This window comes from Schistocerca americana, chromosome 2 (genome assembly GCF_021461395.2).
Source record: "Schistocerca americana isolate TAMUIC-IGC-003095 chromosome 2, iqSchAmer2.1, whole genome shotgun sequence".
Taxonomy (NCBI): Eukaryota; Metazoa; Arthropoda; class Insecta; order Orthoptera; family Acrididae; genus Schistocerca; species Schistocerca americana.
In genome coordinates this window covers 354,238,485-354,382,663 of record NC_060120.1, presented here as the reverse complement: position 1 = coordinate 354,382,663, position 144,179 = coordinate 354,238,485, and the positions used below count along the sequence as shown (strand labels likewise).

General features: G+C 40.2%; 1 protein-coding gene across 1 annotated transcript; it reads right to left on the bottom strand.

Annotated features, from left to right (window-relative positions):
* Nucleotides 1–33,384: 33,384 nt before the first annotated feature.
* LOC124596328 (dynein axonemal assembly factor 5) lies at nt 33,385–131,729 on the bottom strand. The gene is made up of 12 exons (XM_047135431.1): nt 131,067–131,729; nt 128,810–128,993; nt 122,930–123,075; nt 110,006–110,238; nt 107,115–107,324; nt 99,296–99,446; nt 95,853–96,011; nt 67,970–68,152; nt 51,838–52,022; nt 49,188–49,293; nt 47,172–47,363; nt 33,385–34,154 (listed from the first exon to the last, which is right to left on the bottom strand). Exons 1-12 carry the CDS (start codon nt 131,677–131,679, stop codon nt 34,009–34,011), a joined length of 2,508 nt encoding a protein of 835 aa, XP_046991387.1. The 5' UTR covers nt 131,680–131,729; the 3' UTR covers nt 33,385–34,008.
* Between the last annotated feature and the right edge of the window lie 12,450 nt (nt 131,730–144,179).

Below are 144,179 nucleotides of genomic sequence, written 5' to 3'. Positions count from 1 at the left end.
TCATAAACAGACTCGGCACAAATTCTGCTCCTGGACCGGACCTTATATCCAACCTACAACTTAAAAACCTACCAAGAAAACCTGTTGTCCTGTTTGCAAGAATCATCAACGCCTGCTTGTTAATCCACTACTTCCCTGAAGCCTGGAAAATTTCAAAAATCCTACCAATTACTAAACCTGAAAAAGACTTTAAAAAGCCTGAAAATTACAGACCCATCAGCCTGCTTCCCACTATGTCAAAAATCCTCGAACGAGTCCTTCTCCCAAGTATACGACAGCCACTCCTAGAAAGCAAAATAATTAGAACAGTTTGCATTCCACGAAACACTCTCCGCGGAATTACAACTTCTCAGAATAACAGAGTACATTACAAATAATATGAACTACTCAAGATACACAGCTGCAGTTTTCCTCGATGTAGAAAAGGCCTATGACGAAGTTTGGAAAGACAGCCTGATCGCAAAACTTAGAGAAGACACAATCATACCAGATTGCTGCATTAAAATCATCGACAGCTAGCTACAGGACAGAAGATGTTTTGTTCAAGTCGACGGCAGACGATCAGAAATTAAAGTGTTACAAGAAGGCATTCCACAGGGCTCGGTCCTCTTTCCGGCAATATTTACAGTTTACGTTAATGACATTCCCGCGACCGAAAACTTCATCATCGCCCAATTTGCTGACGACACCGCACTCCTGGCCACACACCGACGAATTAGTATAACAATAACCAGACTACAGCAGCAAGTCAATAACACTGAGAAATGGGCAAAACTAAATAAAATCAAGATAAACCCAGAAAAGACAACCACAATCATGTTCACTCGCCGTCGACCACTACTCCATGACCGTATAGAACTTCACGGAAGACAACTACAATGGACCACAACAGTAAAGTATTTAGGAGTAACCAATGACAGCAAGATGATATTCAAACACAACATCGAAGACAAAAGACGCCGAATCTCAAGAGCAATCCACACTATCCATCCGTTACTCGCAAGCAAGGACATGCACCAACGCACCAAACTCCACATTTATAAAGCCATAATACAACCCATGATGCTCTGTGGCTGCTCGTCATGGGGAATCACATCCAAATCAAACAGAAGACCGTTACAAATATTACAAAACAGATGTCCAAATTATTCTAAACGCTCCATGGTCTACTAGCACAAATCAAATTCACACAGAACTTGCTATGCCAACAGTTGATATGCATATCATCCACACTACAAGAACCATTTTAGACAAGATTCAAAGGCTAAGACCTACACGCGACCAACTTCAAGGTTTGGCTACAATTCAACCAGCACACTGGCATACAATAAAAGTACTCTGGTTATTCTAAATTACGACCAACAGTTTCGAATACTTCAGATGTCAAGATCAGTGCTACTAGTAACTTAGATTCTAATTGTAAAATTCAAAAACAGGAGAAAAATCTCCTTACGAATATCAGGTATGAGGGCCTAAAGGACTGACAAAGAGTGCACAAAGGCTCCCAAAAGACAAAAAATGGTTCCCCATTTTATATAAATAAATGGTGTCCCCCATAAGCAGCCTGACCCCTACACTTGAGGGACCAACCTCCTCTGGAGGTACAGCCCTAGAAAAAAAAAAGAAAAAAAAAGAGAGAGAGAGAGAGAGAGAGAGAGAGAGAGAAAAGAGAGAGAGGGGGGGTGAGAGGGAGGGGGAGAGAGAGAGGGGGGGGGAGAGGGAGGGAGAGAGAGAGAGAGAGAGAGAGAGAGAGAGAGAGAACTCCATCTCACTGCAGGTGTGCCCCAAGGATATGTCCTCTCACCTCTACTGAAAGTCCTCTACGTTGCTGATGTGCCAAAGCCCCCTCCTCCTATTCATATCCTCCAGTATGCCAATGACACCACATTCCTTGCCCTCCAGAAGTCTCAACGATCCCTCCAGCTCCATCTCAATTCAACTCCTGGTGCAACCAGTGGCTCCTCAAAACCAACCATACCAAAACCCATGCAATAATTGTAGGCCAAACCACCCACGCCTTTTACTTTACCATTTATAAGTTTTATATCCAGTTAACTAACACCATAAAACACCGCGGACAAACACTTGATCACTGAATTTTGTAAATTTGTGGTAAGATTTTATGCGACCAAACTGCTTAGGTCATTGGTCCCTAAGCTTACACACTACTTAATCTAACTTAAACTAACTTACGCTATGGACAACACACACACCCATGCCAGAGGGAGGACTCGAGCCTCCGATGGAGGGAACTGCTCGGACCATGACAAGACACCCAAGAACATGCGGCTATCCTGTGCAGCACTTGATCACTGACTAACGTGGAAGCCCCAACTATTAAACATTCAACACAAAGCTCACAATAGTATAAAATTACTAAAACTATTAATCAGCTGAATGTGGGGATTGCATCCTCCCACAATCCTCCATACCTATAAATCCCTGACCTGATCCATCCTCTACAACACAAATGTGCCATGGACTTCCACTCTTCCCTCCTTTTACCATGCCCTACAGATACTGGACTGCCTTGCACTCTGCCAAGCCTTTCGGATCTGCTTACCTTCCCCCACCCACATACTCTACCAACTTATAAAATTTCGCGCCCTACTCTTCCATCTTGATCACCTCCAAATATCCTATATTACCTCTGAACTCGACAGTACACGCCCCCTAGTCTCCCCCCCCCCCCCCCGCCCCCCACTTACCACCAGATCATTAAATCCGTCCTGACATACACCTTCCTATCGTATCTAGGAGATCCCTACCATCCTCCCCTCATCAGGGCTCCCTCCCTTCCACTCTTCTCCACCCACATCGTTTAAGTCTTGGTTCAGAACTACATCCCTCTTCAATCTTCCGAAATTCCTCCTGCAAATGTACATCAACAGCATCACCCTCCTATGCACTACCCTGAATGCTACTTTCCCATCATATCCTTATCCCAGGCAGTCTACATCCACTCATCACTTCACTCGTATATGCATCTATTTTAATCAGTCAACACATCAGCCTTTTACCTTTTAACTTACCCAACTCTTCCTCTGTTTTCATATATTCGTGAGCAACGCTCATTTTCCATTCATCTGTGTCTATATTTTAATTAATCAACAAATCAGTCCTTTATATTTTAAGTTAAGCAAGTGACTGTGTGTCTTTTTATTGTTCAAAGCATTCATTTTTGTCAACTGTCACGTCCAATTTTTATACTATGTTTTACTCTCGTGTGGCTGAAAAGTGGCAAATTGTATCCTCTTACAGCTCATTCCCACCCACATGGGGCGAGGAGGATGAAATAATAAAGAAAAAAATTACCAATGGTGAGCCAGTCCTTAAACGAATTTTTGGGAGTCACTTGCCAACATTTTCGGCATTGCAGATACTTTACTTGCTTGCCAAGTTGGGGTGCTCGAGGCACGGGGGCTTCCCTTTCCCTCCACCTACATACCCTTGGCATGTGGCTGGATGTGCTGCCACTGATGTCATGATTTCTGGTATGTCCTTGGAGATAAGGTAGTGATGATGCTGATATGACATGATTCCCTGTTGCTTACGCTCCTTGGCCTTGGTATGTGTTTCCTGAAATGATAAGGAAGTGCTGATGCTGTTGTCATCGAAATATGACTTTGATGCGAACTGCAGTTGACTGTCGCTCCCACAAATACAGAGTGGGGGCACGCGGGGTTGGGGGTGCTTCATGCAATTTGTAGGATTGCAGGGATGTGGGAGGGTTCTCACATCCCCTCCTTGGCCTTGGCATGTGATTCCCAGTATGGCCTCAGTGCTGATGTTGCTGTCAACGAAATATAACATGCACAATTGTCTCAGCTGTAATATGACCTCAAAAGTCATTTGGAGGTAATCTCGTTCTTTCCTTGCCCCTGCTACTCAGATTACCCGTAACACTTAGAAGTCGAAATCTAATTTGTATCAAATGGCGCCCCATGCCATCAATTACATTTGCTGTTAGTCCGGTGTGCCTCTCGACAACACAAGCTGCTAGTCTGTTATCATCACGTAGCCTCTATCAAGTATATGGCTGTCATCACAGGACATGCTGAAGCGAAACTTGTTCAGAAATGTTATGTTTTCCCACTCAACACACCAGCTACAGAGTTCACATACCTATTTCAGGGTGAGGCGTTTGTGGATTCTAGTTAATGGGAGCTAACTAACCCAATGGTTTAAGTGTCATATTCTTGTGATGATGGGAACGTCAGCTGATGAGAACTTTCCAGAGGATAATAAGTACTTTTTTTATCTGCTCAGCTGAACTATTTTCCACCTTAAGTGCAATCGATTTCGAAGTATTCATTTTTCCTGCATGAAATGTGCGGTACCGGTGTAGCTCACAGGACACAAGATCGACATGTCGTCGCAAGCGGTTCTCGTTTCACTCCAGTGATCTGCTGCCAAGCAACACTGTTGACGGATCTGTATGTCCGTTAATACCATCATCACACTGCGTGGTCCACATTTGCTCGTTACAGTACGCAGCTCTGTTCTATTTGTTTCACACATTCATCACTGTCGTAGCAGCGTGATGATACAAGGTTGTAGCACACAGTAGGACGGCCTCGTTTTCTGGAGACCAGTTATAATTCACTTCATGCTGATACTGCACTCTTTGACGTTGACGGACACTCACACCTGCTTTCACACTTCCACTCATTGTTAGTCCGGCAGCTCTACGGTTGCGTAACACTGAACCTTCCGGTCACGCGAGGGACGGCACTATAGATTCCAGGTGGGTGTGCGAGTAGAAGGCAGCAGCTGCAGCTGCTACTGTAGCACAAAGACGATGTGGCTTTTGCTACTTATACAAGAATCAATGAAAAGAAACCCATTTACATCCCAGAAAAATGTAGCCATGACTTTTCTGGCACATGAATGGATTTTGCCTTTAACGCTGCGGGACCTATAGCTTCCACCTATTACTTAGATTTCTGTTTTACTTCTGGCGCGAGAAGGTGGACTCGTGTCTCACTGGTAACAAATCGGAGTACAAAATCAGTTGTTTTTCCTACCATCCAAACACTGCCGAATAATTCTTTATCACATTTGTCTATAACAAGCCCTTTTGTTGATGTCTCATCAGAGTTAATTCTTCACTTAAAAAGTACCAAACTCCTTCTTCTCAACTGACATGGCGAAAGGGGTCAACTGTTTCCTTACATCTTCGATCACCGATCGTACAATACAATATTGTGCACCTCCTATACCTGTGACTGCAGTTTTGGGACATCCCTCATCTTCAAGGGTAGTACTGCCACGTTTGAATTCAGTCGATCATATCTTAACAGTTGAAAATAAAGGGAAGACTCCCTATTTCAGCTTTAGATAGATCTCCATTGGCGATAAGCTTCCCGAAAGAATTTTATGGCGGTGCAGACTTCCAATTTTTTGACTACTTTCAAAAACTGTATAAACAATACAATCCCACGGATCAAGCAGACAGTAGATGGTTCAAATGGCTCTGAGCACTATGGAACTTAACATCTGAGCTCATCAGTCCCCTAGAACTTAGATCTACTGAAACCTAACTAACCTAAAGACATCACACACATCCATGCCCGAGGCAGGATTCGAACCTGCGACCGTAGCGGTCGCGCGGTTCCAGACTGAAGCGCCTAGAACCGCACGGCCACACTGGCCGGCGCAGACAGTAGACTTCATTTATTTCACAACATTTGCTTTTTTTCCAAACTGGCATCCTGTTCCACCTCATATAACAGACTTATCAATTCAGAATCAGCTTGAAGAAACCCAGGACCAGAACATGTAATGGTCACTGAGTGGTAGCAAGTGTACCTAGGGCCATTTGCAGTGAAATCTCAAAACTATTTCGCCGTTCGCCACTGTTCTTCCTGCATCAGTAAAAGACAGATACTCTGGGTTCTAAGAGCTTCCTTCAATTCCCGATCTTTTTTTCTCTCAACACGTTACCAGCTAGTGTCAAGAACTACTACAATTCTTAACCCAGAAAGTATTTGCATGTATCTGAACTAACCGCCTCAACACATAACTACTACTACTTCTTACTACTTCTACAATACGTACAAATCTCCTACAAACTAAACTTTCCCGTCGGGTAAATTGTAGGTAGTAGATTATCTATTATACACTCCTGGAAATGGAAAAAAGAACACATTGACACCGGTGTGTCAGACCCACCATACTTCCTCCGGACACTGCGAGAGGGCTGTACAAGCAATGATCACCCGCACGGCACAGCGAACACACCAGGGACCGCGGTGTTGGCCGTCGAATGGCGCTAGCTGCGCAGCATTTGTGCACCGCCACCGTCAGTGTCAGCCAGTTTGCCGTGGCATACGGAGCTCCATCGCAGTCTTTAACACTGGTAGCATGCCGCGACAGCGTGGACGTGAACCGTATGTGCAGTTGACGGACTTTGAGCGAGGGCGTATAGTGCGCATGCGGGAGGCCAGGTGGACGTACCGCCGAATTGCTCAACACGTGGGGCGTGAGGTCTCCACAGTACATCGATGTTGTCGCCAGTGGTCGGCGGAAGGTGCACGTGCCCGTCGACCTGGGACCGGACCGCAGCGACGCACGGATGCACGCCAAGACCGTAGGATCCTACGCAGTGCCGTAGGGGACCGCACCGCCACTTCCCAGCAAATTAGGGACACTGTTGCTCCTGGGGTATCGGCGAGGACCATTCGCAACCGTCTCCATGAAGCTGGGCTACGGTCCCGCACACCGTTAGGCCGTCTTCTGCTCACGCCCCAACATAGTGCAGCCCGCCTCCAGTGGTGTCGCGACAGGCGTGAATGGAGGGACGAATGGAGACGTGTCGTCTTCAGCGATGAGAGTCGCTTCTGCCTTGGTGCCAGTGATGGTCGTATGCGTGTTTGGCGCCGTGCAGGTGAGCGCCACAATCAGGACTGCGTACGACCGAGGCACACAGGGCCAACACCCGGCATCATGGTGTGGGGAGCGATCTCCTACACTGGCCGTACACCACTGGTGATCGTCGAGGGGACACTGAATAGTGCACGGTACATCCAAACCGTCATCGAACCCATCGTTCTACCATTCCTAGACCGGCAAGGGAACTTGCTGTTCCAACAGGACAATGCACGTCCGCATATATCCCGTGCCACCAACGTGCTCTAGAAGGTGTAAGTCAACTACCCTGGCCAGCAAGATCTCCGGATCTGTCCCCCATTGAGCATGTTTGGGACTGGATGAAGCGTCGTCTCACGCGGTCTGCACGTCCAGCACGAACGCTGGTCCAACTGAGGCGCCAGGTGGAAATGGCATGGCAAGCCGTTCCACAGGACTACATCCAGCATCTCTACGATCGTCTCCATGGGAGAATAGCAGCCTGCATTGCTGCGAAAGGTGGATATACACTGTACTAGTGCCGACATTGTGCATGCTCTGTTGCCTGTGTCTATGTGCCTGTGGTTCTGTCAGTGTGATCATGTGATGTATCTGACCCCAGGAATGTGTCAATAAAGTTTCCCCTTCCTGGGACAATGAATTCACGGTGTTCTTATTTCAATTTCCAGGAGTGTATTTAATGAATAACAAACACATTTCTTCTCAAGTTTTGAGGTTCGTTTTATAAGAAATTGTGTTTTGTTTCAAGCCTCTTCGTCTGCCACGAAACTAGGATTTCCTCTGAGTCCAGTTCGTGGGCACGCTCTTGTTTGTGTAGCTTTAGTCTTTGTAGCTAAGCTTTCTCAACACATTAACAGACATTATAAGTTCCTACTTTTTTTGTAATTTGAGTTTATTATTTGCTGCCATAGACTCTTTTGAGTGTAAAAGCTAGAAAAAAAGTTTAATTTTCTTAACAATTGCAGGAACCTAACGGTTAGGAATATTATCAGATAAAAAGCAAAAGGTACAGGGACTGGCCAAAAATATGGAAGCGCCACGAGAAATTTATGCTTCAACATAAATACAGATGCTAGCCACGTCTGCAGGTTGCGCTGTCACATTTGACAACGAACAGCACCTGTGCAGTGTCCTCGAGACGCTGCAAGAATCAGCCGTAATCAGGACAGTGTTTTGGGTAGTTGTAAGTGCATTATGTCGGAGTTAAGTGAATAGGAAAGTGAGCAAATTGTTGGTGCTTGTAGGCCTACGGTTGGTTTTTCGGTGTTTCAAGAGGCGACATATCGAAGATTTAGACGATTATACCGCGTACACAGAGAGCAGAATAACATTATCAGCTAAGTCACAATGTTGACGAAAGTGTGTGTCGAGTGATCGTGACAGACGATAATTGAAGAGGATTGTGACAAAAAATAAGACGACGACAGATGTAAAGGTCACCACAGAAATGAATATCGTACTCTCGAAGCCTGCCAGTAAATAAAACCGAAGAGGCTCCAGAGGCATGAAATTGCAGCGCGAGTTGGAATTCCAAAAACACTCATCAGTGATGCAAGTGCCCGTAACGCATAAACGTAGTGTCAAAGCCACATAACCTGCACCTACAAAGCAATGGAAGGAAGTCATTTGGTCGGATGAGTCTGGTTTCACATTTTTTTCCAACTTATGGCCGAGTTTTCGTCCCAAGAGTGAAACATGGAGGGGGTTCGATGATGAAATGGGGAGCCACATCGTGGTATTCCATGGGCCTTAGCGCTAATTTGCAAGGTCACATTACTGCCAAGTATTACGTGACCCATTTTGGCTCATCAGGTCCATCACTTGATACAGTGATAAACTGCTAGTGCAGTCACAAACTATCTGAATTGGTGCGCCTTGAAGAATAAGTGCTCCAACTCTTGCCTTTCACCGACGGAACCGCTATGTAAATTTAAAAAAAAAAATTCCAGATGCGCTACACTTACACAGTAAACTGCTTTCCACATAAGGCGCCAGTAGGCGACCTTAAACAGCAATCCTGTCAGTATTTCTCGGTATCTATTGTCCGCTGGAAGGACTGTATATATCCAATTACGCTCATCTCTCCTACCTCGTTAGCACAACTCTGTCCTCGTGTCTATCGTATAAGGGAATCGCGCGTCATACCTGGCAGCTTTGCGCGACTGAAGTCGGCACTTAGCACTAACGACGTTAATTACATGTTGGTTTGCGCTGGTTCTTCGTGTCAGAACTATTAAGTAATGAAGTCTTCGACACAATATTAATCTCCGTTTGATTTTAAAGCTGATATATCGATTTAAAAAGGTACCTTAGCTATTAATAATGGCTGGGACATACCCATTTCATAATGATTCACCACTGATTGAGCTCATATTTTAGTTACATCGCACGACGAACGTCGATGTGTTGTATCTTGTCGGTATTGTGGAAATGTCTGCTTTTAGTTGGTGTGTGAATATAACATATTACTTGAAAAGGGCGAGATACGCGGTAATACTTGGTGAAATCGTACCTTCTCGAGCACTTTTTGTAAAGTGTCAACTTTGAGGAGTCATAGAAGTCACAGTATAATTAGGAGAAAAATTCCATTTTTAACAGATGAAAACATTCTCTACTTACAGGAAAAATTTTCTTTGCTATCCAATTAGTCGTTTTGTCCTAATAATGATGGGTACAGATTGTCGCAGTTCGCCTACTCGTGATACATATTAACAAGCCAAAGAGTGTGAATTCAAGCTCTGTTGTGCCTTTCATAGCTGTTATGTTTTATGCACATAAATCTACATAAAGCGTTTATTTATTTATTCGTATGGCTAGGGCCCCCCGTCGGGCAGACCGTTCGCCGGTTGCCTGTCTTTCCATTTGACGCCACTTCGGCGACCTGCAGTCGATGAGGATGATGATGACAGCCCAGTCCCTGGGCGGAGAAAATTCTCCGACCCAGCTGGGAATCGAACCCAGGCCCAGAGGATTGGCAATCCGTCACGCTGACCATTCAGCTACCGAGGGCGGACACACAAAGCGTTAATATCACATCTATAACTTGTTTGCCTTTACGTCCTTAAGCGCCTCGTGCTCGCGAATGTAATGTTGCTTGACCTCCAAACTGTACTTCCACTTCATTGTTGCCATGTTTACGTAGTGGCTTACCGTCAGATAGGAAGCAATCGTGCTCCCATTCGGTGTTGTGTATTCATGTGACACATTCCTCGTAACATAATTAGTTGCCTTGTACTTGTGTGAAACCAAGCATCATTCACGAAATTGTGAGAAGTCCATGGTGATCAGCGCACAAGCTTACTTTGAGGCCTCAAAAAGGACAGGGCGCGTGCAGTTTCGTATCAAAGGCATTAAAGACAAAATCTGACTTCTCGGCATTGGTGAAATCACTTTGAACCGAATTATGAAACTTAATGTCTCGTACACGTACGTACACACACACACACACACACACACACACACACACACACAAAAATAGCTCTGAGCACTATGGAACTTAACTTCTGAGGTCATCAGTCCCCTAGAACTTAGAACTACTTAAAACCTAACTAAGCTAAGGACATCACACACATCCATGCCCGAGGCAGGATTCGAACCTGCGACCGTAGCAGTCGCGCGGTTTCAGACTGTAGTGCCTAGAACCGCTCGGCCACCACGGCCGGCGCACACACACACACACACACACACACACACACACACACACACACACACGCACACGCTCTGGCAGTCGACAGAAGTTTGCGTTGGACAACATTACACATAGAGTCATAAGATGGAAAATGTACGACTTCTGTGTGGAAAAGCAGTTCCCAACAGCCGTATTGGAAATGGTTTTTAAGAGAAGTGGAAGACTTACCCGATATGAGAGAACACTATTTGGCGGACTATTCGGAAACTGGGCTTCGGATTAAAAAAGTTCAACAAAAAAACATTTGCTGATGGAAAATAAATGAGTAACAGGAAAAAAAGAGAGGAGTTCTTGCGGGAAATAAAACACCGGCGAAACACTGGATAGACAATTTATTACATTGATGAGAGTTGGTGTGATGCAAATTGTTCCATAAAGTTTGATGGTAGGAACGAAAAATTTCTTATGCATCAGACAATGTATACGATTAGCACAGACGTGTTCAGCAGTGGAATGGCCGGAAAGAAGGAATTCAAACACAACACGATTTTGGAAAGAGAATTATAATGTTTCACATTGGCAAAGAAAATGGTTTTGTGCAAAATGCTGGCTTATGTTTTACGGGACACAAAGAATGTGCACATTATCATTCTGAGATGCACGGCGATTTAGGAGCGGTCTCGAAAAATTATCAAACAGTCCTGCGATTGTTTCAGACAACGCTCCATAACACACGAGTATAAATCCAAGATCACGAAACCCACCTATGAAAGGGAGAAATGATTCTGTTATTGAATGGATGAAAGCTAGGATGCAGAGCTTCCATCTAATCCCACATCATGTGAGAAATTTACTAAAGCTGGCCTAAAGGAACGCGCCTGAACGCACTTCAGGTCACAAGGTCAACAAAATTAAACTTCTGTGGTTGCCTGTGTAGCACTGCGAACTCATCGGCACTGAACTTATTTGCGGATTTGACGAGAACAACTTAGCAAAGAAGAACAAGAATTATAAGATAAACGATAATTTACTGTTGTGCTGCTCCGCTCTGGAATGTGTTCCCCAATCGTCAAAATGTGTGGAGGACTTGACTCATGTACACAAACTTGAAAAATTTACCGGTATGCACAAAGAGCTTATTTATTAGCTCGAAGTTTTTCGCGTTTAATAAATCGATCAGGTGGTTGGATCGTACATACCGTCGTTTGAATATCGCAGACTCCCGTACGGACGACATAGTAATAGGCATCCCTGGCGGAGGCAACCGGAAGAGATGAAAATAAGGAAGACAGCACGCTGCAGCATTGGCCCCTTACTTAGATTGCATTGATCGCGAATCGCTCCTATGCGCAAAGTCCCAAGCGACTGGAGAAAAGCGCAAGTGACTTCTGTATATAAGACGGGTAAAAGAACAGATATAATTTACATCGGTTTGCTGCAGAGCTCTTGAATATTTTCTCAGTTTAAATTTAATAAATTTTCTTGAGGCGGTAGAGCTTTTTTTTCCACAAACCAGCACGTTTTTCGAAAGCGCCGTCCTTGCGAAATTCGGCTTGCTCTATTCTCACATGATTTCCTGCGAATTATGGATGGAGGGCAACAGGCAGATTCCATATTCCATTTCTGAAAAGCGTTTAACACGGTGCTCTACTGCCGACGATTAATGAAGATACGAGCATACGGAATAGGTTCCCAGATATGTGAGTGGCCCGAAGATATCGTACGTAATAGGAACTAGAACATTATCCTAGACGACTAGTGTTCATCAGAGAGAAGGGTATCGTCAGGAATGCGCCAGGGAAGTATGATAAGACCGCTATTATTCTCTACGTACATAAATGGTCTGGCAGACAGGTTGAGCAGCAATCTGCTGATGGTATTATTGTTTAGCAAAAGATAAACCAAATTACTATTCAACGAAAGATAAAGTTTTGTGGAATAATGGGACAGCAGGGGCATCTCATATCTAAATGTAGAAAAATGTAAGTTAATGCGGATATGTAGGAAAAACGAATCCGTAATGTTAAAACATGGTATTAGTAGATGCAGTTTTACAGTTACAGCGATTAAATATCTAGGTCTAACCTTCCAGAGGGATAGGAAATGGAACAAGCATGTGTGAATTGCAGTGGGGAGGGCGAATAGCCGACTTCAGTTTATGGGGAGAGTTTTAGAAAGCTGTGGTTAATTTTTAAAGGAGGGAGCATATAGGACACCAGTGCGACCCATTCTTGAGTATTGCTCGAGTGTTTGGGATCCCCACCATATCGGATCAGAGGAAGACATCGAAGCAATTCAGAGGCGGGATGGTAGATATGTCACCAGTAGCTTCGATCACGTATTACGGAGATGCTTCGTTAACTCGAACTGGAATCCCTGGTGGGAAGTGGAGGGGAGACGAAGTTCTTTTTGAGGACGGCTGCTGAGAAAATTTAGAAAAACGGTATTTGGAACTGATTGCAGAACGATCCTACTGCCGCAAACGCACATTTCGTGCAAGGACCACCCAGATAAGAGAAATTGGGACTCGCACGGAGGCATATAGATAGTTGTTTTTCCCTCACTCTGTCTGCGAATGGGACAGGAAGGGAAACGACTATAGTACCCTCCGCCACGCACCGTACATGGAAACGGAGTTTGTATGTAGATGTAGATACAGAAGCGGCGCTGATTCAAGATAGACGACTGTAATAGCAGCATCGAAAGCAGTTAAGGTGTGTTTTACTTCATTCATCATTCTTTCTTGCATTTTTTTAAAAATACAATTCACTGTTCATTTATTGTGAACGGCTTTACATCGAGCGTTCACTTGCAGTTTACTAAGTATTATCCTCTATCGCGTGGCAACTGAACGCGACAGTGCTGTATTGGCAAGCGACTACGTAGTTGCCTTTCTTCGCTGGTGAAAGGCACTTTCAGCGTATTGTAGCTTTGACGGTACGTTGACGTGACAACTATGGTCCACCAAAGCCTCACATGTATTGCAGCTACTAGTGCAGTTACTTTACAAACTCTTTAATTGTCGAACACGGGGAGTATTCGTTAGTATTGACATACGATGTAACAATAAAAATTCAAGATTTACACCCATGCTCTCTCCATCGGAATAGCTACAACGGTAAGCTCGATGGTAGCGTCTTGCACGTGACATTACACCGATGAATTCACTGATCAAAAAATAACGAAAATCCGCCTACAAATAAAACAATGTTATAGTTTTATCTGTGCAGAGGAAATGTTTCTCCTATTTATGGTCCAACTTCTACGTATAATTCCTGAAAATTGACACTCGCCCAATAATTCACACTTTCTCTTAAATATTATCGCGTATCGCCCCCTTTCAAACAAAGACATAATATTCATATACCAAATAAAAGTAGCCGTTTCCACCATTACGGTAAGGTACAACACATTGATGTTCGTCATGCAGTGTAACTAGAATACGAGTTCAGTCAACGTGAAATGGATTGCTTAGCTTGTGGTGATAATAATACGGGCATTGCGTGGTTATATCTCGCAAGCAACTACGTATTGCTTAGCTGCACGGAACGCGGTCAGTACTCATGCGAAGCATTTTAATCAGATAGCCTTCATATGTGCGCTACCGTGATACTCGTTAGCATGCATACCATGGGCACACTCGCGAAGGACGCGAGTTTGCAGTGGTCACCTTGTCATGGAGACTGGGCGGCTTGAGCGTCTATTTTACCTTAAGACTATAACAAAAAAACTATGCTTTATGATATAGGTTGTCTCTTTTAAAATAATTAATGTGACACATGCAAACTGTGACAACTGTATTAGTTCCAGTTTGATGAAACTGGTAAGATTATATACACCACCTGCGAACTAATTTACAACTGATAAAGTCTCCTATGGAACGAATACAAAATTGTTAGACATGTGGTCTGAATGAAAGAGATTGCTGAAGTGCTGGTGCTTGAGGAATAGTCAGAGCTCACTGTCTAGTTCGTTTTGAAATGAGTAAAGATGATACATTTTCTCTACAATGTAATTAACTGACTCTCCACAGAGGAAGCAATAAAACAATTCTTAAACCAGAAAATTAAACAAGGGAAAAATACCTTATTGACATATTCTGTGACACTGACAAAGTCTTCAATTGTGTCGATCTGCTTGATAAACTAAAGTGATTTGGCATCCTCCTTGAAAAGATGGTGCTTATCTGATAGGCTGTCACAGGTGCAAAACTAAACACAGAATAAGGAACATAAAAGTTTCAGTCCCACTTCTATCAGTAGACCCGTCCCCGTGGCTGAGGTTGCTAACACATGCTCGTGCAGTGGTGCTGGACCTGAGAGTAAGCCGGTTCAAATTCTGGAGGTGGAAAAAATTTTCACTGCCATTATTGGCCCAGCAAGGAGAGGAGAGGAGAGGAGAGGTTGTGGTGTTAAGTTCCTGATCACTTTGGTCCAATGTCCTGGTTTAAATACCAAACCTCTCTGCAGTGTCTCATGAAGTGAGGGCATGTGACACTGTCGATTGTGATCTGTCCATTGACATTAAGCTTGGCGGCACCCTTGGTGCTATTCATGAGGAGGAGGCTTGTGCCAGCACCAGGTTTCAGCCTCTCCCTTCTTTCATCACCATCCAACACAAACACTACACTACTCTACACACATACATATACTGCAATGGAGCATGCTGTAAATAAATAAACAGAAAAAAGGAAGTATTAGTACCATGCCCACTCTTGTGCTTAATCTACATAAATTACCTTCCAATGGCTTAAAAAGGTGGTACAAAATCTGTAATGTTTGCTGATGACACAAGCATACTAATCGAAGGTCCAAACTCACCCTTACCAAGCATGGTTTCGATGTAAGCTGGACAGGCATACAAACAGTTCACAGCTAACAATTTCTTAAGCTAACAGACACTGGCATAATGTAATTTCTGACAAGCAAAACTTACATGCTGACACCAGAAGTAGAATTTAATGGCAAAAGACAAATTAAATATCCTGTGTAAAACTACTTGGGGGTCCAGTTGGATAACAGGTTTAAATGGTGTCCATACATAGGTAAAGTAATCAGAAGCTCAGTCCAGCATGTTTTCCTCTTAGAACCAACTCTGATTGTCTAGACTTAACAGATAAAATGGTTGTTTTGTTTCGCACATTTTTTTCTATTTATTTGATTGTAGATTTATCTTCTGGGGCAGTAAACCTACAGTAAATAAAGTATTTATTCAGTACCACAAGCAGAAAGTAAATTTCACAAAATCCATACATATTGCAGAAAAGCTTATAAAGATTTTGAAAATGTTACACTCACTTCTCAATACATTTCTTTCATCTTAATAAAAATTAGTTTTAGTTCAATTGTGATAATACATAATCATAATACAAGAATCAAACAATTTTTATGTAGACTTTGCCTGCTTGTTGATAGCTCAGTGTGGAGTAACATATCCTAATGCAAAATAAAATCACAAGAATATAATGAAACAAAGTGGGAATCCCAACAACTTCAGAAGAAACATAAAACCAAACCTCATTTGGTGGTAAGTCCTATGGGACCAAACTGCAGGGGTCATCGGTCCCTGGGCTTACACACTTACTTAAACTAACTTACGCTAAGGACAACCCCCCCCCCCCCCCCCCCCCCACACACACACACACACACACCCAAGGGAGGACTCAAACGTCCGACAGGGGGGGGGGGGGGGGGGGGGGGAGGCACACACCAAACCTCATTAGCCACTTTTTCTTAATATCTGTATTCAAGAAATTAAAAGTCACATTAACTACTAGGCAAGTATCACTATATGCTGTTAAGCTGCAACACAAGCAGTAATGTATTGTACGCAAGACACAGTTTTTACAGATGTTGATAACTACTTTCACTGAAAAATACCACTGTAATCAAGTAAACATTAAGCTACCAATGGAAGATAGACAGCAACTATTTAGTATGAGGCAGATTCTTTTTGCAAATACCAGATTTATTTCTAATTTATTTGATTAACTTTAGCTGGCATAAGCACGAATAGCACTAAGCAATGTAGTGAGAGTTTACTGTTAATATAGTATGCAGATTAAGTTTCTATGATTTTGTAGTCTTTAATTTGTGTCTTGACTCCTCCCACATCCCAGAGGGTCCCCATTCTTAATGGAATCTATGGAATGAAGGAATGAACTGGAATCTATAGCATGACAAACATTAGCAGGACATAAATGTTCAGTCAAAATGTGAAGTAGCCAATGCTAGGTGAGTTTCCTGAAATTTATTTTCTCAGCTAAGGACTTACAAACAGTGAAGACAATCAAGAGCACTGAAGTGGGGAGGAAGTCATTATATCTTGAGATTAATTAGTTTTATACTCTTTACAGAGTAGGCACCTATACAGTAATGATTGCACAGGCAAAGGTAAAAGCTGTTCTCAACCAGAACATTGGTCTGAAGGCACAAGTATTTTTTTATGCATAGCCCTTTGGTAGTGTATGTGTCCTTACATTCCTCTAACCTTTTGGAATGACTTACCCAGCCATTTAGGGGAGACTTACAGTTTGATGTAGTCTAAGAAACAGGGTAGAACATGACAATTTCAACATTAATAAATCACTGGCAAGGATGAAAGAACTCATAACTAACAGGAAAAAAACATAAAATGGGATGGAACGTTAGGCTTCTGGATTTATAGTCTGAGATCCAATAGCCACCAAACTGTGAGAAATTAAGTCTGCAGTCTACATTATAGCTGAAAAATCAGTCTTTAGCAAGCAGTGTTGTTTTGTTCAATACACCCAAGTATGCTAAAGCTCTCCAATGATGTCGTGCAGTCACCAGCTTTAGGAAAATGTATATGCTTTTCATTTTCATTTAGTGTAAACTATGTTGGCTGAATGTTTTAACTTTTCACACACAATAAATCATAACCTATTGATCACATCATCTGGAATAAGTAGAAAAATGAAACTGAGTTTTGTAAAGACTAACAAAGTTCAGAATGTCAACCCAAACTGCTGTAATTCCTCTTCACACTTGTCACCAGTATAAACTCAAAAGTGCAAAAATTGGCCAGAAGAAATCATTGCCTGACCTACCTGTACAACACTATGTTACATGGAGTCAGTTTTCCGGTTTATCTTAAGGGCAACTGGAAGAGAAAATAATATTTGAAATATTATGTGGAAATGGTCCCATTACTTTATACCAATAAGACTAAAAAAGCACAATCTGCCAATAGAACACACTATCATAATCAAAAGATACACTGCATGGGAGGGTGACCCTTATTTCTCAACTTTCAATCAATAAAAAAAGGATATGGCCAACTTTTAGCTGAATTTGACAACTGCAGGGTGTTCCTCATCGACCATGAAGTTCTGAAATTTGCTGTGTGAATTTTGTTTTGCAGTTTTTCATATTGTTATGATTATTATTATTATTAGAATTATTAAATAAAGTCTTATTATTAGAGATTCTTATTTCTAGTAACATTGTTTAAGAATTTGATCCTAATAATTTAATATATGATAAATATCAATTGTATTAATAGAAAAACATTGGAAAAGGGAGGAGGAGATTAGTCTCCAACATCCCATCGACAACGAGATCATTTGAGACGAAGCACAAGCTCGGATTAGGGAAGGATGGGGAAGGAAATTGGCTACTGTGCCCTTTCAAAGGAACTGTCACAGCAATTGTCTGAAGCTATTTAGGGAAATCACAGAAAACCTAAATGAGGATGGCTGGACCTGGATTTGAACCATCGTACTCCAGAATGCGAGTCTAGTGTACTAATCACTGCACCACCTTGCTTGATAGTAAAACATTAATAAATAGAGACAGTGGTAGCAGCCAGATGGAGTAAAACTGGCCTCTTCCTTTTATTGATTTAGAGTGTGTTGCAGCCTAATGATGAACACTTAAAACCAAACAAAGAGACTTCTGTAGTACTGGTAGCAATTTTTGTGGTTGTAGTGGCATGTGATTGTCTGCCATGTTATTCTTTGTGTTGCACTGGACGGAAAGTTGCTCCAGTGTTCAAACGTGTTGAAAAGGTAGACAGACTAGTAATATTAATAACTTTTGAAGGCAAGGAGCAATTTAAATCCCAATATGTTCTGGAGAAAATTCAAGACATGGCTGTTTACCCAGCAGAAGGCAAGGAGCAACTGAAATCCCAATATCTTCTGCAGAAGATTCAAGCCATGGCTGTTTACCGGGTAGTAGAAAGTGGGGTATAGCTAATAAATTTCAGGCACTTAGCTTGAATGACAGCAAGCAGTACAGGTTGAGTGAATGTCAGTTGTATAAATTTAGAACAATTGTTCAGTTGTGACCTTTTTTACACCTCCCTTGCTGTCATTACATTCTTGAGCTGGTGTTGAGGACCTGTTTCAACTCACTAGCTGGGGCAACTTCCAACCTGAACCTGGAGTTTTTCAAGAAATATAGAGTAACTTGCTCAAAACTTGACAAGAAAGCTTACCTAACCAACAGCATTGAAGTATCCGATGATTTATGGTCAAGTATTCTCAGATTTCTTGAACAGCAACTTTCTATGCAGAAAAAACCGTGAGATGATTGCCAAAGACTGCTGGAGTTAACGATGATCTTTCTTGGTGGTATTCCAAAGAATGAGATATCGTTTTGCATCCCAGGCCTGTAACTCATTCTAGGTATTTGACAAAGGCCATATAAGCGTTCAGGTAATGTTTCAAGATCAGTTACACTTATCTGATGTGGAGAAGTACTCACTAAGAAGAACATGTATTTTTCTTGCATGTATGTAGGTCCGAGCCTAAGTTTCTGCTAACAGATGCTATTAAGGCATCACATCATTATTTCCTATTCATGAGTCAACTGATAAATTATCAGGATATTGATTCAGTAATCAGTAAGGCTGCTGCAAATTTTCAAATCACCTCTGTTCTTTGGTCCAGGAATTTGTGGCTTTAGCTTAGTTTGATGACAATGTTCCAACAAAGGTCGAGGTAAATATGGCTGAAGTTATCTTGGAATTAGAAGAAGGTGAATAAAAGGAAAGAAAAGGTATATTATACACAAAAATGATCTTCCTTCTTTTACAATTATTGACCTTTCACCTTTTGTAACACCTATTACAAAAACTTTCTTCACAAGGTTTTCTATCAGTACCATTTATCTGCACAAAGACCCTTCAACATGGGAAGATGACTCTCATGACAGAAGTGCAATTCAAAAAGTTGTTGTTGCAGAAATAGATGTCAAATTCATTTAGAATTACAATAACATTTTCACAAAATACAAATCTGAGGAACTATTTGTTTTACACACTGTTGCTGGAGACCATAAAAAACGCCCAACTGCTATTAAATCTTCTCAATGTCAGTGTTCATTCAATCAAATGATCTTTTGATTCTACAGAAAAGAATGTTGTAAAATGCTTTTTGCAAATAAAAAAGTTGTCTAGAAACATACTTGATATTTCTTAAATTTTTTGTGCAGGTTTTTGAATTCCTCAAATTATCATGACTAAGAGCTTAACTCCTTCACTGAAGTTGAGAGCTGTACTGTGCAAAAAGCAAACAACTGAAGGTACTGAACTGGAAGACTCTTGAAGATAGACGTAAACTATCCTGAGAAAGTCTATTAATAAAGTTTCGAGAACCGGCTTTAAATGATTACTCTAGAAATATACTACAGTCCCCTACGTATCACTCACACAGGGATAATGAGGATGAGATTAGAGTAATTACTGCACGCACAGAGGCATTCAAACAACCATTCCTCCTGTGCTCCATTTGTGAATGGATTGGGAAGAACCCCTAATAATGGTGGTTTGCAGAGTATAGACATAGATGTAGATACTGACAGTTTCAACAACGACAGAGAAGTCGCAGTAGGCAAGAAAGACAGAATGCACTAAATGAATGTACCCCAGTGAAGCAATAAACCAAAAGTAAGTCTATGTTACCATAATGTGGCCACTGGCCAGGATAAAAGGGCCATCCCGGGAGCCGAGGAGCATTGGCATACGTCCAACACGTTGGCTACAGAAACAAAATGAATTTAGAAAGAGCAGCAATACTGTATGTCAGACAAATGCAATGTTATGATGTGCTACTGCGAATCACAACCAGGAAAACATGGTTACCAGGACTACATGTGCCACTTATTGAAACAAAAATGTCCAGACTCAAATAAAAAATAACCATGGGTGTTTAATCAGTGTCAGTTTATCAGATGAAAATTTGGATATATGGCAAGAAGACAGAGGACTATGAAATGCCTGACATGTTGACTCAAAGACAACAAGGACTGTAAGACAAAACGTCTCATCAAATGCAGAAAGGAGATGACTGTCAACCTTGAAAATTGTGCCTAAACAATCCGCCTCTGCTAATGCAGGATGCCAGTTGTGGCTTAGTGACTGCCTAGATTATGTCAGTCCAATAAACGAATCTGGTTGCCTGGAGAACAGCAGACACAGCAACTCAAGAATTGGGGTTAGTTTAACCACACCTTGAGATCAGAAGCAGATAACCCAAAGAACATGAAAAACGGAAATAGAAACTCTTGAAAACCAAATAAAACTTGGTCAAAAAGTGCTGGCTAAATATGAGGAAAATTGAGAAAGCATTAGAAAACTGTGAAGCAACAAGTAATAGCAAATGCTGGAAACAATGAAAGGTATGAAGCAAGGATCATCCAGTACAGGCAAAACTAAACTTTTCAATTGAATCTGATGGGAAATAGACACAAAAGTTGAGAACCAGAAAAAGTAGTAGTAACCCAATTCTGAAAAGATATCTAGGAGTGTAAGAAGGATTATAATAAAACTGCCAGATGGATAACTTATTTTGAGAATAAATTTTCTAAGAACAAAATACTGCTGCTGCAAGTAATACCTGAAATAGCTGCCAACAAAGTCGAGAAGATCTACTGCATGAAATTTTGTTCAAATACCTGACTAGCCTGCTAAAGCCTCTTCAACACAATGCTGTGGACAAGAAACATCTGTGAATGACTACTGACAGGAAAAAGACTTAATACAAAAGGATGAACAAAAGCAGCAATGCCAGAGAATTACAGGCCAATAACATGTCAGCCCACTGAGTTTAAACTGCTGACAGAGCTTCCACTTGAAAGAAAAAAAACTTCCTGTCAACGTAGCGAAAAGGCAACAAACGAAGAAATGGTATAATAGATCAGTTCCTGACTGACAAAATGATTCTGCAGAAATGTAAAATCTGAAAAACTAAACTGCATATAATGCAGATTGACAAAAGAAAACGCCCTTTGATTTACTGCCTCGAGGTAGATCATGATGTTCCTGGAAATTTTTATAGTCACCAAAATCATCAGGAAGTTCAAAGAAAATGTTATGGAGCACCAGCAGTCAGAATATTTTGTGGAACTATAGGTAACTGACTGGTCAACATCAAGTGAGGAATCTCTCCAAGTGACTCACTCTCTTTACTGGTGTTTATAATTGCAACGGTCCAATTATTGATAACTTGACAGAATACAAACCTGGGCTATCAAAAAGATAGAAGTTCACAGAAAGTTTATCACAGACTATACATGAGTGACTTCAAGCTATATGCAGAGTCAGGAATTGCAATCCAATCACTGACAAACACATTTCCAATCTTCAGTGCTGATGTAACATGAAATTCGACTTGAAGAAATGCACCACAGTAGACTTGATTGAAGGAAAGCATGGCAGTGCCGAATAGATAACCTGTTAAGTGCCATCAGCTTGAAGCCTTTAAAAACCTGGACATTATGCAAATGGACAACATCAAGCATAAGCAAAGTGCTCAGCAAAGACTACATACACATCAGAAATAGCTTGTAAAGCAAAGTGAATGGGAGCAGTATCACAAAGGCTATGGATGCTTGGGTCATACCTGTAATAACATACGCCACCAGCATTGAGAACAGAAGATAAGCTGAGCTGGACAAGAAAATAAGAAAACATCTGAAAATTCATCGTGTATTATACTCTCACAGTGATGTGGACAGGGAGTACTTGCATATAGAATACGGTGTCAGAGTGCTCTTGGAAGTTATATAGACAACAGAAGAAGAAAAACACGCACTAGGAGACAATGAGGAAGTAAGTTATGAAACGGTACCAATGGCTGTCAATACCAGGAAGCTGCTGAAAGTGCAACAAATGAAGAATCATTTCCAGGAAACTACTATGAAAACTTGGATACATAGATAATACAAAAAAGCACTCGACTAATCATTCTTGGAAAAAAAATCCATGAAAACTAAACAAAGAAAATACTTGGCTGTGTCAACCAATGGATCATAGTAATAGGCACCCCTGGCATAGGGAAACAACTGCAAGACTTGAAAACGAACACGTTGGCACATCTGGATGAATTCCAAATTCCGTTTTACAGAGAGAACTCTATGGCATTGGCTCCTTACTTTGGTTGCATTTATCATAAATCTCTTGCACAGTGCGAAGTCCCAAGTGGCTGGAGAAAAGTGGAGGTGACTCATTTATATAACATGGGTAAAATAATAGGCCAGCAAAATCACAGACCAATGTGTTTAACATCAGCTTTCTGCAGAATTGTTGAACATATCTAACTGAATATAACAAATTTCCTTGAGACAGAAATGCTTCTGTCCACAAATCAGTATGGATTTTGAAAGTATCACTTGTGCAAAAATCAGCTTGCCCTTTTCTCATGATTTCTTGCGAACTGTGTCTGAAGGGCAGCATGCAGATTCCATACTACTAGATTACCAGAAAGCATTTGACACAGTGCTACACTGCAGACTGTTAACAAAGACCCTAGCACAGAGGACAGGTTTCCAGATACACGAGTGGCTCGAAGGCTTCTTAAAAATATAGAACGCAGTACATGTTCCTCGATAGTGAGTGTGCAAGAGACTTACGATAAATGCAATCAAAGTACAGGTATTGTCAGGAGTGCCCCATGGAAGCATGATAACTGTTCTCGTTCTCTATCTACATAAATTATCTGACTGACAGGGTGAGTAGCTATCTGTAGCTGTTTGCTGTTTACACTGTGGTGTACACAAAGATGTCATCATTGAATGACTGTATGAGGATACAGGAATATACAAGATGACTTAGACAGAATTTCTACTTGCTGTGATGACATGAAAAACAATCCTGCAACTTTATTACAGTGTGCTGCTTGACACAGTAGCATCAATTAAATATCTAGGTGTAACATTATAGAGTGATGTGAATAGGATAAGCACATAAGGGCAACAGAAGAGAAGATAAATGATCAACCTTGGTATAGCTTACCTAGACAGGAGACCACTTATGGAACACTAGTGTGATCCATTTTTGAGTATTGCTAGTGTTTGGGATCCCAACCATGTCAGGAAGACATCGAAGCAATTCAGAGGTGTGCTGCTAGACTTGTTAACAGTAGGTTCGATCAACATATAAGTATTACAGAGAAGCTTCAATCTTTTTATTTTTTATTTACGAGGCACTATTTAGACAATGTAGAGAACTGGCATTTGCAGCTGACTGCAGAATGATTCTACTACCAACAATGCACATTTTGCTAAAGGACTGTGCAGACAAGATAAGAGAAATTTGGGTTGGCATGGAGTAGTACAGACAGTCGTTTGGTGCTCCCTCCATTCGCAGGTAGAATAGGAAAGGAAAGCACTAGTAATGGCACAAGATACCTTCTGCCATGCAACAAATGGTGGCTTCTGGAGCAAGTATGTAGATGTAGATGACCCCTCGAAAAGGGAACAGAAGGACTGGGTCTGACAGTTCCCAGAAGTGATTAGGAAAAGCTGTATCAAAAATAACCTATATTCCCCTCACACTGCAGTAACGTCTATGTAGCAAGCATTTCAGGATACCCTTGGAATGGATCATTGTACTACAATAATGAAGACTGGGTGTGAATACAGTCACTATCAATACACATATCCCACAGTTGGATGGAATGTTATAATTGCAAAATGGGATAGTCAGAAGGAAATAAATGAAAATTTCTGTATTCTCAAGGAAATCAAGGGTATATAAATTTCATATCAGTACTGAAAGAAGCTGAAAATAGCTCCCATATGAAACAACAATATAGACAAAGACCAGACAGTTGTCTAGCGGAACATAAAGAATGCTTCAGAGATATAGAACAGAGAAGATTAGCACTGCTGGAGTACAGAAAGACACCAATGTCAGAAAATGTTTTATAACCCAAATAGAAAGAAATAAAAAACAGTTTTAAGGCACACATGAGGGAAAGCTGGCTTTCGATACACCAGGTACCAAAATGACAGGGGTCTGGCAAAAGATTAGATATTACAGAAGTAGGAACTAAAAATCAATTGGTTGGAGCTGTTTATGAACAGCTGTACCAGCCATGATTCATAACAACTATGTTTACTTTCATGGGACTGAAACAGCATGAACTGTGTATCTCTTAGACAGAGTGATAATTGATTAATGCTTTTAAAATTTATCCAATACAGCAACAGCTAACAATGGAATACATTACAAAACAATCTGAGGCACTTTCCATACCAAGTAGGTTATACAATGAAACACAAATGAGTGCTTGAGTGCTGCACACTTTGTATAGGACTCTACTGAGATAATTCTTGGATTGTGTAGGCATATTTTATGGTGAAAGACAAGAAGTTTGATATCCAAGTTGGACAGACTTCAGACACCTGTGTTTGAATCTGCAGTGGAGACATGTGATCCACACTTACAAATACTATCCTTGCTGAGGCAGAAGAACAACCATTATCAGGAAGGAAAAATTTAGGAATATATTCGTGTTGCAATGAATGTCACTGACAGGACAGCCTTTCGACATCATGAGATTATTTAAGAATCTGACAGACACTGAAAAATGTAAATACTGCACTGGAAAATGTGGAAAGAAAGTAATTATGAAATCACTGGAGTGGTGGGCTTTGTATGAAAATAAACTACAGAAATATGAAATCTTACCAGCTCCAGTCACCTCCTGAGATGTAAACATATTATTCTTCGATAATATGATTCAATATAACGATTCTCAAACCTTGAAGAATGAGATCAGAGTTTTGCTCAATACTATCTTCCAAAATTCAGTCGAAATTTATATGGATGGACCAAAGACTGTTGATGACAAAGCAGGATGCACAATATACAAGCCTGTACAAAATTTTCATGTGCTATATTCTCTACCTAATTATGTGACAGTCTACTCTGTGAAAGCTTCTAAAATTAGGGAAGCAGTAAAACATGGCAGATCTTGCATACAAAGCAGTATGATGATTTTACCCAATACCCTGAGTGTACTGAAGAGCCTTATAAACCAGCATGGAATGAAGTATGTTTGCCCGTAATTATAGAAATTATTAAAGATATTGCTACAGATAAGCAAGCAGGGATAGTAATAAATTTTTTGTGGATTCAAGCGCACAGTGGCATCTTTCATAATGACACAGGGGATAGCTTAGCTAAATGACCAATGAACTTCAGTGAAATTCTAAATGATATTTCTCCTTACCAATAAATGTTGAGCTTAAACAATCTAAAGTAAGAAACAACTGGCAAACACAGCAAGATTTGACTAAGATCTGGAAAGGGTTGCATTATGGTGAGGTGGAGCCTAAAATATCATCATCTGAATTGTTTACTATCTAGAGACTGTCCGCCCCTGGTAGCTGAGTGGTCAGCGCGACAGAATGTCAATCTTAAGGGCCCGGGTTCAATTCCTGGCTGGGTCGGAGATTTTCTCCGCTCAGGGACTGGGTGCTGTGTTGTCCTCATCAACACCATTTCATCCCCACTGATGCGCAAGTCACCGAAGTGGCGTCAAATTGAAAGACTTGCATCCAGCGAATGGTCTACTTAACGGGAGGCCCTAGTCATATGACACCTAGAGATTCTGTGCTTATGAAGTTTTGTACAACTTTATTTTTTAAATTCATTAATGATACAATTACTTTATAAATATTTTTAGTAGTGTCATATTTTACTCATTTATTCATGTCTTCACTAGTTTTTCTATAAATGGCACTTAATGAAATGCATAGTAAGATAACCAAGAATGACATGCTGCAAATGTTACGGATAGCTTTATGGCGATGGCCAAATGCCAGTAAAGGAAAGAAAAAATGTTTTACCAGAAGTTGACAGTCCAAAAAGTATATCTTTATGTTCAGTAATTAACATCTTAGATATTAACTTTATCCGGCTAGTATAGAAGTTTTCTGGACTAATATGTAGTTGCGTTTTGTGTCCAAGGACAACTAATGACACACTGTTTTAAGATGATGCATTACTTTAAACTCTCTAAATATCTATGCATGCGACAAGGAAGTACTTTTTATTCTCAAGTCTCAACAGTTACATTTGTTGTCGTTTTTGACCAGGTCAAAAGTACATGACCATGTCAATCATATCATTGCCTTTAAAGAATCCAAATTGTATTTCTAGTAGTAGTGTATTTCTCTTGCACTGCCATGAGTATTCTGTACAGATATGAAAGCAATATTACCATTCTATACAATTCAGTAAGCATATCATTCTTCAAATTGGTTCTTCTGTCACTGGCTGGTTGAACAACTGTGGTTGTTGTACGGCATTAATTTATTTAGTTGTCCAGTTAGCTCTTCTGAATTCTTGTATTGTGGAATAGCTGCCAGAAAATAGGTTCAGTTACTTCAATTATTTGATTTCTTGCACTGTGGCCTGCCTGTTGATCAACAGTAAACCACATCATTCTTGTGGAACAAGCTAGCTAGACATAGGGGCACACAGAAAACCTATGACCTCAGACATGCAATGTGCAACCATGATCTAGCCATAGGCAAAAGCAATGCTATCACAAAAATTGCCCCATCCTTCAATATACTGTTTTGCTGAAGGCCAGTACAAGATCTGATGTATGTACTCACACGCACACACACACACACACACACACACACACACACACGCACACACACACACATACTCATACTCATACTCATACTCATGCTCACACTCACACTCACACTCACACTCTCTGTCAATGGGTTCATCATAAGAGGCAACTGAGCAGATAAGTTCAGGCAACCTTCCTGCCTTTATAGGAGAAATATTCTTTTACTTATGTTATAACTGTTTTGTAGATGTATGTATGGAAACAATTCACTTGGATGTGGAAGCAGTTAGTAGATTTTAAATCTGTACAGAGTATAACATCACAAAAAAAACAGTCTCAAGTAATTAATAAAACACAAATTATACATGCGGGAAAATGCTATTTAGAATACGGGAAAAATTTTGTAAATGGAAAAATTGCATTTTAGCACTACAATGAAATTTTGTATCACATCAAAATGTTAAACAAACAATAGACTCTTTCAAAGGCTTAGTTATGGTAGTGGCAGATACATGGTACTGTCTTGGTATTAAAACTACGATATGTTATGTTACTTACACTGTCTTTGTTTGTCAAGTGTCTTCTACAATGTACCTGTGTGTGATGTTTTTGGCTCTGAAAAAATCAGCTAACAAGACTGCATTGGACAGATTAATTGTTTTTATTGAATGAACTTAGAGAAACAACATAATTCAAATACAGACACTATTATTGTGGTTCTGATACTGTCTATATGTTGATTTTTCCTTTTCTTCAAAACAAAGTTAAAGAGGTTACTTTGTGATCACATGTTCTAACAAATTCCCTTGGCAGTAGGAAAGCACAATGTTACACTGACACAGCTGATGCAGCGACCTGCGAGAAGAGATTCATTCATTAAGAATAATGTCATAATAGCCATGACAATCCATAGGAAGAGCTGCTTTGAGTCATTCTAAATGATCCAATTTAGCTTCCCTGATCTTCAGTCTTTTTCAGCATCTCTAAATGACCTTCTTCAAGAATTCTTCTAGAGTTTTTTGGAGATTATTGCCAGTCTTTGTTGAAAGTGCACTTTTAATAACAATGCCATCCAGACAATACCGTATCCCTTCATGGTCTGTTCTGGTACGCTCATTTTTTTCTTACTGCTCTTTTGTGTCAAATTGAATCATACAGCCACAATCTTTGCTGCAGACTTTTTCTCGCCTCTTTAAATATCGTACCATACTGAATAAGTTTGCACTCAATGGAACCCTTAACTGAGTCACATTCCATATGAGCATGACCTTTTTCCAAAAACTTATGTGTAATCAATACCCCTGTGTCAAATGCTAATCTTAAAAGAGCTTTTGGTAATATCATGTTTATATTCTGGCAAATGCAGCCTTCATAATACAAAATGACTTGGACGCGATTTTCCTTATTTGTTATGAACAAAGGAGCTATTGCAGTCAAGGCAAAAATTGATGCAACTAGTTCACTTTGTCTTGTAATTAGACAAGACAGTGGGTTTTTCAGCCATGGAGGAACTATAACAACTACTAACACAAATTACACAATGCTATCATGAGCTAACGGCAGAAATATTACAGGCAGTGCAAGCCTTAGTGAGTGTAACATGTATGTCTCCCATGCACCCAAGCTTATGGCATTTCCACCAATTAACAAAGTGAAGAATGGGATACTTACAGTAAAATTTTATAGCTTGCTGAATTTCAGATACACAAAGATAAAAAGCCATGTTCTTGCCAGGAGATCCTGTACTGTAACACCTAATACAGAAACCAGAGTTGTTAATGAATCTGGCAGGATTTCAAGTTGTCTAGATTATTATCTTTACTGCAAGAATGTTTTTCAGTGAAGAGATTACTTATCGCTGCCATGTTAATTCTGCCAGCGGAAAAAGGGCCCCAATGAATCTTGTGTGGATTGGGCCATAAACCTACGTAGATTAACTAGGAATTGCAATTTCAGATGTATGTTTGGGCAGAATTACACAGACTTTCTAACAAGGGACATTATAGTGTGTCTTACCACTGAATCAGAAGTGAGAAACACATTGTGGGAGTCAGATCCGTCTCAGAAGTAATGTGAATAGCTAAAGTTTATGAAACTGTGCACGCAGCCCAAAGTTTGTTTATGGTGGAAGAAGACATAGCGACAGCCAGCTTTCAACATCTTATGTGTTCCAGGGCCCTGACAGCCTAATAAAAATACACTAGCAACAATAAACCACGTTGGCGGCAGTGCCAGGGCCTGACTGTAGGGTACAGCCCCGCAGCGGGGTGACCATGTTGCTGACCTGGATCGGCTACATGTCCAACCTCACCGCACTCCTTCACAATTGTTGCTCCCATCGTTGGTACATGTTGTCAGTGAGGTCTCTTCATTTAAGGTGAGCACCCCAGTGTGGACCCATGAGATCAACAAGATGATCTCCATCCACTATGTGTCCATAATGTATGCAGTGGTTTCTGTCTGCAGCATATGTGCTGCTACCAAAATCAAGTTTACCTCTTCCATCCTGGTCAGCAGCTGCCTGTTTCTCCACCCTTAGTGGATTCTCTGGCCCCATAGTGAATCTTGCATCCCCCATAGAGCCTGCCTTCCACAGTGATGCTTATTGATGTTGACTCACTGCCTTTCTGGTGGTAGTATCTCAGGACCATGCGGCATCTGCAACTTCTCACCCAGTGGCCATTACAGGATGGGAGTTAAAGGGTAAGGAAGAGATGTAATGGCACTGCCTGATGTACTACTGACATCAAATAGCTGGCAGAACATTACTGTCATCCACTCTGGCACTATTACTCAGAGGGTCATCAGGAGTCGCCTCTGATGGGACCACACCAGAATCTGGCATATAAGCTGGTCAAGGGTTGTTCTCAGTCAGCTGTGATGCGATCTGTGGTATGTGAGGCAAGTGTGTTACCAATATGTCTCTTATGCTAATACTGTGGACTCTGTTATAGGTGGTACTTTGATATGGTGAGGAATGGACTTTACTCTGCTTTGCTTTGGAATACAGACTTAAGTTAGCTTGCATTTTCTCTGAGGAGCATTCTGCATTTATTTCTTGTTGTAAATAAATTGAGCCAAGTTACTTCTAGTTTCATGTGTAACTCACCTTTAGTAAAAGTTCCTCTTGCCTGTAAATATGGAGCTAATTTGATGGCCTGCAAGTACATGTTGGACACTCAGTAGAGCTTTTGTTGTACATCTTCCTGATCTTCATCTTTTTGCAGTCTTTCCTGCATTTTCTGGTCTATGTGCTGCTTACAGACACCTTTATTCAAGTTTACAAACTTATAATTGTCAGAAAAATCGATTTTTTCCTTTTTTTTGGGTGGAGGGGGGGGGGGGTGGGGGTGGTGGTGGAGGGATGGGTTAACCCTTTAAATGCTCTAAATGTGTTAATGTGCGGGCCTTTGTACCTGTCCCTGTGTGCTCTGAACATGTTTACACGCGCCACCAGTCCTTCTACCTGGTACACAGGGACAGGTACAAAGGCACGCGCGTAAACATATCCAGAGCAGTTACAGGGTTAAGATAAGATTAATATTTCTTTTTCCCAGTCTGTACAGTTGTAATATGGGTAGGGCAACAGGTTCAAGGTACAGCTTGAAGGGGGATTTTTTGCAATAATGCAATCACAGGTTTGGAGGGAAGTCCTGATATTCTTTCATAAATGTTTTCTCTTCATTTTTCTTCACTTATTTTAATCAATAATTCGACTTCCTGAATCAGGGCTCATCCCCTATGTGAAACAATATAGCCAATATCGGGCAGTCAATCATGTAACTGCAAGAGTATTGAAATACATTTTCTGTATTATTTGTTTTCCCATCTCATTTATAAAATGTAAAATCACTCTGCCTTTTCTTCTGGATTTGGTTAGAATTATGTTCACATGGCTGATTAGTCAAATACTTCTCTAAGCCCAGAATGTGTTAAGCACTGCGTGCCCATTAGCAGCAGAAAATTCATAACACTTTTTTAAAAATATTTTTGACACACTTTCAAAGTACACATCGGACCTCATTTTTGTGGCTTTCTGCAAGTATTGTGAGTAATGCCACGATGCCTTTATCTCACAGCATTATATTGATGTTTCACTTTCTGTCTTTGGGGAAGGCTTCGAACTTCCTTTCAAGGTCACTGCTTGTCGCCATAAAATGTTTGGCCTTGACTTTCAACATCCTTAGTTTTGTCATCTTCCAAAGAGTTCTCCAGATTTTTCTCGTAATAATTCAGCATCAGCATCAAGAAATGAGTGTGAGGAATCACTGCTACATCCAGTGGCAACAGAGACTGCAGTAGCATTTTGGGGTTTCTTGGATAAAGCCACTGAAGTTTCTTGTAAATCAGCTTAACCTTTTAAGTGGGCATCACGGATATATCCGTCCATGCTCTGCTATTGCACAGTGGGTTCGACGGATATATCCGTCCACTGCGTTCCGTGGCTAGTAGCTAGTGGGAATGGCGAGTTATTGGCCTGCCGTTGACACTGTGGTATTAGTTGAGCTTCGTCCACTAGATGGCAGCTCTTGTCACGCAACACAGCATGTTCTAGGCTAGTTATAACATTGTCCACCCGAGCGCGCATCGAGAAAATGCGTCCTGTGAAGCAGCCGCAAAAGCGCGCCTTTGTCATCTGTATTTACCGCAGCGTTAGTGAGTGATCTTTGGTAATGGCGAAAAGAAGTCGTTTATCAAATTCGGAGATTGAGAAGCAGCTTTTAGAAAGTGACGATAATTTCAGTGACAGTTCTGAAAGTTTTCAAGATACAGATGTTGAGGCTAGTGAAAGTGACTTCGATTCAGAAACATCTGACGACGAGACACTACTGCAGAAGACGGTACCTAGTGAATTTGTACGTGCTAGTTCAGTTCGTATTCAATATTTGGTGGACAAACTAAACAGCAATAACACCGATGTTGTCGGCACAATGCGGCAAGACAGGAAGGGATTCCCTGACTTCGTAAAAAAGGAAAAACTGAAGAAAGGTGAGTACATAACAGGGTACAAAGGCAAGCAGATGGCAATTAAATGGAAAGACAAAAGAGACGTTGTTATGGTCAGCACCTTCCATGACGATACATTTGTAAATGTAAACTCGAAGAAGGGAATCGTTCAAAAGCCACAAGCTGTCGTTGGCTACAACAAGAATATGGGCGGGGGGAGGGGGGGGGGGGGTAGGTGCGATTCTCAGTTACAAAACTACCAGATGGCCAGAAGCAGGCTGAAAAAATACTATCAGAAGCTTTTCCGCCACTTGTTGGACATTGCACGCTACAATGCATACATTCTGTACAAGCATGGTGGCGAACAAAGTAGAATGAGCTTCCTGAGTAGTCTTGGTGAACAGTTGACCATACCTTCACCACATCAAGGGACATCAGTAGGACGCCCACCTCGAACACCAAAAGAAACAAGCCTTACAGGCAGGCATTTTCCAGACCTTCTGCCACCCACAACGAAGAAAAGACCAACAAGGAGGTGTGTGGTGTGTACGAGAAAAGGCCTTCGCAAAGAGACTTCATACTGGTGTGCAGAATGCGAAGTTTCTTTGTGTGCAGCACCTTGTTTTAAAATGTTTCACACTGAAAACGATATGTAATATTGTGAAAATACAGTTTTGTTAACTTCTGCAATATATTTTATTCATTTCCACCCAATATCAATTTAAATTCAACAATGAAAATGTGAAGGAAAACGTGAGAACAGTGTGCAGCACCACCGCGAACAGGCGCGCTGGCGTATATTACCCACTGTGGAAGAGGCGCGCGCACGCAAACTACCCACTTAACAGGTTAAGAAGACTGAAACGAAGCCAAAGTTCCTACTTGTACAATGATTACACTAACACTACTAACCTGTGTTATTGGATGATTCATAAAAAGTGATTGAGAACTCCACATGCAAAATTAATTCTTCTTCTGTGTAAAGAACTTCACTGTATTTACAACTGTTCTCGCACGCTGTTCACTCTGCATTGACAGGAAAGCCTACAGTTAGGTGAATATTCTAAAAATCTTTGTCAGAAATGACTAAGGCATTTGGTTTTATATAATAATAAGTAACAGCCAAAGCAATAAAATAAAACAGGTGAGATACTACTAGGTTTTGTCGTGATAGTGGATCTCTGTTCATGAGAGAGTAATAATGTAAAAATTGTTTTACTGCTGTCAACCACTATCAGGAAGGAATATCTGCTGAAAGTTGAGAAACAATTTCTTCGTCGGTAAGGATTGTCTGGTGAAACACAACCCATTTTCATGAATTAAAACTGTAAACAACTGCTTTCAAACATGGAGATATACATAGCAAGCAATAACAATGTTCTGTGGCTGTGTGTACTTTTGCATTTATGTGAAATTGTTTACCACAGCCACAACACTCCAGTTATGCAGTATTCTCACCTATTTTTGCCTGTGTTTGACTTATGCAGTATTGCTTCTGCTTCACTTTTTTTATTAACAATTTAAAAAATCCTCGTTCTGGTAATAGACAAGGAAATATTTTTATGGATATTACAAGCAAACAGTCCTCACTTTGAAACATTATTTCTTACAAAGGAGTTACCTACATAATATAATACATAAAATAATTATTGATTCCACTGTGTATAACTTCGGCATTCTGCTTTAGAACTAATGTACACCGAGCATTGTTGTTTAATATTCATCAACTGGTACTTTCCAGTACAGGTATGTTAGTCAAATGATCGAGTAACTGTCTGCAAGCCTTCTCATTGCGGAAATTGTGCAGCATGGACTCTAATCTTCCCCGAAGTGTGCTCGGACTCAAATGTGACAAGTCCTTCAGTGCCCCTGAAATCACAGAAATGGGTGGTATGTCATTCATCATAAAAATTAAAATTATGGTCATGTGCCTTACAGATATATACCTGCATATTAGTGCCCGACACATTTGCGCAATCCATTGTGTGTGCGTGTGTGTGTGTGTGTGTGTGTGTGTGTGTGTGTGTGTGTGTGTGTAAATGCTGATAAGTAAAACAAGAACAAGAATATAAAATCATATTAGAACAATAGCATTTAGGCTAAGGCAGTGATTTTAACAATGAATAATTATATTAAGATGAGGTTAGCATGAACACAGAGATCCTTACATCTATTAAAGCAAGGCGTTAATTCTTTGAGAAATATATCCACTTATCTTTCACTGGCTGGGAGATGTATGTCTGTAGAGACAGGGTTGATGCAAAACAAAAAAAAGAAAGAGCATACTTCTGTCTAAGATCTCATGAAGACCTTAAAAAGATTCAAGTATGAACTCATCTAGAATGAAATTTTCACTCTACAGTGGAGTGTGTGTTGATATGAAACTTCCTGGCAGATTAAAACTGTGTGCTGGACCAAGACTCGAACTCGGGACCTTTGCCTTTTGCGGGCAAGTGCTATACCAACTGAACTACCCAAGTACGACTCATGCCCCGTCCTCACAGCTTTACTTCTGCCAGTACCTCGTCTCCAGCCTTCTAAACTTTACAGAAGCTCTCCTGTGAACCTCCAGAACTAGCACTCCTGAAAGAAAGGATATTGCGGAGACATGGCTTAGCCATAGCCTGAGGGATGTTTCTAGAATGAAAATTGATCAATGGATGGCGCTGTATGTGTCAGAATACGTAAATGAAAACACCTGTCATGCGCACGACACATTGGCACGTCTGTGACATTTGCCGTGACTGTCTCAATGCAGAATCGTGCTCTGCTTGTAAAGCTGTATTAAAAGAATGATGACTCTGGGCATGTCACTCTGCAGAAGTTCTGGACACTTAAGGGTTTCAAAAAAGGCGTTGGTCCGATGACTGCCTTGGGTCTGGAGAAAATGATTTGGAAATTTGAAAAGACGGGTTCCTTTGGTGTGCAACCTGGTAGAGGGAGGAAATGAATTGATTTGATGCCAATGGAAGCATTGGCCATAGAATGCAGGAGGAGATGAGTGGCAGTAAGCAAACGTGTAGTGCACAGAGAACTACCCAAACGTTGGACACACCTGTGAGCACGGTGCGCAAATACCTACGAAACATCCTTTTTTGCTACCCATTCAAAATTACCCAAGTGCACAAGTTGCTTCATGTTTATCTGCCAGCAAGAGAGACCTTTGCTTTAGAATTTCTTGCTTGTAGGGAGGTGGTGGAAGGGAGGCTGTGGAAGATTTTGTGGACAGGCGAAATCCACTTCTATCTGACAGGATATGTCAAATACACGAAAAATCCACACACAAATCAACCAGTACCACTTCATCCTGAAAAGGTCACTGTGTGGTGAAGGTTTACAGCATCATTTATCATAGGGCCATATTTTTTCGAAGAGACAGGTGCTTCTGGCCCTGTTACCTGTAAAGTCGCTGGTAAGCGCTACGAGTGCCTTTTCTGCAAACCATATCATTCCAGCTCTCCAACAGCGTGGATGTGTGGATGGTATCGTTTTTACGCAAGATGGCACACCTCTGCACATTGCAAATCCAGTTAAGCAGCAGCTGAAGCGCAATTTCGGAAATGGTAGAATTAATCAACTGCCATTTCCCTACACCCTGGCTGTCCCGGTCACCTGATCTTAATCCATGTGACTTCTGGCTGTGGGACTATCTGAAAGATATTGTGTTCAGTGTTCCAATTGCAGACTTAGCTGCACTGAAGGCACACATTGCGCAACACATTCTGAATGTAACCCCGGAAACACTTCGATCAGTTGTGAAACATACTGTTTCCTGATTTGAAATTGCTGTAGAAAACGGTGGGCAGCATGTTGAACATGTTTTGCGACAGTCACACAGAAATTAATAATCTAATTTGATTTTGATTGATGCTTTTTATGTGGTTTTTGGCCTCAGGACAATTAAAAGCCGATTTTTCCCATCCGATGTGATATGACCTTGCTGTGCTGGATGGGCTTACCGTATTTACTCGAATCTAAGCCGCACCTGAAAAATGAGACTCGAAATAAAGGGAAAAAAAATTTCCCGTAAGCCGCACCTGAAATCTGAGACTCGAAATTCAAGGGGAGAGAAAAGTTTTAGGCCGCACCTCCAAATCGAAACAAAGTTGGTCCATTCTAATATGAGACACAATTTGGGTATAATGAATGACGATACAGCTACAGTAGTTTGGTTCGAGTCGTAAGCTTAGCAGTTAAGCTTTACCACGTAGCCATTGCTATGCGTCAGGCGCTCCGTCCGTATTTATACGGGTACTCTTCCTTTTTCACGTGCTTCGTCTGGTTTGGATCGATTGCTTATTTTGCTTTGATCTTATAAGTGCCGTTTTCTTTGTTATAGGTGTTTACGTCACTCTAAGCTGAAAATGCATTACTGCGCTGTGTCATTCTGATAGTGCGTGTTTACGGCCTGTCGCCGCTCTCGGCATGGCTTACTTTTGTGCGCGCTACCGCCGCTTACAATTAAAAACAAGAGAGAGGAATAGTCTCATTAGCGAAACAATGGCAAGAGACTGCTATTTGTTGTTACTTACACTGCTGCTTTCTTTGAAAATGATCAACAAGAACCAAATAATAAACTGCGTATGATAGAACATGTCCTGAACGAGAGTTAGGTGAAAATTTTTCCCCGTTTGAAAATCTTTGCGGCCGCTTCTTTAGTACGTCAAATACTGCACAGAAATTAGAGTCGTCTTAGATTTAAAAATCTAGTCAGTTGCCGTGCTTCATTTCTGACTGTATCACTATTAGGCATAAGAATAATATATTAATATGACACGATACGTATACTCTTACGCGTTTGCTGTTGTCTCTAGTTTCGTAGTTTATTAGGCAGACAGGATTTAAATGAGATAGCAGGAAACACGAAAGAATACATGGTAAAATGTTTATATTCGTATTACTCTTATGGTGAAGAGAATACTGCATGTGATTCACATTTCATCAGGTTCCTATTAGCAACCATCTCTTCTCACAGGTAGGATAAAATTCAGAACTTAGAGTTGGCCATATTGACAAACATCTCAAACAGTCTTGCCAGTCGGATTTTCGTAGTACATTGAAATTCTGCTACATTCGAAGATGAACAATTCGGAATTTGTATTATTTCGTTGGATAATGTATGAAAATGCAGTGGTCGAAACTCGGGGCGGAGAAAAAACGCTCGTCATCCATCTTTTTTTTTTTTTTTAATTTATTTACTGACGCATTGGTTTTGGCGCCAATATTTACCTTTGTGCCTACAAAGCATGCTTGTGTAGCGCTACGTATATTCGACGGCAGAAGTTAGTTGTGGTGGCACCTACCAACATTTTTCAGAACTTCCGCTTGCTTTGCACTCGATTCTAAGCCGCAGGCGGTTTTTTGGATTACAAAAACCGGAAAAAAAGTGTGGCTTAGATTCGAGTAAATACGGTACGTAACTAACAGTATCACGTCTTTACACCCATGCACTCTGAGTAGTACATTTTGTTTAATGTCAGACATACACCTTAGGCATTGTTGTATGAATAATTTGCCATTTTTAGTTGACCACTATTAAATTATGACGCTTACAGCACCATCTATTGCTACATTAACTATTTATTATACATTTTCCCCCTTCTCTGATAATATTTCATTGCACATTGACGTCATTTTGAGCAGTGGTGTTATTTCTACAGAGGTTTGAAAGTTTAACTTTAATTATAATCACCCTGTATATCGGAAAGACAGATTAGATTGTATAGGCAGGAAGAGTGTTCAATTGACAAAAACACTGTCTCTACTGAGGTTGAATTTTAGTGTGTATGTGAAGTTATCTGGACGCGTATAACAGACCTAGTTGAACTCAAGTTAATTGCTGGTTGTTTTTAGAGTCATTCAAAGAAAGTTTATGGTCAATGGTGTGGAAATACCCAGATCACACAATATTAGTTGGAGGTGGTTCTAATCTACTGAGTATTGACTGGAACATCTATGGATTCAATGCAGGTGGCACAGACAGATAGTCTTGTGATGTACTTTTGAACACATTTCCTGAAAACTGCCTCAAACAACTAGTTAGACAACCCACACACAATGGACATATTTTAGACCTAGAAGCTTCACACAGGCCTGATCTTATTGACAGCATCAGTAGAGAGACAGGGACTAGTGATCACAACATCATCATAATGACAATGACTACTTAAGTTAATAAATCTGTTAAGAAGGCTAGCAAAGTATTTATGCTAGAAAAAGCAGATAAGCAGTTGTTGGCACCCCACTCAGACAATGAAAAATCATCCTGTGATGGATGTAGAGGAATTATGGGCAAAGTTTAAACCGACTGTAAATTGCACCTGTAGGTGTATGTCCCAACTAATGATGCGGTTACACCTGTGTGTCATGTGCCTATTTGAAGTGTGACTGTGCTTACCCCACATGCAGGTACATTGTATGCCTCTTCCTCAATATGTACATGTGAGTGATTCCATTCACACCCATTTTCACAACATGCGCTTCTACTTCCCTGTGGGGAAAGCTAGAGCCGCACAATGACTGGCTACAAAGCACGCAAATGTAAATGCACCTTAAATGGATTAAGGATGGAAAGGACCCTCCGTGGTTTAATAATCAAATTTGGAAAATGCTGAGGAAACAAAGAGTGTCACACTCTTGGTTCAAAAAAAGAGCATACAAATGTTAACAGGCAAAAGTTAGCAGAAATTTGTGTGTCCATAAGAAGAACAATGTGCTCAGACACAATTTCCGCTGTCATACCTTAGCGAATGATCTTGCCAAGAACCAGAGAAAATTCTGGTCGTACGTAAAAATCACTAAGCAGGTTGAATGATTTTATGTGTGGAGTAGCCTGTCGTGGCAATAGAAGACAGCAAAAGGGAAGCTGAAGTTTTAAATTTCGCATTTAAGACATCAATCATATAAGAGCATCATGCAAACACACAATCATTTGACTGTCATACAGGCTCCTGCAAGGAGGAAACAGAAATTGGCATCCGTTATGTAGAGAAACAACTCAAGGAGTTGAAACAGATTAAAAAGCATTGTTCATGCAAATGTCAGCTTGTCCTTTTTTCACTTGATATCCTACAAACCATGGATGGATGGCAACAGGCATTTGACATGGTGCCCCACTGCATATTGTTGACGAAGATCCAAGCATATGGTTTAGGCTCCCAGGTATGTGAGTGGGTCAAAGACTTTACATAGACATTGTTTCTAGCTGGTGTGATGAATGGCAGCTTGCTCTAAATGTGGAAAAATTTAAGATAATGTGGATGAGTAGGAAAAGCAGTTCTGTGACATTTGAATACAGCATTACTAGGGCAGCTCGCCGAAATCACTTTCATTAAATATTCTAGCATTAAAGTTGCACGGCAATATGAAATGGAATGAGCACATCAGGTTGGTCATGGGGAAGGCGAATGCTCGACTTCATTTTATTGGGAGAATTTTGGGAAAGGATAGCTCATCCTTAAAGGTGACAGCATACAGAATGCTAGCATGACCATTTGTTCAGTACCACTGGATTTGTTACTGGTAGATTTGATCAACTTAGAAGGATTAAGGAGATGCCTCATAAGCTCAGATGGCAATCCCTGGAAGGAAGATGATACTCTTCCTGCAAAGCACTATTGCAAAAATTTACAGAACTGGTATTTGAGGCCAACTGCAGAACGATTCTACTGCTGACAACTTACATTTCAGCTAATGACCATGAAGATAAGATGCAAGAAATTAGGGCTCATATGGAGGCTTTTAGACAATCATGTTTCCCTTGCTCTTTTGGCAACAGGAAAGGAAATGACTGGTAATGGTACAATGTACACTCTGCCATACACCATACAATCGTTTGTGGAATATATGTATATGTAGATCTGTACCACAACAGTTTGTAGCTTTCTGTCACTGTCATTTGTGTAGCCATCAAAAATAAGTGTAGCAGGTCACAATTTTAATAGCACAAATTGCTGTAGCCTGGAAACATTCCAATGCGCATGTTCTCCACATGTGTGCCAAATTGTTATTGCTGTAATCCAACATTAAATTACTGTTCACTTTTACACTAGTAGATGGCATTCATAAAACTCACAGACATAAACTCGTGTTCCTCTGTAACTACTTTTTCATTCTCTCCGTTACTATGAGGACTTGCTGAAAAGTAATGCCTCTGAATTTTTTATTCTGTTCTCAATATCGATTGAGGTATTACATGCCATGCGTATTATCTGGCTGACATCCCTGCTTTGCTGAAGCAAGTTGCAACCCTCTGCTGCTAGAGGACTCTGAATTGTAGCGTATAACATGGTAGTGTGAAATGTAACTATGTTGGTGAGTGAGAAAAAGCATGCTGTAATTAAATATCTGAGAGCATGAATTCAAAGAGTTCATCAACCCGTGGAGAACCCTTTCCTTCAGCATGACAATGCAAGACCACACACAAGCACTGAAACATCTGCAATGATCTAATGCCGTGGATTTACTGTCATCGATCATTCTCTGTACAGTCTCGATTTGGCCCCATCCAGTTTTCGGCCGTTTCCAATACTTAAAGAACACCGTTGAGGACTTCACTTTGATAGTGATGAAACAGAGGTGAGATTGTGGCCAACGAATTCAAGTTCCAAGATGGCCGCCGAGTAAGTGACGCCAGAAACTATTTCCAGAAAGTTAAGTGATTTAGACAGGAATATAATTTAGTTTAACGCCGACAACAAATTTAATATGTGCGTTAGTGTATTGTTTAGTCTTGCCGTTAAAGGTTTCATTTTTCTTTGCGTATTTTTTCAGAAAACACGGAAAGATCGTAACTTTGCGAAGTCGCGCTTAGGCTTAAATTTTGTAAACGTGTTTGTTTCTTGCTTCACGGTAATTTAACTAGTTTCTCGGTAACAAATAAGTAAACTACCATAAATAGTGTATAACTTCATTGTTTTAATACAGATTTCAGAAAAACAGCGTAACTTTATATCAGAAACTTGCTTATATACATTTGTGAATAGGCTTAATTCTTGTAATGTCTTTTTTGATTTTCGGATTTAATTGATTTATTCTAGCTAAAGTATTATTTTTGCCATGAGTGAGAAGTGCCTGACTTGCCGTAGAATTGTTAGTTCCGGGGTTTGGTGTGATGGATGCAGTAGTTTTTTTCACTGGGGGGACTGCAGTGGCGTGGATGTCGGGAAAGTGGATCAGGCTCATCAGTGGTTATGTAGGATTTGCAGCAGAGATAGGAAGATAGTGGAACAGGAGGGGGAAATTGCTGCCCTTCAGGTTGAGCTAGATCAGGCTAGGGAAGATCTGGACAGGTTAAGAAGGGAGAAGGGCAAAGAGAGGTGGGAAGTGGCAACAGGTAACAGAAGGAACAGGCCTAGAACTAAGTCTGAAAGTTTTGTGGTGAATGTCAAAAATAAGTTTGACCTGTTGCTTCAGTTAGAAACTGATGAGCCTCAAGCAGAGTTAGGTGTAGACAGGACACAACAAACTTTCAATAGGAAATTGAAAAAGAATGTAGGAAAGTCATTGAAAAGGAAGAAAGTTTTGTTGTTAGGCAGTTCTCATGCCAGAGGTGTAGGCCAACTTCTGCAGGAGGAATTAGGACCAGAATACCAGGTCACAAATTTTTTCAAACCAAGTGCTAGTCTGGATCAGGTGACAGAGGATTTAGGTTCACTCTGTAAAGGATTTACCAGGGAAGACACCGTGGTTATTGTGGGAGGGCCAGGGAACAGCATCGACAGAGATCCTGGGTACAGTATAGAGTGTGACCTGGTAAAGATTGCGTCGGCATCGAGACACACAAATGTTAAATTTGTATCTGTCCTGAGATGCCATGACCGGCCTCATTTGAACTCTTCTGTTGGGAGAGTTAATTTGGAGTTGGAACGGCTGCTTGGGTCGGGTGCGGGGGCTCATATTGATGTGGTTCCTATTGATTCTCTCAGTAGGTGGGACTATACCAGGCACGGCCTACATCTCAACAGGAAAGGGAAGGGGAAACTGGCTGGGGTAATAGCAGGAAATTTAAAGGGGGGAGGCACTGCCATGAATGGTAAAATACCAGTGGTTACAGGTGTTGGAGCACACCTTTTTTAGGATAGGTAAGACAGAAAGATGTCAAGTTCTACGAGAGGTCAGGATTGAAACAAATCTTCAGTTTAAGAAAGAAATTAAACAGCACAATTCTAGCACATTGGATCACCAATCACAGCTGTCAATTATAAATTTTCACCAATCACCAGAAATTTTATCTCCACCAAGTTGTATCTCAGTCCTAGGTAATTGCATTGATGAATTAAAGTCACCCAACCCAGTTGACATAATCTGCCTCTCTGAACACCATTTGAACACTGGTATAGGAACTAGGCCTAAGCACAACGAGAAACTCAGACAGGAGAGTACTGCAAATGTTAGAATAAGGAAAGGTTCTCATAAAAGTATAATTAAAAATAATGTAAGTATATTTCATCAAAATATTGGGAGTTTAAAGAATAAAATAGATGAGCTTCTGGTTTGTTTAGAAGATTTAGAAGTTGAGGATGAAATAGGTATACTATGCCTGTCTGAGCATCACATTGTTACTGATATGGATAAGGTAAATGTAAGTGGATATAAGTTCTCTGCACATGTAATGAGAGAAAATATGGAGAAAGGAGGAGTTGCCATATAAGCCAAAAGTTATCATTGTGCAAAAAGTATAGAAACAAAAAAGTTTTGTGTAGAGAAACATATAGAAGCATGTACCTGTGAGCTTAAATTAAATAAAGGCACATTTATAATTGTAACTGTATATAGGTCGCCATCGGGAAATTTTCATCTATTTCTGAAAAATTTGGACTGCTTGTTGTGCTATCTGTCAGACAGGGGGAAGCACATTATTATTTGTGGGGACTTCAATGTAGATTCTCTGAAAGAGGGTAATAGGAAAAATGACCTTGAAGTATTACTCGGTTCTTTCAATGATTTTCCTACTCGGGTGGTAAAGGATAGCAGCTCACTGATAGATAACTTCTTTATAAACCAAGATAAGTTTAACCAGATAAATGCTCAGCCTGTTGAGAATGGTCTTTCTGATCATGGTGCACAGATAGTTACAATATATGACATAGCTCCAAAGTAGTACGTTCAGTCAACGATTTAACAATGGCAAATTTCAGGGAAAGCCTACAGCAGTTAGACTGGGATGAGGTGTACCGTGAACCTGATGCCAATTTAAAATATAATTTATTTCATGACATTTTTGTAAATGCATTTGAAAACTGCTTCCCCAAGAAAATAGTTAAATATACTCATAAGAAACCTTGTAACAAACCATGGCTTACTAAGGGTATAAAAATATCTTGTAACCGGAAAAGGGAAATGTATCTGACAGCAAGAAAGAGTAGTGACCCAGAAACTATCAAACATTATAAAAACTACTGTGTTATATTAAGAAAAGTTATTAAAAAATCCAGAAGTATGTGTATCATGTCTGAAATCAGCAACTCTGATAATAAAAACAATTTGGAATATTATTAAAAGAGAAACAGGTCAACCAAGAGCACAGGAAGACAGTATTACCATCAAATTGAATGAAAACTTTACGAACAAAAGTCAGAAGTTGAAAATATTTTTCATAATCATTTTCTAAATGTTGTGTATATAGTAGGATCCAGGTGTTCATTAGAAGATGCTAGGCTGTTAATGGAAGAGGCCATACCTATGCAATTTGATACAATTGAAATCTCACCCACTTCTCCCTCTGAAATTAGGAAAATAATAAACTTGCTTAAAAGCAAAAACTCACATGGAATTGATGGCATTTCCAGCAAAATACTAAAAGCTTGTTCTCAACAGGTAAGTAAGATTCTCAGCCACCTGTGTAATAGCTCTCTGGAACAGGGCATTTTCCGTGATAGACTGAAATATGCTATTATTATACCTTTGCATAAAAAGGGGGATAGATCTGATGTCAACAATTACTGTCCAATCTCCCTTCTAACAGCTTTATCCAAAATTTTTGAGAAAGTAATGTATTCAAGAGTAGCTTCACATATCTGTAAAAATGAAGTACTAACAAAATGTCAGTTTGGTTTCCAGAAAGGTTTTTTAACAGAAAATGCCATATATGCTTTCACCAATCAAATTTTGAATGATCTGAATAACCTAACACCACCCATTGGGATTTTTTGTGATCTCTCAAAGGCTTTTGATTGTGTAAATCATGAAATTCTGCTAGACAAGCTCAAGTATTGTGGCACGAGTGGGACAGTGCACAAATGGTTTAATTCGTACCTAACTGGAAGAGTGCAGAAAGTTGAAATAAGCAGTTCTCATAATATGCAAAGATCAGCACATTCCTCAAACTGGGGAACCATCAAGAATGGGGTTCCACAAGGGTCAGTCTTGGGACCTCTGTTGTTTTTAATATATATTAATGACTTGCCATTCTATATTCATGAAGAGGAAAAGTTAGTTCTCTTTGCTGATGATACAAGTATAGTAATCACACCTGACAAACAAAAATTAACTGACGAAATTGTCAATACTGTCTTTCAGAAAATTACTAAGTGGTTCCTTGTAAACGGACTCTCACTGAATTTTGATAAGACACAGTACATACAGTTCCGTACAGTGAATGGTATGACGCCATTAATAAATATAGACCTTAATCAGAAGCATATAGCTAAGGTAGAATATTCCAAATTTTTAGATGTGTCCACTGATGAGAGATTAAATTGGAAGAAACACATTGATGATCTGCTGAAACGTCTGAGTTCAGCTACTTATGCAATAAGGGTCATTGCAAATTTTGGTGATAAACATCTTAGTAAATTAGCTTACTACGCCTATTTTCACTCATTGCTTTCATATGGCATCATATTTTGGGGTAATTCATCACTGAGGAATAAAGTATTTATTGCACAAAAGCGTATAATCAGAATAATAGCTGGAGTCCACCCAAGATCATCCTGCAGACATTTATTTAAGGGTCTAGGGATATTCACAGTAGCTTCTCAGTGTATATACTCTCTTATGAAATTTGTTATTAACAACCAAATACAATTCAAGAGTAATGCATAACTACAACACTAGGAGAAAGGATGATCTTCACTATTCAAGATTAAATCTAACTTTGGCACAGAAAGGGGTGAATTATACTGCCACTGAAGTCTTTGGTCACTTACCAAATAGTATCAAAAGTCTGACAGATAACCAACAAGTATTTAAGAAGAAATCAAAAGAATTTCTGAATGACAACTCCTTCTACTCCATAGAGGAATTTTTAGATATAAATTAAGAAAAAACAAAAACAAAAAAATTATTAAAAAAATAAAATAAAATAAAAAATAAAAAAAACACAAAAAAATAAAAAAAGTTGTTATATTAACTTAAGTATGTTGTTAAATTAACTTAATTATGTCATGTATTGGAAAATTTGACTCGTTCCACATCATTACGAAATATCGTATTCATGATCCACGGAACTAGTATTAATCTAATCTAATCTAACCTAATCTTCTACAGTGACGGTATGAACAAACTGGTCTTCCATTGGAAGAAATGTGTTGGTCACCAGGGAGACTATGTTGAGAAACAAACATGGATTGTGATCAAAAAGTAAAGGGATTTTTTTTTAATTTATGCATCCCATTTTCAAATCTGCACATGTTCCTAATGTCTATTTGAAATTTCTGTGTTTTAAATATTTGGTTCATTGTTGACAGCTGAAAAGGTTCAATGCACTTTTGAGTGCTCAGTGAATTTTTATTTTCGAAAAAGATGGATCAAGGGTTTTGCATTAAATTTTGCTTGAAAAATGGAATAAAGTGCAGCACTGCATTTGAAATATTGACTGGGGCTTTTGGTGAATTTACTATGAGCAAGGCAAGCAATTTATGAGTGGTATACACATTTCAAAGAAAGTTGAGAAGACTGAACCCAATGACGACCGCCATGGACACCCTAGCATACTAATTACTGATGGAAGAAGTGGAAGAAGTAAAGAAACTGGTTCTGGAAAAATTGCTGTATCACCATCAGGGAGGTTGCTGAGGATATTGACATATCCTTTGGCTCACACCAAGCAATTTTTTTGACTCTTTTGGGTATGAAGCGTGTAGCAGCGAACTTTGATCTGTAATTGTTGAATTTTGACCAAAACCATATCGCGTAGACATTGTACAGGAATTTGTCCAAGGTACTTGTTTTAACCTTAAGATGATAATGGGGAACTCTGTTAATCCCAGCATGATTACCTGTCTGTTATGTGTTCCTGGAATGGCAGGTCTCAGCCATGTAGGTGAACGGTTTCTCAGAACTATGCATGTGGAAACTGGCATTACATTTCCTTGGTTCTCACCTCTCACCTGACCATAATTTATGTTAATCTGCCTCACATATCTACCATGTATAAAGCACTTAGCTTTTCTGTTCTTATTAACTCTTGGCATGATGTTTTGTCAGTATTCACTATCTTGTTTATTACCCTATCTTCCACTGTTAAGCTCTCAGGTTTTCAAATCTCATCCAGTGCAATCTCCAACAATTCATCTTTCATTCTAATCCTGTCAGGTAAGTCTCCCTTGACAAAGGGTTCTGAGCAACTTTTCCATAACTTTCCACATTTCCTAAATCTCGACAGTACTTTTCCTTCACCCCTCATGATTGATACACATCCTTTCATCTTCGATGTAACTGAAAAACAATGAAATAATCCAAAAATGAAGAACTAGCACTAAAATTGGCAAAAAATAACACCTAAACTGGTGAAAAATAACACCTAAACTGGCAAAAAATTATACTGACATTGGTCATAGAATAAAACTCTTTTTCCTATTTCTATTTACATCTACAAATGGTAGACATATGACTCCAGTACTCAATACCCCGACTTAAGTAAAAAAAGTAAGCTAAATGACTCACGGAACATGATGCCACGGAATGCTTCATCTGGATCATCTAGGTGAATGAGCATAGTGCTGTACAGTGTCTCAATGTGGGCAATGGAAGTCTCGACACTATACTCAGCTGGCAGGTCATTAAACAGCAGCACAAGTGCTTCCACAGCTGAAGTTCGTACCTCATCATTAACATCATCTAGCCGCTTTAACACCACTGAAATCAAGACCAGAGTGAACTTAAGTTAAATGAGTATTAGTTCTGATACATGTATTGTAGTTTATGTATTGTGAGTGCAGTCTGAAAGTTTTTAGAATGACTGGTTCTGGTCTCTTGTCAAGCACCAAAGAAAGGCATAATTCCAACATTTGGCCTAAGCCATAATTTCCATGTGTTAACAATATTAAAGATTAAAAGAGATGGATAGGCCTTCCCTCACACGTTTCACACATTATTCAATATCTATCAACATTGGCCCTGAAGTGGGAATGTTTCTCTGCAATTAATTTTTTAATGGATTCACAATGGGCTGGAGTGTCAATCTGTGCCTTGAATGATTGTATATAACAGTTGGGCTGTGTTCTTCATTCATGGGCAATGAGAAAGGAATTACATGAAAGTTATAAATGGACCTAGTGCCCAGTAGCAGTTGCTCCCATGGATAAGACATCTTTCATTTGCAAAATGACTGACAAGTAGCATCCTGCATCACAAGTATGTCTAACATGTTCTTTGAATAGAATCAGTGCCCATCTATAGATGATCGTCTCCATGTCAATGTATTCCTGTTAAGATACCACCACCAACTAACGGTCAATAAGGGAAGTGTACTTGAGAGATCTGAAATCATGGAATTTTTTAGTAAAAACTATTTTTAATTTGTTCATGTTATCCTGTACACATTCACAGAATTTGTATTCTGCCTAAGCAACAGCAAAAATGGATAAAGATGAGATTGAGCAGATGACCAAGGAGAGGGCATTTCATGGTATAGGTCACAATCACATGACTATAGTGTCAATTGCATTCCAAAATGCTCCATTTTGACAAAAGACTACTTTGTCATAGTTGAACTTGTATGTTTCTGTGTAGAAGGTTCTTCACAAATATGATGTAAGCTGACAAATGTACATAACATTGAGTTATAAATCATTGTCTCTTAAATGAAAGGAAATATATAATTTGAATAATGAGTATTTTCAAAATTAGAAATGTTTATGAACCTTTTTGAGTTCTCACTGCTTTGACAGAGCAAAGACTTGAAATGAATTTGAATACTTTCATTGGTGGTAGGATTTCCGACCAGATTAAACCAGTTCTACATGCACTAATTACTAACTTTATCAAGCCATCAGACATGTTATACTGGATGAAAAATCCAATAATTAGTTTTTAATAATAATATGAAAAGCAAGAAATGGAGAGGGAAGTAAAAAAGGAAGGAACACAGACAAGCTTAATGTGAAATGTTATGTTATGTCACCAGAAAACTCAATTGAGAAAATCTTTTAATTACAAGGAAATAAAATGGCTGGCCAATACTTGCCATTACTTACCTATCTTCAGAAGCCAAAATTTCCAGTACTGCCAAGAGGAACACTTAAAAACAGAAAAACTTTGCATGGTTTCAGAACTTTTCTGTTCCTTTACCAGAGAGCAAAGAGTAATTAGTTGGGCAAGGGTGGAAAGGCGGTAAAGGTCACTCAGTGTCAAGTTAAATCTGCAATCTTGTTATGAGGCCTCACAACCTATGAGTCCCTCTCAATATAAAGCCTTGAAAGTTTTTTGCAACTTTTTGAAGTGTTTCTTTTGGCAGTATTAAAAATTTCACTTTTATAAAATACTGTTTATTTTTTTTTATTATGATAACTCCATTTGTGTAATATGAAAAACAACAAGTTTCTATCAACTGCAATAGGACTTTCTTTCTCTTAAAGTGAGTTAATATTATTATATTGAAAGCTATAAAAAAAACTGACATCTCCTTCTGAGGAGTTCTCTGCAGTAATGAATACATAAATGGAAATAACTCATACTAACCTGGATATATCTGCCGTATGTGTTCTGCATTGAACAGCCCTGCAGATCTACTAATCACTATCAGCCGACAAAGAGAATACAACGCAAGAAGGCGACTTCGGTGGGCCTATCAATCAACAGAGAATTACATTTTGATCTTTCATTTTTGTACTGAATGTATGAAGTACTTTGACAGGCATTTTTTAATAAATAGAATGACGGAAATATACACAAAACAGTACATTACAATGCTGCACATACAAATACAAGGGTATTTAAGTATGTAACTATTATCACATGTAAGATAGGTCTTTCATAAGATTTGCCTTCTATCACAGCAAATAATTCAGGTAGGCTGAATGTTCCTTAGTATTCCAGTGATGTGAAAGCCACAGTTCATAGGGCAAGTATTGCAGATTTTTGGGCACATTAGCTGCAATTACAAAATTACGAACAGAAAGAGAAGAATACCTGTTGTCAAAAAGAGGAATGATCACAACAAAGTGTCTATAAACACAAATGAATAATGTGTTAAATTTTGCCTTTAGGCATTAGTACTTTCCTGCAGGATGGAAAAGGCAGTGAGTAAAATGTAAATATGAAGGAAAGTCATACAAGTAGCTTTGGTAAAGAGAAGTTATTTGAAGCCTGCAGCCAAGAAATACATGCAGGTGCGGGGAATCAGTTTGTTGTTCCTTCTGCCCTAGTGCATCTTTTAGTCTGTTACTACTTCCCCCTCTTGTAGAAGTGACTGCTTTTTCTAAAGACTATGTTCAATATGTTTTATGGGTGCCAAATTACAAAGATTAACTATGAATTATTAGCATAAGCCACTTCATTTACATAACTTATAATAAAGGTGCATAGTAATTGTAGAAAATCATACAAACTTTGAGGACTAGAGTACACACTGCTCTTTAGTTTATATTTTAAAGACTCTGTAAACTTTATATGGATGTAGCACTTCATCATCTTTCAAATCACATGCAACACAGGTACTCCACTATAAATCTGTATACAGACTTGAGTCTTCATAAATGGCAGCACACTGGATCAGCATAAAATGTACGCAATTCTAAGACAGTGGGTTGTACCTGGCCATTTGTATACAGTAAAATAGCGACATTTCTTCAAAACATCATTGCTATGATTAAATCAAATGAAATGTTGTGTACTGTTGAATTGTGTATGGTTGAGGAAAGTAAATATGGTAAACAAGCAAACTGAAAATATGAATTGATGGTAAATATGGATAACACAGAAAACTCTAGAAAAATTTGAATTTTTTTGCACAGAGAACATTCAGAGACATTTCAACTGGAGAACACAACACAAATGTCACAATTTTCAGCACACAACTGGGATAAGATTTCCAATGTATTTGAGCACCAAAATAAGAAAATTAAGCAGACCAATTTACAACAGAAATCCTGAGAACAAAACCTGAATATGTTAATCTACACATAGGTGAATCAAGACATGTGGCCTGCAAATCCAGAAAGTCAGTCAAGGCTTATTCAGAGAAATCCAGTATTTCAGTGTCAGAATGAATGTAAGGTCTAAGAATTATTTCAGGTGAATAAAGTAAAGAAACTGAAAAATAAAGTAATAAACCGGTTACTCAAGAAATGACTTAGTTATGGCATTACACCAATAACCACAAGGAGGAAGGAAGTTTAGAGCTAAATGTACAGTCAACTATGAAGTGAAACTGAGCACAAGCTTGAGTTGAGGAAGACAGGAAAGAATGTACACCATGTCCTTTAAAAGGAACCATCCCGGCATTTGTCTGAAGTGTTTAGGGAAACGACAGGGAAACTAACCCTGGATGGCCAAATAGGGATTTAAGCCATGTCCTCCCAAATACCAGTCAATTGCCTTATCACTGTGTCACCTTTTTCTATGTTCATACCTAGAGCTCCAATTCAGTTTCCGACAGGTACACAAATAAATGTTGTATGACTCCAAGCCTAGTTGAAGCCTTTTATTTTGGTCCTATTTTGACAGTTTGCATATCAATTTTGCTGCTTATCCAAGTAGCTACACATCTAGTTGAATGGGGCCAAATAGACTTCGTTCAGGACTTTTCCAGTACCAGGAACTGAGACCGAAATCTGTGCATTAGTAATGACCAATGCCAGCCACTACACTGTGAAGTGACCAACTTGGTTGGTGTAAAGATATACTAAAATTTATATGGTTTCTACACTTGGCAAATATTTGTGCATGAGAAATATGATAAGAAACACCACAGATTGGATCACACATTAAACATTAAATGGTATGTCTCTTCTTAAATGGTTGGACAGGCCCACTACCTGACTACATGAACAAATGAACCTACCACCATGATCAACACTCTCTCTACCATGTAATGTAAATTAAAAACATGTTTTGTATTAACAGTGATTCATTATACTGGAACCTGTTTCTTGTAGGTAAGAAACAGTAACATCTAGCAATGTCCATTAACTGAACTTAATAGGGATTGCTAGGAAACATATCTATACAAGGCACAAACACAACTAAAACCAACAAGAAGAAGTTGATTAATCAGGAAACAATAACATTTCTTCAAAACAATTGATCAAATACATGATATAGAGAAAAGAGCATTGGTATCCGCTAACTGATCTATTGCTATGGCATTCAGCTTCGCAACATATCGTACCTGGTCTTCAATTAAAGCAAGCAGGGCTGGGAAAAGAGCAGAGCCAACTGGTGCCAGAACATGTGGATCAGAAAGGACACCACAGACTCCAGGGTTCACTGCTGCCCATACACATGCCACACATGCAGTACGCACAGCCTCTGCTGACCGGCCTGCACGCCATGCCATGTTTGGAACTGCCACATCTGTGCATGTATCATAATAAATATACAATTACTAAGGACAATCTCAAAACACATAATATAACCTTACTTTCATCAATCATGCCTGGCTCTATAATGATTATTTAAGATATACTGTTGTGCCTCCTTTGTCTCTCTCATCCTCCTCACTATAACTGATGGTTCTTCTTAGTCACCAGTTCTCCAATTTATAAATGACACTACTATACGAGCATGAATAATTAACAACTGCATGATAAATGCACACACCGCGAATGGTAAAAATTATCTTTTTGATAAAGAGGACAAAATCAAATCTCTTGTATACATTTTGCAATAACAATTTTGTAGATAATTGGTAACCAACAATACATACATCACCATTTTTCTCCAGCATTGTTTGATCTTTCTTTATTCCACATTTAGGGTTGAATAATCTTCCCCTCCACATTGTCACTCTTCTGACTTCTCTTTAGGTTCCAAATACAGAACTGGGAATATCATGTCCTAGAAGTGCAGCTTTCAGAATATAAAACCAAAGTTTTGAGCCATATGAAGTTTCTTAACTTTTCACCTAATATTTCCTCCCTCTCTGTCTCCAACACTTGACTTTCTCATTTATTTGATAAATTGGGTACTGTGTCTCTCAAGTTGCAGTAGAAAGATAGAATGACTACTGAAGAGAAACACGGGAGAGGTTTAAAGGATAAGCTGTACAACTAAAGAGACTATGAGAGATTCAACCAACTGCAAGCAGTAAGAGAACATACAAAATCTAGTCAATTCATAATATGGTTTAAAAATGGACCACCAAATGTTTAGACATCATAAAGTATTACAACACTGCTGTAGTAATAATTAAAGTTGCGCAGAAATAAGATACACTAGCAGACTGGATTTCAAAAAGTCCAGAATGAAGAGATGAAATGTATGACACTGTTTGTGGAAATTGCAGCCTCTGAAACTAATAGAAATTCCTCAGACAAATTACTTTGAGACACACCATCAGACAGTCTGTGATGTGGCAGAAAAGCTTAAGCAGCAAGAGGACTAGTGTCAGAAAAATTAGCTCTATTGATATTAAACATATTTTATGGTAACTACACAAAAAGAGATGTACCTTTGTCCAAGTAAACAATAAAGTAATGATCATAACAAAAACATTAAACACCTTTTTTAAGTGAATAATGACATACAGATCATAAGAAATAAATGTAGTATCATAAATTCTGCTTTGTGGTACAGCCATTGATTTTCTTTTTATCAATGGTAATACCTCACAGATAAGGACATTAAAATTTTGAATATAGTACCATCCACATACAAAATCTGCAAACAACGTGGTATAACATGTTAGTTTTTCCTCCCATTCTGCCTGCATATGGAGCGGGAAGAATGACTGCTTAAGTGTCTCTGTGCACGCTGTAATTAGTCTAATCTTGTCTTCACAACCCCTACGGGAACAATACATAGTATCTGAAGAATATATCTCAATTATTCACTTAGTAGTGGCTCTTGAAATTTTGAAATAAGCTTTCGTGATGTGACTGCCATTTACCTTGAAGTGTCAGCCAGTCACAATATTTTAGCATTTCCATGATGTTTTCCTGTTAATCACTCAAACCTGTGGTCATCAGTGCTGCCCTTCTTTCTGTATGTTCACTATTTTCTGTTAGTTCTATTTGGTGTTGGTCCCAAACACTTGAGGAATATTCTAAGATGTGGCACACAAGTGATTGTAAGCAGTCTCCTTTACAGACTGACATCACATTTTCACCCATCAAAATTTTGGCCACTCACTGCATGGTTGAGAGAGCAGAGATGACTAGTGAGGGTGGTAGTAATATGGACCATGGATGCTATCTCACGATAACACTACCACGTGATGGCTGCAGTTAAAGCAACTGCAAGAAAAAAACACTGTATTTTGGCTGCTACAATTGGAGGTTGTCATAGTAAAGAATCTAAGCATTGTCCCTTTCTCCATTTTAGTAATTATGGTTGAATTGAAAGTAGTTCTTGCCTGAGCCAGCACATCGATCATGGTGATATGACAGAGCTAAAACTGTGATTTATGATGTAGTAATGTATGCAAAGTAGAGTGCTTTGAATCTCCGATATTGAAGTGGATGCTTGAGCCACTGTAAAATATTGCAAGTTAATAATGGGATAGATTTACATACAAGGTAGAAAGCAACAGCTGGATGAGGTAAAAGGACTATGTTTTTGTTTAGCAGGAGAAAAAGTGGCAGGGTTACATAGGAATTTACTATGATTTTTGCTTTATTTCTTTTGAGTAGTGAGCATAGGTTAGATATGAATAGATAATTGGCTGAATTAAGAGTAGCCTTTGTATACTGACAGCAATTTCCCAGTATTCTACCAGTGAACCTAAGCCTGCCACTTGCCTTACCTATGACTGAGTACATCCCAGTTCATATCCCTACAAATAGATGCACCCAGATATTTGTATGAGTTGACTGATTCCAACTGTGACTCATTGATGCTGTAGTCATAGGGTACTTCAGCATTTTGAGAAATGAACAAGAGTATGCTTCTCAACATTAAAAGTGAGCTGCCAATCTCTGAACTACTTTGAAGTTTCATCCACATCTGACTAGGTATTTGTGTAGCTTTTTTCCAGATAGCACTTCATTATAGATACACTGCAAAAAGTCTAAGGTTACTATTAATACCATCTGCCAGACCATTAATATTTAATGTGTACAGCTAATGTTCCAACGCACATCCCTGAGGAGTGTGCAAAGTTACTCTTACTTCTGTAAAAGGCTCTCCATCCAATACAACATGATGTGTCCTCTCAACTAAGAAATCCTCCATCCTGTCATAAATTTTGTTTTATACCCCATATATCACTATTTTTGTTAATAAATGTTGGTGTGGTGGAAAGTTAAATGTTTTTGGGCATCAAAAAATATTGCATTCATCTGATTGCCTTGATTTATGACTTTCTGGATATCATGTGAGAAAAGTGCAACTTGAGTTTCCCATAACCAATGTTTTCTGAACCCATGATAGTCGGGACAGAGGAGGTTATTCTGTTTGAGATATCTCACTATGTTTCAGCTTAGAATATGTTCTAGAAATCTACAGCAGATGCACATCAATAACATTGGACATTAGTTTTGTGGATCACTTCTGCTACCCTTTTTGTAGATGTGTGAACTGTGCTTCCTACAATAACTGAACACCAGAATATCTACACTTTCCTTAGTAACTGAACACTTAACCCTGATATCAGAATTCTGGCTTTTGCTTTGCTACTTTCCATTTCTCTTAGGCACTGTGTCATGACACTAACTTTGGTGCCACAACCTCAACATATGAACAGAATTTCTTTGGATTTTGAGAAGCTTTTTCAGTGGGAGTCACTGAAGGATTCATGCACTGCTCTCTCGACAGCCAAATGTGTTCCATTTTGCATTTATCTACATCTCTATGCTTTGTTTACAGCTATTATGCACTTGTCACTGTTTCCTTACAGTGATTGCAAGCCTTAGAGAGTCCCTCCCATCATGAAATGTTCTACTAGGTATATGTCTATTCAGTACATGAGCATCTATCCAGCTAAAGTTGAGCTGCAGTTCTCTACATGTTCTTGCCCAGATGTAAATGTCTTCAGTTCTTTGACATAACTACCTCTTAGTTTAGCTTATTGAAAATGCAAATCTTCCTACTTAATTTTATCTTGCTTACTTGTTTTAGCTGTCTTACTTTTTGAGTGATCACTGTTGCTACAATTGCCTCATGGAAAATGGAAAAGAGTGTCTTGCATCATTGGCCAGGAGGTCCCTTGCAGGGCAGGTCTGGCCACCTTGATGCAGGTCTTATTACATTCAACGCCACATTGGGCAACCTGCATGCCGGATGGGGATGAAATAATGATGAAGACAGCACAACACCCAGTCCCTGAGCGTAGAAAATCCCCAACCCAGCCAGGAATCGAACCTGGGCCCGTAGGACGGCAATCAGTCACACTGACCACTCAGCTATCAGGGCAACAATTGCCTCATGGTCATAGATGCCAGTTTCAATATGGACATCCTCAAAGGGTCACTTTGGCACCATTGGTTTGATTGGATTTGACTGACAAAGGGATAGAAAAACAACAGTGGTCTCAGTCCAATGTTGCCTGGACTAAAACTGCCAACTTGTTTTGGCTGCCTTTTGTATTTTGGTAATCATTATTGGTATAACTTGTAACAGGATACTCTCTTCTAGCACTACTTTTCCTCAACAGTAGTTGTTGATACCAGTATTATTTTTTGAATTTTGGACAAGTTAATATTATCTAAATTCCTTTTCAGGAAACTTTCATATAATTTTATACGCAATATGCTATATTTCAAGCTACAATTTATGAAAAGAAATTACTTTATAAATATTTAATTCTATGTTATAATCAATAATTACTAGTTCTGAATGTACAGTTAAAATTATTTTTTTAAGGAACATTTGAAATTATGAATTATTTGCACATTTAAAATTTCTATTATTAATTATGCAATTCTGTATTTTTTACTACGTTTATTTCTGGATTCATTTATGCAATAATAATCAAAATTGATAATGTAACGAAAACTAGTAGGAATTCATTTGTTAAGAAAAATTGTAAACCCTTTGGAAAATTGTTATTTTCACAGAGTGTGAGAGTAGTAAGCTTGCCTCTGATGTGATTACATGTGTTTTTGTATAATAGGTGCGAACAATGTAATTTTGGCTTTGTTAATGTGAAAAATCAAAGTACTGTATGATATATTAAAATGTGAGAAAATCAGTGGAAAATATATATACGTAAAAAATTCTGCAACAACAATATCCCAATTTATTTAGTTCAGACAAACCACGAGGACAAGTAGTTAGATTTTCAACTTCAAGAATCAGACTCCTAGACAAGAAGAACTGGAGCCATCTCAACATCACAATCTAAGTAAACCTGAAAATTTACATCAATCTTCGCTCCTCTCAAATCTTCTTAAAAGACTTTGCTTATTAACTACTTGGACTTGACATTGTTTGATGTGGACAACAGATGGAAGAAGGAAGGAGGGAGGGAGGGCGGGGGGGGGGGGGGGGGGGGGGGAGAGATCACAAACTGATACCAGTTTCAATGGGGACAGCCTCAAAGAGGCTGTCCCCATTAGATACAATTCCGAACTATCTCATCTTGGCAGTTTTCAAAAAAGGCATTTAGTAATATTTCACAGAATGTCTTCTCACATTGCCACTTACAAAACTGTAATTACTCTAATCATTTGTTGGATGATTAATGTCTCCTTCAATTATGACATTTTGATTACGAAACATGTATACTAGTGAACTAAGGTTCTGGATGACTCTGGAAGTCAAACTGGTCATTGATAGGAAGATCCAGTTATAAATTTATACTTGAATCTTAATAGTGAGTCTTGCTCGAACAATGTGGCATGGAATTTCAATTTCTATTTCAGTGGATTTGAGTTTCTTGTATACAGAGACAAATATACCGCCTCCATTTCCCATTAGCCTATACTTTCGATATACCTTTGAATTACCCAACAAAATCTCACTGATATCAATTTTGGTTTCTAGCTAGCTTTATGTATCCAATTTGAGCTCCACTGCCTTTCACAACTGCTTCAGATTTTGGCACTTTGTTGTGAAAACTTCAGCAGTTGATTAATAGGACTTTAGTCATTTTAACTTTGATGACAGTCTCTTTGGGTCTTAACCCAGTAGTTCACAGCTGTCAGTATCTGGAATGGACGGACAGCCATCTAAGTTAAAGGAACCTAGCACAATGTGTAGTGTACCCCTGACTCATTTTGATGGACCTTACAATTTGCAATCCTATTCATAAGGCTACGAAATCACAATTCAGTCTGTTACAAAACTTTTGATGTCTCTGGCTCAAGCTTTCCAGAGAACCCACTCTGGGAACAACACTGCAGATGAGGCTTAACTGAAACTTCACAAGCAAGGCTGGTCTTCTGAACCCTCTTTACCAGTCACAGTAATGACCCAAGGTGACTGGCACCACGCACCACAATCTGCAGTTGACAATCTTGTTTGCATGTGGGCCCACTGCCTCAATATATTTTTCAAAAGACAACAATCTCTGTCATAAGCCATAAAATTTTTCATTTATTTTTGTTATCAAACAGCTGCAAAAAACATATTAACCATGGAACAGTGAATCACACAACTTGTATAACAAACCCAAAAGCTCTTAAAAATATAATAAATAGCAGAGCTGTGGATTTTACAAATTGCAACATCCAGTACTTACTTATATGGTATTTCTATACGTCATGCCATAGGAGATGTGTCTCATAAATTAATCTATTAGTCCACAAGTGGACCCACACATCAACATTGGCATGATCTGTATCGAATATGAACAGAAAGATGGTAAAATTTGTGGAAGAACCCTGTAAAATGCAGATTAGAGATGAACTCGACATCTGTTGACTGAGGAACCACATTTTATCATCATATGACCTCAACTTATACATTTGTTACATCCGTATGCATACTGAAGTCTAATATAATCTATACCAAAGATACAATCAAAGACATTACACATGTATATCAAAACTGTGCACCTAAGCATAGCAGATAGTTCACTGGCATACAGAATGGTGATAATTCGATTTTACATGCCAAAAATATATGATATGCAACATTAGCTACATTGTCAGGGCAATAGAAACTTAAGACAAGAGTTATAACTGTATCTCTATATAGTGAGAATAATAATACCTATGTATAAATCTTTTTAGCATCATTGGTGGTGGACAATTACATGAATAGCATATGCATTCAGTGTGCGACGGTGTAAAAAACTATGAATTCATTTTAATCTAGCTAAAGAGGAGATGAAAAATAAGGAACAAGTGTTTACTTTCATAGCTGCATGTCTAAATTAAGTTATACGTAACATTAGATACAGATCATACCAATAATGATCTCATTTCACATGTGGACTGATAGATTAATTTGTGTGTCACATCTCCTACAACATGATGTAGAAAGATACTACGTATGTAGGTACGAGACAGTACCGTATGTCGAATCCATAACTCTGCTATTTATTATATTTTTAAGCTTTTGGGATTTTTTATATGATTTACTCTTCCATGGTTGGTATGTTTTTGTAAGTGCTTGATAATGAACGCACAGTCAAAACTGGCCAATAGCAGGAAACAAATGAAATATTTTATGGACCACAATGAACAATATTTTCCTTAAAAAAATCTGCAGTTTATTGCAACATGTTCTCTTAATGGCTTCTGAAGCAGACTCTTCAATGACGCCTCCAGGCACACACAAAGAATGAATAAGTTGATTCTTCCCAATCTTTGCTGAAACTTCCCTTGTGGATACTGTTATTCACTGAATATTTCAATTGCTGATGATTACACACCCCTACACTTACGCACTTGCCTTCTGGCAGCACGGCACACAGCAGACATGAAATCAGCACTTTTTAATGTCATTTTATACATTTTGGCTCTTTTCCTGCTCTCATGTAACAATACTGTAAATTTGTGGGTAACAGTTTACTAATATTTGTAACTGTCAGTTATTTAATGATGAAATTCAATCCTGACTTTCCAAGTAGCTTGAGTTCACCTATAACCTTAATAAGACCATTTATATCCCATGTAATGAACTGATGCCCTTGAGGTGACTCAGACGACATGACAACCACCAATGGAAAAGTAATGGTCTTTGATGGTGGCAATGGCAGATCAGCTTCCTAAATACATGGATCATGTGGTAACACACCTATATACAATACTATCTACAGCTGGGTAGGAGTGGGCAAATGGTTCTCTGGTGGAGGTTGGTGATGGAGTAAATGAAGAAGGCAGCCAATCAGTTGATAGAACACTTTATAGGTGAACATGAACAGGCCTAGTTCAGCACATCTAAAACAGACATACTGGAGGTGACAGGAGGCGATCCTCGGACCCCAGCACACCGGCATGGGCATGCCAATATAAGCATTTCCTGTGGACAGCAGCAGCAGCCTGGCTACCACAGCATGCTGGCAGATGGTGGCTGACAGCTGCAGGGCGACAGTGCAGCAGCAAGGTAGCATCCGAGTGCCAGTTCTGCCATGTCTCACAGAGTTACAAAACTGACAGCATATAACCGAGAGCACGCACTAATTGCTTTCATTCTCTCGTTGGCACTGTGACAACTCTTATGCTGTAATCTCCTCTTGTGAAACTAAATTTGCTATGATTTTGAGACTTTTATTACAATGTCTGCACTGTACTGTGAAATTTGTGTGATTATTAAAACTGTTAGACTGCTGCACGTTCTTTTAAGTGTTCTTAGTTACCACACAAGTGACAATGTGGACATTCAGATTTTCACGTGTGTCAACAACAAGTACTATGATGACAACAATTGTTTTGTTAGTAACAGTACTTCAAAGCCTGCTACAGCAATAATTGGAGGGTCAGAAATGCTTGGAACCAAAACAGCAAGTAAAAACGGACATTTTGGAAAAGGTGCTGACAGTAGTGCTTGCCAAAATGCAACAAAAGGCAGCCCATCCACCACAATTTCAAGCCTATGACAAATCAGCCAAAGATTGGGAGTAATAAAAAGCAACACTTCACAGCACTCAAGGGCAGTATTAAAGCTCTCTTTCTATCATGGATGGTTGGCTCTCGTCATGGAACCCACATTGCTATAATTCGGGGCAATGTGTCACTTCCGTGCCAATCACCACCTTGCTCATGTGATATCTTTGAGGAGAGAGTTCTATTAATGTGGGGAGCAACCTAACCAAACATAACAAGCTTCGGCAGCAGAATTACAAGGGCCTAGTAGGAGGTGCAGATTTGTCACTATAAATTACAAAGAGTGATGCGCAGATATCATTGTCAGGGTTGCAATCATTTGTTTGGCACCAGACAAACAGGTCTGCCAACAGACGTTACATTTTTATGACCCCACTAATGAAGAAGTCGTAACACTTGCTCAGTTATTTAAAGTTTTGCGAGTGTCTGGCCACCAGATAAGAATCCTCAGAAGATGTTGCAGCAGTAAACAGTGACCACAATAAGTGCTCGTGCTCTGTCACATTCAGTGAGGCAGAAATAGCAGCAGTGCAACATACCTGTAAACCTGCCTCAACAAAACCTCGTCAGAAGCAGGCTCCACTGGCATATGCCTTCTCCCATCCACTTCCTTCTTGCCCCACTTGTTTTATCAAACATGATCATGGTGACTATCCGAACTGTTTAATTTACTGCCTGTTAAAAGTAAGGAGACACTGTGGCAGTATATCTCTATGTTGTTTCATGCCAACATGCAATGTGAACAAATGACAAGTGTTATCAAGCCACAGTTCAGCACCCAGGTAGCATGCCATACAAGTTATTTACAACCATAAGCTTTTATCTTATGTGATTTATGAAAGTTATGGAAAATACTGATGAAAATTTGAATTCCACTCTTTTCAAACGTGAGTTTTATGCCTAGTCACTGAGTCCACTAAGTAAACCAAAAAGGTAAAACCACATGGCTGGAAGTCATTTTTGGTAAACAATAAACAATATTCAGGGAAATATTCTTTTCTGTTAGTTTCTATGCTTGAGACTAAATATTACTGTTAATGATACAAATGATATTCTGCAAAATCTGTAAGACTGAGTATGGTATAACTGCCCGCCCGGTTAGCCGTGTGGTCTAATGCGCTGCTTTCCGAGTGGGAAGGCCTGACAGATTTGTGTCGAGGTCCGGTGTGCCGGCCAGTCTGTGGATGGTTTTTAAGGCGGTTTTCCATCTGACTCGGCAAATGCAGGCTGGTTCCCCTTATTCCACCTCAGTTACACTATGTCAGCAATTGCTGCACAACACTTTCTCCACATACGTGTACACCATAATTACTCTACCACGCAAACATTGGGGTTACACTCATCCGGTGTGAGACGTTCCCAGAGGGATGAGGGGGGCGGTGGGAGCCGAACCACACAATAACCCTGGGTTCAGTGTGGGGCGGCGGTGGGGTGATTGGACTGCTGTAGCCTGTTGCGGGACAAAGCCTCTCCATCATTTCTAGGTCCCCAGTTCCATACCATACCGTCGTATAACTACTGAAGTCTATTTCATCACAAAGTTATCTTCTGAGAAGTTTTCTTCTAAATTCAACAAAATCAGCAGTGACAGACATCATTTCTGTGACTGGTCATAGTAAGAAGTCCACACAGTGTTAAATGTGTGGTGTCGACAAGTACAAACAACATATCTCCACCATCGCAAGATCTTGGACTCTAATCTAACGGCCCGTGCCATCTTGCTTATTCTGTTCACTGTATGACTTTCTGTAATGTGGACATTTGTACTTACCGATACAAAATGTATTAAGTGTGTTTTCCTTGGGCTACAACCCAACATAATTCACAAAATGGTGACCCCAAATAAGAATTCGCACGCCGTTTCTTCTAGTGCAAGTATTTTCTTGTCTACTAGGTTGGCTTTGTTTGCGCCTTCCTTCGTTCCACTTGGCCATGTACCTACATCTATATCTACAAGATTACTCTGCTATTCACAAAGAAGTGCCTGGCAGAGGGTTCAATGAACCACTTTCAAACTGTCTCTCTACCGTTCCACTCTCGAACGGCACATGGGAAAAACAAGCACTTAAATTTTTCTGTGTGAGCCCTGATTTCTCTTATTTTATCGTGATGATCATTCCTCCCTGTGTAGGTGGGTGCCAACAGAATGTTTTCGCAATTGGAGGAGAAAACTGGTGATTGAAATTTCATGAGAAGATCCCATAGCAATTAAAAATGCCTTTGTTTTAACGATTGCCACTCCACTTCACGTATCATGTCTGTGGCACTATCTCCACTATTTCGCAATAATACAAAATGAGCCGCCATTCTTTGTACTTTTTTGATGTCATCTGTCAGTCCCACCTGATACGGATCCCACACTGCACAGCAATACTTCAAATTAGGGCAGACAAGCGTGGTGTAAGCAGTCTATTTAGTAGGCCTGTTGCACCTTCTAAGTGTTCTGCCAATGAATCGCAGTCTTTGGTTTGCTCAACCCACATTATCTATGTGATTTTTCCAATTTAGGTTATTTGTAAGTGTAATCTCTAATTATTTAGTTGAATTTACAGCCTTCAGATTTGTGTGACTTATCGCGTAATCAAAAAGCAGTGGATTTCTTTTAGGATTCATGTGAATAGCTTCACACTTTTCTTTGTTCAAGGTATACTGCCACAAAGTACGTGGATATCAAAACTCCTGCATGCACAATGGGACATTTTGTCACTTCACTACCACCTGGATTCTACAACACATTTCCTGCAGTTTCATCGCCTCAACACGTTTGCCACTCAACAGAGCAACATATGACTGTAGACTCAGGTTTTACCTCTCCAGCGAGTATACATTGACATGTGCATTACAAAAACGATAATGAGGTGAGCAAAGTTCCTGCATTTCATCATGCTAATGTGGATTCTGCATTTCGTACACAAACTATGTATCAGATGTCGGCCACCTGAGCAACCGTTACAACAGTGCCGTGTGCAACCTCGCCTTTGTTAGGACAGACCACGTGTACCGATCGTGCTCCCGTGATGCCCGAGTGCTTTACTCCTTCATTGTTTTACAAAGTGGACAATGCCCATTGTATATCATGAAAATTTCCAAGTATGTTTCTGCCCCCAGTGACCGTTCGGCCCCTCAGTGCACTTTACGGGCCCCCACCTGACGTGAGCAATGTGCTGCACAGCGATATTAACTGTGGTTTCTGCACCTCTGAACATGCCCCGGCTCGTCATGTCAACAGCCCGGTGGCAACATTTAACTGTGCTCTCCCCCCCCCCCTCCCCCTCCCGACCACTCTCCGCTCCCACGTCACCACAAGTAAACTTTCAGGGGGTTTCAGCTGCAACTGTTCACCCGCTTGCTATTCACATGGCTCTGGCCATGCCTTCTGTGTTGGACTTCCACGTCGTGAGCTTTGCGTTGAACAGTTCTACAGCGACATTTCTTAGTGCTTCAGTGCCATTCTCATCTGCTCTGACAGACTACTCGCTCGCACCCTAAGCATGGCCGTCTGTGTCAGCTGTGCTGATCCAGCATCCATCACATATGAGTGAACGAGGGACTCAGATACAGAACTAGGTGGGCCCTCGTTGGCACCACCAGACCGCTTACTGACCCTGCCCCCTCTATCTAAGGACAACCCAGCAATGTGGTTTGCACTGGTAGACAACTTGTTCGAACTGTACTGCATGACTGATGACAATTCAAAATTCCTGTGCCTCATGACTCATCTGCACAGGCACATAGACCTGATCTGCAATCTACTTCTGATGCGCCCGCTAACTTCAACGTACGATTTTGCAAAACAGACTACCACTGAGTGCCTCTCGCGCTCCCCACAAGAGGTTATTCTGCAAAAACTGTACGAGGAACATCTCGGCAACTGTAGCCCATCCCAGCTTTGGCACCGGCAATACCTCCTGGTCAGAGAGCAGATGATGTTGGATGAAACCCTGTTTCAAAACTGCCTACATATCTTCAGATTCATCTCCTCCCTCACACCCTGGAATCCATCGGTTCATGTGTGCAGATCTGATGGCTGATCAGGACTATTTGCTCACACACCAGCATCATCAGCAGGAGCTCATGCAACAGGTTGGCATTTCTGCACTGGTAGTTCTCCCAGCCTCTGGCAGGGGAAGGCCACGCTTCGCTTCTCAGACTCCTGCGCCACCTGGCACACAATGCATGCACTCTCCACCCACCGAACCGCGGCACCTGGCACACAATGCATGCACTCTCCACCCACCGAACCACTGCATATCGCACCTGCTCCATATGCCCGGCGTATGAACCCGAACACACTGAGGATGATCGGCTGCTTCCTCACCCAACATACCCTCACTGTTGGTATCACAACGTATTCGGTGACGATGCAAAAAAGTGCCACCCTCTGTGCAAGCATGTGAAACACCAATCATCTGATAAGCGCCAACCACACTAAATTCCATACAAGCCACTGCTCTGTCAAATGGCTGCCTTTATGTCAAAGACTATGAGTCACAACTTCCTTGTGGACGCCAGTGCTGACATCTAATCATATCTGAGAGCTCCACGCAAGCCAGCAATGCCATCATTGCCGAGCGCGCCTCTCTCACACACTACACACAACAGACGTTCTCTATGCACACCACTCGCGGTGCCCACCACATGCTCTGCACTCTCAAATTGCCATCTGCGCTGGCATAAACATAACAAACATGTGACTTTCCCACTGCCATTCCCCCTTTTGAGCAGACAACTATGCTGCTTCCAAGCCAAGTGTCCCTAAAAATTCAACCAACACCTTGGCCCGCCTGCACGCAGTCATTGAATATTTAGTTTCCACCGTCACGAATGGAACTGTTCACCACATCGTCACATCCGAGAGCCCACCTTATCGCCTCAAGGCTCACCGCCTCAACCCACTCAAGTTGCGCTCGGCTCACCACAAATTCAGGAACTTCTTGAGGCGGGAATTTTACAGCCCTCCGATAGTAACTGGTCACTGCCCATATACCTCAACCCTAAACAGGACGGCTCCTTTCATATGCGTGGTGACTACAGATGCTTGAACGCTAGAACTGTGATGGACAATTATCCTGTACGAACATTTCTGACTTCACTCACCTTCTCGCAGGTGCTACAATTTTCAGTGTACGTGATGGCAAATGCGCTTACCACCAAATCCCAGTCACACCCAAGGACATTCCGAAATTATCATCCCCATCGAGTTGTACGAGTACCATTTCATGACAATCGTGTTAAAAAAATGCCTCACAGATATGGCAACACTTTATTGACTCTCTCTTGCTCCAGTTCGACTTCTGTTTCGTATATCTTGATGATATCCTGAGCTTCAGCAAATCCACACAAGATCACGAACACCACGTCGTAGTAGTAAAGGACACTCTTTCATCTAACAGAGTCTAGATTAAATCTGACAACTGCAACTATGTCAACAATCTGTCCAATCCTTGGGGTAAACAGTCTCGGCTGACGGTATACACCCTCCTGAATTGAAGGTGCAATCAATCTCATCCATGCCACTCTCTACCACATATAAAGAGCTCCAGCAGTTCCTGGGAACGATAAACTACTACCGTCGTCATTTGCCTGCAGCTGCCGACACCCAGGCTGACCCCTCTGGTAAGCAAACTTCAGGGACACGCCACGTTCTGTGGAGCGAACCACTGCACGCAGCCTTCCAGACCCTGAAAGACTCTCTCACATGAGCTGGCAGCCTCGCTCATCCAATCTCGGATGCTGAACTCTTCATCACCATGGATACCAGTGACTCCGCAGTAGGTGCGGTCCTACAACAATGCCACAACAACGTGGTCAGGCCACTTCAGTTCTTTTAGAAGACGCTTTCACGTGCCTAACAAAAATACTCAGCCTTTGACTGTGAACTCTTAGCAGTTTATGAGGTGGTGAAACACTTCCACCCCAACATCGAGGGCTGACCTTTCCACTTCCTGTCCAACCATAAACCAGTAGCAGACGTCATACGCAACCTCTCGTTGACCGTTGACCCCCCCCCCCCCCCCCCTTCACTTTCGGCATTTCGATTTCATTTCTCAGTTCTCTATTGACGTCTACCATATAAAAGCCACCTTCAACATCATTGCAGTTTTCCTTTCCCACATTAACCCCATCCCAACAGTCATTGACCTTTCCGACATTGTGTCCCTACAGAACCAGAACAAGGATAGGTGTCTGGGAATTGATTTACCATACGAACCATCGTTCAGGCAGGTTCTTTAATAGAATGTAGGCCACCAGGAATTTTAGTCAATCAAAGAATCCACCTTCACATGAACAACGGAAAACTTTTTGTTGTTTTCTGAGGAATTCATTATAGGTTCAACATCATCCACTGTGTAGTATCATTCCTCTGTCCACCAACATGTCCCGCACTAGTTACTATCTGCAGTAAATGGAAAACTGACAGTGTTTCCAGATCAACGTCTATCATGCAAACAGGTTTCTTTTTTGCAGTGTACAATGCATGGATCCACACAGAACCATAATCATCAAAAAATAGAAATGTTTAAATTTAGACTAGTTGCCTTTCTGCAGTAAGCGGTTCACATGCGATCTTTCTCTAACGAATGAATGAAATATTAAATCCTAAACTCCTTCTGTAAATGTATATGGTATTTGTTGAGTGACTGTCTTTACCATATCACTGCTGTTTTCCATCCATGATTCCACTGTAATAAATGATATTAATCATGCACTATATAGCATATAGGAAAACCAAAAGTACATAAGAGGATAATGTGTGCATCAGAAATTTGCCCCAATTTCTTGTCAGGCAACTCTGACTTAGTACCTGCTGAGGCACTGAACTGTAGTAGTAGTAGTAGTAGTAGTAGTAGTAGTAGCAGTACCAGCAGCAGCAGCAGCAGCACTGACCTATTCTTTATCCCATGTACTGTAAACACAGGACTCTACTTCTAATTACACTGATATACATATTATGAGGCACAAATAACACATTGTTTACATGCTAATAGTTTTGTTTACCACAGAAAACTATGAATGTACTAAATAAATTAGCTGTACCACAAAAAAGAAATGCCAATTACATTTTCTACACACATCAGCTATGATCCTCGTTGTCATCAATCACTTTGACAATATATCCTCCTAACAATGAAGAAATGTAAGAGCATGTAGAAGAAAAAAGGGCAGATATCTTGGGCATAAAAAAAAACAGGGCATCACAGTGGATGACCCTGTGAGGAAATTATCCTAAAATGTTTCACAAATGCACAAAGAAAAACTTTCTTCATCAGTTCCACTAGTTTCATTATACATACAGTTGTCAAATAACTCAATATTAATATTTTTGTAATACTGTAATATAAATACACAACCTAAGACTCTCAAAATTACCTTGAAGAAAGGATATTAGAAATAAACCAGCATCCTGGGCTCGTTCCAAGTTCTTCTCTTTCTCCTTGAGGATGTCTGACAAAATGGTGAAGCTCTTCAATCTCATTTCAGCATCATTGTCTGGTTTCATTGTTGCTTTTAATATGGAGAGGATGGTATCTGCATGAAGACCAAACACAGTCCCTGCAATTGAAAAGGAAGTCATGTGATTTAATAAAACACCAATTTTATAAAATTACAAAGAGACAGAATTGTTGACCAACAACGACTATCACGGGGCAAAATTCCAGCACACATTTAAGAGTGAAAATACTACTCCTAAATTTCAGTACTGCTATTTTCTTCCTCACAGAACAAAGAGGGATAGGTTTGGGAAGGAGATGTAGTTCACTCAGACCCCAGGTTGTCAAGGACTCACCAGTGATGAAGCAAGGGGGGGATAAAGATTTTGTAGATCCCTCTCAATCTGGAGGCTGAGCAATATACTCCCCATCTCAACCATTCCAAACATATTTGATTCTGAGGAAAGAGTTAACTGTCCCAAAAACTACCAGTAGTATTTTCACATTTAAATGTGTCTATCAGCATTACTGGAATTTTACCTCCTGAAGATGAGTGCCAATTCAGTACGCCTCACTGCAATTTTACAGTTTTATCAAATGCATTCTCCCTTTGACAAAATACAAATTTTGGTCAACATTGTTCTTTCATTCAGAAATCTTACAACTTTGCGATTTTTCTTTTTGTCAGTACACTACACAAGTAAGTTTGTTTCTTGCATTAAAAATTCTTGTGTTATTTAAAAATTCAATGCAAAAACATCTGTGTTACATTTTTAACTTTGAGATCCTTTTCATAAATTATCACAGTGTTTAATCTCTTATTATGTGAATTTGTTTTTATGTTTCATGTTAACTATTTTTGATCCTCCAATTTACTGAACATGAAAATAATACATGTTTAATACTAACTATAATACTAACATTAAAATTAGTGATAAAAGCTAGAGATTATTAAGTGTACCTCAAGGAAAGAGACAACACTGGCAAGTTTCATTATGTGAGTAATACATGGTTGTAAGATGAAGACCAACTTTATTAACCCAGTTTGGGAGAAAATAATGATACTATTCAATTGCCATGGCAACATTTTGGATCAAATATATTTCATATTTCCTACTTTCAGCAGATTATTTACCTTTATTCTTCTATATCCCACAGCATTTTCAGGATGGCAGTTTGAGTTCCATCAAACAATTTTCCTGAAATTTCCAGGCTGAATACCAAATTTCCCTGAAGAAATTTTTGTCATATGCAAGAGCAAGATTAACTTTACTAGTTTCAGTGGCCACAAATAAAATTTTTAGACTTGCCTTGTACTTAATAGTGATTATCTCAAATTCAGCTACAGTTGAAAACAACATGTATACTAAACTGATGATTTTACTATTCAAGAAATAGTGTTCAGTTACAACACCTTGTAACACAGTTGCTGCAAGCAAATTTACAAAGGAAATGGCACGGCTAGCCGGGCGGGCAGATAGGGGTAGTTAGGATAAGCTGTGCCACGTACAGTCTAGAAAGGGGCCAGCAAAGCCCAGATGAATGTGGACCCAGGTGTGATGGAGGGTGGGCCAGGGGCTGAAAGAGTGGGACAGAGGAGCCTGGTGCCAGGCACAAGTAGAAAAGCTGCGCACCATGGCCTCCAAGTTTTTGGTCACGCATGTCGCTTTGCAAGGGCTTTCACCTGTAATATACCCAAATGTCCATGATGTAGGAGTTGCAAATTTTGAGGTCATAGGATAGACAGGATGACAACATGGTGAGTATCTGCCTCCATGTCAAGCAGGTGGAACATCGGAGGTGACTGACAAATGGTGCGAGACCCAAGTCCAGGTCTGGAGCTCTGGATCAGCAGACCTCAAAAAATAAGTGGGACCCCATGAAGCACATAGTACATGATATGCTTTAAGACAGGGTCACAGTGTGCGTCTACACTGATGTAAGGAACTGTAATGGGAAACCTGTCCAAGGTGGGCTGTAATTCCATGTCAATGTGGAAACAGATTATCTGTTGGTCAAGTTTCAAGATTACACAAGAGAGGACAGCTGCATCTGTGTGTTGTGTCATGGGCTTACGTTTAATAACATAACTGTAGGAACTGAGGAAAAGTGCATGAGACTGAAGTGATTTTGCCGTCAACTTGGGAAGCTGGAAGTTTGACCCAAAGAGAGCTACCAGTGTTTTGTGGGTCCATAATTAGGTAAATTTGGTCCTGTAAAGGTAAATATGAACTTCTTGATGGGAAAGACAATCATCACAGCTTCTTTTTCAACCTGCGAGTATTTATTTTGAATGGGTGTCAGTGTCTTTGACGCAAAGGCAATCAATTGCTCAGTGCCATCACTGTTCCTATGCACCAGCATTGCACCAATAACACAGTGAGAAGCATCAGTGGCCAAATCGAGTGGATGTGATGAGAAAATGGGTTTAAGGATGGGTGCTGAGTGCAGCAAATGCTTCAGCTGTGTGAAAGTATGCTCACAGGCAGCCGTCCACTTGTACTGAATGCCCTTCTTCCATGATTGGTTGAGTGGGCGCATGATGTGGGCTGCTTGTGGGAAAACTTCAAGTAATAATTCACCTTTCCCAAAAAAATTTGGCAATTCCTGTAAGTCTTGAGAATGGGGAAAAGAATCAATAGCACATATGTTGTGGTCAGTGAGCTGGACTCCTTCTTTGTTGAACAAATGTCTGAGGTCTTCTACTTGCTCCTGAAAAAACTGTCATTTTTGAAATTGGTTACTTGAGCCGCACATCACGCAATGTAGCAGAGGATACAAAGGTGAAACAGGTGTTCCTGCTGTGTAGCGTATGTGGCAACTGAAGTCATTGAGATTGCAAGTACAAGAAATGATGGATATAGTTAACTGTTCCAGTTACATCTGGAAGATTGATGGAGGTGAAGAGATCACAAAGGGCATGTACTTGTATTTGTATAAGCCAAAAGGCATGGTGATGACCATATGTTGCAATTGCTCATCAGCGGAATCGGCAAATATACATCGACAACGTTTTTCTTACAAAAATATTCACTTCCAACAAGTTTTGCGAGGAGATCCTCTGGACATGGAATGAGCTAGGCATCCATTTGTGCCTGGACATTGATTGTCATTTTAAAGTCTCCTCATACCCGGAAGGAGCCACTGAGTTTCTTGACCACTACCAGGGGTGTGGTTCAAACACTGGTTTTAACAAGTTAAATCACCCAGAGTTCAAGGAACTGACTGAGTTTTTGATTAATGGCTATCTGTAAGGAGACGGAACAGAAAGTGCCTGGCAGAAAAGGGGCACTGTAGATGTACATAAGGATATATGAGCCAGAAAATCCATTGCGCACACAAGGCCACGTTCAAATAGAGGTGCGAAGGCGGTGCTGAGGTCATTGAGTTCTTGGAAGGTAATTGTGCCAGAGACAATGTGAACATTGTTGGTGATGGAGACTCCAAACAGTGAGAAGGCATCCGGGCTGAAAATGTTGCTGGGCAAGTGATTGTCGACAACAAACAGTATTATCCACCATGTGACCTTTTTGTAGGAGGCACTGATTGTAAACCGATCCCACAGAGGAATCTGTCACTGTATGTGTCCATTGTATGGCAGGGTGGGGCCAAGACAGGGGAAACCAAATGAGCATACATGTGGAGGTTTACCAAGGAGACTGAGCTCTTGTGTCCACCTAGAAACAGATGTCCTGATCCCGAATTGTTAAGTTGATAACTTGGTACTGTAAGGACCGCCTGGGGGAACAACTGCCTGAAGTTTGGGAACTGCCCCTTAACACATGTGATGAGAGGGATCCCATTGTCACGACAGTTTTTGATAGTTTGGAGATGCCCATCTTTCCAAAACAGGTGCAGCAAACCAAGTGATCTGGACAGCTACAAAACAGTCACAATGTGACACGTGATACCACTGCTGACAATGACAGTGTGTGACTGGATGTCCAGAGGTCATGGACACATCTGAAATGACACCATCAGTAAAATGACTTATGAGAATTCCATCCCCTAGGTGGTGGCTGGACAATTGTTACTTGGAGCTAGCCATGAGGTGTTCATTTCCTGCTTGCAGGATCTCAAAAGAGCATATGATGTTCAAAACATCATGCAATGCACAGTTGTCCAGTTTAAGGGCTGCAGTATGTACATCCAGAATGGAAGCCAATTGAACCATGATCTCTCAAATCAAAGAAACCACCTGTGAAGTTTTGCATGCCCGGTTCAAACAAGTGAAATCACAATGCCGGCTCAATCCATGCAAGTCCATCATCCATGATCAGTATGACAGTTTGGGTCATTTTTGGTATCAGTGGAACTCAAGACATGAAGCAACCACATGGAACCACTGTGAATAATAATTCGAAAGCAAGGAACACATCTCCTCAAATATGAGTGTGACAGGATTTGAGAATGGACCCAACTTCTTTAGTAAGAGAAATGTCTACAGGAAAGCCCAAGAGAGGAAATGCAACCCCTGGAGAGAGCAATCTCTGGAAAGAGCGAGAGTTGAAATATGGCAAGTCATCAGAAAACAGAAATGTGGCAATGGGCTGTTTCCACCATTGCAAATATGTTTCCCAATCCTCTTTGGCATTGTTAAGTGGCGGAAACATGGGTGGGCACCACTCTGCTTGAGGAGTGAACATTGCCTGTACACGTTGGATACCCCGAACCTTCAAAAGCTGAATTTCCTGATGTAGCTATTCAGTTTGCTGCTGCTGCTGCTGCTGTCATTGGTGTTGAAACTCAAACTTTCAGGGACTGGCCAATCAGTTGATGGCATGGACAGTGAGTCACCAAAAGTAAACACGAAGACAACAGAGGAGGACAAACAACGGTGACGACGTGGTGGAAGAACGAGTCCAACAAATAAACTGAGATCAGAAATCTAAGGCATAGTGAAACTAGAACCAAATAATTATGTGTAGAGAGAGCACTACCACAGTGCAGTGAAATCATGACTGACGGACAGAGTGGCTGTGCTGCTGGCTTTAAATGACTGCCATGAGTACTGGTAGGCAGACACATTGGGTGTCTCTGTTGAGAAGTGCTGCAGCAGTGACAGCAGGACCTGCAGATTATAGCAGGGCCATCTAACTGTCATCGAGGTCCACGCCATCCACCAGGCTTTCAAGCTCACAGGGCTAGAATACCAGAAATTCCTGGGATTTTTGGAATTTCCTGACTTTTCTGGTAAATTAAGTTTCCCTGAGAAGTTCTGATTTTCCAGAGAAGCTACCATCATTACATTAGAGTGTTGTAGAAAAAAATTTCTCTCCATTACAGTTATATATGTTGTTTTGGTATGTGCCTCATTGACTTATAGATCGAGAAAGTTGACAGTCACAAGCATATTCTCCTCTCTAATGGTTATGGCTGTACCCTAATTAAAGCCTGGAATGCACTTGTTAAGATTCAAAAAGCCTCAGATCAGTTTCAGCCCTTTGCCACCATTACGAAACCTTGTAAAATATGATACTTTATCTCTGAACATGTTGATTATATTCTTACATAGAAGTTAGGTGGTTCCCAACCAAGGAGGTAATGTCTTAATCTGACTAGGCATATCAATCTGAACAAACTCACACTGAAGGCAAGCCTTGCATTAGTCTAACAGCAAAAAATAATCATTTCCACCAAAAGGAGGTGGTTAGGAAGTTACCACAGAGTTACTACTTAACACTGGTAAAACAGTGTTTGCTGCAAAATAAATGGCCTTTAGTGACAATGAGAGAAAAAAAAAAGGTTGGAGAAACATGGTGTTCCCATGGCTGTGCACTGGCACCACTGATTACTACTACTACTACTACTACTACTACTACTACACAACTGATCCACCATTTAGGCACAGCAAAAGTTTTCTGCAAAAAGGGCATCATATTCCTGTTCAGAGTCAGGATTGGAACAAAGCAGAAAATGCACACTATAAGCAATGTTACTGATCATGTAACATAGTGCTAAGGTGGTAAGTACGATTTTCATTTTTGCCATGTTGGGTCACAGCCACTTGTATGATAGGTTTGCAGTGTTTGGCACGGTGGGAAAGTATGTCGAGTCACTGTCTTAATGATAATCATGATCTGATGATAGTGACTCTAGTAGTAACCTTCCTTCTGCTCACTGCATTATTACAACAGCTTTAATTCAATTCCACAGTCATTTAAAAACATAAACACTGCTTTTGAAGATGGCTGTTTCTATAATAGGCTTTCAGGAATCATTGTTACTTCTGCGTGACATACTATTAGGTGCACAGTCTTAGGTTGGCATCACCTGATGTCAGACATAAAAAATTCCTCCTCAAGATGCTCCATAACATGATAATTTCTGCTCTCTTTCTCACCCAAGACTTCCCTGAACTGAGTGAACTCCCTGTTAGCAACAAGCTTTAGATTTTGTGCCTACTGTGCTCAATATTTTGTTACAAGGGTTATTTACCATAATTTTATAATGATTATCAATAGAGACTGGATTATATTCATTATAAAAACCTTGAAAATGCAAGACCAAATAATAAAAAAAACATGATAGTTACTGCATGCATTATATCTCAAAGTCGAACCTGTGAATATCAATTATGAGGAAGAGTGCTGGCCATGGAAAAAATCAGTACATTTAGAACGCTGATATCACTTTCTGAATACTTTCTGGTAGATGTTAGTAAGGGGACCTTTCTGGGACTATTTTCTAATTGCAAAATGGGGAAGCATACCACATTTCAAGAGTTGTTCCTTCTTTGCTATTGTTGTCAGTAACAAGCGGATGGGATGCGAGTGAGTCGCAGAAAAACAGTCGATATGTACAGGACCAACTTTGATCTATATCGCATGCAGAGGGGCACACTCAAAAGCTCCATAATATTTTATTTAAAAAACAACATACAATCATGAATTTTTTGAACATCATTAACTTTTAATTAATACTATTGGACCAAAGCATCATTTACAATTTATTTCACTTTTTTTTTGCTGTTTTAAGCATAACTGACCAAGTACTGTTCCAAATGTTTGGTAGTAAGATTGTGTCTTTGATCACTCAAAACATTTTTATAAGCAGAAAAGAACCATTCTACATCAACTGAGGTAACTGGGCAGTATTTGAATTTGGGTGCTATGTTGGCACTTATTGTTTCTGGTTAAAGTTCACCCATCCCCTTAATAAAACTATCAATTTGGCACAAGGGTTCAAAGCCTGGGCTATTGTTTAAAATGTTTTCAAACTTATCTTTAAGTCTTCTTGGGAATACCTCCTGCAATGAAGAGTTCACTAGAATAATTTTATTCATTAACTGAATAGATTCATTCAACGCCAAACCTTGAGTTTCAAGCTTTTTAGTACTCGCAGATATATGGGAAAAATAAATGCTAATCACAGCACTGTCTTTTGTAATACCGGAATCATTAAAAGCTTCCTTGCACTGGAAAACTGCCAAAGCCTCTGTACTATTGAAGTCATTTACTACCCCTCTAATGGTCTCGAAATGTTAATTGTAAAACAACACAGCTTCGATCCACATACCCCAATGAGTTACCACTGGTTCGGGAGGTAAAGGCAATTTGGTAGTTTTTCTTTGTAGATCTTGATGTGAACAAGAGCCTTTAGAAACAGTTTTTTTGTGGGTAAAATCAGTTTATTTACAGTCACAAATGTGGAACGTACTTCTTCAGCAAGGTGATGTACTCCATGAGCAAAGTGTGTCACATGAATCAAATTGGGATAAAATACTTTGAGGGCTTTCCCTGTTGTTGTTGTTGTCTTCAGTCTTGACACTGGTTTGATACAGCTTTCCACGCTACTCTATCCTGTGCAAGCTTCTTCATCTCCCAGTACTTACTGCAACCTACATCCTTCTGAATCTGCTTAGTGTATTCATCTCTTGGTCTCCCTCTACGATTTTTACCCTCCACGCTGCCCTCCAATGGTAAATTTGTGATCCCTTGATGCCTCAGAACATGTCCTACCAACCGAACCCTTCTTCTTGTCAAGTTGCGCCACAAACTCCTCTTCTCCCCAATTCTATTCAATACCTCCTCATTAGTTTCCTGCCAGGGAGCAGCATCTGAAATAAACACAAACACCCTTTCATTTGCAGAACATTCGGGAAATATTTTTCTAATATCCTCATTCACAAATCTGGTGATCATAGAATCATTTACTTTTTCAAGTTCTTTGCTGGCCACTAAATAGCAAGAAGAAGGCCCTTCTTTTAAAGCACCAACAATTAAAATTACAATGTATCAGCCACAAATGTCTGTAGTTTCAATCACTGAAATCCAGATAGTGGTGTCCTTGAGTCCAATGCATATTTCTCACAGAACATATACGTAAATTGTCAGTATGTAATTTTTAAGTACAATGTTGATCCATCTGGTATATTTTGATTTAAGCAAAATTTGTGCATGAAGGCTTTGAGAATAGGGCTTGTAAGTTTGTGAAGACAAATATTGCTTTCAATGGATGCTTCATATAGATCCCTGTGTAACCGACTTTTTTGGTTACCTTTGGACACATCCCTGCTATTGCAACTTGCTGTTGTCAGAAGTTGTTGTCTTGGTCCTTTCTTCTGCATATGAAGACTTGACTCAACAATATAGAACAATTCTGTCATATGTAAATGTTCCAGGATGGTCAGCTATCCACGAACCGAGATTTCTTTTTTTCGGGCGACATGGCGCACAACCTGTTACACAATACAGTTTTAAACATGTTCAACTGTGTACAAGTAAATAGGAAGCTAAACAGAAACAATGGACATGGGACTAAAAGTTTGTGTAGTTTAATTTAATTGTTGCCGACATGTACGGTATGACAACGGAGGAGATTAACCAGGGTTGCAAGCGCAGGAGAATTAACATGGGTCAGGTGACTGGGTGTCACTTGTGTCATACGTCTGTACACGAGTTTTCCACACTCCTAAACATCCTTAGGTCCACTGTTTCTGATGTGATAGTGAAGTGGAAACATGAAGGGACACATACAGCACAAAAGCATACAGGCCGACCTCGTCTGTTGACTGACAGAGACCGCCGACTGTTGAAGAGGGTCATAAAGTGTAATAGGCAGACATCTGTCCAGACCATCACACAGGAATTCCAAACTCCATCAGGATCCACTGCAAGTAGTATGTCAGTTTGGCAGTAGGTGAGAAAACTTGGATTTTGTGACCGCACGGTTGCTCATGGGCCACACATCATGTCAAACGATGTCTCGCTTGGTGTAAGAAGCATAAACATTGGACTATTGAACAGTGGAAAAATATTGCGTGGAGTGATGAATCACAGTACACAATGTGGCAATCCGATGGCAAGGCGTGGCTATGGCAAATGGCCGGTGAATGTCATCTGCCATTGTAGTGCCAACAGTAAAATTCGGAGGTCGTGGTGTTATGGTGTGGCCATGTTTTTCATGGAGGTGGCTTGCACCCCTTGTTGTTTTGCATGGCACTATCACAGCACAGGCCTACATTGATGTTTTAAGCATCTTCTAGCTTCCCACTGTTTAAGAGCAATTTGGGGATGGTGATTACATTTTTCAACATGATCGAGCACCTGTTCATAATGCACGGCCTGTGGCGGAGTGGTAACACAACAATAACATCCCTGTAATGGACTGGCCTGTACAGAGTTCTGACCTCAATCCTATAGAACATCTTTGGGATGTTTTGGAATGCTGACTTCGTGCCAGGCCTCACCGACATCGATACCTCTTCTCAGTGCAGCACTCCACGAAGAATGGGCTGCCATTCCCCAAGAAACCTTCCAGCACCTGATTGAACACATGCCCACGGGAGTGGAAGCTGTCATCAAGGCTAAGGGTGGGCCAACACCGTATTGCAGGTCTATTACCAATGAAGGGCACCACAAACTTCTAAGTTATTTTCAGCCAGGTATCCGGATACTTTTGATCACATAGTGTATCTGTATGAGATCAGAAATGTCTTTGATATTGTAATATTTCATTTGTGTAAGTACCTGCATCTGGGTTTCATGCTGGATTCCCATTTATGTTCGATGCCAAGGTGTTATTCCAGAACATGGAGAGCCCTGGCAATTCTGTTTGTGTGAAAGGGGGAATTTAAAGTAGACTGTGGCAGCAGTGAGAATTTGGATCGATGGGGGAGGCATGCTAGGCTAATCCGTGCAATTGTGTGAGCTGCCATGCCAAGGTGGCTTAGTGGTTAACGCAGCTGCCTAGTAAACACAAGACCTGGGTTCGATTCCTGGACTTAGTACAAATTTTTACTCACCGCTTCAGTCTATATGTATAATACCAGAGAGATAAATATTTGTGTTGATCCATTAGCCTCCCAGAATGATGAGATCACCCACGGAATGCCACAAAAACATTTCCCACACCATAAAGCTCCATCCTCTGACCCGGACCTTCCCAATGATTGTTGCAGGGTGTTTGCTTCCAGATGTTTCTCACTCTACACTCCAATGACCATATCAAAAGGCCACCTGCCACCAATCAGTAGAAGTCCAGTGGTGGCACTGGCATACACATTCCAGCCATCATCACTGATGAATAGCAGTCAGCATGGGTGCACGAACCAGGTGCCTGCTGGGGAGACCCATATGAAGCAATGTGTGCTGAACGGTTGTTGAGGAGACACTGTTGGTAGCCCCTTGGTTCATCTGGGCAGTTGGTTGCTCCACAGTTGTACATCTATTCGCCCATACACAGGCTTGCCGCTATCTTCATCCATCATCTGTGGCCCATGGTGCACCACAGTTGCCTCAGTGCCTGTTGTGGATAGTCCCACTTTGGCATGCATGGTGTACATTAAGCACGGCAGCACGCAAACAGTTAACAAACGAACCCTTCCAGAAATGCATCCACCTGTAGCCCGAAAGGCAATAATGCTGCCCTTTTGGATGTCAGATGAATAGCTCCATTGCCACAGTGCGACAATGACAGCACTGCTTTCCCCATCCCCCCTCCACATGCTTTATATACCCTCCACTGCTAGTGCTGCCACCTGCTGTTTGTCAGTGGTCATTGCACGTTAACATCGAATATAGGTGGTGATCACTTGAATGTGACTGGAGGGGTAGCTTGTATGTGTGCATTCAACAGTATGTGCCTAGAAGACTCATGGATGGATCCCCAACATGACATAACTCAGTTTTTTAGAACCTAACTGTGGTTTACATGTCAAATGCTTTCATCAGACCTAAAAATATACCCGCAATCTGCGTCCTCTGGTCCAGCAGAACAGTAAGATTCATGGAAGAACTGTGTAATTCATTTCACATCTAGCTTTTCTTCAAGTGATTGGGACTCGTGCACATCCGAACTACATCTCTGGACACTGGTCTGAAGGACATTTATTCTAAAAAAGTCTCGTGGTTGTAGTCCAAAGCAACTGGACCCCCTCCTACCCATGTGCCACAGTTAACTTATATTGGAGACTAGCTTGTCCTTCTCCATTCTATTTGTGTGCAATCCATGGCTTTTACGTTCATCATGGTTCATTCCACTTCAGTCTAGCAAATGTACTTAGTTTAACTTTTCACACAGTTATTTAGCTCAGAGTTGAAGTCTTGAATTTCTTTATTTTCAAATGACCACTGTGGCACTGGCACTCTTGTTATGACGATATTCATATGAAATAGCTTTGGCAATAAGTATTGAAAACATATCACAGGGCTGTCTTGCTTTCATTTTTATACATGCCATTGACATTTCCCCTAGTCAAATGGTCATCTCTTTTTACATGACTGTCTCAGTTGAAATATTCCCCACCACTGCATTTAAAGCAGCACAAAAACAGAATGGCTTCGAATGTACATTTTTATGAAAGAGAGTGGACAGGCTTTTCCAGGACTGCTGGCATGCGGAAGGAGCCCTTTGGTGCATTTTGGCATCAGAAATTTCTTTTTTGATTCTTAATCAGAAGTACTTAGACACAGTGCTTGCTTGCTTGTATTGTTCAGCAAACACCATAGTTTTGCATGGAATTACCTTTAACAACAATGTTGTTTTGGCCTAGTTGATTATTCTTGTCAAATACTTTATATTTCATTTCTAGTTCCTGATATTTCTTCAGAAGTTCTTGATATTTTATATTGATTGTTACTAAACCATCTGTTAGCACCCCCCCCCCCTTTTTTTCCATCTCTTTAGCACTTATGCCAAGTCCAGTCATGTTCATATTACACGTACCACATCAAATAAAGACTGATGCCCAGCCACCGCCATTTCAATTTCAGTGGTGTTAAGAGAGAGCTCACTGGAGAGCAAGGAGGTGCCTGTTGTGTTTTCTGATTAAAGCTGGTTCTGCTTCAGTGCTGTGTGTTGGGTAGGAGGCGGCCAGTTGAGCGTGAACAACCAATCTGTTGGCATGATAGACACACTGGCATGACAGACACACTGGACCTACACCTGGAATTATCGTCTGAGTTGCGATTTCATTTGACAGCAGTCACACTCTCATGATTATCCCAAGCAACCTGATTGCAAACCTGCACGTCAATCTGGTGATTCAACCAGTTGTGCTGCCATTCATTAACAGCAGTCCAGGGGTGTTTTCCAACAGGATAACACTTGCCACATATCGCTGATGTAACCGAACTGCTCTACAGAGTGTCAACATGTTGCCTTGGTCTGCTCAATCACAAGATCTGTCTCCAATCGAGCACATACAGAACATCATCGGACAACAACTGCAGTGTCATCCACATGCAGCATTAACTATCCCTGTACTGACCAACTGCAACAAGCATGGAACTCCATCCACAAACTGATGTCTGGAATCTGTACAGCGCAATTCATGTATGTTTGCATTCAACATTTTGGTGATTACACCAATTACTGTACCAGCATTTCACATTTGCAATGGTTTATCTCACATTTATGTAACCTGTGATCTTGGCAATGTTAATCACATAAATGTGTTATGAGACAAATGTATTCACGAAATTTCATTACTCTCCATTAATTATTTTTTGTTGCTGTGATATTTTTTCTGTCAGTCAATTTTGGCTTAATTTTATATATATAATTATGGTACCAACACTTTCAGTCAACATGCAGGATACATCTTTTCATTCATTTTACATACATCGCTTTTTAAAGAAATTGTGATGACATTACATAAATAAGATCCACTTGGCAACATCTTGCAGAGTTGCCGTGAAGCTGTCAAAAATTTGGGAGCATTGTTTGACCCTTGCCTTATGTTCAAAGTTGACTGCATGGACACAAACATTAAAGCATGTGGCCAGAATGAGACCAACTGCAAATTTAATTAAAAGGACACAGTGAGTTGAGAGAGCCATCACTGATTCCCACTAATAGTAAGATATCTGTGTTAGTGATGCTGGCACAGCTCAATGCCTGTTTCAATGAAAACAGTTTCCTCGCGGAAACCCAATGTCGATTTCAAAAAGATCTCAACTCCCCACCAGCTGTTACAGAATGTTTGCACAATGTCTGCACCTACCTATATGAAGAAAAGAATGCCATGGGCATATTGTTATTCGAAAGGTAGTTTGGTTGATTTGGGGGAAGTGACCAAACAGCGAGGCCATCAATCCCATCAGATTAGGGAAGCACTGGGAAGGATGTCGGCCATGCCCTTTCAAAGGAACCATCCCAGCATATGGCTGAAATGATTTAGTGAAATCACATAAAACCTAAATTAGGATGGCCGGATACGAGTTTGAACCATCGTCCTCTAGGGTGTGAGTCCAGCTCTTGCTCAGTCGACGTATTTTTAGATCTTGGTTTAGTACCTACTTCTCTTGCAGCCACCAAGGGCATACAATACTATGCACACATCTCTTGGACTCCTGTCCACATACCTAGAAAGCTATAAACAATGCATAAACATAAATTATCAAAACAGGGTGACAAAAGTCAATATTGCATCTATGAGAAACTGTAATGCAGGGTGTGCCACAGGGATCGATACTGGGACTATTTCTTTTTCTCATGTATGTAAATCGGGTGGTGGTGTTTTTATTGTCATTGTTGTCATTATCTTCGGTCCAAAAACTGCTCCATGTACAGATTATATAACACTGGGCACAGGCTACAAATCTGTCTCACTCCCTTCTCAACCACTGCTTCCCATTCATTCCCCTAGACTCTTATAACTGTTGAAACTTCCTGGCAGATTAAAACTGTGTGCCCGACCGAGACTCGAACTCGGGACCTTTGCCTTTCGCGGGCAAGTGCTCTACCATCTGAGCTACCGAAGCACGACTCACGCCCGGTACTCACAGCTTTACTTCTGCCAGTACCTCGTCTCCTACCTTCCAAACTTAATGTTGTCCGGTTTCTATAGAAGTTGTAAATAACATTTGCTCCCTCTATTTTACCACTGCTACCTTCAGAAATTTAAAGCTTTTGAAATGTGGTGCTACAGAAGAATGCTGAGGATTAGATGGGTAGATCACATAACTAATGAGGAGGTATTGACTAGAATTGGGGAGAAGAGAAATTTGTGGCACAACTTGATTAGAAGAAGGGATCAGTTGGTAGGACATATTTTGAGGCGTCAAGGGATCACCAATTTAGTATTGGAGGGCAGCGCGGAGGGTAAAAATCGTAGAGGGAGACCAAGAGATGAATACACTAAACAGATTCAGAAGGATGTAGGTTGCAGTAGGTACTGGGAGATGAAGAAGATTGCACAGGATAGAGTAGCATGGAGAGCTGCATCAAACCAGTCTCTGGACTGAAGACCACAACAACAACAACACTCTAGTTAACATTGTCAGAAGCCTTCCCAAATCTACAAATACTATAGATTTGTCCTTCCTTAACCTATCTTCTAAAATACGTCATAAGGCCAGTATTGCCTCGCGTGTTCTAACATTTCTCTGAAACCCAAACTGACCATCCCTGAGGTAAGCTTCTACTGGTTTTTCATTCTTCTGTAAATAACTTGTGTAAGTATTTTGCAAGTATGAATTATTAAACTGATAATTTATACCTGTCAGCACCTGATTTCTTGCAATTGGAATTGTTATATTGTTCCTGAAGTAAGAGGGTATTTCCCCTGTCTCATATATTTTGCACACTACATGTAATTATTTAGTCACTGCTGGCTCAGCTATAGATACCAGCAGTTCTGAGGGAATGTCATCTACTTCAGGGCAGGGTCCTTGTTTCATCTTAAGTCTTTCTGTGCTCTGTCCAATTCTTCTCACCGTATATCTCCCATCTTATCTTCATCTACTTCCTCTTTTCTTACTACAATTTCTCTTCTATAGCCCCTCTCAATATTCCTTCCACCTTTCAGCTTTCCTTTTTTGCTTAGTATTGTTTACCATGTAAGCTCTTGATATTCATAAAGCTGCTTCTCTTTTCTCCAATGGCCTCTTTAACCTGCCTGTAGCCAAAATCTATCTTTCCCCTAGTTATATATGTTCCTCAAGACTTACATTTGTCCTCTAGCCAATCTTGCTTAGCTATTCTGGACTTCCTGTCAATCTTATTTTTTAGACATTTGTATTCCCTTTCCCCTGCTTCATTTGCTGCATTTTTATATTTTCTCCTTTCAGCAGTTAAATTCAAATCCTAGGCCTTGTCTCTGGGAGAAGAGGGGGAAGGGAGGGAAGACAGGAAGGAGGATGGATGGAGACACACACACACACACACACACACACACACACACACACACACACACACATACACACACACAGAGAGAGAGAGAGAGAGAGAGAGAGAGAGAGAGAGAGAGAGAAAGAGAGAGAGGAGAAGGAGGGGGGGGGGGATGAACATTTTTTAGTTTAATAACCTTGTTAGATTCACAACACTTATGTAAACACATAAGAGAAAAGACATGAAATGAACATCTAGTTACAACGATGTGTCAATGTTTCATAAACGAAGTGACAGTGCGACCTCTAACCTATGACCAGATGAGAGGAAATGCAGAATTCGACTGAAAAAACAAGTAACTGTAAGTAATAAAATATTAATATAACAATTGTGATGTAAACTGTTTTCATCTACAAGTACCACTTATAAAAACTATAATGTATTATCCCATATTAAATTCACCTTAGATACCTTAATTTAAAATGTAAAGTACATCTGGAATACAAATGAACATAGACTGCAGCAAGGGAAAGGAGTTTTCCTTTATAAAACTAATATTTGTAATGATGTTTGTTGTGGATAATGACCACACAAACAAAGACTTCTAACTTTTCACTTGCAACGGAGAATGCAAATAAAGAATGAGAAGAGGAAGGATGTATGTATATACAGTATAATCTGTTATGACTATTGATGAGGTAATCTCCAGTGGAAATCTTTTACTGGTGCTGATGTAAGGTGACTGGATTTCCTAACTGCAGCATGAACTACAGCCATACATATTTTACTGGTAAAAGGGCACCTGAATGGCCAAAAGTCTATAGGTATTACAAAAGAATAATACATATTTCTGATTTGTTTTTTTTTCACTAACCTGTGCAGCAGGATTACAATCTCTTGCAAGAGCCAATGTCTTTAGTGGACAGAAATCTGACATGTGTTATCTGGTATTGAGTTCCAAAATAAACCACACGGAGCAAAAGCTTGCATTGATACCTGTTCCAGAATGAAGACACTTGACCACAGTAACATGATAGCACTAAAGCAAAGGCTCTCAATATATACTGTTCACTATGAAAATTTTTTGTTACAGTGTGTTTGTTTGTGTGTGTGTGTGTGTGTGTGTGTGTGTGAGAGAGAGAGAGAGAGAGAGAGAGAGAGAGTAGCTGGGGGATGGAGGTGCTGCTGTGGAGGGAGGTGCTGCCACCCTTGCTAGAGTCTGCAAAGTATAGCCAAATATTTGCGGTAATAGGAAAATGGGTGAGGGGCAAAAGAAAACGGGGCAAAAGTGAAATATAACCATGTGTTGGAGAAATAACGAAAAGAGGTGTTTTTCATTTTGTTATTCAAAACTAATGGAAATTTTACAAACAGTGGGGGTGGGGTTAGTTTGGCAGTGATAAGGCATTCCACAGAAGAAACTCATTGCTCTCCCAATCAGTAAGTTAATAAATTAAAATAATGTACGGGAGAAATAATCATGTGGAATGATATGCACATATATGTGAAATTTTACTACAGTAAGTTCGGTGAAACCAGTGTCGTGATCAGTGGTAGATCACGAGATATTTCAATTTTAATTAAGCACTGAAATTAGACTTCTTGGGACCATGTGAAGGCCAGTAACTACCATTTTTGTGTTGGTAGGGCTGCAGTGCAGCCAAGGACATCATGTCATCGTGGCAGACTTGAGACCATGTTTACGGAAAGTTTCAGGTGGCTGGTGTAAGGATATGAAAAGGCACAAACTAAAAGTATGGGGGCAATTTCTGAGGGCAGACACTCCTTGGCAACCAGCAAAAGGTTGAGTCCATGGAATGGACGGCTGCAGAAAGAAAAAACAGCTCATTAGAAAAACCCATTTTATAAGGATGGGAATGAAGTGAGAATTATTTCCTGTAGTGTTCCTAAAGAGTTTCCACTGGAGGAACCAATGTAAGACATTACAATTTTGACAGAAAAATAATTGACAAGTGGCTTGTCTGACTTCACAGCACAGTCAAGTTATAAGTAGGATCGACAGACCACTGTGTGGGGGACAAAGTGTCGGGACTTGACTGAGGCATTTATGAGAATATTAGCAACTGTTACCATTAGCAAAATTCGTGTAAATCTAACATACGTTTTTCTAACAGGATGTAATTTTCGTTTTGTAACAGTTAACCAATGTGTGTGATGCTTTTGTGACAAAACCATTCTGAATATTATTGATAAAAGTTATTATCAATTTCATTTACAAATATGTAGTTGCAGTTCAGATTAATTGGTATGACGTAAGAACATATACACTGACGTGACAAGAGTCACGGGATAGCAATAAGCAGTCATATACATAGGGCGGCAATTTTGCGTGTGGAAGGTATAAATATGGAGTACATTGGCAGAACTGTCATTTGTACTCAGATTATTCGTGTGAAATGGTTCCAGACATGTTTATGGCTGCAAGATGAGAATAACACAGTTTGAATGCAGAATGGTTGTTGCAGCTAGACACATGGGAAATTCCATTTCAGATATCGTTAGGTAATTCAATATTCGAGAGCTAGTGTCGAGTGACCTGAGAATACCGCATTTCAGGCATTACCTCTCACCACGGACAATGCAGTTGCCGATGGCTTTACTTGACGGCTGAAAGCAGTGGCGTTTGCATAGAGTTGTCAGTGCTCACAGACAAGCAAAACTGCGTGAAGTAGTCGAGGAAATCGATATGGACATATGACGAATGTATCCGTTAGGACAGCGTGGCAAAATCTGGCATTAATGGGCTATGGAAGCAGATATTAGATGGCAGTCCACCTTAGTTACATTGTATGCTTTATATTCGTCATTTTAGGTTAAATACATTTCAATGTATACAGTCACTTAGGAGGTGATTTTAACTTACGTTTTGAAGTATAATTTTCTGGTGGCAATATCTACAGAGTTGGATAGAGTAGTTTAACTGAACACAGCTCATGATGCTTCATACATCATCATCCAACTGTCAGTATGTGGGATGAAGTTAATTATTCACCTCAGCTCAGTACAGCCGATAGATACACATAAAACAGAACTGAAAATTTACATTCCTAGCTTTCGGAACTTTGTTCCTTCATCAGGGAGGAGAGAGGGGAAAAAAAGGGAAGAAGGGAAAGTGGATTCAGTTACTCACAACCCAGGTTATGAAGCAACAGGGAAAGGTAAACAGGGAGGGTAGCAAGGATGGAGGCATGGTTGTCAGAGGGAAGCCAAAGATATTCTACTGTAAGTACTGTGCCAGCTTCAAACCAAAGAGGATGCATACAGAAGTAAAGAGGTATATAGTATAAAGATAAACACAACTATGTAGGATGAAAAGATGCGTGAATGGCTAAAGAGGAAAGGGAAAGAGGAGAAGACTGAAGAGTGAATGGGAGTGAGGTTGTTTAACGTAGGTTCAGTCCAGGGGGATGGCGGGATGAAAGGATGTGTTGGAGTGCAAGTTCCCATCTCCGCAGTTCAGAGGGACTGGTGTTGGGAGGGAGAAGCCAAATGGCACATACGCTGTAGCAGGTTCCTAGGCCCCTAGAATTATGCTGGAGGGCATGCTCCGCTACTGGGTATTGGGCATCTCCTAGGCGGACAGTTCGTCTGTGTCCGTTCATGCGCTCAGCCAGTTTGGTTGTTGTCATGCCGATGTAAAAGGCTGTGCAGTGCAGGCATGTCAGTTGATAAATGACATGTGTAGTTTCACACGTAGCCCTGCCTTGAATTGTGTATGTTTTACCAGTAGCGGGGCTGGAGTAGGTGGTTGTGGGGGGATGCATGGGGCAGGTTTTGCAGCGGGGTCAGTTACAGGGGTAAGAACCGCTGGGTAGAGAAGGTAGTCTGGGAATATTGTGGGGTTTAACAAGGATGTTACGGAGGTTAGGGGGGTGACGAAAGGCAACTCTGGGTGGTGTGGGGAGAATTTTGTCAAGGGATGATCTCATTTCAGGGGTTGACTTGAGAAAGTCATATCCCTGGCGGAGTAATTTGTTGATGTTTTCGAGGCCAGGATAATATTGGGTGACAAGGGGGATGCTTCTGTGTGGTCTGGGGGTAGGAACATTGTTGTTGGACGGGGAGGAATGTATTGCTCGAGAAATCTGTTTGTGGACAAGGTCTGCAGGATAGTTGCGGGAGAGGAAAGCACTGGTACCCTAATCCTATACCACATTATTTACATTCATTCCGGAAACATGCATTCACCGTAGCCAAACTGCAATCCCACATACTTTTCCTCCAGTCCTGCTTAACCTTTGGAATTACCCCTAAAGGGCTTACCTTAAAAGTTCCCATCTCCGGGTGCAATTCCTCCTTCCACCAGTCTCTCCTGGACTTCCAGAACCTTCAATCCTTAGCCCTTACCCAACTTGTCCTGAATCTCTACACTACTTCATGTAACCACCACTCCCAACAGCTCCTATCTCTCTTCAAAGTCCTCCACCTCTCAAGCCCTTGCTCGGAGAACACACTGAGGAACATCATCCTAGAAGCCAGCTGCAAACTTGAGTTCCATGCCACACACCACCTGAAAAAACTATCCACAGTGCTAGTGCAACACCTAAGAAGTGGGGTCCCTCTCCCTATCCCTCACAAACACCAACCACAACAGAACCTTCAACAAACCCCCCTCATAGCCAACAAACCTAGCCTAGCCACCCTACTCAATCTCCCCATCCCAGCACATACCCCACACAGACCAAATCTCAACTATAACCACAGTCAAATGCCACATATCACCAGTCCCAATTCAGTCCTAAACCTCTCATCCAGATCCCTCTCTCCTCCAGAGACATCTGTTCTATCAAAAGGCTTAACCTTTAGCCCCACACCTAAATTCAACCACACTGCCCTGGTTAAAGATCTCCTCTCATTCACCCGGAACCTCAACTGGAAATATCACTTCACTACCCAAACACAGCCCCCAAGTACTAGACCCAGTGTTGAACCCTGTCTAGAACAGTTCCGACTGCCTTCTCAAAGGGATCCTCCTCCCCTTCCCCAAAACCATCCCTTGCAGACATTTCAGGAATTCCTCACATCCAGTGTTGCCTCCCAGCCCTTCTTGAAGAACATCCCGACAACCCCCAACATCACCCCAGCTGAATCCCGTGCCATTAAGGAGCTGAAAATAGACCGCTCTATTGTCATCCTCCCGGTGGATAAAGGCTCCACAACTGTCGTACTTGACCGTGTGGAGTATGTGGCAGAAGGACTGCGTCAACTCTCTGACACCTCAACCTACAAAGCTGTTACCCAGGATCCCATTCCCTCCATCCAGACTGAGCTGCAAAAAATCCTAAAAATCCAAGGTCCGTCACAAGGCCTCACAACGGCTTCCATAGACTTACTCACTCCACCTGAGCCACGTACCCCTACCTTCTACCTATTACCCAAAATCCACAAAGAGAACCATCCTGGCCGTCCCATTGTAGCAGGCTTCAAATCCCCAACCGAACGTATCTCAGCTCTGGTAGACCAGCACCTACAACCTATCACCCGCAGACTCCCATCCTACATCAAAGACACAAACCACTTCCTAGAACGCCTCAAATCCATTCCCACTCCTCTCCCACCTGAAACCTTTCTTGTCACCATAGATGCTACATCCCTTTACACAAACTTCCCACATACCCATGGTCTCTCTGCCCTTGAGCACTACCTCTCCCAATGCCCACTCGAAGATCTTCCAAAAACCTCGTTCCTTATCACACTTACCAACTTCATCCTCACCCATAATTACTTCACTTTTGAAGGCCAGACCTACAAACAAATCAGGGGAACGGCCATGGGAACCAGGATGGCTCCCTCCTATGCCAACCACTTCATGGGCCGCATGGAGGAGGCTTTCCTGAAGACCCAACAGCTGCTTCACCTGGCCTGGTATAGGTTTATAGATGACATCTTTGTGGTCTGGACTCATGGTGAAGAAACACTCCTTAATTTCCTCCATAACCTCAACTCCTTTTCGAATCTGAATTTCACCTGGTCCTTCTCCAAAACCCAAGCCACCTTCCTGGATGTTTACCTTCATCTTGTTGAAGCTCACATCCACACCTCTGTCCATATCAAACCCACAAACAAACAACAGTACCTTCACTTTGATAGCTGCCATCTTTTCCACATCAAACGCTCCCTTCCCTACAGCCTAGGTATTCGTGGCAAACGTATCTGCTCCAGTGACGAATCCCTCAACAACTACACCAATAACCTGACCAGTGCTTTCCTCTCCCGCAACTATCCTGCAGACCTTGTCCACAAACAGATTTCCCGAGCAATACATTCCTCCCCGTCCAACAACAATGTTCCTACCCCCAGACCACACAGAAGCATCCCCCTTGTCACCCAATATTATCCTGGCCTCGAAAACATCAACAAATTACTCCGCCAGGGATATGACTTTCTCAAGTCAACCCCTGAAATGAGATCATCCCTTGACAAAATTCTCCTCACACCACCCAGAGTTGCCTTTCGTCGCCCCCCTAACCTCCGTAACATCCTTGTTAAACCCTACAATATTCCCAGACTACCTTCTCTACCCAGCGGTTCCTACCCCTGTAACTGACCCCGCTGCAAAACCTGCCCCATGCATCCCCCCACAACCACCTACTCCAGCCCCGCTACTGGTAAAACATACACAATTCAAGGCAGGGCTACGTGTGAAACTACACATGTCATTTATCAACTGACATGCCTGCACTGCACAGTCTTTTACATCGGCATGACAACAACCAAACTGGCTGAGCGCATGAACGGACACAGACGAACTGTCCGCCTAGGAGATGCCCAATACCCAGTAGCGGAGCATGCCCTCCAGCATAATTCTAGGGACCTAGGAACCTGCTACAGCGTATGTGCCATTTGGCTTCTCCCTCCCAACACCAGTCCCTCTGAACTGCGGAGATGGGAACTTGCACTCCAACACATCCTTTCATCCCGCCATCCCCCTGGACTGAACCTACGTTAAACAACCTCACTCCCATTCACTCTTCAGTCTTCTCCTCTTTCCCTTTCCTCTTTAGCCATTCACGCATCTTTTCATCCTACATAGTTGTGTTTATCTTTATACTATATACCTCTTTACTTCTGTATGCATCCTCTTTGGTTTGAAGCTGGCACAGTACTTACAGTAGAATATCTTTGGCTTCCCTCTGACAACCATGCCTCCATCCTTGCTACCCTCCCTGTTTACCTTTCCCTGTTGCTTCATAACCTGGGTTGTGAGTAACTGAATCCACTTTCCCTTCTTCCCTTTTTTCCCCTCTCTCCTCCCTGATGAAGGAACAAAGTTCCGAAAGCTAGGAATGTAAATTTTCAGTTCTGTTTTATGTGTATCTATCGGCTGTACTGAGCTGAGGTAAGTACTGGCCAGCCCCTCTATCTCTTTGTTAATATTTGTTTCACATCTTATATGAGATTTTCCACTGATCATTTAGAAGTTAATTATTCAGTTGTCTACTGGCCTGTGGGCTAGGGATGATATGGAGGTTGGTCGGTACTGTTGGGCCTCCATGGCCTGTTCAGACAGAGTTTAGTTTAGTTTGGTTCTGGCCAGTGTTGCAATAGATCGTTGATGGTGGGTGTTAGGGTGAGACTGGACAGGTGAGCGTAGTTTGTGTCCTGGAGAAATTGTGTGTCTTACAGCTGGCAGATTCCAAAAGTATATTTGCAGTTTAAGTCCTGTGTGGAAGAGCAGTAAAATGATGATAATCTTTTGTGTAAGTAGATAAAATTTGGTAGGGCAAAAATGTTTTATCAATTGGCATTAGTTTCAGTCTCACAAGGTCCTTGAATTCTGGTAAATGTTATCATCTACTTTCATAAATGCTGTAAATTCTGTGTGCCACCTTAACTGGAGGACAAAGGAGCTTGATGATATAGATGACTTTACCAGATTAGTTTGTACTTTCTGTAATGGTGTACCAACCCCTTTCTGAATGTCTCCATAGTTGTGCAAGGTTCATTTAGGTGCACAGATGAGAACACAGTGAGGCCACAACTACATCATACGTGGGGAAAGTTATGTTTATCAGGTCAAGAATGTGTCATCAGACTTCAGGGATGCAATAACTGAAGATAGGTCTGTTTCAAAATTAACTCCTGCAACCCTATTAGATTGCCATTTACTGACACAAGCAGGTCACTCTATATTACATAGCAGAACTGAGAATCTGGTTGGTATTTTCTCTTGGTGTACTTAAAGAGCAGAAACAAATTATCTGGGAAGGTTTGTGCAAGGCAAGTTTTATTTTTTTTAAACTTCAAACTGATAAGACATGTTCATTAAATAACCAAGAGGAGGTCAACTATATTTCAAAATGTCATTAAAATGTCTGAGTCACAACAAAAGACTGTCACAAAATGAAGTTTTGGCAAAGAACATTGTTGAAAAACCAACACACACACACACACACACACACACACACACACACACACACACGTCCGTGCAGCTCAACTCACACATTCATGACCACAGTCTCTAGCAGCTGAGGCCAGACTAAGTAGCAGCGCATGATGGGAGAAGCAATCGGGTGGGGTAGGGATGAAGTTGTGGTGGGGAAGGGGAGGGATAACAGCATAGGGGTGGAGGCCAGTAAAGTGCTGCTAGTGGGAGCATGCAAAGACAAGGTGGAGAGAGGGTAGGGCAGCTAGGTGCAGTTGGGAGGTTAGACGGAGGGTGGGGTGGAGAGGGGGTCGTAGCGGAAAAGGAGAGAAGTAAAAAGACTTCTTGGTATGAAATGGATGGCAGCTGTTGAAGTAGAGGTATTGCTGGTGGTTGGTAGGTTTGATATGGCCGCAGGTACTGATGTAGCCATCTTTGAGGTGGAGGTCAACATTGAGGAAGGTGGCTGGTTGGGATGAATAGGACCAGGTGAAGCGAATGAGGGAGAAGGTGTTAATGGTCTGCAGTATTGTGGATGGGTGTCGTCACCCTTGACCAGTGAGGGATTTGGGATTCTGAGTGTTTACGAAGGATTCCTCTAGATGGTGACTCAGCATCTCTGCTACATGGTGAGTAGCAACTATTGTTTTCATAATATTGTGGCATTCCATCCTGGATTTTCCATTGTTTCATTAAAATGACTACAACTTTAACATACTCTCTATATTCCTTATGCACATACATCCACATATTCTCGCTATCACTCAAATGGTAAAAGACTGACTATTGTACAACATTCTAAAAAATTTTTAACACAGATTATAAAAAAAAGAAGACAGAGATGTGTGGCTCCCTGAATACTTTCAAAATACATGGATGAGTCAGCCACCATTATGACATTAAAAACTTCTGCCTAGCATTTTAGAGAGCAAGTCAGACATTTCAAATATCCTTTAAATTTGTACCATATTTGTCTCATTGTCAACAACAATAAAGAGCAGATGAGTCCATAAACTGAGGACTGTTTTCACAATATTTACAAAAAACATAATTTCCAGAAACACATTTGGTGAATTACTTCAACAGTACTTCAAAGAGCACTTCAAAAATGTAAAAGAACCAGTCAAATCCTTAGTTCTGCACCATAATATTGAACAACCTGCTTGTGATGGTAAGTGGCAATATAACAGGGGTGCGGTACTTAATTTTGATGCAGACCTACCAGACGAGTGGATACGATTGGATGTGATTGTGCATACAACCACACCTCGTGATGCACACAGCATGTGAATGCCCACCATGTGATCCAGACTGGTTCAGAGTGTAGTGCAGGTTGGTCAGTGTGAGTGCAGCAGTGCAAAGGGGATGATGGTACTCACAGTGGAGCAGCGGGTGTTCAATGTGGAAAGTTATGTGACTACAGAGTCGAGGAAATGGTGTGGTCTGTTGTGGTGTCAAAGAAAGAGTGTCGTGCAACATTTAGACCATAAATGGTGTAAGACAAGGTCTGTTTTGAACAAGTCAAAAAAACCAGTCTGAAATTTGCTCGCACACCAGAAAATGTGGCTGCATTTCACCAGAAAATGCTCCAGAGATCTACCAAATCAACCTAATGCCTATCACAAGAGACTGGCATATCACATCGATCGTGAGGACAAATACTCCGCCTGGAACTGCATATCCATCCCTACAGAGTGCCTGTTGTCCTTGCATTAAAACCAGTAGATGCTCCTCAGTGCCTCCAATTTCGTGAGTGGTTGTTCACTGAGATAACAATGAATGGCTTGGACATGGATCTGTTATTTATATCTGATTAAGCCTGGTTTCACCTGAGTGGTTACATCAAATCACAAAATCACAGGTTCTGGGCAACAGAGAATCTGCATAGCTTCCACGAAACACTGTTGCATGATCAGAATATTGGAGATTGGTGTGCAGTGTCTGTATGCCACATTATTGGATGTGTTGAATTTGGCATGTTACTTCCAACAGGATGGAGCAACTGCCCAAACAGTTGGCTGTACCTTGGAGCACATTCACACAATCTTCATGATTAACAGAGTAGTTAGCAGAGGTCAATCTGGTTATGGCCCTAGCTGGACACCCAGGTCACCTTATCTATCAGTGTGCGACTACTTTGTGTGGGGAGATTTCAAGTCTAAGGTGTACTGCAACAACACTCAGTGTTCAAGAACTACAGCAGAACATTTTTGATGAGACTGTAGCAGTTCCAACACTTCAGCTTTGATCCACCTTCAGCAACTTTCTGACCATGGCCCAAAAGTGCCAGGAGAGGAATGGTGGTCACTTGCCAGGAGATGAACGGTGGTCACTTTCAACTTCTGCCATAGTCAGGATAGAATTGTATTTTCTTTCCTGTGCTGTGTTTCTTTGTAACCTGGAACTCTGTTCTCTGGGCCACTTTTAGTTGCCCCACACTGTACTTTCAAACATAGCTTCACTTGTTTCTTTAATCAATTAATCTATGTTATAAAACTACTTTGCCTGATTTCTTAAATTGTGACTAATGTGGTATATATCTTCTTTGGAGGCATTAAAAGCTGTAGCCATTTAAGTCAACAAACTATGCTTCACATGTCGGTTCCCATAGTGTAGTAACTGTACATTCCATAATGCTGGCATTTCTGGTACAAGCTAATTAAATTCACAACTCCATCCTGAGTCCACTTCCTGTCAGCTATCTCCATCACTTTTTTTGCCTACACATCGCTGACAATCACTTCACAGTGCGTATCCATCATGACAGCAGTTTCAACTATCTTGACAATGCCGCTACATGTTTATAGGGCAGTTAGTTGAAGTGTCTATGAAGCGCAATGGCTAATACGCCAGTCTCTTGCTCATATTAATGAAGGATCGAGTCTCCTTGGTGACAATTTTTTTGTTTATTGGTTCTACATAATTTGTCCATGTTGTTTTCATAAATTCTTTGCTGTGTTGCAAATCTACAACTTTCAAATGTAGGAGGTAAAATGGGTAATTTATTCACTCAGAAACATGCCATGGGCACAAATTATGGCTCAAAATATGCAGTTTCACGAGTGTTTTCGTTTATCGTGAGCGCAAGAATGGCAAAATATGAGTATATTGTCAACAAGCGGTAGCATAAAAATTATGAAATACAGCACAAATCCTGGGTGCAACTGGTTGTTGAGCACTCATCTAGTATTACTCTCAGCCTTCCCAACAATGCTGGTACAGTTTTTCTTGTCTGGGAGCTATGCCAAACAGCTCTCAACACATGGAGGTGCCGCCTACACAAGAAGTCTAAACTCACAGAGTGCAACTACCCGAGATCTAGACCCACTCTGTAACACTGCTGGTGAGCTGAAACTCGGCACTGTTTACACAACACGTTTTGCTCACAAAAGATGTCAGAATGAAAAACACCCTTGTGTATACCTAGCTTAATGAAGTACTTTCTGGTCCATGCACAACTTGGAGGTGTTTTCATGAGACATATAAGCATAAGTGATGAGTATGTCTCAGTTTTACTGTCAAAGATGCATGGTACAAAGTGCATGGAATATGTGAAAATGTTATACATTCAACAAGCTGTACCCTCTACCACATTGAATCACATGTTAATGCTATATCTGAAAAAAAAAAATGTAATTATTGGTAACTTATGTAATCAGTATTACAGTCTTATGAAACAGTAATGATGTTTTAAAAATAATTTAGTTTTGTGACCAAAACACAATTGAACCTCTTTGTTTTTACCCACCCCTCAGAAGATAATTACCCCCAGGTCGAGAATCACTGATGCACATGTTTATTGCATACAGTATGCTGAAACAGTATCAAAAATACACTGTTTTAATGGTGATGATAAAATTTCAGATTCAAAATTCTTTACCTGAGTGTCTCAATATGGCTTCAAAGATGAATCGCTCTGAACTGCATACAGACCATGATTCTGCTGTTCTCTGCAGATCTTCTAACACTGACAATGCATATTTCTCAAATAGCCCCTCTAAATCACATTTCTCATTATTGCCCAGCAGCTTCAGCACACCTAGATGAGAAACAATGACCATTTTTAACCAGAACATCTCTAAATTTTGGTCACTGTATGACTTTGAGAAAGAATACACACAGGAGAAAACTTTGATTTGATAAATTCTGAAAGTAAAATACACATTTCAAGAAATAAGCACACAGGATATTGATGGGGACAATGTATTTTATCAATAAAAAAAGTGATATTGGTACACAGAGAAGTCAAGATTTTACCAGAAGAAAACAGAAACATGAAAGCTGTATGAAAACAATAAGTGAAATACAGGGTGTCCAAAAAGTCTTTCCCTGATTACATAAATTGATAACTCAGGCTAGAATAAGATACAAATATGAAACTGGTGTCTAATTGTTAACAAATTATCAAAGTTTCTTCCACACATCAGTAAACTTCCACTTCCATTGTTGCCCAATGACAGTACACGTCGATATGACTTTGTGGTCGAAATGCTATCACGTATTGAGGACAATGATGGTTACCTCAGACGAATTGCCTTTTCCGACGAAGCGACCTTTTTTGTCAGTGGAGTAGTGAATTGCCACAATGTGCGCATTTGGGGTTCACAACCCCCTGGCGAGCTCATGGAGTGCACCAGAGGCAGTCCAAAGGTGAATGTTTGGTGCCTGCTATTGCACGATCGAATTATCGGGCCATTCTTCTTCGCTGAGGCTACCATCACATCTGCAGTGTGTCTGGACATGTTTCAACTGTATGCTGTTCCTCAGCTGCTTCAGTATCACCCCGACGTCTTGTTTCAGCAAGACGGTGCACCGCCTCACAGGGGTTTGGACGTCCGTGCCTATCTCGATATGACCTTTCCTGGGCAATGGATTGGTCGTGATGGGCCAACGGTTTGGCCTCCACGCTCTCCTGACACAACCCCATTAGACGTCTTTTTACGGGGTTATGTCAAGGACGAGGTCTACCGAACACGTGTACCAGATCTTGAAACCCTGCGGCAACGGATAACCACAGTCAATGAATCGGTCCCTCCAGTGATGGTGGCTAATGTGTGGACAGAAATTGAATATCGCCTAGATGTGCTACGTGCTACCAAGGGTGCTCATGTGGAAGTTTACTAATGTGTGAAAAAAACTTTGATAGTTTGTAAACAATTAGACACCAGTTTCATATTTGTATCTTACTTATAGCCTGAGTTGTCAATTTATGTAATCAGGGAAAGACTTTTCAGACATCCTGTACTTAGTGTTAAATAAACAAAGGTATCAGAAACAATTAATCATCCATGTTACAGGTATTGTGACAAGCTGTTAATAAAACATAAAGTTCAGTGTGACTAGATTCTCAATTCTCCGTTTTGTGAATAGTGTAGATGTATGGAGAATAGAGGGGAAGAGAGGTGGGGGAGCGGAATTTTTTTAAAGTATGAACTGATAAAATACTAGAAAGAAAAATGAGTACCAAAATAAACAGATGTACTTCCCAAGGAATTAAGAAATCTATTTTTGATTATTATACAATTTTCCTCCTCCTTTATCTCACACTTTCACCCCTCTCTCATTCTAGTTTTTCGGCAGTTTCTTCTATTTTTAGTGACATATCATGTGAACAACAGCCATCTACTATGAAGACAGAATTCTACCTAGCATGTTGTTTAAATCTAACAGTTGATACTGACAATACTAAGTTGAGCAGCAAGCTCTGCAACTTGCAGAAAAAACTTGGCCTTGTCCACTGTTTGAGTGTGGTCATTCATACAGACGACAGGTTGCTCATGATCATAATGCAGTGCTAAGATACAGGAAGTAAAAGAAGATATGTGCTAGCTCCTCCATATAATGTTCCAATTTCTTTTTCTTCGCAGACTAAGCATTATTTTTCCTATTTCCCAGTCATTACTTCCAATTTTCTTCTTCTTCTTCTTCTTCTTCTTCCTCCTCCTCCCCTTGTTTCTCTATTTTGCCAAACAGTAACTCTGCTAACAACTACATCTAATGACTTATTATGAAGAGGATAGTTACTACTCACCACGTAACGCAGATGCTGAGTCACAGATACACACAACAAGCCCATCTGCAACTCAGCATCTCCGCTATTGGTGAGTAGCAATTATCCCTTTAATAATATTGTTACATCTACTGGCTTCATATCTATGTCTGCCTCATGGAAGCATTTTTCTTCCTATCCCTCCAAATGCTCAATTGTTCCTATTGTACTTAGAAGAATAGTTGCCTATCCCGTATAAATTCTGTGCGTGGAAAAATTCACATTGTCCCTAATAGTCTCCCATTTCTCCAAAGAAACTTTCATCTCCAAAACTGTAAGAAAGCCACACTGTTCAGATTAAAAGCAGCTGATAACTACAATTGAAGTTACACAAAATGATCACAATACAATGAAAAATATGAGATATACTTTATGATAAACACTCAGATATCATACATATACTCTAATTTGCAAAGCCAATGGCCATGGAACAGAAAGTGGCACAAATCTCTCTCCAGTGCTCTCAGAACAACAATTCGAATATAGTATACAACATAACTGTTCACAATGGGCTGAGGCAACATATGGCTTACATAAATAAGAAGAAGAAAATGGAGTAGGTGAAGGTTGAACGGATAAGACGAAAAAGCTACTGGGTAAAGAAAAGAAATAAGTAAATAACAAAATTTTAAAAAAACTGCAAATATTCTTTAAAATGCAACATTAATGAGGGAGCCAAAAGTATGTAGATGAAAGGAAACACAACATTTGGACTTTCATGGATACAATCCCTTTTGTAAGGAATGAGAGGAGAGGTACACTACATGCAGTAGACTTAAAAAGTGTGTAGCTGTCACTTTATATTCAGCTCATGGGGTGTTGTCTCAGCATGTTAGGCCTGGGTTTTCATGTAAACAGTGTATGTCTAAGAAAGCAAGTGAGAATAGAATGGTAGGAGCAAGGTGGAGGTGGAGGTGGAGATGGTTTCTCCAGTCCCATAGACCACTGCTTTCTTTGAACCACTATATCCAATGACAATCTTGTGTTTTTCTTATCAAAGATAGCACCAACACTAGATTTCACTCTAATAAAGACTCATTCATCTTTAGCCATAAAAATTCCATTTAACGAATATAAAAATATTCCCTGTTGAATCACAGTTAGTTCAATTCTTCACATTCTGCCTTATCTCTATTATCCTATAAACATTTTTACCTTGATACTTGTTACACACTGTATTTTGTTTGGAATACCACAACTCATTATTAATTTGTTTACAATATTGATTCAATGTGACTTAACAACCTTACATATAAAAATGTTAAAAACATTACCTACAGCATCATCTGCAATTTTCTGCTCATTTGTCAGTCCAAGAGCTGAAATAATAACAAAGAAGAGATGTTGGTGTGCAGTGGAACTGCTCTCTGCATCTATACTGATAAGGGCTGTACAACAACGTAGCAGCTGTTCCTGGTATGGAGCCTGAAACATCACAAGCCATTCAGGAAAGTACTTACATAATTTAATAATTGAAGACCAAACAAATAAGTTGGATTATGAAGGACAGACTAACAATTAGTAAACTAACACTCACTTGTACATCTATAACATAAAAGTATTTTAACTTGGGGAGAACACTGAAAGAATACCAATCGGTTTATCAACATGGATGATTCCAAATGCATTCGTGTGTATCATGAGAAGAATTAGACTCCTGTTTTACCTCGCTAAAGGTCACTAAAAACGTCTTTTCCAATCACATACAGTGTATGTTGTTTAGAATAGCTACATACTGCCTGCAAAATCAGGATTACTAACTAATGTACATTTTCTAAAGTAGTTCTCATTACCACAATGCCTATTAGTAGAAAAGATCATCTCAGATCTCCATTGTTTTAACCATACCTGTATGTCCTCAATAGCAAAGCAGAAAACAACAATTTTGCTTATAATTCTGGAAATAGTTATTTTATACAGATATTTAAATGTCAGAATATAAAAAGCATTATACAGACACAAAGCAAAGGATATTAACATTATAGCGATCATTTAGTCATCTCTACATTTAAAACAAACTCTGAACAAAAAGCAAGCGATATAGAGCCAGGAACACACTGAGTTTGTGACAAGTTTCCAACTACGAAAAATCGAAAGTTTCTGGCTATTACTGGATGGCTAGTGTTTGCATGATATGTGGGTACAGATAGAAGGGAATAATGTATCTGGTCAGATACAACAAAACACTGATGTAGAGCTCGAACTTGTGTTTATATTTTGAGTTCTGAATTTGTCTAAGGCACTGTGCCTGTTTTGTAAACAGTGGGATAATGAAGGGGATGAGACAGTAATCGTGGAACTGACAATGTTATATGCGTCAGTGGAGCATTTATCGAAAATCATATGTGAGGATTATTAAAACATACTGACACAAACTAGGCAGCTAACTGGCATGACAACACAGTGTGGAAAGCAAGATTGGCACCAAGTCAATGGACAAAAACACTGTAATTGTAGCAGCGTCATATCCGGTAGATTTGCTTGGGGGCCTACAAAACTAATGACTTATGGTTCATGAGCAGGTGGAATTTTATTCTGAATAAGGAAACATGATTTTTTGATACTGTAAATATTGTCCAGTGCCTGCTTTGCTTTGTGGTTGAAGTTTACTTGTGCCACTGTTACTGTTTTAGAAGTATATGCCATCAATTGTTCTGTGCCACTGGAAGAATTGTGCGACAGAACAATCCCAACCCTGAATTGAGAGGCATCTGTTGCCAGGATAAAATGTGTTCCTGGTTTGTGAGGCCATGCAGGAAGCAGAATTCAATCACTTTTTTAGCTTCCTGTACACTGCCGGTCTAGAGGCAAACAACTGAAATTTGATTCCCTTTACATGAAGGTGATTTAGAGAGTGTGATAACTGTGCAGCATTCAGTATAAATTTGCCATAGAAATTTATGTTGTCTAAGAATGACTGGAACTCCTTCAAATTTTTTGGCATACGGGGAATATCAATCATCATTACGCAGTGTGTGGTTTGCATTCCCATTCACTAAGTCTATTAAACAGATGTTTCTAGTTGTTTAGTTATTGTTCCCTGGTAGACAAAGAGAGTGTAACGTCATCTAAATAATTCACAGCTTGCGGTAACCCTCTGTATAAGCTGCTATAAGAATTTTTTAAATATTGGGGGAGAACTTGCAACACGAAAATGTAAGCTATTGTACTGATATAACCTGAGAATCACAGCGGTTACCACACAACACTTTGATTGTGCACCTAATGGTAATAGCAGGTAAGTGCCAAATAAAACTATTTCACAAGTGGATCTTATGGAGTAGATCTTGTCAATTTTCTTCATACTTCCAAGATTTGTAGGTCAGTGTCCAGATATCAATTTCTTAGAGCATTATGATTCAGTTCCCAAAAGAACTAAAAAAAATTGCCTTTGAAGGTTGGAAGATTTCTGAGCATTGTTAAGTATAAAACAATTGTAGTTTATTAATGAATTTATTGGTAGTTCAGTACATAGCATAATCGAATTGTAATCATAGTTTCTTGGTAAAAGCATACTTTATTTTAATTTTTTAAATTCCAAAATTTATTAAAATATGAAATCTTAACCAAAAAATAGAAACTCCAGCTAGGAATATTGATAATGCAGGAAAAGATAGATTGCTACTTACTGTAAACAAGATACGTTAAGATGCAGACAGGCACAATTAAGACACACAAAGCTTTCGGCCACAGCATTCATCAGCAAAAGAGAAACACACACCTTTCATATACACAAGCAACAAATATGTAACCATAAATAACATCTGCAAGTATATCCTCAACAAAATTAGAACTTTTTACAAAAATGCAAAACACGAAGAGAAAATTCAAGATTTTTATTTCTAGAGACTTAACACTATTGCTGATGTACACAATTTTTTTTTTTTTCATTTAACAAAAAGGCATTTTGCATGCTTGTATATATTTTAATTTGATTTCATAGGCGAGTAATTAAAAATAAAAGTATGTTAATTTCATTAAATAATTGTAATTCCATATTTATCATTTCCATTTGTTAATAAATAAGGAATTAAAGAAAAAGTACAAAAAAGAAGTATGCTCCAAGCAAGGTCTGAACCAGTGACTTTATGATTACAATCGAATTATGCTAGTGTTGAGCTACCGACAAATTTGTTAAAAAAATTACAATTTTAATACTTAACACTGCTTGGAAATCTTCTAGCTCTTAATGACAAATTTTTCTAGTTTTTTGGAGATTACATTATACTGCTTTAAGAAATTGCAAATCCTATAATTATGAAGAAGATCAAAGATGGATAGTTTGTAAGGTCCCCCCTTATTAGAAGAAAACTAGCCTCCCAAGTAACTTTGGCAGGTAATCTTCCACACACTGAATCATATAAACATATGTATTGGACTAAACATTAACAGATGCTTCAATACTGCTACAAATTTGAATTCTGCCTTTAGGTTTTTTAATAACAAACACTATGTGAATGGTGTCACAACATCTCATGCCTCAAATTCCACTTTAGCTGCTCCCATCCATCACAGCAAAAGGCACGGGCGTAGGTCAAAAAGTAAAATGAAGCATTAGGTTTTAATGATGTTTGTGGTTTAATATTTCATACATAACCCAGATCAAATTTAGACATATAAGAGTATTCTTTACACACACACACACACACACACACACACACACACACACACACACACACACACAAACACACAACACACGAAAATGCAACTCACACACACAACTGCAGTCTCAGGCAACTGAAACCACACTGCAAGAAGCAGCATCAGTGCATGATGGAAGTAGTGACTTGGTGGGGATAAGGAGGAGGCTGGGGCAGGGAGGGGGAGGGATAGTATGGTGAGGGTGGCAGACAGTGAAGTGCTGCAGGTTAGACAGAGGGCAGGGGAAAGGTGGGGAGAGGAGGGGAGGGGGAGAAGCAGCAGAAAAGGAGAGGGATAAAAAGACTGGGTGCGGTGGCGGAATGACGGCTGTGTAGTGCTGGAATGGAAACAGGGAAGGGGATGGATGGGTGATAACTTCTGTATCCGCCACCCCCAACATACTATCCCTCCCCCTCCTCGCCCCAGCCTCCTCCTTACCCCCACCAAGCTGCCACTCCCATCATGCACTGGTGCTGCTGCTGCTGCTCGCAGTGTGGTTTCAATTGCCTGAGATTGCAGTCGTGTGTGTGGATTGCATTTGCATGAGTATGTGTGTGGATTGCATTTGCATGAGTATGTGTGTGGATTGCATTTGCATGAGTATGTGTGTGTATGTGTGTGCGTCTATTGTTGATGAAGGCCCTAATGGCCAGAAGATGTAATTGTGAGAGTCTTTTTGTTGTGCCTATTTGCGACTCAGCATCTCCCCTATGTGGTGTTTTATGAGGGTCTTATGGGTGCCCAATGGCGAGATTCTCAGTGCCCTGACACTTATTAAAACAAATGAATGTGGAGAAGAACTAAAATTATCATACACGCATGCACTCAAAATGACCACACAGTCACTCTATCTCACATGCACTAAAATCAATGAGGAGGGAAGATAGCTAATCAAGAAATTAAAACAGAGGGAAAACAAAACACAGAAAAGCTAAAAGAAAAGCACAGGGAAATGTAACTGGCTGACCACTTACAAAAAACATGAGTGAGCCAGCCACCCTGTTGACACATTAAAAACATCTCCCCAAAATCTTGTTAGAACATTGGACAATTCACAAAACTAAAACATGAACCACATTCATTTGATCATTACATAAAATAAACTGCAGATCCTCCAGCAAATCCATCGCAGTCTGCTGGTCGGCAAATAAAATGCAGTCCAATAAAATGTAGCGCACCGCAATCTGCACGCCACAAACACCAATCAGTGGAGGGTCCTCTCACCAGAATAAAACTCCATGCATCAGAGGGCTGTGGCCTATGCAAAGATGAGTAAGAAGGACCTCATCCTGTCGACATGACTGGAAGGAAGTACTCCACGGCTGGGTTGTGGGCTTGATGACACGGAGCTTGTTGTTGGTCACTTCTTGCCACTCATCTTCCCATTGACAAAGGACTTTATACCTCAACAGCGAGGTGACAGCATGCAGGGGGATAAGCACACTGAAAGACCTGATGATCACAACATGCCTCCTTGGCTGCTCGATCCACCCTTTTGTTGTCTGCAATTCCCAAGTACCCTGGTACCCAGTAGAGAGACACTTCCTCCCTCCCCCCCCCCCCCCCCCCCCCCAGTTGCTGTAGATGGAGGAGGGCATCCTGGATAGTCGTGATTACTTTATCTGCTGGATACAAACAAAACACTGCAAAAAGTAAAGGGCACTCAAAGAATCTGAACAGATGAGAAATTTAACACTGTGAGAATGTCTCATCTGCTCTAGTGCCCGCAAGATCACATATAATTCTGCGTCAAAGAACGTAAATTTGGAAGGCAGTCTGACCTTGAGGACACGAGCCAGGAAAACAACAGAGCAACCAACGGAGTCAACCTGCTTACACCCATCCATAGAAACATCTACATGGTTGTAGTGCTCAGATAAAACTGCAGTTTCACCACATTAAAAACGGAAGCCGAAGTGCTATCTCTCCTGTACTGCACCAAATCTAAAATCACTCTGCACCTCTTCAGTAACCAGGGTGGCAGACAGTTAAAACCCTGGATTGGGGGTGGGACTGGCGCCACACCAAGTGACTCCAGCACATGCTGCACACGGATCCCAAATGGCATCACGGCTCGTGTACGGTTGGAAAAAAGGTGCTTCAGATGTGGACAAACAACAGTATGGTGTGTGTGTGAAGTTGGAGCTGCAAGGAACTTACATGCCTGGCTCACCATAAGGAGCTGGTGCCACATGGTAAGTGGCGGTTCCCCCATCTTAGCACAGAGGCTGAGTAAGGGACTGGTCCGATAAGCACCCATGACCAGCTGAATCTCCTCATGGTGGACAGCGTCTATGATCCACAAATAAGAGGGACTCACTGAGCCAAACACCATGCACCCATAGTCCAGCTGCCAACAAACGAACACCCAATAAAACTGGAGGATACACGCCCTGTCTGCCCCCCCAAGATTCCATCCTGGATTTCCCATTGTTTGATTATGTGGTCTACGTATACATTTACATATGATGTTGACTGTTACTTAGCCCTTTAAAGCAGCAGAATGGTTACTATAAACTGGTAAGCCAAAACATTATGATCACTGCCCATTATGACATTCGATGTCGCCTTCCAGCATTGCGGGCACTAGACATGGTAACAAAAGTATGTAAGTGGAGCAGACACAGATGGAAGATCTCCCTAACGAAGATATAGGCAGCAAATGGAGAGATCCATTGAGATAAGTGACTCTGACAAGAGGACAGATTATTATTACACAAAGCCTGTGAACGAGTATCTCAAAAACGGCAAAGCTGGTCAAATACTCATGTGCTACTGTCATGAGCTTCTACAGAAAGAGGTATGAGAACAGTGAAACTACCACTAGGTGTTGGACATCCATGACTCTTCAGAGAGTTTGGGTCTTGGAGGCTTGTTTGCTCTGTAAAATAGGATAGATGGTGATCTGTGACATCTCTGCCAAAAGAGCACAGTGCTGGTGCATGCACAAGTGTTTCAGAGTACACCGTTCATCATACATTGATGAAAATGGAGATCCACAGCAAACCACCCCTACGTGTTCACATGTTGACCTAACAACACTGTCAATTACAAACAACTACGGTGTACACAGGACCATCGGGATTAATGGAAATGTGTTGGCTCTTCACTTGAATCACATTTTTACTACACTAGGTCAATGATTGTCTCCAAAAATGCCGTCATCGAGGTGAATGGTGGTTCGAAACCTGCAGCATGCCATGGACATAAGCTGTTTGGAGCAGTATTATTCTATGGGAGACATTCTCCTGCATTACATGAGACCTGTGGTAGTAGTTGAAGACACACTGATAGCTGGGAACCTTCTGAATCCCTTCATGCTTGATGTCTTCTATGATGGCGATGTCATCTTTCAGCAGTATGACTGCCATGTGTCAGAGCCAGAACCGTGCTGTAGTAGTTTAAGGAGCATTGAAGTGAGCTCAAGCTGACATCTCAGTGACCAAATTCGCCTGATGTAAATCCTATGGAACCCATCTTTGTTGCTATTGGGTGCCATCACCGCATACACACATCAATGATCCATTATTGATATGAATTGCATATCTCCACAAACCTACCAACAAGCTGTTGGATCCCTGATAAGCAGAATCAGTAATGTATTTCGCCGAAAGATTACAAATAAGCTATTAAGCAAGTGGTTGTAATGTTTTGGTTCATCAATGTATATTACCAAACTAAGGTTAGTTGCTCCCAAACATGTTGATATCATTACTTTGAGTAGGTTTCTCGTACCAGCTGAGGTGAAATTTGTGCAAGACAGACAGCTGTCAGATGGCCACATTTATATCAAGAAAAATACAGTGTTTTGCTGTGGGAAATTGTGTGAAACTGGTGCAGCCTTTCTTCATTTTCACAACACTCTGCGTACTATCATCATGATAAGTACCACCATTGATATAGAATTTCTATCTGTGTGACATCGTATTTTTGCTTGATCCAATGAGGAGGAGGCAGAATTTGTAACTATAAAAAGTACTCAAATGAAAATGAGACAGATGACAAAAAAGTAAGAGAAATGTTTGTTATTTCAAAAGTACTTGTCGTAAATGTTAAAAAAATTATCCCACTGTAAGACGAGATGGTCATGGTCTTCAATGAAAAATGTTTGTGGTTGCTTGAAGAACCACGATTGTATCCAAGCATGCACATCTCTGTCTGAAGCCAATTGATGGCAAAGAATTTCTTTCTTCTGGACTCGACAAAATATGGAAATCAAATGGAGAGAGATTTGGACTGTATGAATGATGTGTAAGGGCTTCCTGGTGAAACTTCTGCAGTGTAGTCAAAATAACCTTGGCAACATGTGGGCCTGCCCATCTGAAAGAAAGGTGCTCTCGTGGGTTCATGGTTTCACGGGCAACCGCAATCATCGTATTTTTTGCTTACACCAAACAAAATATCCATAAAAATCTTGTAAAAAGTTAGGTATTCTATTTTGAGTAATAGTACCTGTCTCGACCAGCAGATATTTTTGTGTGCAAGAAATTCAGCAATTACAGGTATGTGTTCTCTAAAATTAGAGGGCTGAGCTCCACGAACTGTTGCTGCCAGAATACGAAGTGCACCATCATTTGGAGAATCCTCTAGTGGTGGTAACAGCAGTTTTATCCATAGTTCAGCAGGTACAAAATGTCCTAGTAGTTCACATCCACGTTCCACCTGCAATATGGATAGCAACTGACATTATTTATAGAACTTGAGAAAATTCCATGCCCTAACTTACTCTTTAACAGCAAAAGTGGAGGCACACCAAGGAATATCAAGCTTCTGATGAGGCTCAAGAATAGAAACATTTTTAGAAGTATCACTATTTCTGTCTTTCTGTATACACCTTTCCGCTATAATTAACCAATATTTTGAGACAAGGATGCCAATATTGAGAAGAAATCAGAAACTATTTCAGATGGCTCACATTAATGTTTTCATTATGACAGTACACTGAGGTGACAGAAATCATGGGATTCCTCCTAACATCATGTCAAACCTCCTATTGCCTGATGTAGTGCAGCAACTTTACATGGCATGGACTCAACAAGTCACTGGACATCCATTGCAGAAATACTGATCAGTGCTGCCTCTATAGCCATCCATAATTGCAAAAGTGTTGTCGATGCAGGATTCTGTGCATGAACTGACCTCTTGTTTATGATCCATAAATGTTCAATGGGATTCATTTTGGGCGATATGGGTGGCCAATCATTCACTCAAATTGTCCAGAATGTTCTTCAAACCAGTCATGTACAACTGTGGCCCAGTGACACAGTGCACCATCCATAAAAATTCCACCACTGTTTGGGAACGTGAAGTCCATGAATGACTGCAAATGGTCTCTAAGTATCCAAACATAATCAGTTCCAGTCAGTTTCAGTTGGACTTGAGCACCCAGTCCATTCCATGTAAACACAACTCACACTATTATGGAGCCATCACCTGCTTGCACAATACCTTGTTGGCAGTTTGGGTCCATGGCTTTGCAAGGTCTGCGTCACACTCGAACTCAACCATCAGCTCGGACCAACTGACCAGGCCATAGTTTTCCAGTCACTAGGGTCCAACTGATATGGGCACAAGCCAAGAAGAGGCACTATGGGTGATGTCGTGCTGTTAGGAAATGCAATTCTGTCAGTTGTCTGCTATCACAGCCCATTAATGCCAAATTATGCTGCACTGTCCTAACCAATATGTTTGTCATGTGTCCCACACTGATTTCACACAGTATTACTTATCTGTTAGCACTGACAATGCCATGTAAATGCTACTGCTCTCAGCTGTTAAGCAAATGCTGTTGGCCACTACATTGTTCGGGATGAGAGATAATGCCTGAAATTTGGAATTCTCACCATGTTCTTCTGACACTATGGATGTTGGAATACTGAATTCCCCCAATGATTTCCAAAACTGAATGTCCCAAGCATATAGCTCCAACTACTGTTCCACATTCAAAGTCTGTTAATTCCCATTGTGCGGCCATAATCACATCAGGAACCTTTTCTCATGAATCACGTGAATACAAATAACAGCCCCACCAATGCACTGCCCTTTTTTTTACCTCGGTATGTGATAATACTGCTATCAGTATATGTGCATATCACTATCCCATGACTTTTGTCCACTCAGTGCATAAACTTCTATAGATAATGGATATGGGAAACTTTACCAGCTTGAGAAGAGGAGCTCCGGTGTGGAAGCAACTGAATGAAACATTATAAACAAAAATTATTAAATTTCAGTTTTACTGTTGGCCTGCTGATGAACATAATAAACCAATTTATTAGAAAGTACAGAGAACCTAGGTTGCATAGGTGCTAACATTCCACTGACACAGTTATCACAAATCTACTTCACTTTGTAATTTTTGAAGTTGGTTGTTTCTGCATCATAGTTCTTTGTCTCAAATTAATGTAATTGCCTTTGACCACCATCCCTCAAAGTTTTTATCAGTACCATGGAAACACTGTGGGTGATTCAAACATTTGTGAGGACATATTAATATGCTGGGTGTCCCAGAAGTATGTCTCTAATTACAAACATTCATGAGGCATAAAATACGATCATAGACAAGTACTTCTTATCTTGAATTTGCTAGTGACATATTCAGGTTTTTGTGTGCATTCATATTTCCTGTTACATTGATTGTTACAGGGTCCAGTAACATAACAGCAGCAGAATCGGTACACCATTTGCAAGCAACATGCACTCACACCAGAGGAAAGCCCAATGTGTCCTCTAGTATCACGAGAGACAACCACCAAAAAAAGTCAAGAGAAAGATCCAGATGGCACACCACAAAAAGCCACCAGATGTTAAAATCACCAAGGTGTGGTACGCAAAGTTTAAGGAAACAAGGGTGTGTCCTAGGACTGGCAGACCTGGACGTAGTGTGCAGACAATTCAGACAGTGAGACACACCTTTTTGAGCAGACGCAAGAAGTCAGACTACAGAGCCTCTTGTGAATTTCCGATTCCGAAGACATCAGTGCATTGCATCCTACATAAACAACTTCTTTCCTAGGCATACAAAGTCCAGATAGTGTAATCCCTCCAACCAATGGATTACTGCATTTGTTATGACTTTCCTGATGCCATGCTGGCTGAGACTGAGGAAGATGATGACTATCTGAAATACGTCCTCTTCTCAGATGAGAGGCAGTAAAAGGAGCATACGCCAAAATTTATTTTAATTGTGTATATGTACACAAAAACTTGAATATGTCTCCTGCATTTCAAGGTAAAAGACATGTGTCTTCTATTTTATACATGTTTGTTTTTGGGGAAAGACTTTTGGGGCACACTGTTAGATCCATAATTAAGATAGTGACAAATCTGCAAGTCTTACTAACATTCTCAACAACCACACTTTCATCATCACGAGCTGTGCGCACAAGTGTGGGAAGTAGGCGTGCCAAGTGCTGCATGATATGCTGCTCTGCATGTTGCAACAGTACCACAACCAGCTGTGCTGCTCGTATCCGCACATCTGCGCGCCAGTCACAAATGTCTCCACAGACAGCAGCCACTATTTTCATCAGCTGCCTTTGAACCAGCTCACGACATCCCAGATTAGGGCGTCTAACTGTTAAAGTAAGAAATGAAAAGCATGAGTTCTATAATAAATACAGCACTTTCTGTAATGCTTACATTTATAATACTGGCAACAAACAATTGTAATAGGAGGATGCAGTATAAACCTACAACACATTGCAAATACTGTTCCTATACAACACAATAAGCACAACTATGGCAATTGTTCTACAATGGGAGTATTTACAACGTACTGCCATTTCAAACACATGGCTTTATTTAAACTTCTATAATAGGAATACACGAAAGTCCAGTAAAAGCAGTAGGCCACATAAGATGGTGTATCACAGACTACTGCCCCACCTTTGATGTATAACAAGTTATACCTCTAGTGAACAATACAGACAAATTTACTACTAACAGCATGAATAATTCACTATTTACTTCACAGAAAATAATTATGAGCCTAAAATTGTAAATTTTTCCAGTTGCCATATTTCTCTCACATTGGATATGTCTACATAAAAATTTCAGAGCTAAATGCTAAGTAACAAGTAATCAACAATACGGTAATATGTGCTTCCTTAAAAAGTTTCATCCTTCCCATTTCTGTGTAATTTATTAATAAGGAAGAAGTCACGCAGTGTGGTTTTGAATACTGCAACTGTTTTTTCTGTTTCCTGACATATAATTGAAGACAAAGATAGAATCATTCTGTCATTCATCAGAAACTCAGAATTCTTGCACACTAGTTTTGGCACTTTTTTCCCCTTTTAGAGAACATATTTTTACTTTTTATTTATTTCTTAATTCTGGTCCCATGAATCTTATGTTGTAAAGTGTATGAAAGGTATAGAACAAGTTGTACGCATTAAAAATACAAAAAAATGTGAGAGAGAAATAAGGTAAGGTACAATATTAAGGTGTAATAATAAAACTATATAACAGAGTTCAACAAACATTATGTAACTTGTGTCAGACTTATACACTATAATTTGGTAAAACTGTAGCATTCAGAGTAGTAACAAAGCTAACAATAAGTACAATTAAGGTTCTAATAGTGTTAATATAGACTACTAAATTTTCTCTGAAAGTTAAGAAAGAGAAAAAATTACAGACTTTTTGAATGTAACTAGTTTTGTTGTAATATGAAACATAATATTGAACATTACACAAACTAAAATCTACACTAGTTGAGAGTACAAAGAGAAATAATAGCTGGCGTGAGGGGGGAGGGTTAGGGGGTAGTTAGTGCCTATCTGTGAAGACCTTTGTGAGACCTTTAGCGTACTTGTAACACTATCGACCTTTTTAGAGTCAAGAGACTTTGCACTAATGAAGCAAAGAATGAGATTTGTACAGTATGCAGTGTATAAGAGGGTCTACAGAAGACAATATTCTTTGACGGTGTGAAGTTCAATGTTTGTATGTAATTAACAAATGTTTATAATGTTATGTAAGTAACAATAAGTATATTTTATTTAACTATGTATAATTGTTTGTAAAGTGAGGTCAACACCAGCTCATGGCTAAAGTTAAATATAGATGAAAACCAGTAGGGATTTACCAACATTCTGGAAGGTCGGAAAAGGTAGAGATTTTTTGCTGCTAACGGAAGCAGGTAGGAGAGGGGAGAAGTGGAGTGAGTCAGACAGGTGCAAGACACTGTTGAGGCAGACGATGAAAGCTGATGCGCGCTGTACTCCGCAGTATTGTTTAAACAAAGTCAAAGTTTAACTGCTTAACAGATGTGAGTGAAGGGGAAGTGCTAAGGTACAAGTTTGCAATGCATTAGAGGAGATGCAAACTTACGTCTGCAATGAGTGTTGGTTCCTGGATGTGAAATGGCCTAAGGCATCCATTACTTAGTATGCCGCAGATCCCCAGGAAAGCCAAACTCAAATTTGCGATGGTATAAGTCGTATAATTCTATGCCACGAAGACAAGTAATAATCTCCGTCACTGCAAAACGGTACTTGCCTTCAAAACACCTAAATCTCCAGCAACTGTGCTCACAACAACACTAATGAAATTAACCATCCACAGATCTACTCATCTAACCTAAAGTGTTCCAAGTACAGTTCCTTTCCTATACTAAAGAGAATGAAACTGAGAATCCAATTACTGCACAACTGAGTGTTTTCCTGCAAAGCAAATTTAAATTATCACTCAAGTGCAACAATTAAAGCAAATGTGGAGAATATTAGATTGCCTTGAAAGTAAGTAAAGTAAATAATTCTACCTAGTGTGTGAACTTGGTTAATGGGACCTTCTGTCCAAGAAATTATGTAAAGCAACTATTTCAATAAAACTGAGAAAAACCAAGTACAAAACCTTTAGCAATCAATTTGATACTTACAAAAGTATCCTAAAATATTTCTTGTGTATAACACGTTTTCAGAGTCAGTGTTGCTGGTCTTACCTTCAGAAACGGAAGTAGGTATTATTGTCGTCTGAGCATTGTTTTCATGGACCAAAACTTTCTAAGTGTGTGCGTGTGACCTACTCTGAAAGCAGTCATTATTCAGCTATCTACGTGCATTAGCCTGTTCCTTCAGTGATAGAAATTATTAAAAGAGAAAAAGTTTTAATAAGACCCAAAATATGGTAAAGACCAAATTTGGTGAATTTGTTGAATAACGTCAACCGATTCATCATTTTAGCTGGCGACCACGTTTTTCAGTGTTATTATCACTCGCAAGCAGTAGTTTGATGGAATAGAAAAGCTGCAACCAAGACTATACGATAACTTCACATTTGGCCGAGCTTTATCCATTATGCGGCATCTGAGGTCACTAGTGGTTGTTAAGGAGGTAGTTGTGTTTAAGTGCTTCAATTACCGAAGCTAGAATAACATCTGAAGTGCTAAACGTAATGGAAAGAGTAGAAACCGTGAGTGTTGTAAGTGGCCAGGATTATAACACTGATTATGTCTACATGCTATCGTTATGTATGTCTTAAGGTGACAGAACTGTATTTACACCACCATGCTACTGTTATCTATTGGGCAAGATAATTCTCATCACTGTTGATGCAATGTCTGTGGATGACAGAAAGGTGGTCACAAACACAAAAAAAAAAACAAGCACTGTCCGAACAGACCTTGAAGGCCCAATGGTACCGACTGGCCACTGTGTCATCCTCAGCTCTTAGGCATTACCAGATGCAGATACGGAGGGACATGCTGTCAGCACACCACTCTCCCACCCTTTATCAGTTTTTTTGAGCGGTGTTGCTACTTCTCAATCAAGTAGCTCCTCAACTGGCAGAAGGTGGTCATGCCCACATAAAAGGCCATGCAGAAATTTCAAAAGAGCTGGTATATATATTTTCTTTTTTTTTTTTTTTTTTTTTTGTATTTATTTTATTGTTCCGTGGGACCACATTTAGGAGAAGTCTCCATGGTCATGGAACGAGTCAATACATGAAATTATAACACGATTGTAGAAACAGATAAAATGAAATATAAGAAACATATTCAGGCGACAAGTCGTTAGTTTAAATAAAGAAAATCAAGAATGTAACACTGGAATTTGCTTAATTTTTTAGCTCTTCCAGGAGCTCCTCGACAGAATAGAAGGAGTGAGCCATGAGGAAACTCTTCAGTTTAGACTTAAAAGTGTTTGGGCTACTGCTAAGATTTTTGAGTTCTTGTGGTAGCTTATTGAAAATGGATGCAGCAGAATACTGCACTCCTTTCTGCACAAGAGTCAAGGAAGTGCATTCCACATGCAGATTTGATTTCTGCCTAGTATTAACTGAGTGAAAGCTGCTAACTCTTGGGAATAAGCTAATATTGCTAACAACAAACGACATTAAAGAAAATACATACTGTGAGGGCAATGTCAAAATTACCAGACTATTGAATAGGGGTCGACAAGAGGTTTTCGAACTTACACCATACATAGCTCGAACAGCCCGTTTTTGAGCCAAAAATACCCTTTTTGAATCAGAAGAATTACCCCAAAAAATAATACCATATGACATAAGCGTATGAAAATATGCGAAGTATACTACTTTTCGTGTTGAAATGTCACTTATTTCAGATACTGTTCTAATGGTAAATAAAGCGGCATTTAGTTTCTGAACAAGATCCTGAACATGGGCTTTCCACAACAGCTTACTATCTATCCGTACGCCTAGGAACTTGAACTGTTCCGTCTCGCTTATAACATGCCCATTCTGTCTGATTAAAATGTCAGTTCTTGTTGAATTGTGGGTTAGAAACTGTAAAAACTGAGTCTTACTGTGATTTAGCATCAAATTATTTTCCACAAGCCACGAACTTATATCATGAACTACATTATTTGATAATGTTTCAATATTACACACAAGATCCTTCACTACCAAGGTGGTGTCATCAGCAAACAGAAATATTTTTGAATCACCTGTAATACTAGAAGGCATATCATTTACATAAATAAGAAACAGCAGTGGCCCCAGCACCGACCCTTGGGGAACGCCCCATTTAACAGTGCCCCATTGGGACTGAACATCATTACCACTCTCAATATTGCGGAGGATTGCCTTCTGCTTTCTGTTCTTAAAGTAGGAGGCGAACCAATTGTAAGCTACTCCCCTTACTCCATAATGTTCCAACTTCTGCAGTAATATTTTGTGGTCAACACAGTCAAAAGCCTTCGTTAAATCAAAGAAAACACCTAACGTTCGCAACCTTTTATTTAATCCGTCCAAAACCTCACAGAGAAAAGAGACTATAGCATTTTCAGTTGTTAAGCCATTTCTAAAACCAAACTGTACATTTGACAGCAAATTATGTGAATTTAAATGCTGCAGTAACCTTGTATATACAACCCTCTCGATAACTTTAGCAAACACCGATGGCATAGAAATAGGTCTATAATTGTCAACATTATCCCTGTCTCCCTTTTTATAAAGTGGCTTCACTACCGAGTACTTTAATCGGTCAGGAAACCGACCACTCCTAAAGGAAAAGTTACAGATATGGCTAAGTACTGAGCTAACATACGTGGAACAATACTTCAGTATTCTGCTAGATACCCCGTCATATCCATGAGAGTTCTTGGTCTTTAGTGATTTAATTATTAACTCAATCTCCCTCTTGTCAGTATCATGGAGGAGCATTTCAGGTAACAGTCTCGGAACACTTTTTTCTAAGAGCACTATATGATTCCCTGTTGGGACTAGGTTTCTATTTAGTTCACCTGCTATATTCAGAAAGTGATTATTAAGTACTGTACATATTTGCGACTTATCAGTAACACGGACATCCCCACTACGCACTGATTCTATATTCTCGACCTGTCTCTGCAGACCAGCCACTTCCTTTACGACTGACCATATGGTTTTAATTTTATCCTGAGACTTAACTATTCTATCTGCATACCACATACTTTTTGCCTTCCTAATAACTTTTTTAAGCACCTTACAATACTGTTTGTAATGGGCTGCTGCATTTAGATTTTGACTGTTTCTAACGTTTTGATATAATTGCCACTTTGTTCTACAAGATATTCTTATCCCTTTAGTCAGCCACCCAGGCTGCCTGTTTGTGCTAGTACCCTGTTTTGAACGTTCTAACGGAAAGCAACTTTCAAAGAGCACGAGAAAAGTCTTGAGGAAAGCGTTATATTGATCGTCTACTGTATCAGCACTATAAACATCTTGCCACTCTTGTTCCTTGATAAGGTTTACAAAAGTCTGTACAGCAACTGGATCAGCTTTCCTAAAAAGTTGGTAACTATATTTAACATGTGTTGCAGCACACAAATCTTTTAGACTTAAAATTTGTGCATCATGATCTGAAAGGCCATTCACCTTTTTGCTAACAGAATGCCCTTCTAATAATGACGAATGAACAAAAATATTGTCTATGGTTGTTCTACTGTTCCCTTGCACTCTTGTTGGAAAGAATACGGTTTGCATAAGATTATATGAATTAAGGAGGTCTACCAGCATCCTTTTCCTTGCACAATCACTTATACAATTAATATTGAAGTCACCACATAGAACTAACTTTTTGTATTTCCTATAAAGTGAACCAAGAACCTCCTCTAGCTTTAGCAAAAATGTGAAATCGGAGTCTGGGGATCTATAAATAACAACAGTAAGAAGTTTAGCTCCACTAAATTTAACCACACCTGCACAACATTCAAACACCTTTTCAGTGCAGTACTTTGAAACATCAATTGACTCAAATGGGATACCGTTTTTCACATACATGGCTACTCCCCCACACCGCAAAGAGCTCCTAGAAAAGCTGCCAGCCAACCTGTATCCTGGTAAAGGAAGCCTCTGAATTATCTCCTTATTTAAGAAGTGTTCAGATATACCAATAATTTGAGAGTCAACATCTATAAGCAGTTCACTAACTTTATCTCTAATACCTTGTATATTTTGATGAAATATACTAATTCCCTCATTAATCGGATACCCAAGCTTTGTAGAAAGTGGTTTCTTTGTTAGAGAGACTTCCCTTAAGCAGGAATACCTATCAGCTGACTTCAATCTAAAAAAGGTACAGCTCTAACACCCACAACTACCGGAATTTTCCCATGAGTGATCCCACCACCCCCACCTATGCTGTCACCTATAAGTTTTGCCAACCTCCCCTTCCCATACCTGTTGAGGTGCAGGCCATGTCTAGTGAAACCCGTCCTACTGATAGACTCCACCGACACCACTGAAATGTGACTCATGCCTTCCGTCATCAGCGCGCCCCCAAGTCTCATGTTATTACGCCTGACGGCTGTATTAAGATGAGGCCGATCGTGACGCTGAAACAGTTCCATGAAATGCACATTCGTGTTGCCAGTCTGAGTGGCTATCTTTTCCAGGTCACCATCTATGTCATACTCCCCATCCCTATCAATACTATTACCAGCCCCACCCACAATCACTACCTGATCCTCTTTAGTAAAATACCTACATAACCCCCCTATGTTAAAAGTCACCTGAGCCAATCCTGCATTAGGCTTCACAATGCTGGTGACCTGGTACTCACTCCCCAAAACTTCCTGCAACTGCTGGCCTACACCTCTACCATGAGAACTACCTAACAGCAGAACCTTCTTCTTTCTCTTAGACTTTGCAACTGTCCTAGCCACCGTAACTGCTGAGGTCTGCTGCATACTTCCTACATCTACAGCTACTAGAGATTCCTCTCCACTAGACTCTGACAGTTGGTCATATCTATTACAAACACCAATAGTAAAACTATCTGAAAATCTCCTTCTCCTAGCAGATCTCTTGCCAACAGCCAGCTCCCATTCCCCAACCCCCTTCTTCCTCCTCATCCTATCTAGCTCCTCCTGTGCGTTTTTCAACTGCACCTGAAGGGCACAGATCTTACGCTCCTGCTCCTCTATCAACTTACTCTTGCTACATAACCTGCAGTTCCAGGAGAGGATCTCACCAGAATGCCCACTGGCTTCCCCACTGCATTCCCCCCAGTGAAAATACTTCAAACAAGTCTCACACCGCAATCCACTACTCACGAACCTACGGCAAAGCCCACACTTCTCACTCATGGTAAAATTTTACAATTATTGAAACAAGAAAACAACTTTATCTAAGTTCCGCTACTACAATAAGAAGATGTTAAAAACTGACTACAATTATCACAAACTTGCTCTACAAGAGAAGTAACTACTATTATTGACAGTATTAATCAACAACAAATGAGAATATAACAAAATACTAACACAGAAAGAAAATCAAACGTCTAATGACAGTAACGAAACTGAAAGCAGTTCGCAAAAATTTCTTCTGAAGTTATTTCACCGGAAAACACCAAGAACACCGGTTGAAGACTACTAAAGTTCCTAAATAAACTACTATACACAAACAATTAATTAGTACTTAGCTTTCGATGCGCCGCTACAGCTGCAACTGGTCAGCGCGGAATGTAAACACGGGTAAGAGGTTAAGTTGCTCGATACGAATCACTCACAAATATCAGGCCACAACACAAGAAATGCAGAGGTGAATGAAGAAACCACTAATAAGTCACTTATATAGTAAATATTATCACAAAAACAGTTAAAATATATATCTGAAACCTAAAAATAGATGAAAACTTAGAGAGCGATCTCACACGCAGTCACGCGCTTATATGACATGATTGCTTTCATAGATGACCCTGCAGCTGATGGAGTAGGATAAGCCTTTGACAGGAGTCAAGTAGGATATGCTGGGCAGGGTTGGTGAATGAGGCATGTCTTTCGCCTGTGTCTTCTACAGCAAGGTAGCAAGGGGTTGGGAGTGAGAATGGTCTCTCTGTAGTGACAAGAATTCCCTTGCCCAGTTATACTGATGGTCTCACAAAGGCTTTCACATAAAGGCACTATCCCCTCCCCCCAGCCACAAATATCTCTGTATTGGAGCAACTGAACCGTATCCTTCACCAGCGCATTGACTGCCATCACACCCAGATATGAAGAACGTCTTACATACTATCCTTCCCAGCCCTCCTAAAGTGGTTCCATCACTCATCCAAATTACACAACATTCCGGTCCATCACTATTCTATACCCACTTATTCCTCTGGAAAACCCAGGTACACGAACTGCCTGAGTCACTCACCAGTACATCCTACTCCAGTCCTATCACAGGTTTATCCTATCCCCTCAGAGGCAGGGATGCGTGTGAAAGCAGTCGTGTCATATAACAGCCCTGCAGCAGTATCTGCACAGAATTTTATGTGGGCATAGCCACCAACCAGCTGACCAACTAGAATAGTCACCACTGAACTATGCCAAAAACAGAGTTGACTACCGAGCAGCCCAAAATGTTAGTGAGAACAACATGTTAGAATTCAGTGGCTGCTTCACAACCCATGCCATTTGGATCCTTCCCTCTGCACCTGCTTTTGTGAACTACTTAGATGGGAGCTATACTTGCAACACACACTTTGCTCCTGTAATACAGTATCTGCTAACCCATGTCACACACCCGCTACCCAACAGTTTCCTCCTCCACTGTCCTTTCACCCTTCCCAGTCCACGTCTCCCTTTACCTTCATCACACACCACACCTCACCAGCTCTGGTGCCGTATGTCACATGCCTAGTCCATGTACGTGCTATCCTGTGTGTGTGTGTGTGTGTGTGTGTGTGTGTCAGTTGATGACTAATACTTCTGCTATTTGGTGAGTGGTCTCCTTTATTCACAAATTAAGAACAGCCAGAAACACTCATTTAGATGGATAATTGGAGGGGGACAAAAAATTGGCAGGACACTCCAGCACTCCAGAATTCGACCACACTGTAAGAGATTGAGACACATCCACCTACTGTGAGGCTTATGGATAAATAGTATTAAATATGTTACAGTGACTTATATACATCAGCATCATACAGTTATAGAATGAAGTGCAAAGGTCTGTAGTTTTATTTGTAAACTTTTATTGGATGCACAAAAGAGAAAAGCTTATTGACTTTATAATTAGCTATTGTTGTTGTTGTTGTGGTCTTCAGTCCTGAGACTGGTTTGATGCAGCTTTCCATGCTACTCTATCCTGTGCAAGCTTCTTCATCTCCCAGTACCTACTACAACCTACATCCTTCTGAATCTGCTTAGTGTATTCATCTCTTGTCTCCCCCTACGATTTTTACCCTCCACACTACCCTCCAATACTAAATTGGTGAACCCTTGATGCCTCAGAACATGTCCTACCAACCGATCCCTTCTACTGGTCAAGTTGTGCCACAAGCTTCTCTTCCCCCCAATCCTATTCAATACCTCCTCATTAGTTATGTGATCTACCCATCTAATCTTCAGCATTCTTCTGTAGCACCACATTTCGAAAGCTTCTATTCTCCTCCTGTCCGAACTATTTATCGTCCATGTTTCACTTCCATACATGGCTACACTCCATACAAATACTTTCAGAAATGACTTCCTGACACTTAAATCTATTATCGATGTTAACAAATTTTTCTTCTTCAGAAATGATTTCCTTGCTTGCCATTGCCAGTCTACATTTTATATCCTCTCTACTTCGACCATCATCAGTTATTTTACTCCCTAAATAGCAAAACTCCTTTACTACTTTAAGTGTCTCATTTCCTAATCTAATTCCCTCAGCATCACCCAATTTAATTTGACCACATTCCATTATCCTCGTTTTGCTTTTGTTGATGTTCATCTTATATCCTCCTTTCAAGACACTATCCATTCCGTTAAACTGCTCTTCCAAGTCCTTTGCTGTCTCTGACAGAATTACAATGCCATCGGCGAACCTCAAAGTTTTTACTTCTTCTCCATGAATTTTAATACCTACTCCGAATTTTTCTTTTGTTTCCTTTACTGCTTGCTCAATATACAGATTGAACAACATCGGGGAGGGGCTACAACCCTGCCTTACTCCCTTCCCAACCACTGCTTCCCTTTCATGTCCCTCAACTCTTATAACTGCCATCTGGTTTTTGTACATATTGAAAATAGCCTTTCGCTCCCTGTATTTTACCCCTGCCCCCTTCAGAATTTGAAAGAGAGTATTCCAGTTAACATTGTCAAAAGCTTTCTCTAAGTCTACAAATGCTAGAAACGTAGGTTTGCCTTTTCTTAATCTTTCTTCTAAGATAAGTCATAAGGTTAGTATTGCCTCACGTGTTCCAACATTTCTACGGAATCCAAACTGATCTTCCCCGAGGTCCGCTTCTACCAGTTTTTCCATTCCTCTGTAAAGAATTCGCGTTAGTATTTTGCAGCTGTGACTTATTAAGCTGATAGTTCGGTAATTTTCACATCTGTGAACACCTGCTTTCTTTGGGATTGGAATTATTATATTCTTCTTGAAGTCTGAGGGTATTTCGCCTGTCTCATACATCTTGCTCACCAGATGGTAGAGTTTTGCCATGAGTGGCTCTCCCAAGACCATCAGTAGTTCTAATGGAATGTTGTCTACTCCTGGGGCCTTGTTTCGACTCAGATCTCTCAGTGCTCTGTCAAACTCTTCACGCAGTATCTTATCTCCCATTTCGTCTTCATCTACATCCTCTTCCATTTCCATAATATTGTCCTAAGTACATTGCCCTTGTATAAACCCTCTATATACTCCTTCCACCTTTCTGCCTTCCCTTCTTTGCTTAGAACTGGGTTTCCATCTGAGCTCTTGATATTCATGCAAGTGGTTCTCCTTTCTCCAAAGGTCTCTTTAATTTTCCTGTAGGCAGTATCTATCTTACCCTTAGCGAGACAAGCCTCTACATCCTTACATTTGTCCTCTAGCCATCCCTGCTTAGCCATTTTGCACTTCCTGTCGATCTCATTTTTGAGATCGTCTGTATTCCTTTTTGCCTGCTTCATTTACTGCATTTTTATATTTTCTTCTTTCATCAATTAAATTCGATATTTCTTCTGTTAGCCAAGGATTTCTATTAGCCCTCGTCTTTTTACCTACTTGATCGTCTGCTGCCTTCACTACTTCATCCCTCAGAGCTACCCATTCTTCTTCTACTGTATTTCTTTCCCCCATTCCTGTCAATTGTTCCCTTATGCTCTCCCTGAAACTCTCTACAACCTCTGGTTCTTTCAGTTTATCCAGGTCCCATCTCCTTAAATTCCCACCTTTTTGCAGTTTCTTCAGTTTCAATCTGCAGTTCATAACGATTGTGGTCAGAATCCACATCTGCCCCTGGAAATGTCTTACAATTTAAAACCTGGTTCCTAAATCTCTGTCTTACCATTATGTAATCTATCTGATACCTTTTAGTATCTCCAGGATTCTTCCATGTGTACAACCTTCTTTCACGATTTTTGAACCAAGTGTTAGTTATGATTAAGTTATGCTCTGTGCAAAATTCTACAAGGCGGCTTCCTCTTTCATTTCTTCCCCCCAATCCATATTCACCTACTATGTTTCCTTCTCTTCCTTTTCCTACTGACGAATTCCAGTCACCCATGACTATTAAATTTTCGTCTCCCTTCACTACCTGAATAATTTCTTTTATCTCGTCATACATTTCATCTATTTCTTCATCATCTGCAGAGCTAGTTGGCATATAAACTTGTACTACTGTAGTGGGCATGGCTTCGTGTCCAACTTGGCCACAATAATGCATTCACTATGCTGTTTGTAGTAGCTAACCCGGACTCCTATTTTTTTATTCATTATTAAACCTACTCCTGCATTACCCCTATTTGATTTTGTATTTATAACCCTGTAATCACCAGACCAAAAGTCTTGTTCTTCCTGCCACCGAACTTCACTAATTCCCACTATATCTAACTTTAACCTATCCATTTCCCTTTTAAATTTTCTAACCTACCTGCCCGATTAAGGGATCTGACATTCCACGCTCCAATCCGTAGAACGTCAGTTTTCTTTCTCCTGATAACGACGTCCTCCTGAGTAGTCCCCGCCCGGAGATCCGAATGGGGGACTATTTTACCTCCGGAATATTTTACCCAAGAGGACGCCATCATCATTTAATCATACAGTAAAGCTGCATGTCCTCGGGATAAAATACGGCTGTAGTTTCCCCTTGCTTGCAGCCATTCGCAGTACCAGCACAGCAAGGCCGTTTTGGTTAATGTTACAAGGCCAGATCAGTCAATCATCCAGATTGTTGCCCCTGCAACTACTGAAAAGGCTGCTGCCCCTCTACAGGAACCACATGTTTGTCTGGCCTCTCAACAGATACCCCTCCGTTGTGGTTGCACCTACGGTACGGCCATCTGTATCGCTGAGGCACGCAAGCCTCCCCACCAACGGCAAGGTCCATGGTTCATTATACTTAAAATAATAATAATACTCACGACCAGTGGGATAATCTTCACAGCTTTCTGCCAAGAAATCCAGTTTGTCTTTCAAGTCATTTTCATTTTCTTTAGCATACTGTAGCCCAATATTCTCCCAAAGCTGCCATGTTTCCACACGAATCTCTTCAAGTTCATCACTTAAGCTGCAAGAAGAAAGAGCAATGTACACACTGAATTAATACTGCACAGTAGTGAGAAAGCCATAAAAGACAAACTACTATTGGTATTTTACACTTACTGTACATGTCTATTTTGCAACCCACTTTAATAAAGTGAGTGGTACAGGTTACTCTATATAACATTACCATTTTCTTCCTTTCTTGTTACCAACACAACAGTATATAGGTAAACGTATGTATGAGCAAGTTTCCTCTGATTTTACCACTACAGTCACTTAGCAAAATATGTATGGGAGAAATTAATACACTCCTTCTCTCTTCTTGGAATGTACACTCTCAGAATGTTAACATAAACCTCATGGTGAAGTACAATGCCTTTCTTTGAGTGTCTGCCACTGTGTTGGATGACCATCTCATATGATGATACTGTAAATGATCGACTTGGTAAGTTAATTATATTTCATTATAATTCTTCCAAGGAATCGAGCCCAGCATCTACCTTTCCTAGAACTAGTTTTATATTATAATTCCATTTTATTCCCTTCAGAAACTAATTCCTACATATCTAACAGCTGGTGACAGCAACCGGTGATTAACCATTAATCATGTAATAAAACAATAACTGGTCTTTCTCTATTTTTGTGTATGATTTGATACATTTGTTAATTTTGGAAGGCAAATGCCAGTTCCTGCTCCAGGCACCAACTCTCTGCTGGTATTTCAGAGTGTCATTACTGTGTTTTGGTACTGTAAATGTTAATGTTCCTGTATCACCATCTTGGGGCAGGCCCAGAACTATTTTCACATCTGACAATTTATCCTTGGTAAAAATTACATGCTGCATTGTATTTGTGTCTTCAGCACAAGCACAAAGCTGGTCCAACATTCCAGAATGAATATTCACTCTTTAGTAAAATGTGTGCTGATGTGAAACTTCCTTGTAGATTAAAACTGTGTGGCGGACCAGAACTCTAACCTGGGATCTCTGACATCTGTGGGCAAGTGCTCTACCAACTGAGCTACCCAGAATGACTTATGACCCATCCTCACAGCTTGCCGCTGTTATATCCTTCCTTCCAGGAGTGCTAGTCCCACAAGTCTTGTGGGAGAACTTCTGTGAAGTTTGGAAGGTTGGAGATGAGGTACTGGTGGAAGTAGATCTGTGAGCTAGCGGAGCACTTGCCCATGAAAAAGGTCTTAGGTTGGAACCGTCCTGGTCTAGCACACAGTTTTAATCTGCCAGAAGTTTGGACCAATATTCTTTAAGCTCGTGTTTTGTTCCTAGTTCACAGGTTGGAATCATTTTGAATGCCTTCTGGTTGGCAAGGAACTGTTGTTAACTACCCACTGAGTCTCATGAAGAGAGAGATGCAAGTTTTTCAATACTTGGGGTATCACTATCATTTTCTCCCCTTTCCAGTTCAATTAATGAATGGTGTGTGGGAAGAATGACTTTCATGAACATAATCTCTCTGTGATTTACAAAGCCCCTCTTGTACTGTCTGCCATTGAAGTTTGTTGAGCACCTCTGTGGTACTTTCTCACTTACTAAATGAATCTGTGGCAAAATGAGCTACTATAAACATCCTGAATAGTAACAATCCTATAATACTCCATTAGAAAACTCCCAAAGCTATTTCCCATCTTATGATTTTAGTCATTTAACAATGTGTTGATGCCTGTCTGCTAGGAAATCTAGAAACCAACAATGAGCTGGTCCAGTACCACATAAACTCTCATTTTGTTCACTAGATAGCAATGTGAAAATGTATCAAATGCCTTGTGTAACTCGAGGAGCATGGCATCAACCTAGGCATCATTATCGATTGCCTTTTGAGTGTCACTGATGAACAGAGTTAGGTCTACTTCAAAAATCACAGTTGTGGAATAAATGTTGTTTCCCACAGAGGTAATTTTTGTTTTTCAAGACAGTCATAGAACATGGGGAGACAACAGATTGACCTCAGCAATATAAGCCTGTAATTATGTACATATATGTGATGACTTTTCTTGAAAACAGGAATGATCTAAATCTTTCTCAAATTGCTTGTAACACTTTATTGCTCCAGCAACCAACAATCAACTACCCCCAGAAGGGAAACTAGTTCTTTCACATAATCTGTATATAGTTGTATAGGTATCTCGTCAGGTACAGTAGCCCTTTTTCTACTGAACAGTTTTAGTTGAATTTCTATTTGTGATCACTTGAATCACGGGCTGTTAGTTTGGCATTTGAACGATGAATGAAAAGAAAAACTGCATAAACATCTGCAGGAGTATAACTTCAACATTTTGGCCTTCAACTCGTCATTTTCCATTTTGGTCCCAGTATGAGCACCGGGTGACTGTATAGATCAGTTTAATAACTTCAGGTAACACAGAAACTTCATTTTTACCTCCCAAAATCAGTTAGGAAAAATTTTACTATATAATTCATTAAACACTATTTGCATCGCTCTCCTTAAGCTAATTCCAGATTTGCTCCGCTATTGTTTGTCAACATGGCTTTCAGTTTGTTTAAACTGTGAGGAAATTCTTATTTCAAAACAAATTCCAACATGGCTACTGCATGACAATGGCTCATTCCTATTCCTCAACACTATGTCTGGCAAATTACTGTCTAAAGCATTTTGTGTGTATTTTTTAATTTTATTCACTAACGTTCCACATGTTTGTCTACAGGCATGAGTATTTCCAAGTTGACTTTTCCTCAGATAATCTGCAATTTGCTTCTTGTCATACACTTTAGCAAAATAATTTTAACACCCTCCTCAACCCCCACCCTTCATGAACATTGGACCATGTCAAGAAAGGGAGGTGCCTTAACGATACAGATATTTGTAACATAGGTGTGACCACAATAGAGGGGAATCTGTTGAGAGGCCACACAATCTTGTGGTTCCTGAAGAGTGGCAGCAGCTTTTTCGGTTGTTTCAGCAGCAACAGTCTGTATGACTGACTGATCTGACCTTGCAACATTAGCCAACATGGCCTTGTTGTGCTGGTACTGCTAACAGCTAAAAACAAGGGGAAATTATATATGTTATTTTTCCCAAGGGCATATATCTCTACTGTATGGCTTAATGATAATGACATCCTCTTCACTAAAATATGCTGGAGGTAAAGTTGTCCCCCCACAGTTGGATCTCTGGGTAGGGACTGCTCAGGAGGATGTTATCACTGGGGGTGGTGGCTGATGATATTTTATTGTTCAGAGCATGGAATGTTAGACTCCATAATTGGGTAGGTAGGTCAGAGAATTTAAAAAGGGGAAATGGAGCGGTTAAAGATAGATATAGTGAGTATTAGTGAAAGTTAATTACACAAAAGGGGTAATGCAAGAGTAGGTTTAATAATGAATAAGAAAATATGAAGATGATAAGATATTATGAATAGCACTGTGAATGCATTATCATAGACAAGATAGACAAGAAGTCAACCCCTAACACAACAGTATGAATTTTTATGCCAACTTGCTTTGAAGATGAAGGAGAGATTAAAACACAGTATGATGAGGTAAAAGAAATTATTCAGATAATTAAGGGAGGAAAATTTTAATTATATCATTAGATTAAGGAATTTTCATTCACTACCCTGTGTTATTACCTGATTGCCTATAACCAGCAGCAACTAATTACCAACATCAAGACACAGTGTAAGTGCACCACTTTAGCTCCAACCCCTATGTCGCAGATACATAAAAGAGGTGGCTAATGTATGCAAGCTCTTACCAGTTTCATCTTGGCAGGATAATTATCATCTTTCTGATGCACGTTATCATTGCTCACAGATTAAAGGAATAGTTACAGGCGATCTTTGAGAGACTAACACCTTAAGTAGATCAACTCACTTGTTTCTTGGACCAATTTTCTAATACCATTCTTACAACACTCTTACAAACACATTACACTGATCTCCACTCCAGTTGTAAGACACTGCTCTGACAATCACTAGCTGGAAAAATGAAGATGCATGTTGTTACCAAGTAATCCTAAGGAAATTTGTGCACAATGTTCTTAAAGCTTAATAAAATCTTCTCAGCCTTCCATTTGCACCAGGCGGTTAAAATTCCAAGAGCTTTCGACCGAGCTCTACTCGGCCATTGTCAAATGGTAAACGACTGCCATGTCATTGCGGCCTCACCATTATACAGCAGTGCTGCTGGTTGTGATGTCACTGGTGCTCTCTTCCTGACCAACTGCGGTAATGTTTTCGTCCCGCGTCCATTATGCCTGCTTCAATCTCACGATGGCCGGGCCCATGCCATGCTGCAAACGACCATCCCTGTTGATGATGTTTTCAGATATTTTTATTTCTACTGCTTATTTTATGATGCTATCCCAAAACCCCTTCATCTTCAAAATGACAGATGTTTCTTCAAATAGAATTCGATGTTGATTTTCTGAAGCGTGTTCTGCTATGGGTGATTTTTCAAGCTAGCACAGTTGTAAGCACCTCTCGTGTTCCATCTGACATTGCTCCGCAATGCATACTGTTTGGCCAACGTAGTAGTAGCCACACTGACATGGTATTTTGTAAACTCCAGGCATTCCAAGCCCTAGATTGTCCTTCACAGGCCTCAAGAGCTGCCATATTTTTGCTGGGGGCCTTAACACTGATGAGATGATGTGCCTCTTCAGGAGCTGGTTAACCTTTCTTGACATAGGTGAAAATACTAGTCACTTGTTCTCTTCTTCGGTGGTGTTTTTCCTGCCTGTCTCACCAGAAGGAGCCTGTAATGCATTGTGGTGATCGTAAACGTTTTCGTGGAAGACTTTCTGGATGTGGCGTAGTTCTAGTTCTAGTGCAAATTTCCACCGCCTGAGACGACTTCAGCACGGTGGACGAGGGTGTTTAGAACAACACATTTTTGTGCCGGATGTGTGTGTGTAGGTTCCCTATACACACTGTGGCTGAGGTGCCCACTGGTTTTCCAGTGAAAATGTCAAGGACTACAGGGTCGCATTACAAAAGAAGTGGCAGAAATAAAAAAATCTGAAAACACCATCAACAAGGATGGCAGTTTGCAGCTCAGCACAGCCTGGGACTCTGCCATCACAAGGTTGAAGTGGACGTGGTGGACAAGGGATGAAAACATCACTGCAGTTGGCAAGGAAGAGAGCACCAATGATGTCACAGCCAGGAGAGTCGCTACATAACAGTGAGGCCACACCAACAAGCATTCATTTTGCATGCATCTGACAATGGCTGAGGAGAGCTCAGTCGAAAGCTCATGAGATTTCACAGCCAGGAGAGTCGCTACATAACAGTGAGGCCACACCAACAAGCATTCATTTTGCATGCATCTGACAATGGCTGAGGAGAGCTCAGTCGAAAGCTCATGAGATTTTAATCACCTGATGCAGCTGAAAACTCAAGAAGATTTTAGCAATCCATATCACCATAAGACAATGCATTCATACATGTTCAAAGCTTTCTCTAAAACAAACCACTACTCCACTTGCACAAGCAATCAGAAATCAGAAAGTTCCAGCTACAGTTTTCAATTCTTAGCTTCTTTTCTGTATTGATTATGTACAAATGTCAGATTTTCTCTCTCTCTCTCTCTCTCTCTCTCTCTCTCTCACACATACACACACACACACACACACACACACACACACACACACTCTATCTCCTCCCCCCCCCCCCCCCTCTCTCTATTTAGCTGATGCTATAAAGGGAGCTTTGATATTGGCAACTGAAACTAATTCTGGAATCTTACCTTTATGTGTGTATGTATGTATGTGAACCTTACCTTGTTAAGACTAGAGGTACCAAACGATGAAAAAATGAATAACGATCTGGTAGGTTGCACAGCCAGTCTGCCACGACCTGGGTGACAGCTCGGCGTACAGCTGGCACTGAATCAAAGAGACGCTCTGCCAGTGGCACAGCCACAGTCTCTATACATTTACTCTTGCCATAACGAATCACAGTACCTGTAACGTATAATCGTCAGATAAATACACTTTATGAAAATAATATAACTATGTCTTCAATGACATTCATTTCTTTTTTTTTTTTTTTTTTTTTTTTTTAGTTTCTAACTTTCAAAATGCATCTAAAAAGTTGGTGAATGGACCTGTATCCAAATGATAATGTGAGTTGGCCACTATGAGACTCTAACCAAACTTCGTAGTTACCAGTGATCACAATGCCTTTACAGCATACTAAAAAAATAAAATATCCTAGCTGATAGATATGGATAAGTTGCAAAAATTTTCAGCAAAAACTAACAACCTTTATTATAGTGCGTAAGCCTTTCTGTATCTACATATACGTGTCCTGTAAACCACAAAAATGCCAAGATAATGACTATTAAAGGCACTTTACTCATCTGAACTCTTAATGTCTGGATCATAATAGCAAATGGTAACTGCACAGTCAAATCATTGTAGGGTCAGTTGAGGTAGCCTAATGGGGTAATTTTAATCTTTCTAAATATTCAAATTTGATATATGTTCTAGATTTCTCAGATGGCTATAATATGGTGTCAGTACTTTGTGTTGGTCCCAGTGATAATGTCATTTTTGAAATAAATGTATGTTTTTCTTAACAATGCAATGAAGACCAACAATTATAGTTGAAGATATTTTGCTAACAAACCAGCTGTGATACAGTAACCTAATTCAAACTAGGTCTACATACGTTTTCAACACAATTTTAATAAAAATTAGTAATATATCACAAACAGTTTGTTAGTAAATTATAGTTTATGAATGTAGAGTAATTTGGGTATAACTGTAGGTGAGGGTGGCACAATGCTCTTGGTTTTCCCATCCAGGTCATGCCACATGTATATGTCAAGAGAAGAACAGCCAGATATGACTCAAATGATCTTGATAATGCCAGAGAAGTAATAAAAATATGTACAATGCTACTAAAAAAATTCAACGTTCCATACAAAACACTAAGGTGGTCTTTGTTAGGCCTAGTTATGTGAAGCCTTGGTTGTATTACAAGAATTAACTCAAATTCAAAAATAATAATATGATCAAGGGTTTCAGTGCATTACCAAAATGAATGTGGTAAGGTAGTGAAGGGGTGTGGGGCAAAGGTAACAGTGTAAAAACCACACAAGCAAAACAAATAATCAGTGAAGCTTTTATCCAAATGCTAGGGGGTGTTCACTGCTACATTTTTCCAGAGACAACCGACATCAAATGGATTGATTTAGGACAATGTGTTTTTTGCACCTTATTTTATTGGAAAATATTTCAAATTTTCTTGCATGACATGAAGTAGACTTATCTGTTTATCCTGTCATGTAACTCATGTTATTAATTTTCATCAAACTTTTTGGAAACTTTGAGATCTGTACATTGTTGATTTCATGGACCTACTCTTTTTTGGGGTATTCGTAGCATAATAGTCTGTTTTACTTAATAGTATACTTATACACAAATTCCCCCCATCCATGGGATAATTTGGGTATAGTTCAAACTCAGTTTTGTTATTATGATAAGAAAGGATCACCATACTTGAAAATGTAGTAGAATCATTCTAAGTCACATTGCTAACACATGAAGAATTGTCAGGAAAACTGTACCATGATAATAAGCCATTAACCTTATAAATGATGTTCCTTTATACCCAAATCACGTCACACAACTTGACCCTAAGCATCACTCAGTAATTTTCATCTTTAGTAGTGTTGTAAACAAACAATTATTCACAAAATGAAATGCAAGTGCCTTTCTGTAAAAGCAAATCATTAACTCAATTATGAATAACACTGCTGTGTGTTTATACTTTGCAACTTCAAATCCAACTTAAGAATATGAACATAAAAAATATTGTATCAGCACAGTCATATTATTAACAAGTGTAAACCTGAGGCACATTTTAAAAACTGCACTGCACTCGTTGACATCAAACCCTGAGCAGTTATCTTCTTGGATGCGAATATACACCGCAATATTGAAAGAACTAAACACAGCACTGCAAACCATGGATGGTCCTAAATACAGCTTTAGTTTTACTAGAACTCAAGATTGTTCACTTGCACCTACCTACTGTAAATATGGCAGCAGATCTAATCCGGTATTGCTGAAACAAGAAATTCTGGAGAAGTGGCTTTATTAAAAGCTCCGTGTGTTCGTGAACATGTTGTGGGACCAACTTTGACAACTCAGTAGCACAATCACAACTTTCTTTTTTGATTTTTGGATATGGATCAGGAATGGTACGAGAAAGAATAGTTATTACATCCTCGATGAAAGGTACTAACTTGTCAGAACATTTAACAATGACACTGCGTAACAAAATCACTAAACTTAACCTCACTTCTTCTGACGGCTCATTTATTTCCTTATCCCCAATTCGTTGCAGTAACACCGGTAATATATAGGATATAATATGTTCATCGACATTAGGTATTAACTGCACTGCCTCGGTAACTATGCGGACTGCTGCTTCCCGACAAACTTCTGCTTTGTCAGAAAAACATCGAAGACACATTTTCAATATTGGAACAAGATTGTTTCTAATTTCTGATCGCTCACATAACATCTCCTTCGAAATTTCTTCCAGTGCCTTTTTCCTGTGTCTTTTGTCATCGCTCTGCAATGCATTTGAAAGACGTCCCACAACACCACTTTTCCACTGCTCATCTACTACTTCCATTCCGTCAAATTTACGTCTTCCATTTGTAAACAGAGTATCACCAAGGCAACCACGAGAGCAGCCAACATTCGCATGCCATTTAGAATAGACCGCTAAAGTTGCTGGTACAGTCGACTCCTCGTAATCTGAAACTGAAGGGAGCAGAGAGTTCAAAATAATAGGACTTCAAAAGATCGAGAGGGTGAAGGAAAAAATTCAAATAAAAGTGAGTTCATTGAAAGTAAACCGTTGTATATACATAAAGGAAACAGGAATCTAGTAGAAAACTTTCGACCCATAGCTGTTCTTCAAATAATATCCAAAATATCATTTATAATGATGTTACGATGTAAATTAACTATAACGCACTTTTTAATCTACTTCTTGTGCTTAACTAGTCATACGCGTCTTTCTGATTGGCTAGGGGGGAATCGAAATTCAATAAGCGGAAAAAAACTAATTCCCTAGCAGTTATTCCAGCGTCGAGGGTCGACGCAACTTGCACCACGGAGATAACCCACCGTTCTGGGTATATTTATTTATTAGTTCAACATTTTGTTATATATACTTACTATTATAACTATCCCTCTATATGATAATATGTTTTTTCAGAGTTTGAAGATGGTTCTCAAATAGAATCGAAACCGGCCACTCCAATAAAAATAAAGTTGTGATGAAGATTGCTTTTAATCTTTAAATATCCAAAATATATGAGAAAGTAATATACATAAAAATCTGGAACTTCCTGGTATGCAAAACAGGGATTTCTAAAGCCGGGTTCACACACGCAACGAAAGTATCGCCACAAGTCAAGTCATTCTGGAGTGGCGCTCTGAGCTACCGTTCACACAGGGCGCCACAAATTCTTCGTAATTGCGCAGTTTGCAAAATGACGTCACCTGTCTCAGCTGAAATGATTCGGGCCTGCACACACTATGACCTGATTTCCTATACAGATTAAACGGCTGTACATATTACTAAATAAGATGTTTTGGAAACATAATAAATGTAAAATATTACTTACCAAAGTGTTTCTCGTCTCTCTTGTCTCGACTACCTGTTTTAAGAACCGGTCTGCAGCTTCAAGCTAAGCAAGACTGGGTTTATAAACACCGTCTGTAGACGCACCGCTCTTAAATGATTTCAGTACTTTTTAATGTTCATTCATGTAAGCATTTCGAATGCATCGAATTTTTAATTTTGTTGTAACTACATCAATTCCAGGTACATATTCACGCATAGTGTTTACTACCTCAATTAATGCAGCATCTCTCAAATTTCTGTCTTTGTATGATTCTCTTTTGTGGTTCCAAAGCCATTCTCGTTCTTGATACACCTCTAAGAATCTCATCATTGTCGCAGTTGACCACTTTTTCGACATATTAATAGCAAACGCACAAACAAAAGCACTATCTACGAACGAATACGCACTAGAAAGGTTTGAATCCAGACGCGAGGTAGCAATCGAATGACGTTATTCGATTGTGGAGAAGGCAAAATGGCGCAACAAAGTAGAACCAAGTTAAACTTTTTGTGGCGTGACAAAAGTTGCGCTTCTTAAATGGCGCCACCGAAAACCAGGAGTTCACACATGCAACTACAAAGCAACTGCAGTTCGCCATTAGCAGTGGCGTTACTTTTGTTGCCTGTGTGAACCCAGCTTAAGGGGCAGTACAGGTTTGTCAAGGGGTCATCCACCATTATAGTGGCTTCCAACTTAATCGAAGATGTCACTCAAGCAATAGATAATAAACAACTTGTATGTGGCATCTTTCTAGACTTACAAAAAAGCATTTGACTGTGTTGATATGACCTTATTGCTGGACAGACTACGGAACTGTGGCATTCGAGGCACGGCCCATAATCTGATTAGATCCTACCTGACAAATATGAAGCAGTTTGTGTCTATTAGCACTACAGAGGGAGCATACAAGTCAAACACCACTGACATGAATTTTGGTATTCCACAGGAGTCAATATTAGATCAACTTCTTTTTATTATTTATGTTAATGATATTCAGTTTATAACAAACCCCACTACAGCTATCTTATATGTAGATGATACCACGTTAATATGCCGCAATCCCAGCTACTCTCAGCTCGAAGTGGAATCCAATACTGCAGCATTTTAATTGTTCTACGAGAGATGTTGTGGGGTCTCTCTCTACCTGTAGTGTTGTGATTATGTATTTCTTTATTAAGTGTTTTGTTAATGTTTACTGCCATAACGATTATCTTAAGTACATACAGGTTATGAGCAGTTAGTATTTTAAATTCTTTAAACAAATTTCTGCAGGACTCTCTGGCACATTTCTTTTTATTTAAACACAAATAAATCGTTCTCTATTGAATTTGATCCAGAGAGGCAAAAAACTGATGAAAATCAAATTTTAATGGGTGATGAAAACATTAAAAGAGAATACTCGACCAAATTTCTTGGCCTGACATTTGATACAGAGTTAAACTGGTGTCATCAGGTAAATGACATTTGCAAAAAGCTATCTGTTACCACATATGCCCTAAGAAAATTGACACCTTTTTGTAACATTACCACTCTGAGTCAAATATATTTTGTACTATTTAAATCCAATCTAAGATATGGGATACAATTATGGGAATCCAGCAGTAATATGCAAAGTGCACTTACCCTACAAAAGAAGACACTTAGAATTATGAAAAGAAATGTGCCAGGGAGTCCTGCAGAAATTTGTTTAAAGAATTTAAAATACTAACTGCTCACAACCTGTATGTACTTAAGATAATCATTAGGGCAGTAAACAGTAACAAAACACTTAATAAAGAAATACATGATCACAACACTACAGGTAGAGAGAGACCCCACAGCATCTCTCGTAGAACAACACTTTATGAGAAAAGCCCTCACTATGCAGGCATAAAACTACGCAATTGCTTCCATCCTAATATCTCCAAATTGTCCATTAGAGAACAAAAAAGAAATTAAAATTATGGCTCCTAAACAATCCTGTATATTCAGTAGATGAGTATTCCAATGTCAAATTGGTTTTATGTATAGTCCATATATGTAACATTATTCTCTCAACTTACTTTATAAAAAGTTGTACAGTTGATGTCAGATATAAATAAATAAAAATAAATACATATTACATCCATATGTACAGTCTTAGACATAAAAACTGACCGCCGGCCGGCCGCCACAGAGACTAAGTCTGAGTCGTTCACTTAAGGTGGCCAATAAAACTGACCGCCCCTGTCAACTCTTAAGTCCGGCCATCTGCACAATCTGGCAACACTGTAAGATGCGGAAGTGTTAGGAGGAAGTGTTGTCTACTTCCTAGCTGCTATGGTTGGAGTGAGCCCGTGGTCTTGCGGTAATCGTCGTGTATTCCAAACTTAGAGTCGTATGTTCGCGTCCAACTGGTTTTTTTTTTTTTTTTTTTACCACATTTCGGTCTAAAATTATGAGTCTGATTGAACATCGAAGACAATTCGCTTAACATTGTACCCACCCACAATAATAAGTATTCCAGAAACAATTCCGCAGGACAGTTCGTGGCTGCGTCGCGATCATAACAGCTTACGCTCGGGCGTTTCCTCGCGCTGCAGCGGCTACCGGCCACCGGCCAGACGCCACCCGCCGCCTGAAATCCGGCGCCGCCCATGTGAAGGCGGCGCCACGCTGTCATTATATGTATCAATGCCATTTTCGAATTTGAAGGTCTAGTTATCATCTTGCAGTTAAGCATTGGATTTTGCATACTTGAAAATCATGAACTACAGTTAAGCATTGTAAAATTGAGTGGCAAGTGGAAAAAGGTGTAACATCTGCAACACAACATTTACTTTGGTATAACAGAGGGGTGAATGTAGAGGAGGCAGCTAGAAAGATTTGAACTGTGTTTGGAGCGAGTGCTTTTGGGAAAAATACGCCAGAAAAAGATATTCTTGTTTCAACAAAGATCGTTCTGGCATGAATGATTTTCCACATTAAGGAAGTCTCGACTGCTGATATATGTGACAGATTACCATTTTTCCATCATGCGACATTTGCATTCAACAGGCAAGATTCAGAAGTCTTGTGTAGGGGTACTGCATGCTCTAATTCGAAACAACAAAAATCAACGGAGTGACTATTATTGAACGTCATCAGGACGCTCATTGAGCATTCCTATGCAGTACTGTTACTGGTGACGTGTTATGATGCCTTTATCGATAACTTCCTAAGAAGAAATGAAAGGCTGAGCCCCACCAAAAGACGTAGACTAGAGCAAAGAGTAGTGTGAACATAATATTTTACATCTGATAGCTCCAAAAGTGTGTTTTGGGCTACGAATTCTGCCCCAAGGGGTGTGTGCAACACAGCTGGAATTTGTTGTCAACAACTGAGACACCTTTCGGTCGCAGTGTAAGAAAATCGAGTAACAAAACTACATCACCTTTGCTACTGCATGATAACTCACTCTGTTGAATTGAGAAACAAAACTATCCAGGAGATTGATAGGAAAGTCGTCTCTCAGGCACTTGTAATGATAGGGAACTCCTCTCTCAAGCACTTGTCCCTCTCGTCATATATTTGTAAAATTTTACCTTTCCTGCTCTGGATCGATCAACCATCAAGGCAATTCATTTCTAGACGAAAATACTCTTAAAACTACACTGGTTTCATGACATCGTTAGAACCAGTGGGTTTCTACAGGCGTAGAATTTGCAAACAACTTTAGCATTGTCAGATTGTTTTAGATATCGTGAAAGAAAATTGAGCTGCTGATTAATTTCTCTTTGATGACTACTGTTACGATTAGTAAACTAATGGAAAATGAAATTAAAATATTCTATGTACTAATACAAATTAAATTCAGCTTACTACAGAAACATCACGACGGCACTCTATCTTAATAAAGCATTAAGTGTCTGTAAGACGATTGAGCCTATTTTAACACGAATTACTAGCATATTACCGACTTTTGACTTCGAAAAGATCTGTATTTACTTCATTTCCTGTATCATTCGCAAGTATTATGAAAATGTGGCATTTCATAGATAAAATTATGTATTCATAACAACAAAAAATATGTCAGCAAAAAACAAAAGTGGCATTATGAAATTGACAGTACCGTAAGGTTTTTGCTCTGACACTAAGGGTTACTGTAAGAAGCAAGACGAATTTTGCTCGAGCTTATCTTACGATTCCCTTATTGAGTTTGTATCTGCCTGCTTGTAGCTCAGCTATGGAAGAATTAAAAATCTGGCTCTCAGCGAGTCTCGAAAGGCGAACGAAAGCAGCTTGCACCTGGTAGCCAATCATGTTACCTGGGAACTGGTTTTTTCCTAACGTGGGAAGACATCCTTTTGTGGTTGAATTGTTGGCAAAAGTCAGTCAGACGTGTGCCGTTGGTCTAAGCGTTTCGGTATGTTTTTCTACAGGTTTTGCCTGTTCCAAATAGAGAGTTGAAGTCTCCCATTAGTAATTTTGCTCATAGTATTTTCGAGTGTGTTCCAGAATTTTTAGACATTTTTGGTGTTTTTCTTATTTTCGATGTTGGTGGGAGCATGTGCATTGATGAGTGTATATTTTTTACTGGGGCTCTGAATGAGCGTAGTCATAAGTCGATTGTTGATGGGTGTGATTTCTTTGACAGAGTTGATGATAGATCTGTGTTCGAGAAATGCAATGCCGAAGGTTGGTACGCCTTTCGCTACCTTTTGTTGTATTTTGCTCTTGAAGATGCAATGGTTTTCGTAATGCACGGTTTCACTGTCAGTTAGTGGTGGTTCGTGAAGACCAAGGATGAGAATTTTTTGTTGGTCGATTTCTTTTGTGAGATTATTTAGTTTGGACGAATATAGAAAACGTATGGTGGGAAGTAAACCATCACGCTACACTGTCGACGACTTAATGAAATCAATGCCCCTACGCCTTCGAGAAATCTTACGTAATGATCGTGGGTGGGTTGGTTACTAAAAGTATACTCGTCCACAAAACCCATGTGGACAATTATCTGACAGTCGGTCAAGCTTTGCTTAGTCGCAGCTCTTTAGATACAAGGCCATTTACTTTCAGTCTCCTCCTTACAATTCTTGCAATGCAAGGTAATTGAAAAATCTCATCCACTCGACGCCAACTCAGGAATTGACTGGTGCATGTGTTGTTCAACACACAGTAGTTGTCACCCTCACTGGAATCAATGACTGTTTGTGTGTGTGTGTGTGTGTGTGTGTGTGTTTTCGTGTTCACGCACAATGTGAATCAATACTATTAACATTAGAGAGACAACCAACAATAAATATTGCATCAAATATGACTGTAAAGTATTTTAATGCGATGGGAAGTTACAAACTGAATTTTTATCCAACCCACGACCTGCATATTAAGTAAGATGTATTAATTCCATAGTATCGTTAGCAGAGACAGTGCGCTCTTGTCGAGGCTCGCGACAAGTGCAGCGATTAGCAGTGCCCAATGCCGCCGCGATTTGTTTATGTTGGCTGAGCGCGGACACTGCAGCAGACGCTTCGCCATAAACAGAAAGAAATCACCTGGCTCAGACTGCAGTGAGCGGATATCACAGCCTGCGTGTTCTTACAGTAACCAACGTGAGACTCTACTCACAGGTGCCATGGAGCAATTGCAACGGGTATCATGTCATTAGTCATCAGATTATTCACCGGTGATGAAATGTCCACTCTATTTGAATCCCAAGAAAATAGGAACCTTCTCACAAAGGAATGTGAGGTGATATCAAAGTTTATCCAACATACAAAAATTAACTGCAGGGCTTTCATGTATGCAGTAGTAGCACACAAGGACATATTATGTCTTGGAAGCGTATACTTCATTTCCTCTTCTCATATTAACGCCCTTGTTTTAGTATGAAGTGAGAAAATTAACACGAAAAACTAAAGTTCCTGAGAAGCATATCAGTCATTACCTCTTCTCATATCATAACTTTTGTTTTAGTATGAAGTAAAAAAATAAACAGTTTAAGGTTGTGAAGCATAAGATAACACCAGATTCTTATCGTAGGCGCTATCGGAAACGCAAAAAGCATGGTTGGATGCCGTTGAAGTCCCCTTTACACTGATGGCAAGACAAATGTTCGCAAATCACCTCTATTGCCTCAAAAAACAATTGCATCTTAAATATCGGAGGACCTACGTCCACACTGTCACAGCGCTTTGAAATACAATTAAGACGGCAGATTAATATTTGTGACCGACTGGGCTTCGAACCTGGACCTCCTGGATACTAGACAGAACAGACATGCTGATCACTGCACTATTATTTTTTTAAAAAAGTTTGAGAAGACTTCCAGCACCAGGTAGGCGGAGGCAAAGAGGGCAGGGGTCGAAGATCCGAGGCCTGGCCTCGATGCCTCCCCCATACCTGTCACTGAGCAGCTGCATTATTCCCATGTATTCCATGTTTGCACCCATATATGCCTTTAAATTGTGGAACAAAACTGTAGTAGTAATTAAGGTAAAATAAATAACAGATTGCCGCCTCCAATGGCGTACGTTCCTTGTAGAACATAACTTCTAACAGTGAAAAGGGTGACGGAAAAATACATAACGAACATTCATTCAGAAATATATTCACAATTTAAGGTATTTTGCACTGGATGCATATGAGGTCTGCCAGGAAGCCCTATATTTTTCAACAAATGGAAAAAAATTCGGAGCCGGATGGGTTTTGCCAAATTGGAACAGTTCTGATTTTAGAACCAACGTAAAAGAATATTCCAGGAATAAAAAGAAGTGAAATAATAGTGTTCTGCTTCTAATCAAGAAAACTGTCCACCTCTTCATATCCCACATAAAGCAATAGATAAAAAAAATTGAAATCATTCCTTATATTTGTTATTCTTTCTCAAAGAAAATGTTATTCTGCAATTTTAAACAAGTACTCTTCTAGGTTCTGTTTGTTATTACGTAAAACACCAACTGTCCCAGAAGCCACGAATAACTGTTATTTTTTGCGGACGGAATACATTTGCAGTCGGATTGTAAAGTTTCAGTTATCGGTGTATGACTTTCTGCGGTTCTGTTGATAGTGCTAATTTCTTCCTAATCCAGTTCCAAATTCTGATTCTATTTTCACATAAGAAGATGTGCGCTACAGTTTCTACAAGCCGACATTTGTCGCAGTATGGAGATGGTCTCAATTTGATTTTCCATAGTCGTTCCGCTGAGGGTATGGTTTCGTTTACAACGTTATACCATACCGCACTGACTCTAGTTGGTAAAATTTTATTGTTGGAATTTTTCCAGACGTTCCTCCTGTTTTTTGTTGGTTAATTTACCGGAATTGGTTTGTGAAGACGATGTTCAAAAATGGTTCAAATGGCTCTGAGCACTATGGGACTTAACATCTATGGGCACCAGTCCCTTAGAACTTAGAACTACTTAAACCTAACTAACCTAAGGACAGCACACAACACCCAGTCATCACGAGGCAGAGAAAGTTCCTGATCCCGCCGGGAAGAAGACGATGTCTGGTAATATAATCATAGACGGTTCTAGTGTTGGTTTGCGCTGGTGGAACTCTTATACAGCTCCAATCGCCATAGTACTTTCGGACGTAATCTATGCTGGCACGCTACATTAACAGGAGCGTTCCTATCCCCAGGATCTAACGAGAGGAACAGAAGTTTCGTGATGCCTGTCTTAGTGGCACGTATTAGTTTAAAAGCACGTCTTTAATTAACAGTCTTCCGTTTTGCCTCTGCAAAGTCGCCGTGTGGAGGGATACTTTGAAGATATTTTGTTTCCACACATATCAAGAGGCTACAGCTAATATTTTATGTGCAGTGACATGCAGTATCGCTAAGACTGCTGCGACATGATATATTTTGCTAAGTATGTTTGTATTTATAAAGTGAACTTTCTGCAGTCGGTCTAACACTCGCATGTCATGGTCCTTCAACAAGGTTCCGATGACATTAAGTTTCCGCTCCCAATTGTTCGTGGCCATACTCTTGGGATTCGCCCTTAACCTCAAGCCGACTTGGAGTCTCTCTTCAGTTACATCTAACCAGTGCTCACCTGTTGCACTATTGTAAGAACCGAGATGCAGGTTCATTTGGCTACATGAATGCGTGTGTTCCTCCAGCATGACGAGGCTCCTGCACATTCTAGTGGTCAGGTGACACATTATCCAAACCTAACATTTCCCGGAAGGTGGATCATTAGATATGGGCACTTTTCTTGGCCTTCAAGGTCCTCGGACCTTATCTCTTTGGATTTTTGCCTGCGGGGATGGTTAAAGGCGAAGTCTACAAATAAAAAGTAAACCCAAGAGCCTATCTGATCGTTCGGGTTATGAACAGTGCAGCCCTCATAAAAGAACGCAAAGACGACCTCAGTAGAGCTACTCGTGGTGTTATCAAGAGAATTCAAATGTGCATTGAAGTTGCTTGGTGAATTTTTGAAAATCAACTTTGAATGTCCTCATTTGCCTTTGATTTGAGTTTGTTAGCGTTGCGTACTAACAGTTGTATCTCTGTACTCAATAAAAAGTGGACGCATTTATATGGAATTTTTTTCGTCTGTGCTACCACCTGCTAAAATATCTACTATTCCTCCTGAAACATCCTGTATATGGATATATGTGTGGTGTCTGTTCTTTCGGACATGTCCAAAAGAAAATGCTTCGTGGCATTCTGCAACGACATTCGATCTAGTTGCAGGGGCTGATACAGATTTCAGAGCTGCTTGGCTGTCTGAATAAAAGTAGATGCTACGATTTTTGTAGGGTCTACTCTAATTTTCCTCCGTGCACATGCTGACAGAAAAAAACGTGTAATACTGTGGCCATCTTCCCTAAAGAGATTCTAGGCAGTACACCAGACCTGGTACTTTCATCTGTTTTTGACCTGTCAGTAAACCACTATATTATGTCTCCTGCACGGTGTTGTGGTTCGTTTTTCCACTGTTCCCTGCTTCCAACTGTTACATGGCTAAGTTTATTGAAACAGCTACGAGTTATTGTGTAGTTAGTCGGCATTTCCCCAGCCATCGCCTTACTGATTTGGGATTAAGTGTATTCTAACTATGTCCAGTTATTTCCAATTTTTAGACTTTATGTCCCTGCCGCTGCCTCCATTTTAAGCCACAGGTACAAGGCGGGCATGTCTAGCATAATATCCATTCCAAGAGTGGATGTCCTGCTAATTCCATCTGTTTGTGAAAGCAGGCCAGTCTCTGCACTTTGCCAGACTCCCTAGTAGCCACCTTCTGTTCGACTTTGTTCATATTATAGGCCAATAAATTATCATTGGTCTTTTTGCATGGATGTATATCCAGTACGTACTGGGTTTACACCCTAGTTTACCCTACAGCAGCTTCCAGTGCTTATAAGATTATCTTTCGCAGTGAAAAATATTCTTTATGTGAGGTGTTCATAATAGTTTACCATCCAGGGCTAGCTCTAGATACACTACAACCCTGTCTAAAGTTTCATCGAGAAACATAATTTTTCAGTATGTGTGCTGGACATGCTTCCCCATAAATAATACTACACCAATTTTCGTGGGGCTCGTCTTTAAATACTTTTTCACAATGTTCAGTGCACATAGGTTTAACAGTACTAGCAAATTTTCTAAGTCTTACTGTGAATAGATCGTCTACTTATTCAATTGAAGAGTAGTGTCCCGCATTCAGCTCATCTATGAGTTCATTCACCACTAGGTTCTTCATCTCTAACCATTTACTCCAAGGTCGTATTACTGGACATCCAGGAAGATGCAGAGAGCATCCAGAAAGGGTAGTGCTTTTTCCACCTTCCCAACAAGTTGGTGAAGTGTTACTTCACATGATTTGCTTCGCAAGTATTATGAAAATGTGGCAGAAAACAAAAACGTGGCATTATGAATTTGGCAGTACCTCAAGGTTCTCGCTTTGGCACTAAGGGTTACTAAAAGAAGCAAGACGAATTTTGCTAGAGCGTTGTCTTACGATTTCCTCATTGAATTTTTATCTGCCTGCTTGTAGCTCTGCTACAAAACAATTAAAAATCTGGCTTTCGGCAAGGCTCGAAAGGCGAACAGAGGCAACATGCACCTGACAGGTAAGCACGTTACCGCGAAGCTAGCGAATAGGGGCGGGGGCTGGCACTTACTTATTGACCCAGTAAGCCCTATGGCAGATAAACCGCAACGTAAGAGGCGACAGTAGTTGTATTTCCCATGTGGAACAACTTTCGTGGACACAAAAGGATTAACTGATATCCTTATGTCACATCTCAAGCGAAAATTACTCAGTATTAAATTGAAATAACACGATAATATCAAGTGAACTTAGCAGGATAGTTCTGTGTCATCAAGGAAGTAACTCGTCGATCACAGAGTTGCCAAACATATTCTGCGCTGTTGCCAAGTTTCTGTTATACCGCCAGGAAGGATACCAGCTGATGTGTTCCGTGAGTGACCTCGGAAGTGACTGTAGCTTCGTTTCGAAGTTGCGGGTGGCAAGGGCCGCAAGATCCTCATTATATGTCAATGAGTCTTATTCGCATTTCTGTAACTAGGTTTAGGGGCTAGAGTGCAATTACATGTAATACATCGATGCACTAGATGCAAACTAAATGTCATAAATTAATAACTGCGGCAATTATTTGTGTTTTACTGACTTAAGTCGGACCGAAACCTTGAAAGCGTATTCACCAGACGCGATTCACAGTTTTGGAGCTTCTCCGGTGGTAGAGTTCGCAATGTATATTTGCTGTACAATATTGTTACTGAGATCACTATCATTGGCACATCCACGAGAAGACAGGCATGGCCTGGCTTATTGTTGTCAGCTTTTCTGACGGATATTCTGCCTTTGTTCGAAACGTGAAGACTTAGGGTGAATTCGAACATTCCATATGGCGAAAATTTGATGTTTCTATTGTTCCAGCTCTAACATTCAAATAACAGTTACAATAAGCGGCAGAAAAGCACCTGTGAATCAACAGTTAATAATGCAATCATAATTAGTGGAATCTGACAAATTCCATCTGTCATCTGATAATTGTGAAAAACTACTTTTTTCATCTTCACAGCACCACAGTATGAACTCAAGGGTTTCATAGGATACCTATACTTAATGTCGTTGTGATCGTTTTCAATGACAGTATGGGAGGAGCAAAACCAACTGACTTGAAACATACTTTTCCAGCGGTATTTGAATCTTTGGCTACAGTTGCAGTAGCACGTCCATTGAGGTATCATCCAGTGAGGGATCAAGAATGTCAGCAATCACTGATTGTTATAGTATAGGCTAGGGCAGAGAGAAGCAGGTTTCTGACAGAGTAAACGATGAGAGACACTGTCGCTGTCACTTATTAAACAGGAATTGTTCATAAAACTACAACTATACCTAGTGAAATGAGTAGGTTGATGCAGCTCCAGTCCGGCACTATCACTGAGTTGCCAAACATTTTCCGAATAGCACTTAAGATAAAAGTGTGTGTGTGTGTGTGTGTGTGTGTGTGTGTGTGTATGTGTGTGTGTGTGTGTGTTCTTTCGGACATTTCCGAAAGAACAGACACTACGAATCGAAAT

Excerpts from the sequence above, each read along its gene's own strand:
- LOC124596328 (XM_047135431.1), bottom strand. The coding sequence starts at position 131,679 with ATGGAAGTAGTAGATGAGCAGTGGAAAAGTGGTGTTGTGGGACGTCTT. Across the intron at positions 107,325-110,005 it reads AAAGTGTGGTTGTTGAGAAT|GTGGAACGTGGATGTGAACT; the intron begins GTTAGTAAGACT and ends TCCATATTGCAG. Across the intron at positions 96,012-99,295 it reads AATTGCAGATGATGCTGTAG|GTGTGCTGAAGCTGCTGGGC; the intron begins GTAATGTTTTTA and ends TTTCTCATCTAG.